This window comes from Vulpes vulpes, chromosome 7 (assembly GCF_048418805.1).
Source record: "Vulpes vulpes isolate BD-2025 chromosome 7, VulVul3, whole genome shotgun sequence".
Lineage (NCBI taxonomy): Eukaryota > Metazoa > Chordata > Mammalia > Carnivora > Canidae > Vulpes > Vulpes vulpes.
The window spans coordinates 67558404-67702582 of record NC_132786.1 but is presented as its reverse complement, the minus strand read 5'-3'; the positions used below and the strand labels follow the sequence as shown (position 1 = coordinate 67702582).

Below are 144179 nucleotides of genomic sequence, written 5' to 3'. Positions count from 1 at the left end.
CCTCCCTATGTCACCTTGCGCCTGGGTCAGAGTGGGGTGGCCAAGGAACATGGGCCTCACAGGATAAGCAGCTCCCAGGGAGCCATGCCCCTGGCAGGGGGCGGGGCAGCTCCCCTGATGCTCACACCTGACTATCAGCAGAGCAGGACCCTCCCTCACAAGACCAGCTGGAAGGAAAGGGGAAGAGCAAATTCTTAACCAATCAGCGCTGGAAAGCTCCAGGGGAAGTTGAGGGACTTATAGTATATAGAATCAGAGAAGACCCCTCCTTGTTATGTTTTTTTAAATTTTGAAAAGTTTCTTGTGTTTTGTTGGTTTGTTTGTTTTTGTTTTTTGTTCCCCCCTTTTATCTTTATTTCCTTCCTTTTTCCAGTACAACTTGTTTTTAGCCACTCTGCACTGAGCAAAATGACTAGAAGGAAGAACTCACCACAAAAGAAACAATCACTAACAGTCCTCTCTCCCACTGAGTTACAGAATTTGGGTAACAATTCAATGTCAGAATGCCAATACTGAAGCACAATTATAAAGCTACTGATGGCTCTGGAAAAAAGCATGAAGGATTCAAGAGACGTCATGACTGCAGAATTTAGATCTAATCAAGCCAAAATTAAAGTCAATTAAATGAGATGCAATCCACAATGGAGGTCCTAACGATGAGGTTAATGAGGTAGAAGAACGACGAGTGACATAGAAGACATGTTGATGGCAAGGAAGGATGCTGAGGAAAAAAAAGAAATAAAAAGACAATGAAGAAAGGTTAAGGGAAATAAATGACAGCCTCAGAAGGAAACATCTATGTTGAAAGGGAGTTCCAGAGGCTGCCAAAAGGAACAGAGGACCAGAAAGTGTATTTGAACAAATCTTAGCCGAGAACATCTCTAACTTGGGGAAGGAAACAGGCATGCACATCCTCGATATAGAGAGATCCCCCCCCCACACAAAATCAATAAAAACAGTTCAACACCCCAACATTTCATGGTGAAATTTGCATTTCCAAAGATAAAGAGAAGATCCTCAAAGCACTAAGAGACAAGTGATCCCTAACATTTATGGGTAGAAGTATTAGGTTAACAGCAGATCTCTCCACAGAGCCCTGGAAGACCAGAAAGGGCTGGAAGGATATATTCAGGGTCCTAAATGAGAAGAGTTCAATTTGCCAACATATAGCATATCACCCAGGTCTCATCCCTTCATGTGCCCCTCTAGCACCCGTCATCCAGTCACCCCAACCCCCAAAAACCTCCCTTCCCACTACCCATTCTTCCTTTCCCAGAGTTAGGAGTCTCTCAGATTCTGTCATCCTCAACTTATCTTTTCACTCATTTTCTCTCCTTTTCCCTTTATTCCCTTTCACTATTTTTTTTATACTCCCCAAATGAATGAGACCATATAATGACTGCCCATCTCAGACTGACTTATTTCCCTCAGCATAATACTCTCCAGTTCCATCCATGTTGAAGCAAATGGTGGGTATTTGTCGTTTCTAATGGCTAATATTCCATTGTATACATAAACCACATCTTCTTTATCCATCATCTTTCGATGGACACCAACGCTCCTTCCACAGTTTGGCTGTTGTGGACTTTGCTGCTACAAACATCAGTGTGCAGGTGTCTTAGCGTTTCATTGCATCTGTATCTTTGGGGTAAAACCCCAGCACTGCAATTGCTGGGTCGTAGGGCAGATCTATTTTTAACTCTTTGAGGTACCTCCACACAATTATCCACAGTAGCTGCACCAGTTCACATTCCACCAGCAGTGTAGGGTTGTTCCACTTTCTCCACATCCTCTCCAACATTTGTGGTTTCCTGCTTTGCTAATTTTCCCCATTCTCATTTGTGTGAGGTGGTATCTCATTGTGGTTTTGATTTGTATTTCCATGATAGCAAATAATGCTGAGCATTTCCTCATGTGCCTGTTGGCCATGTCTATGTCTTCCTCTGTGAGATTTCTGTTCCTGTCTTTTCTCCATTTCATGATTGGATTGTTTGTTCCTTTGCTGTTGAGTTTAATAAGTTCTTTATAGATCTTGGAAACTAGCCCTTTATCTGATACGTCATTTGGAAATATCTTCTCCCATTCTGTAGGTTGTCTTTGAGTTTTGTTGACGGAATATTTTGCTGTGCAAAAGCTTCTTATCTTGATGAAGACACAATAGTTCATTCTTGCTTTGGTTTCTCTTGCTTTCATGGATGAATCTTGCAAGAGATTTCAGTTATATTTGTGTATGGTACAGGAGAGTGGTCTAGTTTCATTCTTCTGCAAGTGGATGTCCAATTTTCCCAGGATCATTTATTGAAGACACTGTCTTTCTTCCACTAGATAGTCTTTCCTCCTTTGTCGAATATTCGTTGACCACAAAGTTGAGGGTCCACTTCTGGATTCTCTATTCGGTTCTATTGATCTGTGTGTCTGTTTTTGTGCCAGTACCACACTGTCTTGATGACCACAGCTTTGTAGTACAACCTGAGATCGGGCATTGTGATTCCCCCAGCTATGGTTTTCTTTTTTAAAATTCCCCTGGCTTTTCAGGGTCTTTTCTGATCCCACAAAAAATCTTAAAATAATTTGTTCCAATTCTCTGAAGAAAGTTCATAGTATTTTGATCAGGATTGCATTAAACGTGTAAATTGCCCTGGGTATCATTGATATGTTCACAAAATGAATTCCTCCAATCCATGAGCATGGAATAATTTTCCATCTCTTTGTGTCTTCCTCAATTTCTTTCAGAAGTGTTCTGTAGTTTTTAGGGTATAAATCCTTTACCTCTTTGGTTAGGTTTATTCCTAGGTATCTTATGCTTGGGTGCAATTGTAAATGGGATTGACTCCTTAATTTCTCTTTCTTCAGTCTCATTGTTAGTGTACAGAAATGCCACTGACTTCTGGGCATTGATTTTGTATCCTGCCACGCTGCCAAATTGCTGTATGAGTTCTAGCAATCTTGGAGTGGAGGCTTTTGGGTTTTCTATGTAGAGTATCATGTCATCGGCGAAGATGGAGAGTTTGATTTCTTCTTTGCCAATTTGAATGCCTTTTATGTCTTTTTGTTGTCTGATTGCTGAGGCTAGGACTTCCAGTACTATGTAGAATAGCAGTTGTGAGAGTGGACATCTCTGTCTTGTCCCTGATCTTAGGGGAAAGGCTCCCAGTGCTTCCCCATTGAGAATGATACTTGCTGTGGGCTTTTCGTAGATGGCTTTTAAGATGTCGAGGAATGTTCCCTCTATCCCTACACTCTGGAGAGTTTTGATCAGGAATGGATGATGTATTTTGTCAAATGCTTTCTCTGCATCTATTGAGAGGATCATATGGTTCTTGTTTTTCTCTTGCTTATGTAATGAATGACATTGATTATTTTACGGGTGTTGAACCAGCCTTGTGTCCCGGGGATAAATCCTACTTGGTCATGGTGAATAATTTTCTTAATGTATTTTAGTATCCTATTGGCTAATATCTTGTGGAGAATTTTTGCATTCATGTTCATCAGGGATATTGGTCTATAATTCTCCTTTTTGGTGGGGTCTTTGTCTGGTTTTGGAATTAAGGTGATGCTGGCCTCATAGAACGGGTTTGTAATTACTCCGTCTCTTTCTATCTTTCTTAACAGCTTTAGAGAATAGGAATGGGTTCTTCTTTAAACGTTTGATAGAATTCCTCAGGGAAGCCATCTGGCCCTGGACTTTTGTGTCTTGGGAGGTTTTTGATGACTGCTTCAATTTCTTCCCTGGTTATTGGCCTCTTCAGGTTTTGTATTTCTTCCAGTTCCAGTTTTGATAGTTTGTGGCTTTCTAGAATAGCATCAATTTCTTCTAGATTGCCTAATTTATTGGCGTAGAGCTGCTCATAATATGTTTTTAATATCGTTTGTATTTCCTTGTTGTTGGTAGTGATCTCTCCCTTCTCATTCATGATTTTATTAATTTGAATCTACTGCGTCTTCTTTTTAATAAGGCTGGCTAATGATTTATCTATCTTATTAATTCTTTCAAAGAACCAACTCCTGACTTTGTTCATCTGTTCCCCATTTCTTCTGGTCTATATTTCATTGAGTTCTGCTCGAATCTTTATTAACTCTTTTCTTCTGCTGTGTGTAGGATCTATTTGCTGTTTTTTCTCCAGCTCCTTTAGGTGTAAGGTTCGTGCTTGTATTTGAGTCCTTTCCAGTATTTGGGTGGATACTCATAATGCGATGTATTTCTCCCTCAGGACTGCTTGTGCTGTATCCCAAAGATTTTGAACCATTGTATATTCTTTCTCATTGGTGTCCATGAAAATTTATAATTCTTCTCTAATTTCTTACTTGACTCTTTCATCTTTTAGCAGGATGTTCCATAACCTCCATGTGTTTGAAATCCTTTTAAACATCTTCTTGTGATTTAGTTCTTATTTTAAAGCATTATGGTCTGAAAATATACAGGGGATGATCCCAATCTTTGGGTGTATTTTAAGACCTGATTTGTGACCCAGTATGTTGTCTAATCTGGAGAAAGTTCCATGTGCACTTGAGAAGAATGTGGATTCAATTGTGTTTGGATGGAAAGTTCTGTAAATGTCTGTTAATTCTATCTGGTCCAGTGTATTATTTAAAGCTCTTGTTTCTTTGGAGATGTTCTGCTTAGAAAACTTTTCCATTGTAGGAAGCACTACATTCAAGTCACCAGGTATAAGTGTATTAATATCTAAGAATGTCTTAAATTTGGTTAATTGATTGCTATATTTGACAGCTCCCACATTCGGTGCATAAAAATTGATGATTGTTAGGTCCTGTTGTTGGATAGATCCTTTAAGTATGATATAGTGTCCCTCTTCATCTCTTAATACAGAGTTTGGGATAAAGTTTAGTTTATCTAATCTAAGATTGGCTATCCTTGTTTCTTTTGAGGACCATTGGAATGGTACATAGTTCTCCAACCTTTTATTTTCAGGCTGTAGGTGCCCTTATGTCTAAAATGAGTCTCTTGTAGACAGAAAATAGATGGGTTTTGCTCTTTTATCCTGTCTGAAACTGCAGCTGCACCTTTTGCTGAGGTCATTAAGCCCATTCATGTTTAGAGTTTAAATTGCCTGGCGGCAATTTAAAGATATGTATTTAGTGTCATCATGATACCTATTCTGTCCCTGTTTTTGTGGATTGTTCCCCTGGACTTCCTCTATTCCAGAATCCCCCTGTGTATTTCTTGCAGAGCTGGCCCGTGGTCACATTCTTTTGGTTTCTGCCTATCTTGGAAGCTCTTTATCACTCCTGTTCTGAATGAGAGTATTGCTGGATAAAGTATTCTTGGCTGCATGTTCTTCTCATTTAGGACCCTGAATATATCCTGCCAGCCATTCCTGGCCTGCCAGGTCTTTGTAGAGAGGTTTGCTGTTATGCTAATCCTTCTCCCCATAAAAGTTAGATATTTCTTGACTCTTGCTGCTTTAAGGATCTTCTCTTTTTCCTTGGAATTTGCAAGTTCCACTATTTATTGTCGAGGTGTTGAGAGGTTTTTATTGATTTTAGTGGGAGATCTCTCTATTTCTGCATCTGAATGCCTGTTAACCTCCCCAAATTAGGGAAGGTTTCAGCTATGATTTGTTCAAATACGTATTCTGGACCTCTGTTCCTTCAGCACCCTCGGGAACCCCAGGTAAATGTAGATTTTTCCTTCTGAGGCTGTCATTTATTTCCCTTAGCCTATCCTCAGAATCTTTTAGTCCTCTTTTCTCTTTTCCTCAGTTTCCCTCTTTGCCATCAACTTGTCTTCTATGTCACTTACTTGTTCTTCCACTTCATTAACCATCGTCGTTAGGACTTCTAGTTGGGATTGCATCTCATTTGATTGATTTTTAATTTCTGCCTGATTCTAAATTTTGCACTCATGAAGTCTCTTGAGTCCTTTATGCTTTTTTCTATAGCCACCAGTAGCTTTATAATAGTGCTTCTGAATTGGCTTTCTAACATTAAATTGTAATCCAGATTTTGTAACTCTGTGTTTGAGAGGAGTATTTCTGATTCTTTCTTTTGAAGTGAGTTTTTCCTTCTAGTTATTTTGCTCAGAGCAGAGTGGCCAAAAACATGTTGTATTGGGAAAAGGAGAAAAAGATAGAAGAAAAAGAAAAAAGAAAAAGGAAATAGAAAAATGAAAAAAAAAAGAAAGGAGAAAAAAGAGGAAAAAAAAGAAGAAAAGAAGAAGGGAAAAAGGGGGGAAGCAAACAGAAATCAAAAAAGAAAAAAGAAAAGAAAAGAAAAGAAAAAGAAAAGAAAAGAAAAGAAAGAAAAGAAAAGAAAAAAGAAAAAAAAGAAAAGAAAAGAAAAGAAAAGAAAAGAAAAGAAAAGAAAAGAAAAGAAAAGAAAAGAAAAACAAGGGGGAATATCCTCTGATTCTGATTCTGTAAATTATAAAGCCCTCGAATTCCCCTGGAACTTTACAGTGTTGCTTGGTCAATAATTTGTTTTTCCCCTGTCTGTCTAGCTGGTCTTCTGGGAGAGGGGCCTGCTGTGCTGATTTTCAGGTGTTAGCACTTGAGGGAACTGCTCATCCCCCTGCCTGGTGCTGGGATCTGTGAAAGATGTTTACACTGTTTATCTGGTGAGGCCATGTGAGGCTCAGTGTTGGTTGTGTATCCTGTGAGGCCCCAGGAGGAACAACCACAGTGGCGGCAGTCAGCTCTGGAGCCCTAGAGTCAGCTCCCGCAGTACCTATGGAGCTCTCAGTCTACAGAAGCCTGGATGCTCCAGGGGCGGGGGCCGCTGATCTGATCAGCTTGGGGCTGCCTCGTGGTAGGAGTGCCTTTGCTGTCCTGGGCCCTCCCTGCCTCTGCCCGTTCCGGGGTGAGGCCGGATCCTGGGCTGTGTCCCTGGCGGCCTGTGCTCCCAGGCCTGTGCTGTTGGATTCGCGCTCCCATCCGTGCAGCTCCCTCTGCACGGAGCCTCTGCCCAAGCCGCCTCCGAACTGCTCCCAGGCCCCGCAGGCCCCTCTGTGATGAGCCACCGCCTGAGGCGCCACCGAACTGCCTCCAGGGCCACGCAGCCCCCTCTGCGAGGAGCCCCCACCTGAGCCGCTTCGGAGATGCTCCCCCCAGTCCAGCCGTGGGTGCGCTGCAGCCCTTTAGGGAGCTTGCCCACGGGGTGCAGCATGCTCTCCCTGGGGCACAGGTGCTCTGTTAGTGGCCCTGGGAGCCTGAGGGCATCCGCCCCTCCTGGGATCCCACTCTAACTCCCTGAGAGCCCCTTTCTGTCCAGGAAGATTGGTGAAACTTCTACTTCTCCAGGACGGGGCTTTCATGTCCTGGAGATACTGTGCTGGGCTTAGCCAGGCCCCTCGCGGGGCCCCTCCCCCTTGGATGCCTTTTGTTTCTTTATTTCTTTTGTTCCCATCTTCCTGCCTTGATGGAAGCATGAACTCTTCTCACTGTAGCATTCAAGCTGTTCTCTCTTTAAATCTCAGGCTGAATTTGTAGGTTTTCAGGATGATCTGAAGGTTATCTAGGTAGTTTGGTGGGGACAGGTTACTTGGGGACCCTACTCCTCTGCCATCTTGTCCAGCTTCAGATATGTATTACTTCTTATTCAAATATTTGGTTGAATTCTCTGGGAGGCATTCAGCTCTGGACTGTTGTTTTCTGGGAAGTTATTGATGAGCACTTCAATTACTTTACTAGTTATGGATCTGTTCCCATTTTCAATTTCTTCCTGTTCCAGTTCTCATAGTTTATAAGCTTCTAGAAAAGCACCCATTCTTTTACCAGATCCCTAATTTGGGGGCATATAATTGCTCATAATATTCTTTATAATTGTTTGCATTTATTTGGAGTTGGTTGTGATCTGCCACTTTCATTTATGATTTTATTTGTTGAGATTCTTTATCTTTTCTTTGATAAGTCCTATGGGAGTTTTCTCAATCTCATGAATTCTTCCTAAGTAGAGGCCAGCTTGCCCTAGTGCTGACATATGCTGTTAGTCTAGGGGTCCAATGGCACATGGTGAGCCTGCATTCCAGGGGCCTGCTTGGCCTAGCCATGTCCGGGATGTGTAACCCCAAGTCCAAATCACAAGGGGAGCCCCCTTACCAGGGGCCTAAGTGAGTACAGCTGAGCTGTGATGTTGGTCTCCAGGTCCAAGGCACATGCTGATCCCACTGTGCAGGTGCCTCATTTTCCCAATGATGAGCTGGGATGCAGGGCTCATGATTTGGAGGCACTCTGAAACCCCAGTGTTCTCTGGACCCCTTTGCCTTCTTCTGGGCTTAGCTGGAGACTGGTGGTATGAGTGTTCCTAGTCCCTTCAGTGTTTGGGTGACCCACATGCCCTGGGGCACCTGGGTTCAGTGGGTTCCCAATCTGAGGGCTCCTTGTAGGTGCTCTGTTCTGGGGACTGCATTTCTCCATGTCTTACTGTGTTCGAGGGTTTGTGGTCAGTGGGGTCCTGGTCAGCCAGGGATCTGGACGATCCATTTGTCCACTACTGAGCTGGGGCAGGCAGCTCGTGTTCTGAGGGCCTCTGTTCCAGTGACCCCCACTGTGTCCAGTGATGTGTTGATTCTTTCACCCAGGACTACTTGTTTCATACAATCCCCTCTCTTCTGGGTGCCTGGAGGTACTGAAGGCATTGTACACATACGGGTAGACTGGAGGTTTAAGGCATTCATGTGCCCTGTGCTGAGCTGGCTTGGAGAGCTCCAGAGAAACAGTGAGTTCCCTGGGCTCCCTCAGGATGTGGACTCACAGCTTTCCTGTGTTGAGCATGGTGGTGAGCCCAGAGGTGTGGGAAACTTTTTCTCTCTTCGTGAGAAAACATGGTACTGATTCCCAGTGTCCCACTCCCAGAGGCAACATGGGAATATATCTGTGAGCAGCCAGGGCAACCTCAATGTGGGAAATGGGACCAGGAGTCACCTGCCGTGGGTTCTTGGACTCTCAGGAAGACAGAGGATGATGAAAGGAGGTGCAAACATGCTGGTGGAGCCCAAATTGTTGGCCAGAGGCCTGGGGGAGGAGAGGGTGGCAGTGGGCTTGCCATGGACAGGGGCAGAAAACAGGGCAGAGATCCTGAGGAAGAGCAGGGAGATCTGTGACTGAAGTACCATCTCTGTCGTCCGGAGGTGCGTGGTTGCCATGCTTTTATTTCAGCCCAGGTGCATCAGAGTGCCCTTCTGTGATGTCACCGCCATGTGCCAATCACGCAGGCTCTCAGGGTGGCCTGTTTCACGTAGTCAATCACCATGCAGCTCGGGTTGCCAATGTCAGAGGGCATTCTGAGTGACCCTCCTGATATCGTTGCCTAGAAACCATGTTTAAATGGAAAACAGAGGAGGAGGGGACAAGATGGCAGAAGAGTAGTGTCCCCAAGTCACCTGTCCTCGCCAAATTACCTAGATAACTTTCAAATCATCCTGAAAACATAGGTATTCAGCCTGATATTTAAAGAGAGATCAGCTGGAATGCTACAGTGTGAGAAGAGTTCACGCTTCTATCCAGTACACCTTGTTTTTGGCCACATCGCACTGAGCAAAATCACTAGAAGGAAAACTCACCTCAAAAGAAAGAATCAGAAACAGTCCTCTCCCCCACACATTTACAAAATTTGGATTACAATTTAATGTCAGAAAGCCAATTCAGAAGTACAATTTTAAAGCTACTGGTGGCTCTCGAAAAAAGCATGAAGGATTCAAGAGACTTCATGACTGCAAATTTAGATCTAATTAGTCCGAAATTAAAAATCAATTAAATGAGATGCAATCCATACTAGAGGTCCTAACGATGAGGGTTAACAAGGTAGAAAAACGAGTGAGTGACTCAGAATACAAGTTGTTGGCAAGGAGGGAAACTGAGGAAAAGAGAAAAACGACTTAAAGCTCACGAGGCAAGTTTAAAGGAAACAAATGACAGCCTCAGAAGGAAAAATATATGTTTTCTGGGGGTTCCTGAGGGTGCCGAATGGGACAGAGGCCCAGAATATGTATTTGAACAAATCATAACTGAAAACTTCCCTAATTTGGGGAGGGAAACGGGCATTCAGATCCAGGGAATAGAGAGATTGACCCCCCTAAAATCAATAAAAAACGCTCAACACCTTGACATTTAATAGTGTAACTTGCAAATTCCAAAGATAAAGAGAAGATCCTTAAAGTAGCAAGAGACAAGAAATCTCTAACGTTTATGGGGAGAAGGATTAGCATAACAGCACAACTGTGCACAGAGTCTTGGCAGGGCAGAAAGGGCTAGTAGGATATACTCAGGTTCCTAAATGAGAAGAACATGCAGCCAAGAATACTGTATCCAGCAAGGCTCTCATTCAGAAATAAAGGAGAGAAAAAGAGCTTCCAAGATAAGCAGGAAATGAAAGAATATGTGATCACCAAAGCAACTTTGCAAGAAATACTAAGGAGAATTCTGTCTAGAGGAAGTCGAGCGAACAATCCACAAAAACAGTGACTGAATAGGTATCATGATGACACTAAATACATATCTTTCATTAGTAACTCTGAACGTGAATGGGCCTAATGACCCCATCAAAAGGCGCAGCTGCTATTTGAGACTGGATAAAAAAGCACCCCATCTATTTCCTGTCTACAAGAGCCTCAACTTAGACATAAGGACACCTACAGCCTGAAAATAAAAAATTGGAGAACCATGTACCATTCCAATGGTCCTCAAAAGAAAGCAGCAGTCCCATCTTTAGATCAGATAAACTAAAGTTTATCCCAAATACTGTAGTAAGAGATGAAGAGGGATACTACATCATACTTAAGGATCTATCCAACAAGAGGCCCTAACAATAATCAATATTCATACCCTGAATGTGGGAGTTGTCAAGTATATCAATTAATAGCCAAAGTTGAGACATGCTTAGATAATTATACACTTATACGTGGTGACTTGAATGTAGCACTTTCTACAAACGACAGGATTTCTAAGCACTACATCTCCAAAGAAAGAAGAGCTTTAAATGATAGACTGTAATAGATGGATTTCACAGATATCTGCGGAACTTTCCATACAAAAACAATTGAATACACATTCTAGTCAAGTGCACATGGATCTTTCTCCAGATTAGACAACATACTGGGTCACAAATCAAGTCTAAAATGGTACCAAAATATTGGGATCGTCCTCTGCAAATTTTCAGACCATAATGTTTTGAAATTAGAACTAAATCACAGGAACAAGTTTGGAAGGATTTCAAACACGTGGAGCTTAAGGACCATCCAGCTGAAAGATGAAAGGGTCAAGAAGGAAATTAGAGACGACTTAAAAAGATTCATGGAATAATGAGAATGAAGATAAAACCGTTCAAAATCCTTGGGATACAGCAAAAGCACTCCTGAGGGGGAAATACATCACAACACGAGCATCCATCCAAAAACAGGAAAAAACTCAAATTCAAAAGGTAACCTTACACCTAAAGTAGCTAGAGAAAAAACAGCAAATAGATCCTACACCCAGCAGAAGAAGAGTTAATAAAGGTTCGGGCAGAACTCAGTGAAATAGAGACCAGAAGAAATGTGGAACAGATGAATAAAGCCAGGAGTTGGTTCTCTGAGAGAATTAATATGGTAGATAAATCATTAGGAAGCCTTATTACAATGAAGAGGGAAAAGATTCAAATTAATAAAATCATGAATGAGAAAGGAGCGATCACCATCAACACCAAAAAATACAAATGATCTTCAAAACTTATTAGGAGCAGGTATATACCAATAAATTAGGCATCTAGAAGAAATGGACACATTTCTGGAAAGACACAAACTACCAAAACTGGAACAGGAAGAAACAGAAAACCTGAACAGGCTGATAACCAGGGAGGAAATTGAAGCAGTCCTCAAAAACTTCTGATGCACAAAAGTCCAGGGCCAAAAGCTTCCCAGGGGAATGCTATCAAACGTTTCAAGGAGAAACCATACCTATTCTACTAAAGCTGTTCTGAAAGATAAACAGAGAAGGAGTACTTCCAAAATTCTTCTATGAGGCCAACATCACTTTACTTCCAAAACCAGACTGAGACCCCACCACAAAGTAGAATAACAGACCAATATCCCTGATGAACATGGATGTAAAAATTCTCAACAAGATATGAGCCAGTACGAACCAACAGTACCTTAAGAAGATTATTCACATGACCAAGTGGGATTTATCCAAGGGATGGAAAGCTGGTTCAACACTCATAAAGCAATCAATGTAATTGATCATATCATCAAGAGAAAAAACGAGAACCATAGGATCCCATCGATAGATGCAGAGAAAGCATTTGACAAAATACAGCATCCATTCCTGATCAAAACTCTCCAGAGTGTAGGGATAGAGGGATCATGCCTCAGCACCTTAAAAGCCTTCACCAAAAGCCCACAGCATATATCATTCTCAATGGGGAAACACTGGGAGCCTCTCCCCGAAGATCAGGAACAAGACAGAGATGACCACTATCACTACTGCTATTCAACACAGTATTAGAAGTCCTAGCCACAGCAATCAGGCAACATAAATAAATAAAGGGCATTCAAATTGGCAAAGAAGAAGTCAAACTCTCCCTCTTGGCAGATGACATGATACTGTACCTAAAAAACCCAAAAGACTTCTGCCCAAGATGCAAGAACTAATGCAGCCAATGGTCAGTGTGGCATGATATAAAATTAATGCCCAGAAATCAGTTGTATTTCTATACCCTAACAGTGAGAGTAAGAAAGGGGAATTAAGGAGTCAATTCCATTTACAATTGCACCCAAAAGCATGAGACAGATAGGAATAAACCTAACCAAAGAGGGAAAGGATCTACAACCTAAAAACTACAGGACACTTCTGAAAGAAAATGAGGAAGACACAAAGACATGGAAAATATTCCATGCTCACGGATTGGAACAATTAATATTGTGAAAATGTCAATGCTACCCAGGGCAATTTACATGTTTAATGCGATCCCTACCTAAATATCATGGACTTTCTTCTTCAGAGAGTTGGCACAAATCATCTTACGATTTGTGTGGAATCAGAAAAGACCCCAAATAGCCAGGGGAATATTAAAAAAGAAAACCAGAGCTGGGGGCATCACAATGCCAGATTTCAGGTTGTACTACAAAGCTGTGGTCATCAAGACAGTGTGGTACTGGCACAAAAACAGACTCAGAGATTAATGGAGCAGAATAGAGAATCCAGAAATGGACCCTCAACGCTATGGTCAACTAATTTTTGACAAAGCAGTAAAGACTATCCACTGGAAAAAAAGACAGTGTCTTCAAAAAATGGTGCTGGGAAAATTGGACAGCCACATGCAGAAGAAGGAAATTAGACCATTGTCTTTCACCATACACAAAGAAAAACTCAAAATTGATGAAAGATCTAAATGTGAAACAAGATTCCATCAAAATCCTAGAGGAGAACACAGACAACACCCTTTTTAAACTTGGCCACAGTAACTTCTTGCAAGATTCATCCACCAAGGGAAGAGAAACAAAAGCAAAAATGAACTATTGGGACTTCCTCAAGATAAGAAGCTTTTGCACAGCAAAGGATACAGTCCACAAAACTAAAAGGCAACCTACAGAATGGGAGAAGATATTTGCAAATGGCGTATCAGATTAAGGGCTAGTTTCCAAGATCTATAAAGAACGTATTAAACTCAACAGCAAAGAGACAAACAATCCAATCATGAAATGGGCAAAAGACATGAACAGAAATCTCACAGAGGAAGACATAGACATGGCCAACATGCACATGAGCAAATGCTCCACATCACTTGCCATCAGGGAAATACAAATCAAAACCACAATGAGATACCACCTCACACCAGTGAGAATGGGGAAAATTAACAAGGCAGGAAACCACAAATGTTGGAGAGGATGTGGGAAAAAGGGAACCCTCTTGCACTGTCAGTGGGAATGTGAACTGGTGCAGCCACTCTGGAAAACTGTGTGGAGGTTCCTCAAAGAGTTAAAAATAGACCTGCCCTATGACCCAGCAATTGCACTGCTGGGGATTTACCCCAAAGATACAGATGCTAAAGGGCTGCAGTGCACCTGGCTGGACTCGGGAGCAGCTCAGAGGCGGCTCGGGTGGAGGCTCTGGGGGGAGGAGGCTGCTAGGCCACGGGAGCAGCAGGGAGGCAGCTAGGGTGGCGGCGGCGCACGGAGGGTCTGTGCGGTCCCTGGAGCAGCTCCAGAGTGGGTGAAGCAGAGGCTCCGCACAGAAGGGACTGCGCAGCCAGGAGCGCGAATCCAACAGCGCAGGCCCCGGAGCACAGGGCTCCGTGCACGCAGCCCTGGATCCGGCCCTCCCCTGGACAGGCAGAGGCCAGGAGGGTATAGGACAGCAAGGATGCTCTTGCCCCGAGCTGAGCAGATCAGCGGCCCCGCCCCGGAGCCTCCAGGCCCTGCAGACGGAGAGCCCCGGAGTTACTGTGGGGGCTGACTCCAGGGCTGCAGAGCTGGCCGCTGCCACTGTGGTTGTTCCTCCTGGGGCCTCACAGGATAAACAACCCCCAGTGAGCCTCACAGTGGCCTCACAGGATAAACAGCTTCAACATCTTTCACTGAGCCCTGAACCAGGCCCCCAAGTGCTAATAACTGAAAATCAGCACAGTAGGTCCCTCCCCCAGAAGACCATCTAGACAGGACAGGGGAAAAACAAATTGTTGACCAACCAGCACTTGAAAGTTCCAGGGGAAGTCGAGGGATTTACAGTATACAGAATCAGAGGATACCCCCTTGTTTTTTTTTTCTTTTGTTTTTTGATTTCTGTTTGCTCCCCGCCCCCCTTTTTCCCCTTTTTTCTTTTCTTCTCTCTTTTTTCTCTTCTTTTTTGAAAATTTTTTTCTTTTTATTTCCTTCTTTCTCTTCTCTCTTTTTCTCCTTTTCCCAATACAAATTGTTTTTCGCCACTTTGCACTGAGCAAAATGACTAGAAGGAAAACCTCACCTCAAAAGAATGATCCAGAAACAGTCCTCCCTCCCACAGAGTTACAAATTTTGGATTACAATTTAATGTCAGAAAGCCAATTCAGAAGCACTATTAAAAAGCTACTGGTGGCTCTAGAAAAAAGCATAAAGGACTCAAGAGACTTCATGACTTCAGAATATAGATCTAATCAGGCCGAAATGAAAAATCAATTGAATGAGATGCAATCCAAACTGGAGGTCCTAAGAGGTTAATGAGGTAGAAGAACAAGTTAGTGACATAGAAGACAGGTTGATGGCAAGGAAGGAAGCAGAGGAAAAGAGAGAAAAACAAAAGACCATGAGGAAAGGTTAAGGGAAATAAATTATAACCTCAGAAGGAAAAATCTATGTTTAAAGGGGGTTCCAGGGCAGCCCCGGTGGCGCAGCTGTTTAGTGCTGTCTGCAGCCCAGGGCATGATCCTGGAGACCCTGGATTGAGTCCCATGTCAGGCTCTCTGTATAGTGCCTGCTTCTCCCTCTGCCTGTGTCTCTGCCTCTCTCTCTCTCTCTCTGTCTCTATGAATAAATAAAGTCTTAAAAAAATTAAAAAAATAAGTTAAAAAAATAAAATAAAATAAAGGGGGGTTCCAGAGGGTGCCAAAAGGAACAGAGCTGTTTGGTGCCTGCCTTTGGCCCAGGGCACGATCTTGGAGACCCGGGATCGAGTCCCATGTCAGGCTCCCGGTGCATGGAGCCTGCTTCTCCCTCTGCCTGTGTCTCTGCCTCTCTCTCTCTCTGTGTGTGTGTGTGTGACTATCATAAATAAATAAAAATTAAAAAAGAAAAAAAAAGGACCAGAAAGTGTATTTGAAGAAATCATAGCCAAGACCTTCCCTAACTTGGGGAAAGAATCAGGCATGCAGATCCTGGAGATAGAGTGATCCCCCCTATACTCAGTGAAAACCTTTCAACACCCTGATGTTTCATGGTGAAACTTCCAAATTCCAAAGATAAAGAGAAGATCCTCAAAGCAGCAAGATACAAGGGGTCCCTAAACTTTATGGGGAGAAGTCGTAGGTTAACAGCAGACCTCTCCCCAGTGAGCTGGATGGCCAGAAAGGGCTGGCACGATACATTCAGGGTCCTAAATGAGAAGAGTTCAATTTGCCAACATATAGCATATCACCCATGGCTCATCCCGTCAAGTGCCCCCCTGAGCGCAGTCATCCAGTCACCCCAACCACCCAGGCAACAACCTTTCCAGTACCCCTTGTTCATTTCCCAGAGTTAGGAGTCTCTCATATTCTGTCATCTTCAACTGATATTTTCACTCATTTTCTCTCCGTTTCCCTTTATTCCCTTTCACTATTTTTTATTATCCCAAATGAATGACACCGTATAATCATTGCCCTTCTCCGATTATTTTCCCTCAGCATTATACCGTCCGGTTCCATCCACAACAAAGCAAGCAGTAGGTCTTTGTCATTTCTATTCTTTTCTTTTCTTTTTTTTTTTGTACTTAACAAATATATTCAGAACATTTCATCCTAAAACAGCAGAAGACACAGTCTTTTTGAGTGCATATGAAATATTCTGCAGAATAGATCACATACCAGGTCACAAATCAGACCTTCACAAGTACAAAAAGATGAATACTATACCATATACCATGCATATTTTCCAACCACAATGACATTAAACTTAAGGTCAACCACAAGAAAAAAGTTGGAAATAGCACTAATATCTGGGGGTTAAAAAATATCTTACTGCTCATAATGAATGGGTTAAGCACCTGCGAATGTGAGCTATGGGAGAAACGACGTCATACATTAGAAGCTGACTTGGAACATATATGCCCTCTGGAGAATCTTGTCCTACCCTGCAAGGAATTGCCACCTAGATGGCACTACAGCTGAATCTTTTATTTTTAATTTTTCTTAAATTTATTTTTTATTGGTGTTCAATTTGCCAGCACATAGAATAACACCCAGTGCTCATCCCATCAAGTGCCCTTCTCAGTGCCCGTCACCCAGTGACCTGCACCCCACACCCATCTCCCTTTCTACCACCCCCAGTTCGTTTCCTAGTGTTTGGAGTCTCTCATGTTCTGTTTCCCTTTCTGAATTTCCTGACTGATTTTTTTCTCATTTCCCCTTTATTCCCTTTCATTATGTTTTATATTCCCCAAATGAAGGAGACCATATAATGTTTGTCCTTCTCAGATTGACTTATTTCACTCAGTATAATACCCTCCAGTTACATCCATGTCGAAGGAAATGCTGCTTATTTGTCGTTTCTTTTCTTTTCTTTTTTTTAACTTAACAAATATGTTCAGAACATTTCACCCTAAAACAGCACAATACACAGTGTTTTTTTAATTGATTTTTTATTTGTGTTCAATTTGCCCACATATACAGTAACACCCAGTGCTCATCCTGTCAAGTGACGACGTCAGTCCAGTCAGCCACCACCACTGCCCCCCTCCCCTTCCACCAACCCTAGTTCTTATCCCAGAGTTAGGAGTCTCTCATGTTCTGTCTCCCTTTCTGATATTTCCCACTCATTTTTTTCTCCTTTCCCCTTTATTCCCTTTCACTATTTTTTAAATTCCCCAGTTGAATGACATCATATAATGTTTGTTCTTCTCCGATTGACATATTTTACTCAGCATAATACCCTCCAGTTCCATCCACGTGGAAACCAAAGGTGGGGGCAGCCCTGGTGGCACAGCGGTTTAGCGCCGCCTGCAGCCCACGGCGGGATCTTGGAGACCCGGAATCGAGTCCCATGTTGGGGTCCCTGCATGGAACATGATTCTCCCTCTGCCTGTGTCTCTGCCTCTCTCTCTCGCTCTGTATCTCTCATGAGTAAAAAAAAAAATAAAATCTAAAGAAAAGAAAAACGAAACCAAAGGTGGGAATTTATGGTTTCTAAAGCCTGAGTAATATTCCATTGTATACATAAACCACATCTTCTTTATCCATTCATCTTTCGACGGACACCGAGGCTCCTTCCACAGTTTGGTTATTGTGGACATTGCTGCTAGAAACATCGGGGTGCAGGTGTCCCGGAGTTTCACTGCATCTGTATCTTTGGGGTAAATCCCCAGCAGTGCAATTGCTGAGTTTTGATTATTTTTCCTACCAACGTAATAATTTATGTTAAGATATTTGTAGCAGACACTCGTTTTTCAAATAATAGTTATCCAGATTCAGTGACACCATTAAATTTATTAATAAGCAACTTATTTGAAACTGAGGACATATCCATCCTTTGGAATATAACCCAGTCTCCAAGCGCTGAAATGGTAAGATACTTAAATAGTTCATGGAGTTAAAAAATCATGTTTTAGCTTGGTTTTCTCACCAAAATAAAAGTTTGAGTTATACAATTCAAAGGTTTTTAGCCATATCATTAAAGGTTTTCATTTTCTGAACTCAGTGTCAGCCAGGGACACTAAAACATATGTTTACAAATAATAACTTTAAAAGGAAATGTTTATGCTTATAAATAACCTAAGAGGCAAAAAATAATTAATGTATCTATGTTTAAGGAACCTCATTTTTTAGCATCCCTAGAAAATAGTTTTGTTCATTATATTTTTCAAATGTTATTCTTTGAACACATTTAAGAAAACAAATTTTGTGAAAAATAATGCAAATTTTTCTACCTAATCTATGTTTCTTAATTCTAAAGTTGGATGAAGGGGATCCCTGGGTGGCGCAGCGGTTTGGCGCCTGCCTTTGGCCCAGGGCGCGATCCTGAAGACCCGGGATCGAATCCCACATCAGGCTCCCGGTGCATGGAGCCTGTTTCTCCCTCAGCCTGTGTCTCTGCCTCTCTCTCTCTCTCTCTGTGACTATCATAAATAATAATAAAAAAAAATAAAGTTGGATGAAGAATTCCAATAATGGTCTTTAATGTGCTCTGGGATATAGAAATCTGAAGTCTTGATGCCATGGGATAAAATTGATTCACTTCACCAAATGCTGATGATATCACTAACAAAAGCACATGAATAAATAAGAAATTTGAAATTTTTAGACTATTTTAGAGCAGGTACTTATTTGGGACTTGTAAGTAAGTGCATTTGAATGCCTGCAGCTCTTCCATTTCAGTTTTTAACTCTAGTTGCAAGAAATTTGGAGCACCAATTCTAAGTATTTGATACTATATATCATTTGATAAATAACTTTATTGAAAGCATTGTTCTTTTAAATTCTTATTAGTAGAGACAATGGACATCACATTTTAGATACATTAAAAAGAAAGGCAATTGTTCTAAAAACGTTTAATTAGATATTTTTGGTTCAAAACAGAGTAATTTTTAAAAATCTTTGAAATAATATGTCTCAACACCACATTTTGTTTTATTTTGTCTCATTTAGTTCTCCATGTATAGAGTGTTGTAAATGGAACCATCAAATGTATCGTGATAGTCATGAAAATTGAGGGGAGATACATACATTTCTCAATTACTTTAGAGTGGCATTTTGTATTAATTCAGTTTTACTGAAACAAAAAAGTATTGGGAACTAGTTTTCTGATATTGTTCTCCAAAATACTGCAAGATCTTTATTTTACAGTCATGAACTAATCAAGTATGTCAAGAGGAGAAAAATGAATTTTTACTTTTGAAACTGATTCTTCATGAGTTGGATGCCCATTATAAAATGGTAGTTATTTTAATCATGTCAGTGGTTTTATGCAACAGATTCAAAAGGCCCCACATACTCTAAATATCCCTTTCCTCCATCCAGTCCATCCTGGTGTCAAGGCATGGTCCATTTCATTTAGATCAGCACCATCTACTTCACCATCTTCACTCATTGGTCTCTCTACTTGCAGTGCTGCGCTTTCCCAATTGACCATTAATTTGACATCTCTAAAATGCAGATCTAATCATTTTACTACTGTATGTAGATCTCTGGGGCACAGAAGAGCAAGAAACACGTCTATAAAGTAAAGTAGGAAAGGAAGAACAATAGAAATACTTACCTTTTATACTTTGCCAACCTTCTGACCTTTACTCGTGTTGTACCTTTTCTATGGCATATTGTCCCTGAGAAAACTCCCTCTTCCACAGACTCCTATACTCATCTGAGGGTACATCTAGTCAACATTCAACAAAGAGTTCTAGAGTCTGATCTGAGTTCCCCTTTTTGACCAAATTTGTGTGTCACAGGTAGGATAGAAGTGTCCTTATGAGCTGTGTACTTTGCACATGAGTATCAAGGTGTATCCTATTTGCATATAAAACTATAGAGTTTCAAATTCTTTGAAAACAGTAATCACATAGTGTTCATATTTTAATATCATTTAGCTGTTATTTTGGATTATAATAGAGTATAAAATATTTATTAAATAATTGAATAAATAAGTTTGAATATTTGATATTCTGCTTCTCCTTTTCATCTAATAAATTACATATTTCAAACTCAGCTCAGATATCACCTCAGGCAAGGAACCTTCCCTAAATCTTCCTTCCTATCTGGATTCATATTTTTCCCCATTTTTTATGCAAATATGGATATTAAACCTATCATTTGGTAGGGCTTTTAACCACTTGGTGCTTTCATTTTTGGACCATATCCACATAGTGTACATCATTAAGGTCTAGCAAATTAAGGGATGATACATGGTAGGCAGATGACAAGATTGTCCCACTAATAATTAGTCACATTGAAATGAACATATTTTATAGGATATCATGTCACTTACACTGCCCTTAAAAAGGCTTATATTTTAGCTGTTTATATGGAATAATTCTATTATTACAGAAAAGTTGCATAAATAAGAATAGTACAAACCACAGCCACATACCTTTTACCGAAATTGAACAGCTGTTAACATTTTTACCTCTTTTTCGTTATCACCCTTTTCCTTATCCTTCACTTGAATCAATTTTATAGAATCAAACTTTTTTCCTTTAAATATTTTAATTATGCATTTCCTAAGAATCAGAGGGCAGTTATCAACTTCAGTAAATATAACATGACTATATAATCGTATAATACATTTTGAAAGGATAAGAATTAGAAAATTAAAGAGTTTTATAGTACAGGGAGGCAATATTTTTAAAAAATGAAGATGCAAAAGTGAGATGAACACAATGGCATAAAAAGTTGAAGGAATAAGGTTGACATAAAATTCTAAACTTATAATGTGTTAAAGAGAAGAAAAATTACAGTAATACCAAATTTTCCTACTTTATAATTTCTTTTTTAAAGATTTAATTTATTTGAGAGAGAGAGAATATGAGTGAGTGGGAGGAATGGAGAGAGAAAGAGAAGCAGACTCCCCCCTGAGCAGGGAGTCTGATGCAGTTCTAGATCCCAGGATCCTGGGATCATTACCTAAGCCAAAGACATATGCTTAACCTACTGAGCCACCCAGGGACCCTACTTTAGAGTTTCTTGAAAACCAGGTCCCATATTCAGCATTTTCTTCACCGCTCCCATAACATCCTTATTTCTTAGGCTATAGATCAAAGGATTTAGCACAGGAGTGAGTATGGTGTAAAAGACAGATACCATCATGTCCTTCTCAGGTGTATGGTAGGAATTGGGGAGCATGTAAGTATAAATGGCAGCCCCATAGAAGAGGATGACCAGAGTCATGTGGGAAGAACAAGTGGCAAAGGCCTTCTTCTGGCCTTCTGCTGAGTTCATCCTGTGGATGGTGATGAGGATAAAGTAGTAAGAGCCTGAAATGACTGTCACAGGAATGAGAAGCATGAGCACACAGCACAAATACATGAAAACCTCATAGATGGAAGTGTCTGAACAAGAGAGTTTCAATACAGCAGGGACTTCACAGAAGAAATGATGAATCTCCCGAGATCTGCAAAAGGAGAAGGTCATGGTGATGGGAGTGAACAAGAAGCCATCCACTGAGCCCAGGAACCAGCAGCCAGATGCTATGATGAGCAACACCTGATGATTCATGAGGATAGGGTAACGGAGAGGATGGCAGATGGCCACATAGCGGTCATAGGCCATGGAGGCTAGAAGAAAAAATTCTGAACCTGCTAGTGTCACATAGAGAAACATCTGTATCCCACATTCCGTGGCTGAGATCTTATTCATACCCATGACTTGGTCCATGAGCATCTTGGGCACAGTAACGGAAATATACATCATGTCCATGAGAGATAGTTGGCTGATAAAAAAGTACATAGGGGTGTGGAGGTGGGAATCAGAATATATCAGTAGAATCAGGATGGTGTTTCCAGATAAGGCCATTAGGAAAACCACAAGAATGACCAAACAAAGGAGAGCTGGGTGTTTGGATTTATTGAACAGTCCCACTAGGATGAAATCTGACCTCCCAGTGTGGTTAGCCAGCCAGTTGATGTTCTCCATGAGATTTCACCTGGAAAAGCTAGAAAAACTTTGGGATTAATGAATGAATCAATCATGAAACATCACCAACTGAAATGAATATTTGGTGAGAGAAAGTGTGTGTGTGTGTGTGTGTGTGAGAGAGAGAGAGAGAGAGAGAGAGAACCTAATTATAGTAACAGAAATAAATTACCTGTAACTATAAATTTACCATATAGTGAGGTTGTAGTGTTCATTAGATTGTGAATTTACCTCTTGATATTGTATCTTTTTCCAATAGGCATGTAAATTTGTTTAGTTTAGCTGTTGCCCTATGCAAACACAAAAGATGAATCAAAATGTAAAAAAAAATCATATATGTATATATTCTTATAGAATTTTTATTGTAGATATCAAAATATCATTAACCTGTCTGCTCTAAGAATACAACTGAGATCTTAAAATATCTTCAAGGTGTATTCTATATAAGGCAAATTTAATTTCACAGGGCATAGAAATATTAAATCATTACCTTGTACAACTGGAACTAGTAGAATGTTATATATCAGTAATAACCCCTCAAAAGAAAATGATCTAGAAAGTAATTTCAAAACAATTTGGGGAAAATCTATATGAAATTCTTGAGCCCTCTTTTTCCCATAAGACTGAGCCACACTGTGAGACTCTGTTGTTGTATGGAGTAAGCCACAAACTCCCAAAACCAGATCATGGTCTTTACCAATGACCAAACTCTTAGATAGCCCAGAGGCCAGACTGTAAATGTAGGACTACCTTATCGTTTACACACTATTCCTCCATCCACTCTACATACATAAAAAGAGGATAAGAATAATGTTTTTATCTGACATATGGTTAGGATTAAATGAGGAAAGTGCTTGTTACATTACTGGTTACAGATGAATAAACATACAGCATATAGAGCTAGTTTAAATACTTAATAGCTACAGTAATAATAATGCAGGATCTCTGAAGAGATGACTATTATTATTATCATTTGATAATATAAGATGCATTATGTCTGTTCACCAGTTTAATATCCACTTATATATTTAAGCATTTGATTTGACCATTTCTGTAGGCCTAGATAACTTGAGTGCATTTGTGTATATATGTCTTATGCATATACTTATTAATAGATATATAATTATTCTATATATAAAATTTAAATAATAAATATAGGAAGAAGAGGCGGGGGGAGATGGCGGAAGAGTAGGGTCTCCAAGTCACCTGTCCCCAACAACTTACCTAGATAACTTTCAAATCATCCTAAAAACCTATGAATTCGGCCTGAGATTTAAAGAGAGAACAGCTGGAATGCTGCAGTGAGAAGAGTTTGCGCTTCTATCAAGGTGGGAAGATGGAAAAATAAATAAATAAAAAAGCATCCAAGGGGGAGGGGCCCCCACGAGGAGCCGGAATCAGGCCTTCTGCAAGTGCCTCCAGGACAGGAAAGCACAGTCCCAGAGAAGCAGGAGCTTTACCAACCTTCCCAGTCGGAAAGCTGCTCGTAGGGAGCTTGGGCAGGATCCCAGGAGGGGCAGGGATGTCCTCATGCTCCCAGGGGCACTAAGAGAGGAACTGTACCCTGGGGAGAGGGTGCCACACACTGCGGGCGGAGCTACCTAAAGGGCTGCAGCGCTGGCCTGGGGGGCCCCGGGAGCAGCTCCCCAGGCTGCTCAGGCAGGGACTGCACTCGGAGGGGGCTGCACGCCCGCAGGAGCACGTTTGCAGCAGTGCAGGCCCTGGAGCCCAGGGCACTGGGGGACACAGCCCAACATCCGGTGCTCCCCTGGAGACAGGCAGAGGCCAGGAGGACACAGGACAGCAAGGACGCCCCTGCTACCAGGCAGCCCCAAAATGTGCAGATCCGTGCTCTCTGCCCCTGGAGCAACCAGGCCCCTGCGGACTGGGAGCTGCGATAGTTACTGCCAGAGCTGACTCGAAGGTGGAGAGCTGGCCGCCACCACTGTTGTTGTTCCTCCTGGTGTCACCTTGTACCTGGGACTGAGCAGGAACCTCACAGGATAAACAGCTCCTACTGAGTCATGCACTTGGCAGGGGGATGGGCAGCTTCCCCAGGTGCACACAACTGAGAATCAGCACAGCTGAATGCTCCCCCAAAAGACCAGCTAGAAGGACAGGGGAAAAGCAAGTTATTGACCAAGCAGCACTGGAAAGTTCCAGGGGAAGCTGAGGGATTAACAGTATATAGAATCAGAGGATACTCCCCCTTGTTTTTTGTTTTCTATTTGATTCCCCCCACTTTTTTTCTTTTTTTTCTCTTTTTCTGCTTTTTCCAGTACAACTAATTTTTGGCCACTCTGCACTGAGCAAAATGAGTAGCAGGAAAAACCCACATCAAAAGAAAGAATCAGAAACAGTCCTCTCTCCCACAGAGTTACAGAATTTGGATTACAATTCAATGTCAGAAAGCCAACTCAGAAGCACAATTATAAAGCTACTGGTGGCTCTAGAAAAAAGCATAAAGAATTCAAGAGACTTCATGACTGCAGAAAATAGATCTAATCATCCTGAAATTAAAAATCAATTAAATCAGATGCAATCCAAACTGGAGGTCCTAACGATGAGGGTTAATGAGGTAAAGGAACGAGTGAGTGACATAGAAGACAAGTTGGTCACAAGGAAGGAAACTGAGGAAAAGAGAGAAAAACAATGAAAAGATCATGAGGATAGGTTAAGGGAAATAAATGACAGCCTCAGAAGGAAAAATCCACGTTTAATTGGAGTTCCTGAGGGCACTGAAAGGGACAGAGGTCCAGAATGTGTATTTGAACAAATCATAACTGAAAACTTCCCTAACTTGGAAAGAGAAACAAGCACTCAGATCCAGGAGACAGAAAGATCCTCCCGTAAATTCAATAAAAACCACTCAACACCTCGACATTTAATAGTAAAACTTAAAAATTACAAAGATAAAAAGAAGATCCTTGAAGCAGCAAGAGACAAGAAATCCATAACCTTTATGGGAGCAGTATTAGGATAACAGCAGATGTCTCCACAGAGACCTGGCAGGCCAGAAAGGGCAGGCAAGATATATTCAGGGTCCCAAATGAGAAGAACATGCAGCCAAGAACACTTTAGCCAATAAGGCCGCCATTCAGAATAGAAGTAGATAAAGAGCTTCCAAGATAGGCAGAAACTGAAAGAATATATGATCATCAAACAGCTCTGCAAGAAATATTAAGGGGGACTCTGTAAAAGAAAGAGGAAGTCCAAGAAAACAACCCAAAAAAACAGGGACTGAATAGGTATCAGGATGACACTAAATTAATCTTTCAATAGTAACTCTGAATGTGAATGGACTTAATGACCCCATCAAAAGGCGTAGGGTTTCAGACTGGATAAAAAGCAAGACCCTTCTATTTGCTATTTACAAGAGACTCATTTTAGACATAAGGACACCTACAGCCTGAAAATAAAAGGTTGGAGAACCATGTACCATTCAAATGGTCCTCAAAAAAAAAACAGGGGTAGCCATCCTCATATCAGATAAATTAAAGTTTATCCGAAAGACTTAGTGAGAGATGAAGAGGGACACTCTATCATACTTAGAGGATCCATCCAACAAGAGCACCTAACAATCATGAATATTTATGCCCCTAATGTGGGAGCTGCCAAGTATATCAATCAATCAATAACCAAAGTTAAGACATACTTAGGTAATAATACACTTATAATTGGTGAAGTGAATGTAGCCCTTTCTACAATCGACAAATATTCTAAGCACAACATCGCCAAAGAAACAAGAACTTTAAATGATACACTGGACCAGTGTGACCTGGGTCACAAATCACGTCTTAACTGATACCAAAAGATTGGGATCGTGCCATGCATATTTTCAAACCATAATGCTTTGAAACTAGAACTAAATCACAAGAAGAAGTTTGGAAGGATTTCAAACACGTGGACGTTAAGGACCATCCGGGTAAAAGATGAAAGGGTCAACCAGGAAATTAAGGAAGAATTAAAAAGATTCATGGAAACTAATGAGAATGAAGATACAACCATTCAAAATCGTTGGGATGCAGCAAAGCAGTCCTGAGGGGGAAATACATCACAATACAAAATTCCATCCAAAAACGGGAAACAACTCAAACACAAAAGCTAACCTTGCACAAAAAGGAGCTGGAGAAAAAAACAGCAAATTGATGCTACACCCAGCAGAAGAAAAGAATTAATAACGATTGGAGCAGAACTCAAAGAAATAGAGACTAGAAGAACTGTGAAGCAGATTAACAAAACCAGGAGTTGGTTCTTTGAAAGAATTAATAAGACAGATAAACCATTAGCCAGTCTTTTTAAAAAGAGAGAAAAGACTGATAAATACAATCATGAATGAGAAAGGAGAGTTCACCTCTAATACGAAGGAAATACAAACAATATTAAAAATTATTATGAGCAGCCATACCCAATAAATTAGGAAATCTAGAGGAGATGGACGCATTTCTGGAAAACCACAAAGTACCAAAATGGAAGAGGAAGAAATAGGAAACTCGAACAAGCTGATAACCAGGGAGGAAATTGAAGCAGTCATCAAAAACTTCCTAAGACACAAAAGTCCAGGGCCAGATGGCTTCCCTGGGGAATTCAATCAAACCTTTAAAGAAGAAACCATACCTATTCTACTAAAGTGTTCGGAAAGATAGAAAGTCATGGAATACTTCCAAACTCGTCCTATGAGGCCAGCATCACCTTAATTCCAAAACCAGACAAAGACCCCAACAAAAAAGAGAATTATAGTCCAATATCCCTGATGTACACAGATGCAAACATTCTCAACAAGATACTAGGCAATAGGATCCAACAATACACTAAGAAGATTTTTCTCATGACTAGGTGGGATTGATCCTCGGGATCCAAGGCTAGTTCAACACTTATAAAAATATCAATGTGATTCATCGTATCAGCAAGAGAAAAACCAAGAACCATATGATCCTCTCATTAGATGCAGAGAAAGCATTTGACAAAATACAGCATCCATTCCTGATCAAAACTCTTGAGAGTATAGGGATAGAGGGAACATTCCTCAGCATCTTAAAAGCCATCTACGAAAAGGCCGCAGCAAATATCATTTCAATGGGGGAAACACTGGGAGCCTTTCTGCTAAGATCAGGAACAAGACAGGGATGTCAACTCTCACCACTGCTATTCAACATAGTATTAGAATTCCTAGCCTCAGCAATCAGAAAACAGAAAGATATAAATGCATTCAAATTGGCAAAGAAGAAGTCAAACTCTCCCTCTTTGCAGATGAAATGATACTGTACCTAAAAAACCCCAAAGACTCCATCCCAAGATTGCTAGAACTCATACAGCAATTCGGCAGTGTGGCAGGATACAATAATCAATGCCCAGAAGTCAGTGGCATTTCCAGACATTAACAATGAAACTGAAGAAAGAGAAATTAAAGAGTCAATCCCATTTACAATTGCACCCAAAAGCATAAGATACCTAGGAATAAACTTAACCATAGAGGTAAAGGATCTATACCCTAAAAACTACAGAACACTTCTGAAATGGAGGAAGACACAAAGAGATGGAAAAATATTCCATGCTCATCGATTGGAAGAATTAATATTGTGAAAATGTCGATGCTACCCAGGGCAACTTACACATTTAATGCAATCCCTATCAAAATACCATCTACCTTCCTCAGAGAGTTGGAACAAATCATCTTAAGATTTGTGTGGCTCAGAAAAGACCCTGAATATCCAGGGGAATATTAAAAAAGAAAACCATAGCTGGGGGCATCACAATGCCAGATGTCACGTTGTACTACAAAGCTGTGGTCATCAAGACAGTGTGGTACTGGCACAAAAACAGACACATAGATCAATGGAACAGAATAGAGAATCCAGAAATGGACTCTCAACTTTATGGTGAGCGACAAAGGAGGAAAGACTATCCAATGGAAAAAAGTCTCTTCAATAAATGATGCTGGGAAATTTGGACATCCACATGCAGAAGAATGAAAGTAGGCCATTCTCTTACACTATACTCAAAGATAAACTCAAATGGATGAAATATCTAAATGTGAGACAAGATTCCATCAAAATCCTAGAGGGAACACAGACAACAGTTTTTTTGAACTTGTCCACAGTAACTTCTTGCAAGATACATCCATGAATGCCAGAGAAACAAAAGCAAAAATGAATTATTGGGACTTCATCAAGATAAGAAGCTTCTGCGCAGCAAAGGAAAAGTGAACAAAATTCGAAGACAACCTACAGAATGGGAGAAGATATTTGCAAATGACATATCAGATAAAGGGCTAGTTTCCAAGATCTATAAAGACCTTATTAAACTCAACAGCAAAGAGACAAACAATCCAATCATGAAATGGGCAAAAGACATGAAGAGAAATCTCACAGAGGAAGACATAGACATGGCCAACAAGCACATGAGTAAATTCTCTGCATCACTTGCCATCAGGGAAATAGAAATCAAAACCACAATGAGATACCACCTCACACCAGCGAGAATGGGGAAATTTAAGACAGGAGACAGCAAATGTTGGAGAGGATGCAGAGAAAAGGGAAGCCTCTTTCCCTGTTGGTGGGAATGTGAACTGGTGCAGCCACTCTGTAAAACTGTGTGGAGGTTCATCAAAGAGTTAAAAATAGACCTGCCCTATGACTCAGCAATTGCACTGCTGGGGATTTACCCCAATGATTCAGATGCAATGAAACGCCAGGACACCTGCACCCGGATGTTTGTAGCAGCAATGTCCACAATAGCCAAACTGTGGAAGGAGCCTCAGTGTCCATCGAAAGAAGAATGGATAAAGAAGATGTGGTCTATGTATACAATGCAATATTACTCAGCCAGTAGAAACTACAAATATACACTATTTGCCTCGATGTGGAGGGACCTGGGGGGATTGTATTATGCTGTTTGAAATAAGTCAATCGTAGAAGGACAAACATTATATGGTCTCATTCATTTGGGAAATGTAAAAATTAGTGAAAGAGAATAAAGGGAAAGGAGAGAAAATGAGTGAAAATATCAATGAGGGTGACAAAACATGAGAGACACCTTACTCTGGGAAATGAACAAGGGGTAGTGGAAGGGGAAGGGGGTGAGGTTTGGGGTAACTGGGTGATGGGCAATGGTGGGGTCACTTGGAGGAGGATCACTGCGTGTTATGCTATATGTTGACAAATTGAACTCCAATAAAAAATTTAAGAAAATAAATAATACTTATATTTCTTATTTTAACCCTGATTAAGGAGCTTTATGTAGAAATCCATCTAATTTGTGTCTAGTACATGTTTTTCAAGTTGAAATTCATCCTCTTAAAGTTTCTACCATCTACTTTAAATTTCAGAGGACAGGAAGTAGTGTTTAGAGGATCATTGACATTTATCAGATAAGGCTTTAGTTATTTTCCCGTATGTTATCTGCTTTAATGCTCATAGCAATTAATTGTTAATGGAACTGAGATGCAGTGAGGACAGCTGAACAACACTAAGATATTTCTGACTCTGTTACTATTTACTCCTTTTTCTTGCTGTTCATCACCAGCCTTCCTCTCAGGTATTGAAGATGAATCAAAACCAAATCTAACCTAATTACAACTAATGAGATTCAGAGATAAAAAGAGAAATGTCATTTAAAGCAGGATTCTAAAATAGCTACAAAATAAATTAAAACAATAAACACAAAATACATTTTACCTTTCTTAAAAGCACCTTCTACATTTTTGTTCTGAAGTTTAAACATTTGCAACCTTTCAATTCTGACATGTTAAATGTCAAAATTCAGAAATCCTTACCAAGAACAAGGAAGTATTGATTTCTCTTTCTGGGAAGAGTTTAGAGGTAGTTATATCTGGACATTTTGGGAAGAATTTCCATGTTTCAAATACACACACACACACAGACACACACACACGCACACACACACACACACATATATATATACATATATATATGTATATATATATATAAAGGTTTTATTTATTTATTACTGAGATTCAGAGAGAGAGAGAGAGGCAGAGACACAGGGAGAGGGAGAAGCAGGCTTCCTCCATGCAGGGAGCCCGACGTGGGACTGGATCCAGGTCTCCAGGATCATGCCCTGGGCTGAAGGTGGTGCTAAACTGCTAAGCCACATGGGCTGCCCTTAAATATATTTTATACTTTTGTAGTAATTATAAGACTAACTAAAATATCAACTTATTAAGATTCCCAAGTTGCTAAAGCAGTGGAGAACACTGCAAACCTTTTGATTGCTTAGTATAGATATACAACAAAATTTTGACACATTGTATAAAAAACTATATACTTTCTATTACATCCTACCCTCAGTTACAGATGAAAACTGAGGGCTATGAAAAATAAAAACAATAGTCTGATAAGTTACAAAACACATCTGCTGACAAAGTCTGTGGTCAAAATAAAGTAAGGATCAGCACAGTGAGCAGTAAATGAAAACACTTGAAGCTGCTTGCTGAGTGAATGGGGATCAGAAGGGTACTTGAGGTCCACTGGGAAATCTTTGCTGCACTTTTGTAAATGTGGGTCACTGCCATCAAGCCTCACTGAACAGCCCACCTGGGATACCAGACACAAAAGGGAACACTGTTGCATGCACAGCAACTGGCCCCTCTATTCATGTTACCCTTGTCTAATATAATTCCTTGAGTTTCATGTAAACTACTTGGTGGGTATTTAACATGGAAATTCATTGATAGCAGTGGTGGGTTAATGTCAAACCTTTATCTGAAGTTGATAGTATTCTAGGAATTGTTCTAAAGCTTTATCATATTTTATCTTACCCAAGACCCTGTGAGGTACATATTCATCTCATTTTCTACTCATACACATTTAAAAAATTCAGATTGGTATGGTCTGTTTAACATTCCACAAGTATTCTACATGTCTCAACCCAAGCGATGAGCCTTCTCTCCATGTTAGATAATCTGGGTATAAGGTCACTCATTATCAGTTTTATTAGAAAATATAAATGTGATTGTGATATTTGTTTCCATTAGTTTTTAACCCTCAGACATTATCCCCACTCAAAATCAGTAGCTCTTCTGGAAAACTTTAACCTCAGGAAAACAAATACATTATCCAATTGTATAGGAAATGTATATATAAATGTATATATTCTTCTGTCCAGAAGTAATTAGAAATCATAAATCCATTTTTAATGTGCTATACAGAGAGATTCAAGAGAAAAGGTAAATTTGTTTTTCCACTTACAAATAGGTAAAAAGAAAATTAAGGACATACTTTTAACAAGTATAATGTGAAATATCAGAAGCAGAATAAGTCAAGAAAGTTAAAAAATAATCACCGTTTTGTTCTTGCAGTTCTGTCTGCTTGTCTAGTTGGATCCACCATCAGATGATATAGCTAGTCTCATCCAGATGGGCTAAGGAGTGTGACTAGGTTAAGTGTACAGAAAGAAATAGGAGAGCTTGACTATACCCACTGAGTGGATGAAGGTTTTCAATAAATCCCCTCTGAGACTATAAAGAAGAATGTAATTACAAGAGCTAAAGAAGCTAATAGATATCCCTATTGCACTATCCTATTTTTTTGCTGATGTTTAAAATTTAGATAATCTCCTTCACAGTTTTTATCTAGACCCCTCTTCATTAGGTTGCTGATTGTGTAATTATTGCTGTTATTCACATGAAATCTACATTAATGTTACATTTATTTTTTCAAAATTTTCTAATTATTTTTAAAAATTTTAACAAAAATCTATAAGTGGAATGAGTCACAGGAATTAAAAGTAGAGCATAAGGAATTACAGTCACTGATACTGTAATAATGATGTAAAGAGATACTTGTGGCAAACACGGCATAATGAAACTGATGTAACAACATTGTGTGTCAGCCACATCTTCTTTATCCATTCATCTTTCGATGGACACCGAGGCTCCTTCCATAGTTTGGCTATTAAGGACATTGCTGCTATAAACATCGGGGTGCAGATGTCCCAGCGTTTCACTGCATCTGTATCTTTGGGGTAAAGCCCCAGCAGTGCAATTGCTGGGTCGTAGGGCAGGTCTATTTTTAACTCTTTGAGGAACCTCCACACAGTTTTCCAGAGTGGCTGCACCAGTTCACATTCCCACCAACAGTGCAAGAGGGTTCCCCTTTCTCCACATCCTCTCCAACATTTGTGGTTTCCTGTCTTGTTAATTTTCCCCATTCTCACTGGTGTGAGGTGGTATCTCATTGTGGTTTTGATTTGTATTTCCCTGATGGCAAGTGATGTGGAGCATTTCCTCATGTGCTTGTTGGACATGTCTATGTCTTCCTCTGTGAGATTTCTGTTCATCTCATTCGCCCATTTCATGATTGGATTGTTTGTCTCTTTGCTGTTGAGTTGAATAAGTTCTTTATAAATCTTGGAAACTAGCCCTTTATCTGATACGTCATTTGCAAATATCTTCTCCCATTCTGTAGGTTGTCTTTTAGTTTTGTTGACTGTATCCTTTGCTGTGCAAAAGCTTCTTATCTTGAGGAAGTCTAAATAGTTCATTTTTGCTTTTGTTTCTCTTCCCTTCACGGATGTATCTTGCAAAAAGTTACTGTGGCTGAGTTCAGAAAGAGTGTTGCCTCTGTTCTCCTCTAGGGTTTTGATGGAATCTTGTCTCACATTTAGATCTTTCATCCATTTTGAGTTTATCTTTGTGTATGGTGAAAGAGAGTGGTCTAGTTTCATTCTTTGCATCTAGATGTCCAATTTTCCCAGCACCATTTATTGAAGAGACTTTTTTCCATTGGATAGTCTTTCCTCCTTTGTCGAATATTAGTTCACCATAAAGTTGAGGATCCACTTCTGGATTGTCTATTGTATTCCATTGATCTATGTGTCTGTTTTTGTGCCAGTACCACACTGTTTTGATGACCACAGCTTTGTAGTACAACCTGAAATCTGGCATTGTGATGCCCCCAGCTATGGTTTTCTTTTTTAAACTTCCCCTGGTTATTTGGGGTCTTTTCTGATTCCGCACAAATCTTAAAATAATTTGTTCCAACTCTCTGAAGAAAGTCCATGGTATTTTGATAAGGATTGCATTAAATGTATAAATTGCCCTGGGTAACATTGACATTTTCACAATATTAATTCTTCCAATCGATGAGCATGGAATATTTTTCCATCTCTTTGTGTCTTCCTCCATTTCTTTCAGAAGGGTTCTGTAGTTTTTAGGGTATAGATCTTTGACCTCTTTGCTTAGGTTTATTCCTAGGTATCTTATCCTTTTGGGTGCAATTGCAAATGGGATTGACTCTTTAATTTCTCTTTCCTCAGTCTCATTTTTAGTGTCTAGAAATGCCACTGACTTCTGAGCATTGATTTTGTATCCTGCCACACTGCCAAATTGCTGTATGAGTTATAGCAATCTTGGGATGGAGTCTTTGGGGTTTTCTAGGTACAGTATCATGTCATCTGCAAAGAGGGAGGGTTTGACTACTTCTTTCCCAATTTGAATGCCTTTTATTTCTTTTTGTTTCCTGATTGCTGAGGCTAGGACTTCCAGTACTATGTTGAATAGCAGTGGTGAGAGTGGGCATCCCTGTCTTTTTCCTGATCTTAGCAGAAAGGCTCCCAGTGCTTCCCCATTGAGAATGATATTTGCTGTTGGCATTTCGTAGATGGCTTTTAAGATGCTGAGGAATGTTCCCTCTATCCCTACACTCCGAAGAGGTTTGATCAGGAATGGATGCTGCATTTGTCAAATGCTTTCTCTGCATCTATTGAGAGGATCATATGGTTCTTGGTTTCTCTCTTGCTGATATGATGAATCACATTGATTGTCTTACGAGTGTTGAACCAGCCTTGCGTACCGGGGATAAATCCTACTTGGTCATGGTGAATAATCTTCTTAATGTATTGTTGGATCCTATTGACTAGTATTTTGTTGAGAATTTTTGCATCCATGTTCATCAGGCATATTGGTCTATAATGCTCCTTTTTGGTGGGGTCTTTGTCTGGTGTTGGAATGAAGGTGATCCTGGCCTCATAGAACAAATTTGGAAGTATTCCATCTCTTTCTATCTTTCTAAACAGCTTTAGTAGAAGAGGTATGGTTTCTTCTTTAAACGTTTGATAGAATTCCCCTAGGAAGCCATCTGGCCCTGGACTTTTGTGCCTTGGGAGGTTTTTGACGGCTGCTTCAATTTCCTCCCTGGTTATTGGCCTGTTCAGGTTTTCTATTTCTTCCTGTTCCAGTTTTGGTAGTTTGTGGTTTTCCAGAAATGTGTCCATTACTTCTAGATTTTCTAATTCATTGGCGTAGAGCTGTTCATAATATGTTTTGATATCGGTTATATTTCCTTGGTGTTGGTAGTGATCTCTCCTTTCTCATTCATGATTGTATTAATTTGAGTCTACTCTATCTCTTTTTTAATAAGGCTGGCTAATGGTTTATCTATCTTATTAATTCTTTCAAATAACCAACTCCTGGTTTTGTTGATCTGTTCCACACTTCTTTTGGGCTCAATTTCATTGAGTTCTGCTCGAATCTTTATTAACTTCTTCTGCTGGGTGTAGGATCTATTTGCTGTTTTTTCTCTAGCTCCTTTATGTGAAAGGTTAGCTCTTGTATTTGAGTTCTTTCCATTTTTTGCATGGATGCTTGTATTGTGATGTATTTCCCCCTCAGGACTGCTTTTGCTGCATCCCAAAGATTTTGAATGGCTGTATCTTCATTCTCATTTGTTTCCATGAAACTTTTTAATTCTTCCTTAATATCCTGGTTGACCATCTTTTCATCTTTTACCAGGATGGTCTTTAACCTCCATGTGTTTGAAATCCTTCCAAACTTCTTCTTGTGATTTATTTCTAATTTCAAGGCATTATGGTCTGAGAATAGGCACAGGATGATCCCAATCTTTTAGTATCGGTTCAGACCTGATTTGTGACCCAATATGTGGTCTATTCTGGTGAAAGTTCCATGTGCACTTGAGAAGAATGTGTATTCAGTTGTGTTTGGATGTAAAGTTTTGTAGATATCTGTGAAATCCATCTGGTCCAGTGTTTCACTTAAAGCTCTTGTTTCTTTGGAGATGTTGTGCTTAGAAAACCTATCGAGTGTAGAAAGCGCTACATTGAAGTCACGTAGTGTAAGTGTATTATTATCTAAGTATTTCTTCACTTTGGTTATTAATTGATATATTTTGCAACTCCCACATTCTGGGCATATATATTCATGATTATCAGGTCCTCTTCTTGGATAGATCCATTAAGTATGATATAGTGTCCCTCTTCTTCTTTGACTACAGTCTTTGGGATAAACTTTAGTTTATCTGATCTAAGGATGGCTACCTCTGCTTTATTTTGATGACCGTTTGAATGGTAAATAGTCCTCCAACCTTTTATTTTCAGGCTGTATGTGTCCTTATGTCTAACATGAGTCTCTTGTAGACAGCAAATAGATGGGTCCTGCTTTTTTATCCAGTCTGAAACCCTGCGCCTTTTGATGGGGTCATTAAGCCCGTTCATGTTCAGAGTTACTATTGACAGATATGAGTTTAGTGTCATCATGATATCTATTCAGTGCTTGTTTTTGTGGATTGTTCCACTGAACTTCTTCTTAAAGGGGAATTTTAAGAGTCCCCCTTTAAATTTCTTGCAGAGCTGGTTTGGAAATCACATATTCTTTCAGTTCCTGCTTATCTTGGAAGCTCTTTATCTCTCCTTCCATTTTGAATGAGAGCCTTGCTGGATAAAGTATTCTTGGTTGCATGTTCTTCTCATTTAGGACCCTGAATATATCCTGCCAGCCCTTTCTGGCCTGTCAGGTCTCTGTGAATAATTCTGCTGTTAACCTAATACTTCGTCCCATATAGTTTAGGGATCTCTTGTCTCTTGCTGCTGTAAGAATCTTCTCTTTATCTTTGGTATTTGCAAAGTTCACTTAAATGTTGGGGTATTGAACGGTTTTTATTGATTTTAGGGAGGGATCTCTCTATATCCTGGATCTGAATGCCTGTTTCCCTCCCCAAGTTAGGGAAGTTCTCAGCTATGATTTGTTCAAATACACTTTCTGGACCTCTGTCCCTCTCTGTGCCCTCAGGAACCCCAATTAAACTTAGATTTTTCCTTCTGAGGCTGTCATTTATTTCCCTTAACCTTTCCTCGTAATCTTTTCATTGTTTTTCTCTTTTTTCTTCAGTTTGATCCCTTGCCATCAACTTGTCTTGTATCTCACTCACTCCTTCTTCTACCTCCTAACCCTCATTGTTAAGACCTCCAGTTTGGATTGTATCTCATTTAATTAATTTTTAATTTCGGGCTGATTGGATCTAATTTCTGCAGTCATGAAGTCTCTTGAATCCTTTATGCTTTTTTTCCTAGAGCCACCAGTACCTTTACAATTATGCTTCCTAGTTGGCTTTCTGACACTGAATTGTAACCCAAATTCTGTAACTCTGTGGGAGAGATGACTGTTTCTGATTCTTTTGTGGTGATTTTTTTCCTTCTAGTCATTTTTTCAGTGCAGTGGCCAAAAAGAAGTTGTACTTGAAAAAGCAGAAAAAGAGAAAAGAAAAGGAAAAAAAAAGGGGGGGGGGGAAACAAACAGAAAACAAAAAACTAGGGGGAGTATCTTCTGTTTCTCTATACTGTAAATCCCTTGACTTCCCCCTGGAACTTTCCAGTGCTGCTTGGTCAATAACTTGCTTTTCCCCTGTCCTTCTAGCTGGCCTTCTGTGGGAGGGGCTTGCTGTGCTGCTTTTCAGGTGTGCACTTGGGGGAGCTGCCTAGCCCCCTTCCAGTTGCAGCGCTCAGTGTCCGCTGTTTATCTGTGAGGACCCTGCTCAGTCCCAGGTACAATGTGACATCAGGAGGAATGACAACAGTGGTGGAGGCCAGCTCTCCCGCTCTGGAGTCAGCTTCTGCAGTAACTCCCGCAACTCCCAGTCTGCAGGGGCCTGGATGCTCCGAGGGCTTGGGGCGCTGATCTGCACAGCTTGGGGCCGCCTGGTGGCAGGAGCATCCTTGCTGTACTGTGTCTTCCTGGCCTCTGCCTGTGTGGAGAGAGTGCCGGATCCTGGGCTGTGTCTCCCAGCGCCCTGGGCTCCAGGGCCTGCACCATTGGAATTGTGCTCCTGGGGCCACACAGCCCCCTCTTGCAGAGCCGCCGCCTGAGCTTCCTGCACTGCTCCTGGGGCCCTGCCAGGTACGGGCTCCAGCCCCTTAGGAAGCTCGGCCCACAGTGTGTGGCACATTCTCCCCTGGGGGGTAAGTTCCTCTGTTTGTGCTTCTGGGAGCCTGAGGGCATCCCCGCCCCTCCTGGGATCCTGCTCGAACTCCCTGCTAGCGCCTTTCTGTCCAGGAAGGTTTGGTAAAGCTCCTGCTACTCTGGGTCGGGCTTTCCTGTCTTGGGGGCACTCGCAAGGTGGCCTTAACTGGCCTCTTCCTGGGGGCGCCTCCCCCTTGGATGTTTATTTATTTTTTTTCCATCTTCCTACCTTGATAGAACCATGAACTCTTCTCACTGTAGCATTCCAGCTGTTCTCTCTTTAAATCTCAGGCTGAATTAGTAGGTTTGAAAGTTATATAAGTAAGTTGGTGGGGACAGGTGACTTGGGGACCCTATTTTTCTGCCATTTTGCCCTGCCTCCCTAAACATGGGACTTCAGATAACTCTATTACATTTTGTTTTCATTTCCTTGGATATATATCAAAAAGTAGAATTTTTGGATCACATGAGAGTTCTAGTATTAGTTTTTTAAGGATTTCCATACCATTTTCCAAACATGCTATAATAAGGTATATTCTTACGAACTGTTTACAAGTGTTTTCTTTGATTCATACTTAATAAATGTGGGGTAATATCCTATTGTAGTTTTTATTTGCATTACCAAAATGATTAGTATGGCTGAATACCTTTTTAGGCACCTGTTGACCATGTGTATGTCTTTGGAAAAATACCTATTCAGTTCCTCAGCCCATTTTAAAGTCAGAGTGTCTGTTTATGGTGTTTTGTTGTTGTTGCTTTGCTACTGAGATGTGTTTTATACATTTAGGATATTAACCCCTTCTTAGATATATGCTTGTAAATATTTTCTTCAATTATGTGGTCATCTTTTCATTTTATTTCCTTCTTTTGTTGTGGAGAAGATTTTTATTTTTTTGCAGCTACACATTCTAATTTTTAGTTTTACTTACTTATGCTTTTGTTGCCATACCCTCAAATCATTGATAAGATCTATGCTAAAGAGCTTTTCCTCTGTGTTTTTTCTAACAATTTGATAGTTTCATCTCTTATATTTAAATCCTTAAACTTTTTAAAGTTAATTTTGGGAAAAGCTGTAAAACAGGGGTCAAATTTTATTATTTTGCATTCTCTTGGATACCTAGTTTTCCCAACGTAATTTATTAAATAAATTACCCTTTCTTAATTAACATTCTTGCTTGCCTTTTCAGACACTAGGTGACCTTATATATATCTAGTTTATTTCTGGATTCTATATTATATACCATTGGTGTATATGTCTATTTTTATGCTTTTATTTAAAATACAGTTAACATACAGCATATTATTAGTTTCAGGTGTACAATATAGTGATTTCACACTTCCATACAACACCCAGTGCTGATCACAAGTACACTTCTTAGTCACCATTAACTATTTAACTCATCTTTCCACCGACTTCCCCTCTGATAACCATCAGTTTGTTCTACAAATTTAAGCATGTGTTTCTTATTTGCCTTTCTCTCTCTTTTTTTTCCTATTCTCCTGTTTCATTTCTTAAACTCCACATATGAGTGAAATGACATGGTATTTGTCTATCTCTGGCTGACTTATTTCATTTAACAAAATATACTCCAGCTCCAACCACATCATTGTAAAAGGTAAGATTCCTTTCTTTTTTATGGCTGAGTTATATTCCATTGTATCTACAGATATCCCATCTTTTAAATTTGTTTTTTGTTTATTTTTGCAGTTTTAAATTATTTGACAAACTTCTGTGGCTAACATTTCAGCGTTTCAACAACTGCAAAAGTAAGGAAATAAATTATGGCCCTGGCATACTTTTGAAGATATTTATTATTCATAAAAAAACATACATTTGTATAGTTTGAAATGAACAAATTTTAAGAAAGTTGAAGCAAATACAAGCATTGTTTAACCTTACAATATATATTAATTTTGTTTAGAGTATTTGCTCTATAAAAGGGTCTTTATTACCAAAATATTCAGCATGAAGCTATGTTTCAAGTTATAATTACATCTTCCAATCTGTAGAGATGTTACAAATCATGTTATACTCACATAGCTGCCTCTTTGCAACCATGTGGATGAGAAGAGGCACAAAAAGGAAGAGTTATAGGAAGAACATGCAGGACAATCAACAGGTGTCCCTTATAGAAGACTTAAGACAACATCCAGGCAGATATAAAGACACTTAAATATGAAGGTCAGTACTCATATGCATATATTTCTTATATTTTTTCCTTTAACACACTCATTTATATTGGAAAACATAATGGTGACTGTTTGGTCATGTGTTTTTCAAAGGGCTTGGGCGAGTCCCTATAAGCATTCTCTGAAACACTGGAATTCTCTCATGGAGAAATCTACCAGTGAAGGGAAGGGGAAATTTCAAATATTCTTAAGCATTTAACTTAGGTTAATACTCTTGCCAAGGAAAAAACAAGTTTCTGTTCTCCATGTTTGCAGACTGTGAGAAAGTGGTGGCTACAGCCTTTATTTCAAAGCCAGAGAATACACACTGCTGTTCCAGAAAGATGAAAGGCAGCAAGGATGGGCTCTGGCCGGCTGTTGAATCCTGAATCTTTCTTTCCAGACTTCCCAGCTGACTGCATGTATATTTATTTCATGGCTAAATAAAACATTACAATTTATATTTCCAAGGTTTTTCAGCAAATTGTTGCTTTATTTTTTTTTCTGTTGCAGAGAAAGAAGAAGCTTTATTTTAAAAGCTCATCATAGGATTAAATATGGTAGTGAAAAATCAGAGCTATAGGTCCAACAATAGGAAAATGGATTTTAAATGATGATGGCCACACAATGCATTATGTAGCCACTTAAATGATTTCTATAAAGATCTTAAAATCCCATCAGAAAATAATTGTTTTTAAAAGACACTGTGAGGAGACAAATTATTTTGTGATTGCCAACAGTATTAAATATACATAGAAAAATAGTAATGAAGGCATACATATTAGCTTTTATGGAAAGGGCAGGATTTCAGTATTTTATTTTATTTTATTTTTTATAATAAATTTATTTTTATTGGTGTTCAATTTGCCAACATACAGAATAACACCCAGTGCTCATCCCATCAAGTGCCCCCCTCAGTGCCCGTCACCCATTCACCCCCACCCCCCGCTCTCCACCCCTTCCACCACCCCTAGTTCTTTTCCCAGAGTTAGGAGTCTTTATGTTCTGTCTCCCTTCCTGATATTTCCCACACTTTTCTTCTCCCTTCCTTTATATTCCCTTTCACTATTATTTATATTCCCCAAATGAATGAGAACATATAATGTTTGTCCTTCTCCGATTGACTTACTTCACTCAGCGTAATACCCTCCAGTTCCATCCACATTGAAGCAAATGGTGGGTATTTGTCATTTCTAATGGCAGAGTAATATTCCATTGTATACATAAACCACATCTTTATCCATTCATCTTTCGATGGACACCGAGGCAAATGATGTATCGGATAAAGGGCTAGTTTCCAAGATCTATCAAGAACTTATTAAACTCAACACCAAAGAAACAAACAATCCAATCATGAAATGGGCAAAAGACATGAACAGAAATCTCACAGAGGAAGACATAGACATGGCCAACAAGCACATGAGAAAATGCTCTGCATCACTTGCCATCAGGGAAATACAAATCAAAACCAGAATGAGATACCACCTCACACCAGTGAGAATGGGGAAAATTAACAAGGCAGGAAACCACAAATGTTGGAGAGGATGTGGAGAAAAGGGAACCCTCTTACACTGTTGATGGGAATGTGAACTGGTGCAGCCACTCTGGAAAACTGTGTGGAGGTTCCTCATAGAGTTAAAAACAGATCTGCCCTACGACCCAGCAATTGCACTGCTGGGGATTTACCCCAAAGATACAGATGCAATGAAACGCCGGTACACCTACACTCCGATGTTTATAGCAGCAATGTCCACAATAACCAAACTGTGGAAGTTGTTGCTTTAAAAAAATAATAAAACTAGAACACCTGGGTGGCCCAGTGGTTGAGTGTCTGCCTTTGGCCCAGGGGGTGATCCTGGAGTCCCAGGATCCAGTCCCGCATTGGGCTTCCTGCAGGGAGCCTGCTTCTCCCTCTACCTGTGTCTCTTCTTCTCTCTGTGTGTCTCTCATGAATAAATAAATAAAATATTAAAAAATAAAAGCAAATAATTAGAACTTAAAATGTTGTTCTAATTTTATGTCTATTTTTTGTTTATTAAAATCAATAGAAAATATTGATATATACAGGGAACAGGAATTTTGACCAAAGTTTTGAGAAACATTCCTATACACCAAAATAACTAATTTTGTTAAAAGGCAACTGTAAAACTAAGCATCATCCCAAGCTATCCATGACTTTAAAATCCAGTTAAGATGGAGGAGGCCTTGAATCTCTTAGTGTATCTGGACAGCACTGTAAACTCAAAGGTAGAAGCATCTTGAGAGCAGTTTATCATTCTCATATGTCCAGAGTTTTTAGTGTGTAGTATCTCAAAATATACAGAGTATTTCAGAAGGTTTCTTGGGCCAGGAAATCTCAGAGTTCTGTTTTTGCACCTGATCTTACAGGCAGGTCAGTCTCTGGGAGAGGTCATCCTGCTCAGCCTATGAAATGCTCCTCCCCATGGAGCAAGTCTACCTCTGCATCAGCTCTATGTTGAGATCTGATGACTTTGTCTTCTAGTCTCGATTCCTGAATCAAACAATGGCCTACTTTAGGGTTTTCATTAAACTTTCTCTATCCTTAGCTTTATATTTGATATTGGTGGAGATATGGAGCTTTAGGTGAAACCTATCTTCTCCTGGCCTAGCTTGTTACAGCACTCTGTCAGGACTGTTATACATGAACTGAGGGATTTGGCTTTCTTTTTGTTGAATAAAGCTCTTGAAGATAATATATCATTATAAAGATATAAATTGGGAGGACAAGATAGGGAAAAATGAAGGACCTCATCTTACTTTATGTTAAAATAACAAATTCTTTAAATTATTTTTTCCTTTATTTTTTAAGTTTTTGTTTTAGATTGTTAAATTCTAGTTAACATACAGTGTAATATTAGTTTCAGGTGTAGAATATACTGATTCAACACTCCCATACAATACCCAGTGCTCATCATTCAAGTGTACTCCTAAATTCCAATCATGTGTTTTACCAATCCTCCCACCCACTTCTTCTCTGGTAACCATCAGTTTGAACTCCATAGTTAAAAGCCTGTTTCTTGGGTTGCCTCCCTATCTCTTTTGTTTCCCCTATGTTTATTTTTGTATATGGTATAAGAAGGTGATCTCGTTTCATTCTTTTGCATGTCACTGTCTAGATTTCACAACACTGTGTATTGTTTCTTCCAGGTGGTCCAGTTTGTTTGCACATAGTTTTTCATAATGCTCTCTTATAATCTATTGTATTTCTGTGGGGTTGGTTGTTATTTCTCCTCTTGCACTTGTGATTTTATTTGGATATATATTTCTTTTCTTCTTGATAAATCTGGCTAAGAGATTTTCCATTTTATAAACTTTTCCTCCTTCACAGCTCCCTGTTTTTTTCCATCTCCCTGGGGTTGTCTGCTTGCCTTCTCTCCAAGAGCAGCACAGCATCTTCAGGGCTCTATCCCAGACAACCCTTCTGACCTTTAAAACTCCATTTTTTAAGCTCTGCCAGTTGTAAGGACTCAGGAAAATCAGCCCCTCTTGTTTTCCCAGCCAATTACTCTGATGAAATATTCTCCTTGTGAGTTTCCCTGTGGACTCTGGACTCCATTCTCTCTCCCTTCTTTGTGACTGTAGCTCCCTCCACCTGCAGCAGCCACAGTCCACTTTTCTCCTAAATCACATCTCAACACTTCCTTCTTTGATATGACCTTTTCTCTCTCCTTGGTTGTGAAATTTATTCTGTCAGTTTTCAGGTTGATTTCTGGGGAACTTATAACGTTTTGATAATTATCTAGTTGTATTTGTGGGCTGTACCTATGGTCCTGCTACTCAGCTGCCACCTTCTCTTCCTTCTATACCTCTATTATATGTCAATACCATGCTGTTTTGATTACTGTGGCTTTGTAACATTTTCAAATCAAGAGATCTGTACCTATGGTCCTGCTACTCAGCTGCCACCTTCTCTTCCTTCTATACCTCTATTATATGTCAATACCATGCTGTTTTGATTACTGTGGCTTTGTAACATTTTCAAATCAAGAGATATGATGTTTAGCTTTGTGTTTCCAAATGATTGCTTTGACTATTCAGGGACTTTTGTAGTTCCATTCAAATTTTAGGATTGATTTTTCCATATCTGCAGAAATTCTTGGGAAATTTAATAGGGATTGCTCTAAATGCAAAAATGGCTTTGGGTAGTATGAATATTTTAACAATGATAGTTTTTCTCATTCATGAAAATGTTGTCTTTGTACTCATTTGTGTCTTCAATTTATTTCATCAATGTCTTTGTTTCATGGTTATTTTATTCTTGGTTAAATTTATTCTAAGTATAATAGCCTGCATGTACATCTATGTATAAATGAGTGAAGAAAAGTTGGTATATACGAAAGAATAGTATTTAGTCATAAAAAAGAACATCCTGTTCTTTGGTATATGGAATAAAATCAAGAATATTATGCTGTTAAAAAGAAACCACAGGCCCAAACTTAGGCCAAGTTACCAAACTCTTGCGCCCACAGGAAATTGACCTCACCTGAAATAATATTTGTTTTATTTTTATGACTTCCTTGTCCTTCCTTTAAAAACCATTTTTGTTCACTTAGCCCTTTAGAACTCCACTTTGCTTGCTAAATAGGATGATGACTGATTCCTGAATCTTTAAATCATATAGGGTCTTCAGATTTACTTAGTTTTTTAGGTTTGCTCAATTTTATTTTTTAAAAGATTTTGTCATAGCAAAAGAATCTGGAGGGAACGTTCAATGCCATTCAGGTACACCAAGAAACCACAGATGTGGTTCCCTGTAAACTCTTTGAACTTAAAATCTTTCTCAATATTTATAAGGGCTGTAAGATATTTTCAGTGCTAAGCTCCACTTTTTTTGCATTTGAGCTCCTGATCTAATTTGCTTTCCTTTACAGGGCAGAGAAGCTGAAGCTGTTGGATGGTTATGCCTAGACCTAATTGAGCTGGCACACTTACCCAGAACTAAACTGAGCTGGCAGATTTGCTCTGAGCCCAGCTGAGCTTGCAGAAGTATTGGTCACAGGCCAAGCACCTAGCCTTTCAGATATTTATTTATTTATTTATTTATTTATTTATTTATTTACATACACAGAGAGGCAAAGACTTAGGCAGAGGGAGAAGCAGGGTCCCTGTGCAAAGCCTGATGTGGGACTCGATCCCAGACATGAGCTGAAGGGAGACACTCAACCACTGAGCCACCCAGGTTCCCCAGATGACAATTCTTCTGGTGAAAAACACCACACTTTAGTTATATCTTGGCTTGAATGCTGAGAACTATTAGTGGTAACTGTAGTTCTCCATAGTGTTTGGGATTAGTCCACAGTCCCCATTCCTTGTGGTTTGCTGGTCCAACTGCTTGCCTAACTCAAGGCTCAATAGGAATTATTGATGGTGTATACAAGACCTTCTTGTGGCCAGGACACATTAACATTTGTTGGTTACTGATGATACATTACAATGCACATATTTGTTAGTCTTGATTTGTGTAGGTGAGGAATATTGCTAATGGGGAAGTCACAGGTCAGAAAGCTACAAAAATTGGTTAGGCATAGGCCAAGTATTTAATGGCTGTTAGTGTGCTCACTACCTCAGGAATACTACTGTGATGATGACCCTAAGTTACTTGCCAATGTCAGAAATCTTTTGTGAAATAATGTACTATAAAACATTTTCAGGCTACCTGCATGGAGCCTGCTTCTCCCTCTGCCTGTGTCTCTGCCTCTCTCTGTGTGTGTCTCTCATGAATAAATAAATAAAACCATTAAAAAAATTTCAAACTCCAATCCAGGGGTACATTCCTTTAGATATTAGTTTAGCCTCAAGAAAACCAAAAATTTGGCTAAAGTAATTCTTTAAATTCTCAAGAACTGAACATGCCAACTTCTGGCACACCTGATTATTTTATGTCTAAGAACTAGTCCCAGAAGTTGCAGATTATCTAGTAAAATTGCAAAAATCTTACTAAAAGCAAGTTATAATTACAATGGTGATTATAGGGAATGTTCTGATTAGCTAAGATCATTTAAGAGGTGCATTTGAAAGCAATAGTTCCTAAATTAAACAGAATGAGATACCTGTTTCAATTGGCAAACAGATTACTCCAAAAGATTTCAAAATTCCAAAGCAATTTTGTCAAATTCATTGGAAAACGTTAATGAAAAATTAAAGATGCAAGAGGTACCTAAAACAAGTGATTATAAGACTGATGCTATCACTAAACCAACATGGATTTCCTTAGTTTTTAAAGATTTTATTTATTTATTCATGAGAGACACACACACACACACACAGAGGCAGAGACACAAGCAGGCTCCATGCTGGGAGCCCAACATGGGACTCAATCCCAGGTCTCCAGGATCAGGCCCTGGGCTGCAGGCAGCACTAAACCACTGCGCCACCGGGGCTGCCCATGGATTTCCTTCTTGATGAGTTAAAATCTACATCAGGTTGAGTTAATGTACAAAGAAAATTTTATTTGCAGCAAATAAGGAGATTACAGAAAATAATTTCCAAAGCCATAACTCTCTTAGCAAGGGTGAATGGGTTCCTTTTATTTAGTGTTAAGATGAATAATTAGATAGGGAAGCCCTGCATTATACAGAAGTAGCCCTAAGGTCACCCACACTTCCTAAATAAACAGGACTATACACACATTGTACATTATGTATATTGGTGTTCCTTCTTGGGTGGACATTTTAGTATTATAATGAGGTAAAGGTAGTTGTAGGTCATTATAGAAGGCATTCACAGTCCATATGCACAGGCAGGAGTTAGGAGTTAAACTCAAACTGGTCTAGGTTGGTCTGGGCTGGTGGGGGAGCTTGTCAAGACAATGGTTATCATGCTGGGGTAGCTCCACTTTCCATTTCTTGTGTTAAGAGATATCCTAGAAAGAACAGAGCTTAAGAAAAAAATGTGGGGTGAATATTGGTGAGTACAAACAAGTGAGCAGTAAAGGTCAAGTCATGGGGTCTAGCTGGAGACAGCTTAAGTCCTACTGCTCCCCTCTATTCTCCTCTGAGTACTCAGTCTAGATTGAATTGTTTTTCCATGGATCTCTGGGTGGCTCAGTGGTTTGGCACCTACCTTCAGCCCGGGGCATAATCTTGGAGTCCTGGGATCCAGTCCCACATTGGACTCCCTGCATGGAGCCTGCTTCTCCCTCTGCCTAAGTCTCTGCCTCTCTCTTTCTCTCATGAATAAATTTAAAAAATCTTTAAAAAAAGAATTGTTTTTCCATGCTGAAAGGACAACATAACTATAAACAGGAACCCACCATGTTATGGGCCTTATAGACACATTTCTGTATCTATCTTCAAAAGAAGGTTCTTTGATGGGCCCCTCTGAGACCTGATAAAGCAAGGATATTCTGATAAAGTCCTACATTATTCCTTTAAACAGCTCAGGGTAAACACTGTGGATAGTAGAACCTGACAAAGGTATCTCAGAAAAACTGGTGGAAGCCAGGAAAAGGTGAACATTCCTTTTCAACTTTCACATATTTTAAAATCCTTTTAAAATCTCCATCTGTAGTTCTAGACAGGAAAATAAAAATGTATGTTCTCTTTTAAAGTCCAGACCTATTGCTATTTGAAACTTTCTCTCTCAGCAATAACTATTGTCTCCTACATTATCTTATTTTGTGTAACTGGGCTTGGCTTTCTTCCTGTCTGAGGCATGAAGATTGGTTTTTGTTTGGAGATTAATGGCTATTATTGAAAGTGGCTCTGGACCTTGCACCCTTTCAGGGGACATCTCTTACACCCAAAGGATTTTTTAAATACTTCCAAAATATTTAGAATTAAAACTACATAGTCAGAAGGAAATAAACAAATAGAAGATAATGTAATTGGGCAAATAGATAAACTTTGATACCATTTAAGTTACAACACGATTTGAAGAACTGAAAGGAAATATCCTTATCTTACAAATCTTTACAAAAATAGGAATGCAGCTCACAAGACAATTCAAAATGCACCTGTTTCTTTACCAATCCACAAACCTTCTCTGTCTGTCTCAAATGGCTTGTAAATTACTGACCTTAGGAAAACAAGATCTTTTTTCGGAGAAATTTGTATTCTTTCTCTGTCCCTTAAAGTTATATATATTATTGTGTTGTTGATACGTACACACAGCCCACAATCACCTAATACTGATGGTGGGGAAAAAAAGAAAAAATATTTTAAAATATTTTAAAATTATATATATATATATACTAATTTTATATATATTTATATTTATCTCCAGATGGTATTGCTGAAATTAATTTGTATAAGAGTTCTATGTAATTGGTTGAAAGACAAGTGCTTATAAGAATTGTACATTCTACACCCTGTCTTAAGCCTGAATTGATATGTGGTGGGGGCAACGGGACATTCAAGATATTTTTGTGATTCTTTTTTTAACACCTCTTTTTTTGTATATATAATGATGAAACATGTTGTAATGGTTGAACAGGGAAGGAGAAAGAAAATTTATTATCTGAGTGGACCCTTCATTGTGGAAAAGTAGATGAAGAGTTTATCTGTATTATTGAACATGGTTTAGGCTCCCCTGCCTTTTTTTTTTTTTTCCACATTGTGCGTTTTGTCCTGAATTGTAAGTTAAACACAATGCTAGTACCTGTTTACACTGTGAAGTGGATATTGTTACAGAGAGCACACTGGAGGCTTTCTCACTGTTAAGCAAATAATGCTCATGTGAATATATGATCTGAGGAGAAGAAAGCCCTGTAGTTTTAACTGGTGATACTATCTGTCTTGTTGGAGAATAAATCTTAGAATTTTTCTTCCCCCTCCAATAAAAAAAAATGAATTGGCCTACTGAACTGGCCTCTTTCTATCCAGAAAGATAGAAAATAAATCTTTTTTTCAGGTTTATGTTATCTAGGAAAATATTTAAGACTTAGGCAAAATGAAGTAAGAGTAAGGGTACTTGTTTGATCCAGTCCCCTTAATTCAACAGAATAGCTATTCAAACCAAACTAAACATCTTTCAATTCAACTGGAGATGTAAGGAAAGAATGGTTGGAACTCCATAAATAGAAAAATGACTATTTCGTAAGGTAGGAGTGAGAAGAAGAATGCAAGGAATATACCAGAAGAAAAATGGCAGGTGGAGGAAGACTTTGTAATGTGGCTATGGGAAAGTGATACAGTCCTAGAGCTCAAAATTGGGACCTGTAGAAATCTGCTCCTGGAGAAACTTCCCTGCCTGAAAGGTCCTTAGTGGTAAAGCAGGGCAGAATCATGAGTAGGATAGTGGGGTCTCAATATTCCCAGAGGTACAGAAAGAACAAGGGTGTCTAACCTGGCAGAGTTCCCAAGCACTGGAGTGGAGAAACAGGTTTAGGTCAGCAAGCCCAGGAAAAGTCTCACCTTGTTTTGCTGTAAACCTCAAACCAAGGCCTGATCAGTTGACCATTCTCTGTGTAGGTCTCTACAAAGGGCTGGAACTCAGCAACCTTCCATCTTCCTTTGGTACAGGTGAAGTGGGTGTACACTTGACCGGATGAATGATCTCCATGCCAGGGCCTTGCAAGGAACATAAATGGGACAATCCTCTGTTTCTGTTGGGAAGGGTGAGATGGGTGTGCCCATGAGTGGGTGAAAGCTATCCCTGCTGGAACCCTACAAATTGCACAAATCAGTGTCCCTCTTCCTGCCCCGAGGCAGCATGTGAGTGTGCAGGCTCCACAGGAGTCTGCAGAACTTAGCAAACATCACAACTTCTCAGCCCCAGGGCTGGAGATCTGGGTGTGGACATTTTTGTTTTCACCCTCTAAAGAGGGGCAGAAAGCCTCTAGGGAACAAAAACCTCACAGAGCAAACAGATTACACTGAGCCTGGCCCCCTGGCAAGGGGCAGTGCAACTCCATCCAGGCACAGACACCTGAGAATCAGAGCAGCAGGCCTCTCCCCAAGACCAGCTGGAAGAACAGGGGGACAGCAAGCTTATTGACCAAACTGCTCTGGAAAGCTCCAGGGTTGGGGAAAATAGAATATAGAACTTGAGGTTGGGATCCCTGGGTGGCGCAGTGGTTTGGCGCCTGCCTTTGGCCCAGGGTCCGATCCTGGAGACCCGGGATTGAATCCCACGTCAGGCTCCCGGTGCATGGAGCCTGCTTCTCCCTCTGCCTGTATCTCTGCCTCTCTCTCTCTCTGTGTGTGTGACTATCATAAATAAATAAAAACTAAAAAAAAAAAAAATTAGAACTTGAGGTTTAATTTTCTTATGATTCATCTTTCAGTTCAAAATTTTCCACTTTTTTCTTTTTTCTCATTTCAAATAGTTTCTTATTTTATTAACTCTATGGTTTAATGTCTTTTTTTTCTTTAAAGTTCATATTTTGCAATTACATACTATAGATATAGTCTTCAGTTTTGGTTTCTTTTAAATGAATTCAATTTTATTTATAAATATATTATATATATATTTTATTTATCTATCTATCTATCTATCTATCTATATATCTATATTACAATTTTGGAATTTAGAGTCTTTTAAAAAACAGACCAAAATACAGTCAGGACCACGTGGATCACCTTTTTTACACTGTGTGAGATTATATTCTCTCTCCTTTCTTCATCCTCCCATTTTTTTTCTCTTTCTCTTGCTTTTCTTTATCTTAATCTTTTACCTTTTATTTTCTGGTTCTTAATTTCTTTGGAATTTTCCTGTGTGTACTTTTTTGGGTCATGGTTTATATTTTTGACTCTGCTCACTCTAACAGACATTTTACATGGGACAAAATGACTAGTAGGAGGAATTCACAACAAAAGAAGGAATGAGAGGTAATACTTTCTGCCACAGATATAATGGATATGGATTTAAGTAAGATGTCAGAGATGTAGATGTAGTTCAGGAAGGCAATTATAAAGTTACTAATTGGATTAAAAAAAAAAACATAGAGCATATAGCACTAGAGAATCTCAGTGCAGAAATGAGTTCAAATCAGGCTGAGATTAAAAGCACTCCAACAGAAGTGAAATCTAAATTGGATGCTCTAACTTCTAGGGTAAATGAGGCAGAAGAGAGAGTAAGTAACATAGAAGGCAAGTTGATGGAAAGAAAGTGGAGGAAAAGAGAGAAAAACAACTAAGAGCCCATAAGGAGAGGCTCTGAGAGATAAGCAATAGTTTGAAAAAAAAATCCATATTATTGAAATTCCTGAGGGTGCATGGGGGGTGCAGAAGGTATATTTGAGCAAATCATAGCTGAGAACTTCCATAATATGAGGAAGGAAACAGGTATGCATACCCAAGAGGTAGAGAGGACCCCTCTAAAAATAAATAAAAATAGATCAACATCCTGATGTATAATAGCAAAATTTAAAAATTTCAGAGATAAAGAGAAAATCCTGAAGGTAACTTGAGACAAGAGATTCCTTACATACAGAGGGTGAAATACCAGATTAACAGCAGACTTATTCACAGATATCAGGCAGGACATAAAGGATTGGCATGATATATTTAGGGAACTCAATGAGAAAAATATGAAGCCACAAATACTTTATCCAACAAGGCTGTCATTAAAAATAGAAGGAGAGATAAAGAGCTTCCAGGAGACACAGAAACTGAAAGAGTATGTGAGCATAAATCCAGTCCTGCAAGAAATATTAAGGAGGGCAGCCCTGTAAGTGAAGAGGGAGCCCAAAGGAATAGAGAGAATCTGCAGTAACAGGGACCATATGGGTAATACAAGGTCATGAAATTCATATCTTTCAATAGTTATTCTGAATATAAATGGGCTAAATGCTCCAAAGACACAGGGTATCAAACCAGATATAAAAGCAAAACCCATCCATATGCTGTGTATAAAAGACTCATTTTTGACAGAAAGATACTTTCAGACTGAAAATGAGAGCATGTAGAATAATTTACCATGTAAATGGACCCCCAAAGAAAGCTAGGGTAGCAATCCTCATATCAGACAAATTAGATTCTAAACCAAAGACTCTAATAAGAGATGAAGAGGGGCACTATATCATGCAGAAAGGATCAGTCCAACAGAAATACCTAACCATTATACATATTATGCTTCCAATCTGGAAGCAGCTAATTATATCAACCAATTAATAACCAAAGTAAAGAAATACATTGATACTAATAAAATAATAGTAGGATACTTCAATACCCCACTCACAGCAATGGACAGATCATCCACACAGATCAACAAAGAAAAGGGGCTTTGAATGACACACTGGACTAGAGGGACTTCACAGATATACATAGAACATTCCATCCTAATGCAACAGAATACACATTCTTCTCAAGTGAACATTGAATTTTCTTCAGAATAGACCACATACTGGGTCTCAAATCATATTTCAACTGATACCAAAAAATTGGGATTATTCCCTGCATATTTTCAGACCACAATTGCTTTGAAACTTGAATTCAATAATAAGAGAAAATTTGGAAATAACTCAAACACTTGGAGGTTAAAGGGCATCCTACTAAAAGATGAATGGTTCAATCAGCAAATTAGAGAATAAGTTAAAAGATTCATGCAAACTAATGAAAATGAAAGCACAACTGTTCAAAACCTTTGGAATACAGCAAAGGTGGTCCTATGAGGGATGTACATTTCATACAAGCCTCTCTCAAAATATCAGAGAAATCTCAGATATACAAGCTAACCTTACACCTAAAGGAGCTGGAGAAAGAAAAGCAAATGAAGCCTAAGCCAAGCAGGAGAAGATACATAATAAGGATTGGAGCAGAACTCAATGATATAGATACCAGAAGAACAGTGGAACAGATCAATGAACCAAGGAGCTTGTTCTTTGAAAGAATAACATAGATAAGTCCTTAGCCAGCCTTATTAAGAAGAAAAGAAAAGAAAAGAAGAAAAAAGAACCAAGTTAATAAAATCATGAATGAATGAAGACAATCATAACCAACACCAAGGAAATACGAACAATTTTAAGAATGTATTATGAGCAACTATGTGCCAACAAATTAGGCAATCTGGAAGAAATGGATGTATTCTGGAGAATGTTCCATGTGCACTCGAGAAGAATGTGTATTCTATTGCTTTAAGATGGATGGTTTTGTATATATAAGTCAAGTCCATCTGGTCCAGTGTGTCATTCAAAGCTCTCTTTCCTTGTTGATTTTCTGCTTAAATGATCTTTTTATTGTTGTGAGTTGGGTGTTACAGTTTACTATTATTATTATATTATTATATTATTATCAATGTGTTTTATTTGGTTATTATTTGGTTTATATAATTGGCTGTTCTCATATTGGAAGCATAAATATTTATAATGTTAGATCTTGTTGGATAGATCCTTTAAGTATGATATAGTGTCCATCTTCATTCCTTACTACAGTCTGATTTAAAATTTAATTTGTCTGATATGAGAATTGTTACCTCCGCTTTCTTATAATGTCCAATAGCATGATAAATGGTCCTCCACCTCCTCATTTTCATTTTGGAGGTGTCTTAAATGAGTCTCTTGTAGACAGCATATGGATAGGTCTTTCTTTTTTATCCAATCTGATATCCCTGTCTTTTGACTGGAGCATTTAGCCCTTTACACTCAGAGTCACTACTAAAAGATATGAATTTAGTGCCATTGCATTGCTGGTAAGATCACTTTTCTTTATAGTGTGTCTGTTTCTTCCTGGCTTGTTATTTTTGGACTCTCTCTTTGCTTAGAACATCCTCTTTAATATTTCTTGGAGGGCTAGCTTGGTGATCACATATTCTTTCAGTTTCTGTCTGTTCTGGAAGCTCTTTAGCTCTCCTTCTATTCTGAATGACCGTCTTGAAGATAAAGTATTCTTGGCTGCATGTTCTTCATTTACCACCCTGATTATATCATACCAACCCATTCTGGCCTGCAGGTCTCTGTGGATAGTTGTGATGCCAAACTAATGTTTCTACCCTTGTACATTAAGGACATCTTACCTCAAACCACTTTCAGGATTTTCTCTTTATCTTTGACATTTCTTAGCTTCACTATTATATTTCAGTGCATTGATTATTTTTCTTGATTTTGAGGGGAGTTCTCTGTGCTTCCTGGACTTGAATGCCTGTTTCTTTCCCAGATTAGGGAAGTTCTCAACTATGATTTGCTCAAATATACCTTCTATTCCTCTATCTCTTTCTTCTTCCTCTAGGATTCCAATAATTCTAATATTGTTTTGCTTTATGGCATCCCTGATCTCTTGACCCATCATGGTCCATCAGTTGTTTTCCTCTCTTTTCATCAGCTTCCTTCCTTTCCATAATTTTGTCTTCTATGTCACCGACTCTCTCTTCTGCCTCATTTACTCAATCTGTTAGAATATCCATTTTAGATTGCACCTCATTTAAAGTGAGAAAATATCATCCATGACCTCAGCAAAATACACACTAGACAAATCCAAAGAGATCAGAAACCAAAAAAGAAAAATTTTAAAAAGGGAAAAAAGATATAATTTATTCTTACACATGGATAAAACAGGGGAGTCATTTGGTCCTAGATGTATTTTGGTTTGTTTGGTGGAAGACATTAAATCCCAAAATTGTAAAGAAAGGAAATGAAATGAAATATATATAGATAGATAGATATAAATATATATATATAGATAGATAGATAGATAGATATAGATATATATCTATATATAGATAGATACAGATATATCTCAATGAAAAGAAGCCAAAAATGAAGAATGCCTATAAATATAAATGTAAGAATGAAAATTTAAAAAGATTTAAAAACAAAGAATTGATAAAATGAGAAACTAGTTGAAAAAGCAAAAAAGAAAAAGAAAAAGTTTAAAACCTCATAAAAAAACCCTCAATTCTATTCACTATTTTCCCATAGTGCAGAAGCTTTTTAGTGATCCATAAACTTGGTTCAAGAGATGTTGCTGTTTGTCTGTGGGAAGAGTTGGTTCCACTGATTGTAAGCTGTCTTTACCTAGGCATACTGCCAGAGGCCCAAGCTCAGTGTAAGCTGTTTCAGGTTACTCTATGTAGCTTTTGTTCTCTGAAGGCTTTTTTTTTTTTTTTTTTTTTTTTTCTCTGAAGGCTTTTTGCATCACTTTAGAGTATGAAAAAAAAAATTAAGACTAAAAATCCTTAAAAAAGGATTTTAAAAAAGGACAGAAAGACTTTCTTAGCTATTTTTAGCTAAAAATAATAAAATAAAATAAAATAAAATAAAATATAAAATAAAATAGCTTTTTGCATCACTTTAGAGTATGAAAAAAATTAAGACTAAAAATCCTTAAAAAAGGATTTTTAAAAAGGACAGAAAGACTATCTTAGCTATTTTTAGCTGAAAATTAAGACTAAAAATCCTTAAAAAAGGATTTTTTTTAAAAAAGGATTTTAAAAAAGGACAGAAAGACTATCTTAGCTATTTGCTTGGACTTAATTTAATTTGTAGAAATGAAGCATGAATAAGAGTGGTACAAAGAACATCCTATACTCTTTACCTAGACTCTTTATTGTTAACACTGTACCTACTCTGCTTTATCACTTTTCTGTCAGTCTAAATTTCTCTCTCTCTCCCTTCTGCCTTCCCTCCCTTTCTCTCTCCATCTCTATCTCCTTTTCTCTCTTTTATTTGAGAAAATTTCTTACCTCCACATGATCTTTATCCTGTAAATAATTCATTATATATTTAATGTAAGTATTCTTCTATATAATAAGAGTACAGTTATAAACTTTAATTTTACCTCAAAATATTAGCATAGTACAATACATTTTGAATGGAGATTTAGAATCAAAGATAATTGTAGTACATTAGAGAAATTCATAAAGTAGTTGTGCATATGATATAAAGTACCATGGTATGAGGTCCCAAGAAATTTATTTATGTACTAAGGTATTCCCTAAGGAATCATTGGCATAAGATTCCTAAGTTCCAATGTGTAGAGAGAAGAAAAAACAGAATAAAATATTAATTTTCTATTTTATAATTTCTTGAAAGACAGGTCCTACATTCACCATTTTCTTTAAAGCTTCTGTGACATCTTTATTCCTCAGACTATAGATTAAAGGGTTTAGCAATGGAGTAAGTATGGTATAAAAGACAGACACCATTATGTCTTTTTCAGGGGTGTGGTAAAAACTGGGAAGCATATAGTTGTAGACTCCAGCCCCATAAAAGAGAATGACCACAGTCATATGGGAGGAACACGTGGCAAAGGATTTCTGGCTCTTTGCTGAGTTTATCCTGTGGATGGTGAAAAGGATGAAAGAATAAGAGCTTGCAATGACTGCCACAGGGATAAGAAGCATGAGGACACAGCACAGGTACATGACTGTCTCATAGAGGGAAGTGTCTGAGCAAGAAAGCTTCACTATGGCAGGGACTTCACAGAAGAAATGATGGATCTCTCGAGTTCTGCAGAAGGGGAAGGTCATGGTGATGGACGTGAGCATGAATCCATCCACAGATCCCAGAAACCAGCAGCCAGATGCCAGTAGAAGACACAATCTATGGTTCATGAGGACAGGGTAATGAAGAGGATGGCAGATGGCTACATAGCGATCATAAGCCATGGTGGCTAGAAGAAAACATTCTGAACCTCCTAGTGTTACATAGAGAAACATTTGCATCCCACACTCTAGGGTTGAGATCTTATTCATACTCATAACCTGGTTCATAAGCATTTTGGGTACAGTGATGGAAATGTATATTACATCCATGAGAGACAACTGGCTGATGAAAAAATACATGGGAGTGTGGAGGTGAGCATCAGAGTATATCAGAAATATCAGGAGAGAGTTTCCAGACAATACCAACAAGAAAACAATAAAAATGACCACACAGAGAAAAGTTGGGTGTTTTGACTGACTGAAAATTCCCACCAGGATGAAATCAGATTGTCCACTGTCATTGACCATCCAAGTTTTGTTGTCCATGAGGGTTCATCTAAGCCCAGTTCATCTAGACCTCAAGTTCACCAGTGAAAGCTTTGCAGGCAATGGATCACTCATGGAATGCAAATACCTGAAATGATTTAAGAAATAACTGAGAATTTTGTGTTTGTGCACACCTACTTGTGTAAAAAAGAGAAAGTCCTATGGGCCTATCGATTGAGGATTATTAATCAGAACTTATTGTGAATCTATCATAAAACTAAAAAATTACAACTGTGAATAATTGGTTATTAATATTGAAGTTGACACAATTCGGGTCATGACATTTCCTCATAACAGATAGTGTCATACATAAACATATATTGGGAATTTACAAAAGGTCAACTTTGTTGGGCCAGCGGGATCAAGGAAGATCAGGAGGCACCAACAAAATGGCAGTGGATCCTCTATCTTGTTACCCCTGCCTCAGAACTTTCCCACCACCAGCAGACTGCCCAAGGACATATTATCAGGGGAAGACAGGACCTATGCAGGAAATCTGAACTGTATCAGACCCCATATAGGGCATAAGCAATTATCGCCCCATACTAATTCTGCCAGTAACATGCCTTAATACCTATCACCCCATACAGACACACAACCCTTACTCTCCCCCTTAAAAAATCCCGCTTGTACTCCCCTGCACGTGACTTCTTGGCCCTGAGACTTCCCCAACTTCACTCCCTTGCAGGGCCTCGGCTCGCCCAAGAGCGCGACCCATTAAAAGCCTGTTTCTTCCAACTTTTGCATGGCCCCTCTTTTCATTTCACTACCAATCGGATTAAACCTGACAAACTTAAGCCAACAAGTCAAATCATTGAATTATTGAAAAATAGATAAACAATATAATTCTGCAGTTTTCATTATACAAGTCTAAATTGATTTAACATCAATGCTTTGTTTACCAACAAGAATATTTTTAAAATTCTTAGAGGTTTATTCCAGGTAAGAAAGATTTTGAAACTAAATTATACATAATATCAAATATTAGAGATTCTTTTACCCAGAGAAGCAAGCTTTCCTGTGAAGTTTTTGTGGTTTTGTAGAGTGAGGAATGCACCCAACCAAGAAAAAGTCAGGTTTCTCACACATGAATGAACTTTTGGAGACCTATGGGACTTTAGGTGAGATGTTTAGAATCTCAGCCCAAATGCAACCATAGACCCAACCCCCCTGCTCTTTACTCACTGTTTCTCTGTCTACTCTATATAAAACCAAGATAAACAATTTTTTAGCTCAGTTGTAGTAAGGATTGAGGGAAAATAACAAAAGTGATTAGAACATTACTAGTTACTGATAAACATGTATACTTTAGTCTAAAGTGTTCATACCAATGTTTAGTTATTGGGTAGGATCTATGTAAAAGATAGCTGTGACCATTATTGTCTTATGGTGCAAGATCAAGATGCATTACTTCATATGGTTTAGCATCTATTCATATATTTATATATTCATATACTTAAAATTTAGACTTCACAATTTCTGTAGTCCCAAACAACTTGAATAAGTGTGTATGTTTATTTTTATTTATGCTTATTCCATACAAATATATATATAATTAAATAAATACATAAGTGAATAGGTGATATACATATATGTATATATAAATAAATATATCAGTTGTAATATATATGTATGTATCTGTTGTAATATATATGTAAGCATATATATTACATATATAGCAATTAATTTCTCATGGAAACTGATATGCTGAGAAGACTATAGACTATGCTCATCCTTATAGACTATGTCAGTAGGTGTGTTTTAGTTTATTTTACTGTTTTTAAATGGTTCACTAAGATCAGCTTCCATCTGCTAATGAAAGTAATATTTGATAGAAAGATAATTTTATTTTGCAGTGAGATCCACATTTGTTGGATATTTGTATTAAGTACTGAATATTTATATCAAGATGTCTAAATCATTTGCAGTGTTACCTACTCCTTCAGCATTCAAGAGTATAGGATTATTGGCAAGGGCTTTTAAATTTTAGCATTAAAAAAATAAAATAAGGGATGCCTGGGTAGTTCAGTCAGTTGAGCGTTTGACTCTTGATTTCAACTCAGGTCATGATTTCAGGATCATGAGATTGAGCCCCACATGGGGCTCTGCACTTAGCATGAAATCTGCTTGAGATTCCTTCTGTCCCTCTCCCTACTCACACTCCTTCTTTCTTAAAATAAATAAATGAAATCTTTAAAAAATAAAACAGGACCATCTTTGTGACTCAGTTTGTTAAGCATATATCTTTGGCTCAGTTCATGATCTCAGGGTCATGGGATTGAACCTCACCCCAGGCTCCCTGCTCAGTGGGGAATCTGCTTCTCCCTCTCCCTCTACCCATGGCTTGTGCCTTCTCTTTTTGCTCACTGTTTCTCTCTCAAATAAATACATAAAACATTTTTTTAAAATAAAATAAAAATATTTAATGTCAGAAAATTAAAAAGTTACAAAGATCATAATGTCCATAAGAGAAAATATAGAAGAAATTGTTATTGTTTGTCTTCATAAAGGCCATATGTATTCTGTGTGTATTGCTTTTTGTAGTACTTTGTAGCTGTTTTAAAATTATACTTTAAAAAAATAAAAAAGAAAAAATAAATACAATTATACTTTAAATAAGATTTATATATATTTTTCTTAATAGAATGACTACCACCTCCTTACAAGCAGCCAAGTTTAATTCTTCTTTATATTTTTCAACATGTAACTTAGGCATAGCCACTGAAAAGCAAGATAGAGAATAAAAAATGGATCGGAGTTACAGACATCCCAGTGTTGCCTCATTTTCTTCTCAGTATATCAGTTTCCATGAGAAATTAATTGCTATGTGCATTAAAGTGATTATGTTTGGGAAAACAAAACAAAGACTTATCTGGTAAATAATAGAGACATGTAAATTCAAAGTTTTTCTTCTGTTATTTAGATTTTAAGAGATTAATTTCAATTAGTGAATCACACTAAAGATTCACAGTTTGCTGAATGAATAAATGAAAAGCAGGAGGGTGTCTGGGTTTGCTGGTAAAGTCATTGATGCACTTTAATAAGTGGCGGTGATTGTGAACAAGCCACACTGAACAGTCTACTCAGAGCATCTGACAGAGGAAGTGCTGTCTGTACCATAAGGGAGCTTTCCTGATTATTGGTTCTTACTCCTTTCTATCTAATTTGTTGAGTTTCATGAAAACAGTTTACTATTTAAGTTGGGGGATGACTAATAGTGGTGGCAGAATACTATTGAATTTTTATTTGAGGCTGAGCATATTCCAGCAGTTCTATTACTTTGCATGATTTTATTTATTTATTTATTTATTTATTTATTTATTTATTTATCTTATTTCATCTTTTTACAGTTTTTTTTTTTTTTTAAATCAGGCTTCTAGGGAATATAACTAACATCACACAACTAAGCTGAAGATGACTTTGTCTCAGGCCAGTAGTGGGATCTACAGCTTGTAACTCTTAGACATGATCCTCCCTTAACAATTTATAATTTGAAGATTTATAATTTGAAGATTTATAATTTGAAGATATATAATTTGAAGATTTATAATTTGAAGATTTATAATTTGAAGATATATAATTTGAAGATATATAATTTGAAGATTTATAATTTGAAGATATATAAATTGTTAAGGGAGGATCGTGTCTAAGAGTTACAAGCTGTGGATCCCACTACTGGTCTGAGACAAAGTCATCTTCAGCTTAGTTGTGTGATGTTAGTTATATTCCCTAGGAGCCTGATTTAAAAAAAACTGTAAAAAGATGAAATAAGATAAACAAACAAACAAACAAATAAATAGATAAATAGATAAATAAAATCATGCAATTATGCTGAGTGAAATAAGTCAATTGGAGAAGGACAAACGTTATATGTTCTCATTCATTTGGGGAATATAAATAATAGTGAAAAGGAATATAAAGGAAGGGAGAAGAAAAGTGTGAGAAATATCAGGAAGGGAGACAGAACATAAAGACTCCTAACTCTGGGAAATGAACTAGGGGTGGTGGCAGGGGAGGAGGGCGGGGGGTGGGCGTGAATGGGTGACGGGCACTGAGGGGGGCACTTGATGGGATGAGCACTGGGTGTTATTCTGTATGTTGGCAAATTGAACACCAATAAAAAATAAATTTATTATTAAAAAATAAAAAATAAATAAAAATAAAAAAATAAAAATAAAAAATAAAAAAACAATTTATAATTTGAGTTTTAGACAACCTGTTATTAGTTTAAGCAGAAAAACATAAATATAATCAAGGTATTTGTTTTAGTGTTCTAACTACCAGAATTAATTCTCTTCAAATTGAAACCAGTTATTCTTCTGAAAAATTTCACTTTCTGGGAAAAAAATAATCCAACAATATAGGAAAAATATATTCTGTTTTCTTCTATCAATAATGGGAAATTTCAAACCCACTTTCTAGTGTAATAGAATGCAGTTGAGTACACAAGTGTTTTAAGTTTCAGAAGGAAATCTGCATCTATGTTCTCATTAAGAATAATAGAGAAAACAGAGAAAATATTGTCAAGAACTAATAGAAAGACTAGAACAGAACAAGTCAAGGACCATAGCCACTGTTTTTCTCCTGCAGTTCTGCCCACCTTTCAGGTTGAATCCATCATCAGAAGACACTACGCACCTCTTCTATATTGGTAAATGAACTATTACACGGTTAAGTGTATAAAGAAAAGTGGCAAAGTGACATCATCCTTAGTTTTACTCTTCTGCTTAGAGGACTGGATAAAATATTCTGTTGATAAATCCGCTTGGGACTTTGAAGAATCATGCAATTAATACAGCTAAATATGCTAATAGATATTGCAGTGGCATTTTTTATGCCCTTAAAATTATTAAATGTAATGTGCATCAAAGTTTTTACCAATATTAACAAGGGCTTCAGATTTCATCATTGCTAATAAATTTCTATCTGTGAAATATATTAGTCTACAAAATATAGACTACAAAATATATTTTCACATATTTGTATATATATCTTCACTAAACTTTTAGTCTTCAATAAAATTTGTAAAATTTTTCATTATTATCTTCATGAGTATAAAGTATGAAACTAGGTTCAATTTATGTAATAACAACAACACTAATCAGTACTGCAGTAGAGATTAAGTTGGAGTTTTTCACATCTCTTTCTTAATCTTTTTTTTAATAATATATTTATTTTTTATTGGTGTTCAATTTGACAACATACAGAATAACACCCAGTGCTCATCCCGTCAAGTGCCCCCCTCAGTGCCCGTCACCATTCACCCCCACCCCCCCTCCTCCCCTTCCACCACCCCTAGTTCATTTCCCAGAGTTAGGAGTCTTTATGTTCTGTCTCTCTTTCTGATATTTCCTACCCATTTCTTCTCCCTTCCCCTCTATTCCTTTTCACTATTATTTATATTCCCCAAATGAATGAGAACATATAATGTTTGTCCTTCTCCGATTGACTCATTTCTTAATCTTTTTAAAAATATTTTTAAGTTTCTATTTAAATTCCAGTTAGTTAATCTACAATGCAATATTAGTTTCAAGTGGACAATATAGTGATTCAATACTTCCATACAATACCTGGTGTTCATCATAGCAAATGCACCCCCTATTCACTTAATTCTCATCACCTATTTCACCCATCCCCACATTCACTTCCTCTTTGGTGACTATCAATTTGTTCTCTGTAGTTAAGTGTCTGTTTCTTTGTTTGCCTCTGTCTCTTTTTCCCCCCTTTGTTTATTTGCTTTGTTTCTTAGATTATTGATTATACCTTTTCTCCTATAGTTCACTTGCAACATAAATTGCTTTAATGTTCAATTTAATTTTTCCAATTTTTCCTTTTTGTGAAAAAAACATGCATAATATAAAATTTGCCATCTCAGCCATTCTTCAGTGTACAGTTCAATGGTATTAAATGCATTCATATTGTGCAATCATCACCACCATCAATCTCCAAAACTTCTTTCAACTTGAAAAACAGAAATTCCATACCCATTAAACAACTCATTATTCCACCATGCCCTACACATCCTGGAAACCACCATTCTACTTTACTTCTTGATTTTGACTTCCTTAAGTACTTTATACAACTGGAACCATACTAGTCTGTATGATTTGTGTGACTGGCTTTTTACATTTTGCATAATGTCCTCAATGTTCATCCATGTTGTAACATATTTCAGTTGTTCATTTTTAAGACTAATATTCGATTGTATATATTATAGTTTTGCTTTTAAGTCCATTCAACGGACACATATGTTTCATATATTTTTCAGTAACTGCATAATGCTATTATGAACATGGATGTACAAATATCTCTTTGAAAGCATACTGTCAAGGGGTAGTGGAAGGGCAGGTGGGCATGGGGGATGGGTTGACTGGGTAATGGGCACTAAGGGGGGGCACATGACGGGATGAGCACTGGGTGTTATATGTTGACAAATCGAACTCCAATATATATACATATATAATATAAAATTTTTACATAAAGCATACTGTCAAAACTTTTGGACATTTATCCAGAATTAGAATTCAACTTTATATGACAAAGCCATGTTTAAATTTTTGATGAAGTTTCATACTGTTTTCCCTAGTGGTTATGCCAGTTTACATTCCTACCAATGATAGGCAAGAGTTCCAAATTCTCCACTTCCTCAAAAACACTTGCTATTTTCTGTGGTGATTATTGAAGATATATTAATAAATTTAAGATGGTGTATAATTTTATTTTTTATTTTATTTTATTTTTTTAAAAGATTCCATTTGGTCGGAGGCGGGGCAAGACGGTGGAAGAGTAGGGTCCCCAGTCACCTGTCCCCAACAAATTACCTAGATAACCTTCAAATCATCCTGAAAACCTACGAATTCGGCCTGAGATTTAAAGAGAGTCCAGCTGGAATGCTACAGTGAGAACAGTTCGCGCTTCTATCAAGGTAGGAAGATGTGGGGTGGGGGAGAAATAAAGACACAAAAGGCCTCCAAGGGGGAGGGGCCCCGCGAGGAGCCGGGCCCAGGCTGGGGCGAGTGTCCCCAGGACAGGAGAGCCCCGTCCCGGAGAAGCAGGAGCTGCACCAACCTTCCCGGGTGGAAAGGGGCTCGCAGGGAGGTGGAGCAGGACCCAGGAGGGCGGGGATGCCCTTGGGCTCCCTGGGACACGAACAGAGACCTGCGCCCTGGAGAGTGCGCCGAGCTCCCAAAGGGCTGCAGCAGCTCGGTGGGGCTCGGGCGGCGGCTCCGCGGAGGGGGCTGCGGGGCGGGAGCGAATCCAACAGCGCAGGCCCCGGAGCACAGGGCGCGGGGACACAGCCCAGAATCCGGCCTCCCCCGGGAGAGGCAGAGGCAGGGAGGGCCCAGGACAGCGAGGACGCTCCTGCCCCGAGCTGAGCAGATCAGCGGCCCCGCCCTGGAGCCTCCAGGCCCTGCAGACAGAGAGCCCCGGAGTTACTGCGGGAGCTGACTCCAGGGCTGCAGAGCTGGCCCCGCCACTGTGGCTTCCTCCCGGGGCCTCAGGGGGTGAACAACCCCCACTGAGCCCTGCACCAGGCAGGGGCAGAGCAGCTCCCCCAAGTGCTAACACCTGAAAATCAGCACAACAGGCCCCTCCCCCAGAAGACCAGCTAGACCAACAGGGAAAAAAAAATTATTGACCAAGCAGCACTGTAAAGTTCCAGGGGAACTCCAGAGATTTACAGTATACAGAATCAGAGGATACTCCACCTCGTTTTTTCTTTTGTTTGTTTGTTTTTTGATTTCTGTTTGCTTCCCCGCCCCCTTGTTTTCGTCTTTTTTTCTTTCTTCTCTTTATTTTCTTTTTTTCTTCGTTTTTCTTTTTTCTTTTTTTCTTTTTATTTTCTTCTTTATCTTCCCTCTTTTTCTCCTTTTCCCAACACAACGTGTTTTTGGCCACTCTGCACTCAGCAAAATGACTAAAAGGAAAACCTCACCTCAAAAGAAAAAATCAAAAACACTCCTCAATCCCACAGAGTTACAAAATTTGGATTACAATTCAATGTCAGAAAGCCAATTTAGAAGCACTATTATAAAGCTACTTGTGGCTCTAGAAAAAAACATAAGTGATTCAAAAGGCTTCATGACTGCAGAATGTAGATCTAATCAGGCAGAAATTAAAAATCAATTAAATGAAATGCAATCCAAAGTAGAGGTCCTAACAATGAGGGTTAAGGAGGTGGAAGAACGAGTGAGTGACATAGAAGACAAGTTGATGGCAAAGAGGGAAACTGAGGAAAAAGGAGACAATTAAAAGATCATGAGGATAGATTAAAGGAAGTAAGTAAAAGCCTGAAGAAAAAATCTACATTTAATTGGGGTTCCCGAGGGCGCCAAAAGGGACAGAGACCCAGAGGATGTATTTGAAAAAATCATAGCTGAAAACTTTTCTAATCTGGCAAGGGAAACAGGCATTCAGATCCAGGAAATAGAGAGATCCCCCCCTAAAATCAATAAAAACCATTCAACATCTTGACATTTAATAGTCAAGCTTGCAAATTTCAAAGATAAAGAGAAGATCCTTAAAGCAGCAGGAGACAAGAGATCCCTAACTTATATGGGGAGAAATATCAGATTAACACCAGACCTCTCCACAGAGACCTGGCAGGCCAGAAAGGGCTGGCAGGATATATTCAGGGTTCTAAATGAGAAAAACATGCAGCCAAGAATACTTTATCCAGCAAAGCTCTCATTCATATTAGAACGAGACATAAAGAGCTTCCAGGACAGGCAGGAAATGAAAGAATATGTGACCACCAAACCAGCTCTGCAAGAAATTTTAGGGGAGACTCTAAAGATTCCCCTTAAAGAAGAAGTCCAATGGAACAATCCACAAAAACGGATGAATAGATATCATGATGACACTAAACTCATATCTTTTAATAGTCTCAACCAATACCAAAAATGCAGATTGTCCCGTGCATATCCTCAGACCATAATGCCTTGAAATTAGGACTAAATCACATGAAGAAGTTTGGAAGGATTTCAAACACGTGGAGGTTAAGGACCATCCTGCTAAAAGATGAAAGGGTCAACCAGGTAATTAAGGAAGAATTAAAAGGACTCATGGAAACTAATGAGAATGAAGATAAAACCGTTCAACATCTTTGGGATACAGCAAAAGCAGTCCTGAGGGGGAAATACCTCATAATACAAGCATCCATCCAAAACTGGAAAGAACTCAAATACAAAGGCTAACCTTACACCTAAAGGAGCTAGAGAAAAAACAGCAAATAGATCCTACACCCAGCAGAATAAGAGAGTTAATAAAGTTTCAAGCAGAACTCAATGAAATAGAGACCAGAAGAACTGTGGAACAGATCAACAAAACCAGGAGTTGGTTCTTTGAAAGAATTAATAAGATAGATAAACCATTAGGCAGCCTTATTAAAAAGAAGAGAGAGGGGATCCCTGGGTGGCTCATTGGTTTGGCCGCCTGCCTTTGGCCCGGGGCGCGATCCTGGGGCGCGATCCTGGAGTCCTGGGATCGAGTCCTGCGTCGGGCTCCTGGCATGGAGCCTGCTTCTCCCTCCTCCTGTGTCTCTGCCTCTCTCTCTCTCTCTCTCTCTGTCTATCATAAATAAATGAGTAAATCTTTAAAAAAAAGAAGAGAGAGAAGACTCAAATTAATAAAATCATGAATGAGAAAGTAGAGATCACTACCAACATCAAGGAAATACAAACGATTTTAAAAACATATTATGAAGAGCTATACACCAATAAATTAGGCAATCTAGAAGAAATGGACTCATTTCTGGAAAGCCACAACTACCAAAACTGGAACAGGAAGAAATAGATAACCTGAATAGGCCAATAACCAGAGAGGAAATTGAAGCAGTCATCAAAAACCTCCCAAGACAAAAAAGTCCAGGGCCGGATGGCTTCCCAGGGGAATTCTATCAAACGTTTAAAGAAGAAACCATACCTATTCTACTAAAGCTGTTTGGAGAGATAGAAAGAGATGGAGTACTTCCAAATTAGTTCTATGAGCCCAGCATCACCTTAATTCCAAAACCAGACAAAGACCCCACCAAAAAGGAGAATTATAGATGAGTATCCCTGATGAACATGGATGCAAAATTCTCAACAGGATACTAGCCAATAGGATCCAACAGTACATTAAGAAGATTATTAACCTTGACCAAGTAGGATTTATTCCCGGGATGCAAGGCTGGTTCAACACTCGTAAAACAATCAATGTGATTCACCATATCAGCAAGAGGAAAACCAAGAACCATATGATCCTCTCAATAGATGCAGAGAAAGCGTTTGACAAAATACAGCATCCATTCCTGATCACTCTTCAGAGTGATACACTCTTCAGAGTGTAGGGATAGAGGGAACATTCCTCAACATCTTAAAAGCCATCTACGAAAAGCACACAGCAAATATCATTCTCAATGGGGAAGCACTGGGAGACTTTCCCCTAAGATCAGGGACAAGACAGGGATGTCCACTCTCACAACTGCTATTCTACATAGTACTGGAAGTCCTCGCCTCAGCAACCAGACAACCGAAAGACATAAAAGGCATTCAAATTGCCAAAGAAGAAGTCAAACTCTCCCTCTTCGCCAATGACATGATACTCTACATAGATAACCCAAAAGCCTCCACCCCAAGATTGCTAGAACTCATAGAGCAATTTGGTAGCGTGGCAGGATACAAAATCAATGCCCAGAAATCAGTGGCATTTCTATACAGTAACAATGAGACTGAAGAAAGAGAAATTAAGGAGTCAATCCCATTTAAATTGCACCCAAAAGCAAAAGATACCTAGGAATAAACCTAACCAAAGAGGTAAAGGATATATACCCTAAACTACAGAACACTCCTGAAAGAAATTGAGGAAGACACAAAGAGATGGAAAAATATCCCATGCTCATGGATTGGAAGAATTAATATTGTGAAAATGTCAATGCTACCCAGGGCAACTTACACATATAAGGCAATCCCTATCAAAATGCCATCGACCTTCCTCAGAGAGTTGGAACAAAGTATTTTAAGATTTGTGTGGAATCAGAGAAGACCCCGAATAGCCCAGGGAATATTAAAAAAGAAAACCATAGCTGGGGGCATCACAATGCCCAATCTCAGGTTGTACTACAAAGCTGTGGTCATCAAGGCAGTGTGGTACTGGCACAAAAACAGACACATAGATCAATGGAACAGACTAGAGAAACCAGAAGTGGACCCTGAACTTTATGGTCAACTAATATTCGATAAAGGAGGAAAGACTATCCATTGGAAGAAAGACAGTCTCTTCAATAAATGATGCTGGGAAAATTGGACATCCACATGCAGAAGAATGAAACTAGACCCCTCTCTTTCACCATACACAAAGATGAACTAAAAATGGATGAAAGATCTAAATGTGAGACAAGATTCCATCAAAATCCTAGAGGAGAACACAGGCAACACCCTTTTTGAACTCGGCCACAGTAACTTCTTGCAGGATACATCCATGAAGGCAAAAGAAACAAAAGCGAAAATGAACTGTTGGGACTTCATGAAGATAAGAAGCTTTTGTACAGCAAAAGATACAGTCAACAAAACTAAAAGACAACCTACAGAACAGAAGATATTTGCAAATAATGTATCAGATAAAGGGCTAGTATCCAAGATCTATAAAGAACTTATTAAACTCAACAGCAAAGAAACAAACAATCTAATCATGAAATGGGCAAAAGACATGAACCGAAATCTCACAGAGGAAGACATGGAGATGGACAACAAGCACATGAGGAAATGCTCCGTATCACTTGCCGTCAGGGAAATACAAATCAAAACCACAATGAGATGCCAACTCATACCAGTGAGAATGGGGAAAATTAACAAGGCAGGAAACCACAAATGTTGGAGAGGATGTGGAGAAATGGGAACCCTCTTGCACTGTTGGTGGGAATGTGAACTGGTGCAGCCACTCTGGAAAACTCTGTGGAGGTTCCTCAAAGAGTTAAAAATAGACTTGCCCTAGGACCCAGCAATTGCACTGCTGGGGATTTACCCCAAAGATACAAATGTAATGAAATGCCGGTACACCTGCACTCCGATGTATATAGCAGGATTGTCCTCAATAGCCAAACCGTGGACGGAGCTGCTGTGTTCATTGAATGATGAATGGATCAAGAAGATGTGGTTTATGTATACAATGGAATATTACTCAGTCATTATAAATGACAAATACTCACTATTTGCCTGGACGAGGATAGAACTGGAGGGTATTATGCTTAGTGAAATAAGTCAATCGGAGGAGGACAAACATTATATGGTCTCATCCATTTTGGTAATATAAAAAATAGTGAAAAGGAATAAAGGGGAAAGGAGAAAAATTAGTGGGAAATATCAGAAAAGGAGACAGAACAAAAAGACTCCTAACTCTGGGGATGAACTAGGGGTAGTGGAAGGGGAGGAAGGTAGGGGGTGGGGGTGAATGGTTGATGGGCACTGAGGGGGGCACTTGATGGGATGAGCACTGGGTGTTATTCTGTATTTTGGCAAATTGAACACCAATAAAAAATAAAGTGAATTAAGTCAATGGGAGAAGGACAAACAGTGTATGTTCTCATTCATTTGGGGAATATAAATAATAGTGAAAGGGCATATAAGGGAAGGGAGAAGAAATGTGTGGGAAATATCAGGAAGGGAGACAGAACATAGAAACTCCTAACTTTGGGAAACGAACTAGGAGTGGTGGAAGGGGAAGAGGGCGGGGGGGGGGGGGGGGCGGTGAGTGGGTGATGGGCACTGAGGGGGACACTTGACGGGATGAGCACTGGGTGTTATTCTGTATGTTGGTAAATTGAACACCAAAAAAAAATTTATTATTAAAAAAAGAACATATTATGAGGAACTATATGGGATCAAATTAGGCATTCTAGAAGAAATGGTTGCCTTCCTGGAAACTTACAGTAAGAAATAGAAAAACCTGAATAGAAAAAAAAGAAAACCTGAATAGACCCATAATCCAGGAATAAATTGAATCAGTAATCAAAAATTTCCCAAGACACAAGAGTTCAGGGCCAGAAGGCTTCCCAGCAAATTTCTACCAAACATTTAAAGAACTAATACCTATATTTCTGAAGTTAGTTCAAAAGACAAATAGAAATACTAGGAAAATTCCTAAATTTGTTTTATGAGGTCACCATTACTTTGATCCCCAAGACAGTCAAGGACCACACCAAAAATGAGAATTAAAAACCAATATCCCGGGATCCCTGGGTGGCGCAGCGGTTTGGCGCCTGCCTTTGGCCCAGGGCGCGATCCTGGAGACCCGGGATCGAGTCCCACGTCGGGCTCCCGGTGCATGGAGCCTGCTTCTCCCTCTGCCTGTGTCTCTGCCTCTCTCTATCTCTCTGTGACTATCATAAATAAATAAAAATTAAAAAAAAAAAAAACTAATATCCCTGATGAACACGGGTGTCTAAATTCTCACCAAGATACTAGCCAATAGGATCCAACAGCATATTAAAAGGATTGTTCACCACAACAAGATGAGATTTATTTCTGGGATGCAAAAATGGTTCAACATTTGCAAATGAATCCATGTGATACATTACATTAGCAAAAGAAAGATCAAACACCTTATGATCCTCTCAACTGATGCAGAAAAAGCATTTAATAAAATATAGCATCCTTTTTGATTAAAGCTCTCCACAGTGTAGGGATAGAGGGAACGTAAAATCCATCAATGAAAAATCCACAGTGAATATCATTCTCAATGAGAAAAAAGTGAGAGGTTTTCCCATAAGGTCAGGAATTCGACAGGGATGTCCACTGTCACCACTGTTGTTCAACATAGTACTAGAAGTCCTAGCCTAGTTAAGGAAAGGCAAGAAATTAGTATCTAAAGTGAGGATAACAAGGAGGTTCCATTGGAATATGTACTGTTCCCATTTGGTCAACCATCTGCTCATGTTGTGCCATGTATAAGACATCTTGTCCCTGAGAAATTTCCTTCAACTCAGACTTCAGTACTTATCTGAGGGTAAGTAACATCTAGTCACCATTTAAAAATGAGCTCCAAGGTCTTCTTTCAGTCCTCTTGGCTTGAATGAACTCACATATCTCAGTATAATTGATGTGTTCATATGAGCTGTGGCCTTTCCAAATCAACATCAAAGCACATCATACTTTTTACCACTTATTGAAATACACAACTACAACTACTCAAATTTATTCGAAATAGCATCCAAATATTATTTATATTTTAACAGTCCTTAGCTAATATCTTTATTATAATATATCATAAAATATTTATCAAATAAATGAAGGATAGACTATTTGGTGCCCTATTTGTTTAGTGAATTACGTAGTTAAACCCAACTCAGATGTCACCTCATGCAAAGAACCTTCCCTAAGTCTTCATTCTCCTCTGTGTTACCATTTTCCCCACAGTCCCCTATGCAATTCTGGATTCTAAATTTACCACATGGTGGTGACTATTACCTTCCACTATATGTCTTTAGGAATGGATCATGTAGAACAAGATAGGCTCCAATAAATGTGATTCAATAATTGGATCACCTTAGGGATGGAAAGCCAAATTGTGTGTTTTCTAGGATATTGTTACTTACACAACCACCAAACAGATAATTCAAAATTTGTAAAAGTTGGGAGAGAAAGATATTTTGACTCTTTATTTGAAGTTAATGTCAGATTTATATAAATGTAGTAGAAATAAGAAAGTACAAAGAACACCTATATACTCTTTGTCTACTGTTAACATTTTGCTCACTTGCTTCATAATTTCTGTCAATCTTTATTTCTCTCTCAAATTGATTCATAATTCCATAAATCTCTGTTTCTCTCTTTATATCTATCTTATCAAAGATAACTTTAAAAAATAAGAACAATTTAATACCACCTCATAACCTTTACCACTCCATATTCTCATAATGTATTTTCTATAAGTATGTATATTCTCCTACAGAATATGTAATAATAAATGTCAGTAAGTGTAATGTCAGGACAATATGATAGTAAAATTCATTTTAAATGGAGAAATGGTATCTAATCAAAGAGCTTTGTAGTACACAGAAGCAATTCCTAAAAGAGGTATGCAAATTATATGAGGCATTATGAGATGAAAGTTTAAGAAATATCAGCGGCAAAAGATTCTGGAGTTATAATGTTTGGGAAAAAAGAATGAAATAATTAATATAAAAAGTTTCTATTTTATAGTTTCTTGAAAAACAGGTCCCACATTCAACATTTTCTTCAGAGCTCCCATGACATTCTTATTCCTGAGACTGTAGATTAAAGGATTTAATCCAGGAGTGAGGATGGTATAAAAGGCAGATACAATCATGTCCTTCTCAGAGGTGTGATAGGAGGTGGGGAGCATGTAGGTATAGACAGCAGCCCCATAGAAGAGAATGACCACAGTCATATGGGAAGAACAAGTGGCAAAGGCCTTCTTCTGGCCCTCTGCTAAATTCATCCTGTGGATGGTGAGGAGGATGAAATAATAGGAGCTTGAAATGACTGTCACAGGGATGAGGAGCATGAGGACACAGCACAGGTACATGACTGTCTCATAAAGGGAGGTATCTGAGCAGGAGAGCTTCATAACAGCAGGGACTTCACAGAAGAAATGATGGATCTCCCGGGATCTGCAGAAAGGGAACGTCATAGTGATGGGCGTGAGCATAAATCCATCCACAGATCCCAGAAACCAGCATCCAGATGCCAGTAGAAGACACAATCTATGGTTCATGAGGACAGGGTAATGAAGAGGATGGCAGATGGCCATATAGCGATCATAGGCCATGGTGGCTAGAAGAAAACATTCTGAACCTGCTAGTGTCACATAGAGAAATATTTGCATTCCACACTCAGGGGCTGATATATTATTTATACCCATGATTTGGTCTATGAGCATCTTGGGCACAGTGATGGAAATGTACATTACATCCATGAGAGACAACTGGCTGATGAAAAAGTACATAGGAGTGTGGAGGTGAGCATCAAAATATATCAGAAGAATCAGGACAGCATTCCCAGTTAAAGCCATCAAGAAAACTACAAAAATGACCACACACAGGAGAGCTGGGTGATTTGATTGACTGAAGATTCCCACCAGGATGAAATCAGACTCTCCAGTGTAATTGGCCATCCAGTTCATGTTTTTCATAAGGTTTCACTTATACCACTGAGAAGAGCTTTGGGATTAATGATCAGTCATGGGATTCTTCCACCTGAAACAAATAAATATATATTTACTGAGACTGTGTATGTGAGTATGTGTTTGTTTATCCCAAACACATTGTGCTAATCAGAGAAAGTTTCATGGAGTGTAGACATGGGGATGATTAATTACTTAATGTTTAGAATTTAGTAGGAAATGAAGAATTAAGTACTTTGGGTAAGTATATTTGGTAACTCAGACTGCAGATCAGGTGATATGATATTGGCATTTATCAACATATATTGGGAATTTGCAAAGATGATAACTTAAACATAAAAAGTGAATTATTGAAAGAAAAGATAAATAAAACTCCATGTTTAGGGATTTTGTCATACAAATCCAATTTCTCTCTCTGCTTTTAGAACCCAAATGGAATCCTACAAAATTATAGAATGTATATTTTATGTAAGAGGGATTTAAAAAGTAACAAACGCAATTTGCAGAAAGTCTATACCAATTTTTTTAATTCCTCCCATTCCCATAGAATAGGACTACCCAGTGAGGCTAAACTGTGTGGAGTGAGCCATACATTCCTCAGGATATGTCAGAGTTCTTACACATGACTGACCCTTTAGAAACCTAAGTGGCATGGGGTAGGGATCTCAGAATCTCAGCTAACCACAGTTATAGATCTAGATTTTCCTCTACCCACTATTCCACTGTCCACTATACATAAAGACAAGATAAAATAATAATTTTGACAACAGGTGTGGTTATGATTAAGTAATATAAAATAATGAAAGTACTTTGAACATTACCAGTTACAGAAGAATAAACACATAGTGTTAGTTTAAAGAGTTAATACTTACAGTATTATTTTTTGTAGAATCTATGTAAGAAATGGCTATTACTATTGTCTTACTATGTGAGATACCTCAGTTTTCCAATTTCGGTATCTATATATATATTTAAGCATTTGAATTTGATAATCTCTGAAGGTCTGAACACTTGTAAATACAGATTTATGTGTGTATATATGCTAATTTACACGAATAAACATATATAATAAATAAAATATATAATTAATAAATAAAATATAGATAAATATGTGATGCATGCATAAATAAGTAGAAACATAAATATAAATATTTATTATTTTAACTCTGGTTCAGATCTCTTTGGAGAATCTCATCTTGTTTCTATCCAGTACATACCTCTCCAAGTTGCAATCACTCTTGTAATAATAAGTGTGAAGTGTGAAGGAGAAACCTGGAATTAGATGGTCACTGCTATTCAGCAGACAACGTTTTCATTATTTGCCCCAAATCATCTGCTTTATGCACATAGAAATTAATTTTTCATGGAAACTAAAATGTATAAAGAAAAATTACACATCACTGAGATGTCACTGACTGAAACTCACTGTTGAGTCCTCTCTCTTGCTGCTGAGAGGCTGAGTTTCCATTAGACTCTGAAAATAAATAAAGTGAAATTAAATTGGTTACACTTAAAGAAGTAACAGTTTACCTACTTTGGAACAAATGTATATAAATGTGATTTGAACTACAATTTAAAAATGGATACAAAATAATTATTTATTTTTAAAGATCAAAAGATTGATAAACACAAAGTATCTCTGGCCATTATGAAAATAATTAGTAATAGCTTCTTCCACATTTCCTCTTATGGAGATTTAAACCTTTGTAACTTTCTAAAATTTCTGACATATTAAATGTTACATTTAAAGAGCCCTTGAAAATAGGAAAAGAGTATTAGATCCCCTTTCTGGGAAAATCTTACAAGTCCTTACAATGCAAGAATATTTCAAGGAGAATTTTCAAGTTTCAAATGCATTTTATACTTTTGTGTTAATTCAAAGCCTAATTATAATACTTAACTTATTACAATCACATGTTCTGGGGTCCTTAAACAGTGGACAACATTGCAAATGATTCTGAAGCCTTAAAAATATCTAATAAGTCTAGAACACAATGCAACAATTAATAATCTTTCTATTAAATCTTACCATTATTGGCAGATGAAAGCTCAGTTCTGTGTATCTTTTAAGAGCAGTCCATTGGAGTGAAAAAAGCACCCACTGACCTAGTCTATATTTGTGATCAGAGCAAAGCAAGGGCCAGCATGGTGAATAAGATATGACCTTGAAGTTCTTTGCTGAGAGGATTCAGGGAGATGAGGGTGCTTGAGAGGGCTCCGCAAATCACTGATGCATTTTGATGAATAAGGATGACTATGATCAAACCACACTGAATAGCCTGACCAAGACACCTGACAGACAAGAGGATGCTGTCAGTACCATATGGGGAGACATACAGCCTCCATGTTTATTCTTGCCTTTCTCTATCCAATTGCATGAGATGAATGCAAACAGCTTTGTGCATGTTTAACTTGGAAAATCATTAATAGTGATGACAGAATAATATTGAATCTGTATTTGAAGCATTAAAGCAAACGTTGAATGCTGCATCACATTCAGTCATCGCCCAGAGCGTATGATGTATTTTTTCCTTTTACAGATTAAAGAAATTCAAGGTCTCATGGTAATTGCTAATATAACAAACTAACCTGAGGATGAGCTCTACCTCAGCAGGAGTGGGACCAACATTCTCTAACTCTGCCTTATGTTGGGGTATTGTCCTCTCTCAATAGTTTACAATTTGGATTTTAGGTCACAGATTGTAAGTTTAAAGAAAGAAACATAAGTATGATTAAGATATTTGTTTCAGTGTTCTAACTACCCTAAATAATCTTCCTCAAGTTAAATATAGTCCCTTGTCTTATGCAAAATCACAGCCTTACAAATACACATTATTCAATTGTATAGAAATAATATTCATTATATTATTTCTTTTTTTTATTATATTATTTCATCAGTAATTGGCAATTGAGATTCCATTTTCAAATATGTTAGAGTAAGTGTGCATTATATAAAGAATTTCAAAAGGAATAGTACATTTTCTTTCCTCAATAAAAGTAGATGACCACCACCACTGCTTTCTTCCAGCTGAACAAGAAGTATCCTGTGCCAGCCCCAGCTGCTATGGCAATGCAGAGGTACCCATTGTAGGTCATGAAGATGAGTGTGAGGAAGTAGCTGATGACCACCTGGATGATATGCATCACCATCTCCAAGAGGTGAGGAAAGATCAGCATCTGTTGCCCAACAGTTTTGTGTGTCTCCATGAGGATGGTTCCATTTGGTCCTGGGACGGGCATGGAATTATAGTGGATGCTGACGTGTGACTTGAACAGGCTCTCTTGGACTATCTTGAGTCCTTCATAGAACATTGCTAGAAGAGAAACTGTCTTGCTGCAATTACTGTAAAGCTGAGTAAAGGGCTGCCTACTAGTACCATCCACAGAATTACAGAAACTTAGGGATTGTCCCTGTTGGAGGAACACTTAGCCCCTTGTTGCCAACAAAAAGAGAACCCTCTGTGTCCACCAGGGAATTAGAAGTTTCAGTTTCTTCACTACTTCTATGGTAGGGCTGTCTGGAATTCTGTTTCAGACTGTGAGGTTTTGGGCTTGGGCTCTAGCCACAAGGGATTTCTTTTAAGGAGCTGCAAGGGAAGGGGATGGGGGCTACATGTTCATGTCATTTAATTTTGATCCTGCTCTCTACAGCTGCTTCTTTCTGAAGATACATCTAAAGATACAAAGTCTGCATTTGATATAATGCCTTAATCACTGAGTCTACAATTAATGTTGACCGTTTTAGATTGTAAGCTCCTGGAGAGCAGTATTGCTGTAGTAGAATTGTTTTAACAGTGTCATATGTAAAAGAACAAAATAAATATCTTGACTTTATGATTCTAAAAAAAAGTAGATGATAGGCAAAATAATTGCAGAAATACTGTCAAAAACTAATAACATGGTCAGAAGCAGAACAAGTCAAGAACAATAATTACCCTTTTCTTCCTCCAATTTCATCTACTTGTCTGGTTTAATCCACCATCAGATGATATGGTAAGGTTCATCAGATGGACAAATGAACTGTGGCCATGTAAAGTTTATAAGAGAGGCAGAAAAATGACATCATTTCCTAGTTTTAATATGCCTCTCAGAGGCAAGGATAAGGTATGTCTGTTGATAAATCCCCTTGAGACTTTAAGAAGCATGCAGCTAAAACAGCTAAAAAAGCTAATCAATATTTTAGTTTCACTATTCTGGTTTTCTTCTCATGCCTTTAAAGGAAATATCCTCTTATTATTAAATGTAGTATGCATTAAAATCTTAACCAATATTTAAAATAATCTCAAATCTCTCCATTGTTATTTTCGTGAAATATATTAATTTTTGTAGTCTTTCCATTTTACAAAATGCATTTTTATATACGTTATATGTGTATGTATATATATATATAATATATGTATATATGTATATATATATATGTTCTTTTTATCTACCAAAATTGGTGAAATATTCTTTTATTTTTTCATCTTTCACAGATATGGAATCTGAAGTTACCATGGTGGAGATTAAAATTGAGATTGGTTTCCTTCATATCTTTTTCCCCATCATTCTTCATGAGTGTTTTTTATTTATTTTTCATGACAGACACACAGAGAAGGAGAGAGAGAGGCAGAGACACAGGCAAAGGGAGAAGCAGGCTCCATGCAGGGAGCCCGATGTGGGACTCGATCCCGGGTCTCCAGGATCGGCCCTGGGCTGAAGGCGGTGCTAAACCGCTGAGCCACCCGGGCTGCCCTTCATGAGTGTTTTGATTGTACTTTCTTCTATCATTAACTTGCAACTGGTACTACTTTAATGTGCATTTAATTTTTCCATTTTCTTTTATGTTGATTATATATATATATATATATACATGTATAATCATATATATATCATAAGCAAAATCATACAGAATTTGTATTTTTATGACTAGCTCATTTCATTTACCATTATGTTGTCAAAGTTCATCCGTGCTTCAGCATATTACAAGAATTCCTGCATTTTGAAGCATACATGCATTTTGAAGCATATTACAGGAATTCCTGCATTTTGAAGCCAATATTCCATTGTATGTATACACATACATTTGTCTAGAGAAGGACACTTGTATGCATGTTTTAGCTATTATATATAATGTTGCTATACATGTAAGTATGCAAATATATCTTCAAGAATCTGCTTTCAATATTTTATGGGATTTAGCTAAAAGTGGAATGTAGTATCATATTGTAATTCCCTGTTTAATTTTTGGGGAACTCTTTTCCACAACAACTGTACCATTTTGCATTTCCAACAATGGTGCACAGGGTTCCAATTTCTCCACATCCTCATCAACACCTGTTATTTTTGTGTCATTGATAGTAGCTATCCTAATGTATTTGGGGTTATGGTTCTAATGTAATTTTAGTGTGTTTTTCCCAATGACCATGAGGTTGAGCATCTTTTAAGGTGCTCTTGTCCTTTTACATATCTTTGGGAAATATTCATGCAAGTCCTTGCTTATTTTTAAAAACCATATTGTTTGTTTCTGTTTTGTACTTTAACGTTCACATGTAAATTCTGGACATTAGTCTCTTAATCAGGTATGTGACTTGAGAATGTTTTATCCAATTCTGTGGGTTGTCATTTACTCTGTTATTCACTATTAATGCACATATTTTTAATCCAATTTTTCTAGTTTTCTTTTGTTGTCTATGTCTATGGTGTTATTATCAAGAAACATGATCAAATCCAAAGTCTTTTTACCTATGTTTTTATATATTTTTTCTTAATTTTGCATTATTTCTGACATATGATATTACCTAAGGTTCCAACCTCATTATTTTCCTTGTGGATGGCCAGGTCAGTTTTCCCAACAACATTTGTTGAAAATATTTTCTTTTCCCCATTTAATGATCTTTGATTCCTTGAAAAATAATTTTACTAAATAGATAAGAGTTTATTTCTAGGCTTTCCATTCCATTCTATTGGCTTCTGTACCTGATTTTATGTCAGTATCAAACTTATTTATTGAAGTAGCTATGTAGTAAGTTTGAAATCAGGAAGTGTGGGTTTTCCTGATTTGTTCCTTTTTGATATTGTTTAGTCTATGTGGGATCACTTGAGATTTTATAAGAATTTTAGAGTGAGTCTCCTATTTCTAAAAAATGCATTAACATTTTGATAGAGATAGCATTGAATTTTCAGATTACTTTGGTTGGTATCACCATCTTAAGAATAAGTCTAGCAATCCATGAAAAGGATGTTTTATTTCACTATGTCTTCCTTAATTTCTTTCAGAAATTTTTGTAATTTCTTAATTACAAAAATAAAATAAAATTGTAATTTTTATTGTGTAATCAATGTTTTCATTGATTATGTTAAAGACTAAGTATTTTATTCTATTTTTAGTTTCAAATTTTAAACTTAAAGTCTAGTTAGTTAATATACATGGCAAAATTGATTTCAAGAGTAGAATTCAGTGATTAATCATTTACATACAACACACAGTGCTCGTCATAACAAATGCCCTCTAATAACCACCATCCATCTAGCCCATTCCCCACCAGCCTCCATAAGACAGTCTTTAGATTGTTTCCTATCTTTAAGTGTCCCTTAAGGTTTGTTGCCCTCTGTCCTATTTTTCCCCTTCCATATGCACATCTATTTGTTTTTAAATTCCACATATAAGTGAAATCTTAAGGCATTCGTCTTTCTCTAACTTATTTCACTTATCATAACACACTCTAGCTCCATCCATGTCCTTGCAAATAACAAGACTTCATTCTCTTTGAAATATATATATATTTATTCATATTTTTATATTAACATATTGTACAGAATATCTATATCATATATATATTCATATCTTTATCCATTCTTCAGTCATAGACATATGGGCTCTTTCTAAAGTTTGGCTATTGTTGATAATGCTGCTACAAACACTGGGGGGCATATGAACCTTTAAATTTGTATTTTTGTATCCTTTGGGTAAATATCTAGTTGTGCAATTGCTGGATCATAGGGTATCTCTATTTTTAACTTTTTAAGGGACCTACATACTCTTTTCCAGAGTGGCTGCACCAGTTTGCATCCCCACTCACAGTACAGGAGGGTTCCCCTTTCTCCACATCCTGACCAACACCTTTTATTTCTTGTAATTTTAATTGTAGCTATTCTGAAAGGTGTGAGGTGATATCTCATTGTGGTTTTGATTTGTATTTCCCTGATGATAAGTGATGTTGAGTATTTTTCCGTGTGTCTGATGATCATCTTTATGTCTACTTTGGAGAAATGTCTGTTCATGTATTCTGCCCATATCTTGACTGGATTCTTTGTTTTTTTGGGTGTTGAGTTTGACAAGTTCCTTATAGATATTGTTGTGTTTTTTTAACTTAAGTTCAATTAGCCAACATATAGTATATCAATGGTTTCAGATGTAGTGTTCAATAATTCATTAGTTGCATATAACACTCAGTGCTCATCACATCATGCACCCTCCTTAATGCTCATCACCCAAGTACCCATCTCTCTAAGTATCTCACCCCCAGCAGCCTTCAGTTTGTTGCTCAGAGTTAAAAGTCTCTCATTGTTTTTCTCCCTCTATGCTATTTGGCAACTTTTCTGGTTCCATACAAATTTTAGGATTGTTTGTTCCAGCTCTGTGAATGATCTTGATGGTACTTTGATAGGATTGCATTGAATGTGTATATTGCTTTGGGCAGCATAGACATTTTATGAATATTTGTTCTTCCAATCCATGAGTGTGGAATGTTTTTCCTCAATTTCTTTTGTAAGTGTCTTATAGTTTTCAGAGTGCAGATATATTACCTCTTTGGTTAGGTTTATTCCTAGGTATTTTACAGATTTTGGTTAAATTGTAAATGGGGTTGATTTCTTGATTTCTCTGTCTTCTGTCTCATTGTTAGTGTATAGAAATGGAAAAGACTTCCATGGCTCTATTTTATATCCGGTCACTGCTGAATTCCTGTATGAGTTGGGACAATTTTTGGGAAGAGTTTTTTGGATTTTCTTTTTTTTTTTTAATATTTTTTTTATTATTATTTATTTATGATAGTCATACAGAGAGAGAGAGAGAGAGGCAGAGACACAGGCAGAGGGAGAAGCAGGCTCCATGCACCGGGAGCCCGACGCGGGACTCGATCCCGGGTCTCCAGGATCGCGCCCTGGGCCAAAGGCAGGCGCCAAACCGCTGCGCCACCCAGGGATCCCTTGGATTTTCAACATACAGTATCATGTCATCTGCAAGGAGTGAAAATTTGACTTCTTCTTTTCTCATTTAGATGCCTTTTATTTATTTTTGTTGCCTGATTGCTGAGGCTAGGACATCCAGTAGTATGTTGAACAACAGTGGTGAGTGCATATCCCTATCATGTTCCTGACCTTAGCAGAAGAGCTCACAGTTTTTTTCCATTGAGGATGATATTCCTTGTGTGTTTTTTGTACATGGCATATTTGACACCGAGATTTCCCTCTGTCCCTACACTGCAGAGAGTTTTTATCAAGAAAGGGTGCTTTTTTTGATCCATTATCATTTTTTTGAGACAGCTTCAGAAGTATAGGTATTAATTCTTCTTAAATGTTAGGTATAATTCCACTCGTAGCCCATCTGGCCCTGGGCTGTGGTTTGCTGGAAGATTGTGATTACTGCTTCAATTTCCTTGCTGGTTATGGTCTGTTCAAGTTTTCTATTTCTTCTTGTTTCAGTTTTGATAGTTTACAAGTTTCTAGGAATGCATCAATCTCTTCCAAATTGCTTAAGTATTTGGTATATAATTGCTCAAAACATTCTTTTATAATTGTATTTCTTCAGTATTGGTTATGATCTCTCCTCTTTCATTTATGACTTTATTTATTTTGGTCTTTTTGCTTTTTGATAAGGCCAGCTAGGGTTTATTGATCTTATTAAGTCTTTGAAAGAACCAGCTCCTAGCTTTGTTGATCTGTTCTATTGTTGTTTTTAATTTCTATTCCATTGATTTCTGCTCTAATTCTTTATTATTTCTTTTCTCCTATTGGATTTAGGCTTTATTTACTATTCTTTTTCCAGTTCCTTTATGTGTAATCTTCATCTGTGTATTTCAGAGTTTTCTTGTTTCTTAAGAAAGGTCTATAGGCCTATTGCTATATAGTTCCCTCTTAGGACTACTTTTAGGCATCCCAAACGTTCTGAACTGTTATATTTTCATTTTCATTTTTTCCATGTATTTTTAAATTCTTCTGTAATTTCTTGGCTTGCCTATTCATTCTTTAGTAGGGTGCTTTTTAACCTGTGTGTATTTGTGTTCTTTTCAAATTTCCTCTTGTGACTGAGTTCAAGTTTCAAAATATTGAGGTCTGAAAATATGAATGACATAATCTCAGTCTTTTGGTACTGGTTGAGACCTGATTTGTGACTCAGTATGTGATCTATTGTGAAGAATGTTCCATGTGCAGTTGAGAAGAATGTGTATTCTATTGCTTTAGGATGGAAAGCTCTGAGTAAATCTGTGAAGTCCATCTGGTCCAGTGTGTCATTCAAAGCCCTTGTTTCCTTTTTGATATTCTGCTTGGAAGGTTTGTCCATTGCAATGGTGGGGTGTTAAAGTGTGTTTCCTTAATTTTCTCATCAATTGGTTTATATAATTGGTTGCTCCCATTTTAGGAGGATGAATAGTTATAATTTTTAAATCTTCTTGTTAAATAGACCCTTTTATTATGATATAGTATTATTCATCACCTCTTATTACATTCTTTGGCTAAAAATCTAGTTTTTCTGATATGCATATTGCTAAACTAGCTTTCTTTTGATATCCATTAGTACGATAAGTCTTGGTGTTTGTTGTTTCTCTTCTCTTTTGTGATTTTATTTATTTGGCCCATTCTTCTTTCTGATAAGTTTGGTTGGACACTTAGCAATTTTTCAAATTTTTTGAAAGATGAATGTCCTGGTTTCAGTAATATGTTCTATTCTTTGTTTTGCTTTGTTTTGTTTAGTTCCTATCATTTATTTCTGCTCTCATCTTTATCATTTCCTTAATTCTCCTGGCTTTAAATTTCATATGGTATTCTTTTTCCTGCTCCTTTAGGTATAAGATTAGGTTGTTTATTTGTGTTTTTCTTCCTTCTTGGAGAAGACCTGTATTGCTATACACTTCCCTCTTAGGACTGATTTTACTGCATGCTAAAGTGTTTGGGCTGTTGTATTTTCATTTTCATTTGTTTCCATGTAATTTTTATTTCTTCTTTGATTTCCTCACTGGCCCATTCAATGTTTTAGTAGCATGTTTAACTTCCATTTATTTGTGATTGCTCCAAATTTTTTTTGGTTGAAATCTAGTTTAATAGTGCAGTGGTCGGAATAGACACATTGTATGATTTAAGTCATTTTGTATTTGTTGAGGACTGATTTATGACCTAGTATGTGATCTATTTTAGAGAATGTTCCATGTGCACTTGAAAATAATGTGTTTTCCACTCTTTTAGGATGGAATATTCTGAATATATCTGTTAGGTCCATCTGGTCCAGTGTGTCATTCAAAGCCTTTTTTTTTTTTTTTTCAGTTTAAATGATCTGTCCATTGGTGTAAGATGGGTGGGTGTTAAATTCCCCTAATATTATTGTGTTATTATGAAAGAGTTCATTTTTATTTGTTATTGGTTTATATTTTGGGTGCTCCCTTGTTCACTGTATATTTACAATTGTTAGATATTATTGATGGATTGTCCCTTTTATGATTATATAATGCCTTTCTCTTATCCTTTACAATCTTAGTCCTGAATTCTATTTTGTTTTATATAACTGTTGCTACACCAGCTTTCTTTTGACATCTATTTGCATAATAAATATTCCACGTCCTACTTTTCAATATGCATGTGTCCTAATGTATAATGGGTATCATGTAAGCAGCATATTGATGGATCTTGCTTTTTGTTTTTGTTTTTGTTTTTGTTTTGTTTTGTTTCTTACATTCTGAATCCACTGCTGAGCCACCCAGTATGGCTTTTTACTGGAGTATTTAGTCCATTCACATTCAAAGTAATTATTGGATAGATGTGCATTTATTTCCATTTAATATACGTATTGTCATTGTTTCTGGAGATTTTTTCTGATCCTTTCCTGGTTTGTGTCTTCTTTGCAATTAAGTATCACCTTAGATATTTCTTTCAGGGATGGTTTAGTGGTTACAAACTCCTTTAAATTTTTAAATTTTTTTGTTTAAATTCAATTTAGTCAACATATACTGTATTATTAGTTTCAGTGGTAAAATTTAGTGATTCATCAGTTGCATACAACATTTAGTGCTCATTACATCAAATGCCTTTCTTAATGTCCATCACTCAATTACCCCTTCATCCCCCTTCATCAACCCTCAGTTTGTTTCCTAGAGTTAAACATCTCTTATGTCTTTGCCTCTTGATAAAACCAGAGATGTTTTTATCTTATTTTATTGTTCCTTCCTTTCCTTTATATTCATCTATTTTGTTTCTTACATTCCACGTGTGAGTGAAATCATATGGTATTTGTCTTTCTCTGACTGACCTACTTCCTTTAGCATAGTACCTTCTAGTTCCATTCATGTCATTGCAAATTACAAGACCAAAGTCATGGGCAGCCCGGGTGTCTCATAGGTTTAACGCTGCTTTCAGCCCAGGGTGTGATCCTGAAGACCCGGGATGGAGTCCCACCTCAGGCTTCCTGCATGGAGCCTGCTTCTCCCTCTGCCTGTGCCTCTGCATCTCTGTGGGACTCTGGGATCACATCCTGAGCTGAAGGCAGATGCTCAACTGCTAAGCCACTCAGGCATTCCTCTTCACATCTTCTTTATCCATTTATCTATGATGGACATCTCAGCTCATTTTATATTTTGGTTATTGTGGACATTGCTGCTATAAGCATTGGGATGCATGTGCCCCTTTGAATCACTATTTTTGTATGCTTTGGATAAATGCCTAGTAGGGCAATTGCTGGATTCTGGGTTGCTCTACTTTTAACTTTTTGAGGAAACTCAACACTATTTTTCAGCGTGGCTGCACTAGTTCGCATTCCCACCATCAGTGAAGAGAATTCCCCATTCTATGCATCCTCACCAAAATCTGTTGTTTTCTGAATGAACAATGTGTTTATGTCTTTGTTTGTCTGACAAACTAAACTCTTTATTGCTTCTTTTATTCTGAATGATAGCCTTGCTGGATAGAGTATTATTGATGCAGATTTTTCTCATTCTAAACATTGAATATATGATGACACTATCTTCTGTCTTGCCTAGTTTCTGTTGAGAAATCTCCAGCTATCATGTTTTTATGTATATTTATACTTGTAATGTTACATTGATAAATATTTCTTTATCATTATGTAATAGATTTGTCTTTCATTACAGCTTTTGACCTTAAACCTATTTTGACTTATATAAGAATAGCATCCTCTGTTATCTTTTGACTTCCTTTATTCTTAAACCCCCCTCCCCCATTTCTTCATGTTCAGCCTGAGTGGCCACAAAGTGAGTCTATTATAGGCAACATTTACCTGGGTCTTGTTTTATCCAATCATTCTTTGTCTTTTTTTTTTCTTTTTTGGTATCTCACCTCCATAGATCTTTATTTTTTATTTTTTATTGGAGTTCAATTTGCCAACATATAGCATAACACCCAGTGCTCATCCCATCAAGTGCTCTATGTCTTTGTTTGTTTGTTTGTTTTAAGATTTTACTTATTTATTCATGAAAGACACAGAGAGAGGCAGAGACATATGCAGAGGGAGAAGCAGGCTCCCTCCAGAGAGCCTGATGCAGGACTATCCAGGATCCTAGGGTTATTCCCTGAGCCAAAGGCAGATGCTCAACCGCTGAGCCACCCAGGTGTCCCAATCACTCTATGTCTTTGGATTGGATAACTCAAGCTATCTACAGGTAGAGGAAATATTAGTGAATAAGGACATACAATTACATTTTAATTTTTAAAAATTTTTGGTAGATCCTTTGTTCTTTTTTTGGGGTCTCAAATATATATATATATTTGTAAACAAATATAGGCATATAGGTCAATCAAACAGAAGAGAAAACCCAGAATGAACCCCACTACTTAGACAAAACAGGAAAGAAATATCCATGAAAAAAACAGTCTGGGCAGCTCGGGTAACTCAGTGATTTAGCATCACTTTCAGCCCAGGGTGTGATCCTGGAGACCTGGGATCAAGTCCCATGTCATGCTCCCTGCATGCTGCCTGCTTCTCCCTCTGCCTGTGTCTCTGCCTCTCTCTCTCTGTGTCTCTCATGAATGAATAAATAAAATCTTAAAAAAAGAAAAAAGATAGTCTCTTCAACAAATGGTGTTTGAAAACTGTATATAAACATACAAAAGAATGAAATTGGACCACTGTCTTATACCATACAAAAATAAATTCAAAATGGGTTATATAATGGGAGAAGATATTTATAAATGACCTATTAAATAAAGAGTTAGTATTCAAAATACATAAAGAACTTATTAAACTCTACACTCTCAAAACAAATAATCCAATTAAAATGGGAAGAAGACATTTTTTTCAAAGAATACATACAGATAGCCAACAGGCACATGAAAAGATCTCAACATCACTCTACATAAGGGAAATACAAATAAATACTACAGTGAGATATATTCACTCACACCTGTCAGAATGACTAAAATCAACAACACAAGAAACAGGTATTGGCAAGAATGTGGAGAAAGGTTATCCCATTTGCAATGTTGGTTGGAGTGCAACCTGGTGAGTCTCTCTGGAAATCAGCATGGAGGCTTCTCAAAACGTTAAAATAGTAGTACCTTACAAAATAAGAATTTCACTACTAAGTATTTATCCTAAGAATTTAAAATACTAATTTAAAGTGATACATGCACACTGATGTTTTTAGCAGCATTAACTAAAATATCCAAATTATGGAAATAGCCCATGCCCATTGACCAATAAGTCGAAAAAGAAGTTTATATATATATATATAATATATATAAGTGTATATATTATATAAATTATTATATATATAAACTTATAATATATATAAGTTTATATATATATATATATATAACTCAGCCATAAAAAAGAATAAAATCTGGTTGTTTGCAACAATATAGATGGAGCTAGAAAGTATTATGCTAAATGGAATAAGTCAGACAGATATCATGTGATTTCACCCATATTTGGAATTAATGAACAAAGGGAGAAAAAAAGAGGCAAGAGGGAAGCAGAACATGAAACAGACTTTTCTTTTTTTTCAAAGATTCTATTATTTATTTATTTATTTATTTATTTATTTATTTATTTATTTATCTATTTATTCATGAGAGACAGAGAGAAAGGCAGAGACATAGGCAGAGGGAGAAGCAGGCTGGGAGATGCAGGACTTGATCTCAGAACCCCAGGATCATACCCTGAGCCAAAGATAGATGCTCAACCACTGAGCCACTCAGGCATCCTAAGAAATAGACTCTTAACTATAGGGAACAAACTGATGGTTACTAGAGGGCAGGCTGGTAGAGGGACGGGTTAAATAGGTCATGGGGATTGAGAAGTGCACTTTTCATAATGAGCACTGAGCGGTGTAAGAAATTGTAGAATTATTGTATTCTGCACTTGAAAGTAATGCCTCACTATATGTTAACTATACTGGTATTAAGATTTTAAAAAATAAAGAAAAAAATAAGCTCAAAATGGATTAAGGACTTAAATGTGAGATCAGATGCCATTAAATACCTAGAACTAAATATATGCAGTAATTTTTCTAAATCAGACATAGAGCCCTTTTTATTTTTTGATTCAGATTTTATTTTATTTATTATTATTTTATTGTAATTTATTATTTTATTTTATTTTTTGTATATATTTTTATTGGAGTTCAATTTGCCAACATATAGTATAATACCCACTGGTCATCCAGTCAACCCATCCCCCGCCAACCTACCCTTCCACTACCCCTTTTTCTTTTCCACAGTTAAGTTTCTCTCATGTTCCGTCACCCTCACTGATATTTCCCACTCATTTTCTATCCTTTACCCTTTAATTAACCCCTTTCAGTACTTTTTATATTCTCAGTATGAGTGAAGCCCATATAGTGTTTGTTGTTCTTCAATTGACTTACTTCACTCAGGATAATACCCTCAAGTTCCATCCACATGAAGCAAATAGTGGGTATTTGTCATTTATAATGGCTGATTAATATTCCATTGTATGCATATACCACATCTTCTTTATCCATTCATCTTTCAATGGACACAGCTTGGCATTGAAGTGCAGGTGTCTCAGTCTTTCACTGCATCTGTATCTTTGGGGTAAATCCTGAGTAGAGCAAATGCTGGGTCATAGGGTAGCTCCATTTTTTTTTTTTTCAGGGTAGCTCCATTTTTAACTCCCTGAGGAACTTCCACACAGTTTTCCACAGTGGCTGCACCAGTTCACATTCCCACCAACAGGGCAAGAGTGTTCCCCTTTCTCCACATCCTCTCCAACATTGGTGGCTTCCCGTCTTGTTAATTTTCGGCATTCTCACTGGTGTGAGGTGGTATCTCATTGTGGTTTGGATTTGTATTTCCCTGATGGCCAGTGGATGCAGAACATTTTCTCATGTGCTTGTTGGACATGTGTATGTCTTCCTCTGTGAGATTTATATTCATGTCTTTTGCCCATTTCATGATTGGATTGTTTGTTTCTTTGCTGTTCAGTTTAATAAGTTCTTTATAGATCTTGGATACTAGCCCTTTATCATATAGGTCATTTGAAAATATCTGATAGGCCATTTTCAAATATTTTTGCTTTTGTTTCCCTTTCCTTCATAGAGGTATATTGCAAGAAGCTGCTGTGGCCAAGTTCAAAAAGGGTGTTGCCTGTGTTCTCCTCTAGGATTTTGATGGATTCTTGTTTTGCGTTTAGATCTTTCATCCATTTTGAGTGTCTCTTTGTGTATGGTGTAAGAGAATGGTTTAGTTTCATTCTTCTGTATGTGACTGTCCAATTTTCCCAGCACCATTTATTGAAGACACTGTCCTTTTTCCAATGGATTGTCTTTCCTGCTTTGTTGATTATTAGTTGATGATAGAGTTGAGGGCCCATTTCTGGGTTCTCTATTCTGTTTCATTGATCTATGTGTCTGTTTTTGTGCCACTACCACACTATCTCGATGATCACAGCTTTGTAATACAACTTGAAATCCGGCATTGTAACGCCTCTAGGGCTCTAGTTTTCTTTGTCAATATTCCCCTGGCTATTCAGGGTCTCTTCTGTTACCAGACAAATCTTAAGATTATTTGTTCCAACTCTCTGAAGAATGTCCATGGTATTTTGATAAGGATTGCACTGAATGTGTAAATTGCTCTGGGTAGCATTGACATTTTCACAATATTAATTCTTCCAATCCATGAGCATCTCTTTGTGTCTTCTTCCATTTCTTTCAAAAGCGTTCTGTTTTTTTATTAGGGTATAGACCTTTTACCTCTTTGGTTAAGTTTATTTCTAGGTATATGATGCATTTGGGTGCAATTGCAAATTGTATTGACTCTCTAATTTCTCTTTCTTCAGTCTCATTGTTAGTGTTTAGAAATGCCACTGATTTTTGGGCATTGATTTTGTATCTGACACATTCTTGAATTGCAGTATGAGTTCTAGCAATCTTGGGGTGGAGTTCTTTGCAATTTGGATGCCTCATTTCTTTTTGCTGTCTGATTTCTGAGAATAGGACTTCTATTACTATGTTGAATAGCGGTCATGGGAGTGGACATCCCTGTAGTGTCCCTGATCTTAGGGGAAAAGGTCCCAGTGTTTCCCAATTGAAAATGATATTTGCTTGGGCTTTTCGTAGATGGCTTTTAAGATGCTGAGGAATGTTCCCTCTATCCCTACACTCTGAAGAGTTTTGATCAGGAATGGATGCTGCATTTTGTCGAATGCTTTCTCTGCATCTATTGAGAGGATCATAGGGTTCTTGTTTTTTCTCATTGATATGATCTATCACATTTGTTGTTTTATAAGAGTTGAATAAACCTTGTATCCCGGGGATAAATCCCACCTGGTGATTGTGAATAATCTTCTTAGTGTACTGTCGGATCCTATTGACTAGTATCTTGTTGAGAATTTTTGCGTCTGTGTTCATCAGGGATATTGGTCTATAATTCTCCTTTTTGTGGGGTCTTTGTCTGGTTTTGGAATTAAGGTGATGCTAGCCTCATAGAATGAGTTTGTAAGTATTCCATCTCTTTCTATCTTTCCGAACAGCTTTAGTAGAATAGATACGGTTTCTTCTTTAAACGTTTGATAGAATTCCCCTGGGAAGCCATCTGATCTTAGACTTTTGTGTCTTGGGAGGTTTTTGATGACTGCTTCCATTTCCTCTCTGGTTATTGGTCTGTTCAGTTTTTCTATTCCTTCCTGTTCCAGTTTCTCTAATTTGTAATTTTCCAGAAATGCATCCATTTCTTCCAGACTATGTAATTTATTGGCGTAAGGCTGCTCCTAATGTTTTTTTTAAATTAATTTTTATTGGTGTTCAATTTACCAACATACAGAAAAACACCCAGTGCTCATCCCGTCAAATGTCCGCCTCAGTGCCCGTCACCCATTCCCCTCCAACACCCGCCCTCCTCCCCTTCCACCACCCCTAGTTCATTTCCCAGAGTTAGGAGTCTTTATGTTCTGTCTCCCTTCCTGATATTTCCCAACATTTCTTTTCCCTTCCTTTATATTCCCTTTCACTATTATTTATATTCCCCAAATGAATGAGAACATACACTATTTGTCCTTCTCCAATTGACTTATTTCACTTTTAAAATCACTTGTATCTGTTGTATTGGTTGTGATCTCCTCTTCCATTCATGATTTTATTATTTTGAGTCTTTTCTCTTTTCTTTTTAATAAGGCTGGCTAAAGGTTTATCTTATTAATTCTTTCAAAGGACTAACTCCTGGTTTCGTTAATATGTTCTACAGTTCTTCTGGTCTCTAATTCATTGGGTTCTGCTTGAATCTCTATTAACTATCTTCTTCCGCTTGGTGTAGGTTTTATTTGCTGTTCTTTCTCCAGTTCCTTTAGGTGCAAAGTTAGCCTGTGTATTTGAGTTTTTTCAATTTTTGAACATGCTTGTATTGTGATGTCTTTTCCTCTTAGAATCATTTTGCTGTATCCCAAAGAGTCTGAACAGTTGTATCTTCATTTTCATTAGTTTCCATGAATCTTTTGAATTCTTCTTTAATTTCCTGGTTGACCCATTCAACCTTTAGCAGGATGCTCTTTAACCTCCACATGTTTGAGTTTCTTCCAAATTTCTTCTTGTGATTGAGTTCTAGTTTCAAAGCATTGTGGTCTGAAAATATGCAGGGGACAATCCCAATCTTTTGGTTTTGGTTAAGATCTGATTTGTAACCCAGTAAGTGATCTATTCTGGAGAAAGTTCCATATGCACTTGAGAAGAGTGTGTCTTCAGTTCCATTTGGATGTAAAGTTCTGTAAATATCTGTAAAATTCAGCTGGTGTAGTGTATCATTTAAAGCTCTTGTTTCTTCAGAGATATTGTGCTTACAATATCTGTTATTTGCAGAAAGTGCCTTGTTGAAATCTTTCAATATTAGTGTATTATTATCTAAGTATGTCTTTACTTTGGTTATTAATTGTTTGATATACTTTGCATCTCCCACATTATGGGCATAAATATTCATGATTGTTAGGTCTTCTTGTTTGATGGACCCTTTAAGTACGATACAGTGTCCCTCTCCATCTCTTACTACAGTCGTTGGGATAAACTTTAATTTATCGGATATGAGGATTGCTACCCCTGCTTTCTTTTGAGGACCATTTGAATGGTAAATGGTTCTCCAATCTTTCATTTTCAGGCTGTAGGTGTCCTTAGGGCTAGAACTAGTCTCTTGTAGACAGCAAATAGATGGGTATTGCTTTTTTATCCAGTCTGAAACCCTGTGCCTTTTGATGGAATCATTTAACCCATTCACAGTTAGAGCAACTATTTAAGGATATGAATTTAGTGTCATCGTAATACCTATTCAGTCCCTGATTTTTGTGGAATATTTCCTTGGATTTGCTCTTTCTTTTACAGAATCCCCCTTAATATTTCTTGCAGAGCCAGTTTGGTGGTCACACACTCTTTCAGTTCCTGCCTATCTTGGAAGCTCTTTATCTCTCCTTCTATTCTGAATGAGAGCCTTGCTGGATAGAGTATTCTTGGCTGCATGTTCTTCTTATTTAGGACCCTGAATATATCCTGCCACCCCTTTCTAGCCTGCCATGTCTGTGGAGAGGTCTGCTGTTAATCTATTTCTCCCCATATAATTTAGGGATCTCTTTTCTCTCACTACTTTAAGGATTTTCTCTTTATCTTTGGAATTTGCAAGTTTCAAAATCTAATGTTGAGGTATTGAATTGTTTTTATTGAATTTGTGTGAGGACCTCTCTATCTCCTGGATCTGAATGCCTGTTTCTCTCCCCAAATTAGGGAAGTCTCAGCTATGATTTGTTCACATATGCTTTCTGGCATTCTGTCCCTCTTGGAGCTCTTTGGAACCCCAATTATAGGTAGATTTTTCCTTTTGAGGCTAGTATTTATTTCCCTTAACCTTTCCTCATGGTCTTTTGTTTTTCTATTTTTTCCCCAGCTACCTCCCTTGCCATCAACTTGTCTTCTATGTTACTCACTCTTTCTTCCACCTCATTAACCCTCATCGTTAGGACCTCCAGTTTGGATTGCATCTCATTTAACTGATTTTTAATTTCAGCCTGAAGATCTAAATTCTGTAGTCTTGAAATCTATTGAATCCTTTATGCTTTTTTTCCAGAGCCACCAGTAGCTTTTATAATTGTGCTTCAGAATTGGCTTTCTGACATGGAATTGTAATCCAAATTCTTTAACTCTGTGTGAGAGAGTACTTTTCTGATTCTTTCTTTTGTGCTGAGTTCTTCTTTCTAGTCATTTTGCTCAGTGGAGAGTGGCTGTATGATCAGGCTGCATCAAGAATATCAACCACTGGGGTTGGGGAACTGGGAGATGATGGTGGTGATGAAGTTGTAGTGGAGGGAGAATGCAGTTCACCTGAGGGGTCCTAGAGGGTGATCCTCTCTTCTGAGTTACTAAGTTCTGTATGTTAGAAGATGCTTAGTGCCAAATATATATAAACCAGGAATACTTGTAGAAAGCCCCACCATGGATCCCCAAATTATAAATTAGATAAAAGAGGGGGGCAGAATAGGAATGAGGAATATCACAGAATGAACCAGCATGGTATACCACTTGGTTCTGTCATGCTGGTCATGTTTTAGAATGTATTAACTTTTGCCATTGTAGAACAATATGAGGCAGAGAAAACATAAAACACAAAACAAAACAAAACATATCTTGTATATCTTCCAAAATTAAGTTGAGTATGTTGAAAGGCATCCCGAAGTGGAAAATATATCTAGGACCTGTCATTGTAGAAATCGGAAAGTAAAAAAGGAAGAAACTTAAAAATGAAGAAGTGGTAAAATATTGTAGTTAAGGTGGGAAAAGAGAAAAAAATTGGAAATTTACAGTCTGATATAAAAAATGAGTTGTACTGGAAAAGGAAGAAAAAATTAGGAGGGATATCCTCTAGTTCCATGTACTGTAAATCCCTCGACTTCCCCTGGAGCTTTCCAGGGCTGCTTGGTCAAGAACTTGCTCTTCCCCTGTCCCTCCAGCTAGTCTTCTGGGGGAGGGGCCCGCTCTGCTGATTCTCAGGTATGTGTACGTGGGTGAGATGGCCTTCCCCCTGCTGGGTGCCGGGCTCAGTGTTTACCCCATGAGGCCCCTGTTCCCTGGTGGCCCAGACTCTCCAAGCACACAGTGAAACAAAGAGGAGCAACAACACTGGCAGGAGCCAGGTCTCCAGCCCTAGAGTCAGCTCCCTGGAGTAACTACCACAGCTCCCAGTTGGCACTGACCTAGCTGCTCCCAGGGCGGGGGCGCTGATCTGCACAGTTTGGAGGCACCCCGTGGCAGGAGCTTCCTTGCTGTCCTGTGCCTTCTCCGTCTCCGCCTGTCCCACGTGGAACTCAGGATCGTGGGCTGTGTCTGCTTTGCGCCCTGGGATCCGGTGGGATCCGGGAACCAAGTGGTATACCATGCTGGTTCATTCTGTGAGGTTCTCCCGAGGCCCCACTGGGTACACGCTCCAACCCTTTACTGAGATTGCGCCGTGGTGCACAGTGTGCTTTCCCCAGGGATGCACTTCCTCTATTAGTGACCCTGGGAGACTGGAGGCTCCTGCCCCTCCTGTGGTTCTGCCTGAGTTCCCTGCTGAGCACCTTTCCATCCGTGAAGAATCCAGTGCGGATTTTAAAAGTTCCTGCTTCTCGGGGATCCCTGGGTGGCACAGCGGTTTGGCGCCTGCCTTTGGCCCAGGGCGCGATCCTGGAGACCCGGGATCGAATCCCACATTGGGCTCCCGGTGCATGGAGCCTGCTTCTCCCTCTGCCTGTGTCTCTGCCTCTCTCTCTCACTGTGTGCCTATCATAAATAAATAAAAAAAAAATAAAGTTGTTTTAAAAAAAATAAATAAAGTTCCTGCTTCTCCAGGATGGGGCTTTCCTGTCCTAGAAGCTTTTTCCACCTGGCGTTAGCCTGGCTCCTCATGGGGCCCCTCCCCCACTGGATCCTTTTTTAATTTTATTTTTTACACCTTCCTACTCTGTTAGAAGTAAAAACTTTTCTCTCTGTAGTGTTCCAGCTATTCTCTCTTTAAATCTCAGTTTGAATTTGTAGGTGTTTAGGATTTAAAGTTATCTAGGTAATTTGGTGGGGCTGTTTGAGGTGAGGACCCTAGTCCTCTGCCATCTTGTCAGTGGCCCTCCTCAATTCTGAGCCTTTTTTTATATGTATCTTCAGACAAGGGAAACAAAAGCAAAAGTAAGCTAATGGGACTGGAAGGTATTATGCTGAGTGAAATAAGTCAATCAGAGAAGGACAAACATTATATGGTCTCATTCATTTGGGGAATATAAAAAATAGTGAAAAGGAATAAAGGGAAAAGGAGGGAAAATGAGTGAAAATATCAGTGAGGGTGACGAAACATGAGAGACAACAAACTCTGGGAAAAGATCAAGAGGTAGTGGAAAGGGATTTGGTGGGGTATTGGGGTGACTGGGTGACGGGCACTGAGGGGTGGCACTTGACATGAGGAGCACTGGGTGTTATGCTATATGTTGGCAATTGAGCTCCAATAAAAAAATAAATTAAAAAAAAAGAAAAAGAAAAATCTTCCCACAGTGAGGGAAATCAGCATCACAATAAAAAGACAATTTACTGAATCGGAGAAGATGTATTTTCAAATGATACATCTGATAAGGTTGATTTCCAAAATATATAAAGAGCTTATACAACTTGAATCATGAATAATCTAATTAAAAATGGTTTGAGGACTTGAGAAGATATTTTCCTTTTCCCAAAGAAGATGTAGAGATTGCAAACAGACACATAAAAATCTGTTCAATATACTAATCATCAGGAAAAGAAAAATCAAAACTACAATGAAATATCATCTGAAACTAGTAAGAATGGCTTATATAAAAAAGACAAGAGATACCAAATGTTGGTAAGCATGTGGAGAAAAGGGAACTCTTATGCACGGTTGGTAAGAATGTTTGTTTGTGCAGCCACTATGGAAAACACATCATAGTCCATAAAAAAATTAAAATTAGAAATACCACATTATCCAGTAATTCCACAACTGGGTATTTGCCAAAAACAAAAGCAAAATATTAATTCAAAAACTATACACAACTGTACATTTATTGCAATATTATTTACAATATCCAAGATATCGTAGCAGCTCAAATGTTTATCTATTGATAAATGGAAAAATAAGATGTAGAATATTATTTAGTGAGAAAAAGAATGAAATCTTGCCATTTGCTACTACATGTTTGGGTATCAAGGTTATTATGTTAAGTGAATTAAGTTACAGAAAGACAAATACCATATGATTTTACTTATATATGAAATCTAAACACCAAATCAAACAAACAGGAATGGAGACTCCTAAACACAGAGAATAAACTGGCAGTTGCCAAAGGGTAAGTTAGTGAAAGGAAGTAGATTAAGTAGATTAAGTTAATGAAGTGGTACAAACCTTCCTTTATAAAATAAGCAAATCCCAGAAAAAATATTGCACAGGGAATATAGTCAATAATATTCAATAAATTTTATGTCATAGATGATGACTACATTCATTTTGGTGAGCACTGAGTAATATAGAGAATTGCTGAATTGCTATGTTGTACACCAGAAAGTAATGTAATTGCTCAACTCTACTTCAATAATTAACTATTTAACTAATCTTTAATAAATAGAATGAAAAAGATATGTTCAGAGCTCAATTGAACTCTGAACATAAGAAGGTAAAGCCCTTAATGCCTTTTATTTGAGTAAAATTGTAGGTGTTTTGGGTACTAAAGCCTAAATTAATCTGACTTAAAAGAGGATGAATAAAATGGGATTGTGTATAGTGAGTATACATGAAGCTTTCAAGAAGTCTAGATGTATATGATTCTGGACTGTATATGAGTGAGTGACTGGGAGTGTGTCAAGTAGAGTCAAATATATTTCTTTTTAGCTGAGTGAATATCATATAGTTCTCTGGCTGAAGGAAAGAACTCAGTGAAAGTGAAGGAAGTGGTGATATAAAAATAAGGAGAACTGCTGTAATAATATATCTGTGTCAGGAAAAATGTGGGAAACTGACAACTATAGAGAAATATGGGACTTATCTTGCACCACTCATAGGGCCTCCAAAATGACATAAAAGAATAAGACAGATGTGTGAATATTTGCACATGAGTGTGTGGGAAATGCAGTGGAAACACTTGGTACTTTTCTTCCCATGATTATAACATGATTATTGAAATAAGAAACAAGTCAGCAGTTGAGAGATATGTTGAGAGATGATACATTCAAGGATTCAGAGGATTGAAAATGTATGAAATAGTTATCTGAAAAAAAGAGAGAAGAGATGGACTAGAGATAGGTAATATTTTCAGATGTTTAAATGCCCACTAAAAGTTAATGTTTGCACATTTAAAGTGATAGCATTGAAGCTCACTTTTTTTGCAGTTATATTTATTAGGGTGTGGTCAACATCAAGGAGGTGTGACTTAAAAAGAGATGGGACCATGAGATCACACAGAGGGTAAAGTTGAAGCCAAGTCATCATTTTAAAGATGGATTATGGATATTTAAGTTGAATAAGGAAAGGAAGAGGAGAATTATAGTCACTGATGTGGTTGAAGATTTTGGTTGTATTAAACAAAGATAAAAAAGAATTAATCCTAATCAAATGAAAATGTAAAATTAAAATAAAATACTGTTCAGTAATTGCATATTGTTCAGTTGTCCAAATTCTGTATTAGCTAGTGTGCACATAAAATAATAATTTCAGTTTCTGGGGCAAGGTGGTGGAAGAGTGGGGGACCTCATTTCATCTGGTCCTTTGAATTACTAGATAACTATCAAAGCATTCTGAACACACATGAACTCAACCTGGTATCTAAGGAAAGAATATCTGAAACTCTACAAGTAGAGAAGCGACCATTTTGTGCAAGGTAGGAGGTGTGGAGAAGCGAATCTGAGAGGATATCAGAAGATAAAAAATGGGGAGAGGGAGTCTCCAGAAGCCAGCTACTGGAATGTGATACAGCCCCAGAGGGCAAAATCAGAGCCCTTAGAAATCTGCTGAGAGAGAGAGAGAGAAAGAAATCTGATCCAGTGAGAGACATCCCTGCATGAAAGGTGCTCAAATGGTGAAATGGGTAGAATTCTAGGTGCGGCAATATGGTCTTAGGATCTTTGGAGTTACAGAATTAACAGGGATGCCTGAGGCAGTGGAGTTCACAAGCAGTAGAGTGGGAAAATTTGTTCACCATAGACCAGGAGCCAGGGCCAGTGCCTATTGGGTGACTGCTTTCCACCTGGGGAATCTGCAGAGGACTTGGAGCTATCCCCTGGGAGGAGTGGAACAGGTGCACTCACTATCCAGTATCACCACCCTACCAAGGGCAGTAAGGCAAGGCACCACAACTTCCCCCTCACCTCAGGGGGCTTGATGTGGGCAAGCATCACAGAAGTCCACAGACTGTGGATCACACAAAAGTGAAAGCCATTTATCCATAAGGGTTTACTGAAGAGAGAGGACCACAATGTTTCAGCTCTGGGGCTGAAGATTGGGGCGTGGCCATTTTTATTTGGATCCTCTAAAGAGGCTTGGAAAGCTTTCAGGGGGGAAAAAAGCCACACCAAGGATCAACTTACACTCAGCCAGGCGCCTGGCAAGGGGTGGTGCAACTCTGGCCAGCCAAAGATATCTGAGAAGCAGCACAGCGGGCCACTATGCCAGAAGATCAACTGGAAGAAGAGATGCACAGCAAATTTACAGACCACATGAGACTATAAAATTCCATCACTACAGGAAAATAGTATATCAAATTATAGGTTTCATCTCATGATTCATTTATATTTCGATTAAAAATTTTCCATTTAGTTTTTTCTTTTATCCCTTTCAACCAGTTTATTTTACAAACTAAGTTTTTTTAACCTTTCACTCTTTATGTTTACATTTTATAGATATATACTGAATTTTTGTCTTCCTTTCACTCTTTATTTTTGAATATATTTAAACTTTGCATTCTATACAATTTTCAGATTTAGTGACTTCTAATACACAACCCAAAATAAACTCAGGAACAAGTGGATTACTCTGTTTTGTCCACCTGTGAGATTATATTTTCTCTTCCTCCCACTTTTTTTTTCTTTTTCTTTTTCTTTCTGATTTCTTTTCTGACCTCATTGGATTCTATTGTGTATTTTGCTTGATTACAAGGGGAAATTCACAACAAAAGAAAGAACCATAGATAATACTCTCTGCCACAGATATGATCAATATGGATTTAAATAAAATGTAAGAGATGGAATTCAGCATAAGAACTATAAAATTACTAGTTGGGCTGGACAAACAAAGGACACAACAGAAACTCAGTGCAAAAAAGAGATCTAATCAGGCTGAAATTAAAAATACTCTAGATGTAGTCTAAACTCGATGCTCTAACATTTAGGGAAAATAAGTCAGAAGAGAGACCAAATGACAAAGAAGATAAGGTGATGGAAAAGTAAGAAGCTGAGGAAAAGAGACAAAAGCAACTAATTGCCCATGAGGAGAGGCTTTGAGAAACAAGTGATGCATTGAAAAGAAACAAAATCAAAATTATTGGAGGGTGCACATGGGTGGCTCAGTGTTTGAGCTTCTACCTTTGGCTCAGGTCATGATCCCAGGGTCCTGGGATTGAGTTGCACATCAGGGTCCTCACGGGGAGACTACTTTTCCCTCTGCCTATGTCTCTGTCCCTTATCTGTGTCTCCCATAAATAATTAAATAAAATCTTTTTCTTAATAAGAAAAGCTTTTTTAAATACCTTCACTTACTTCTTTGATACTGTTTCTCTATATAAGTCAAGTTTCATACTAGAGTCCTCCTCTTATCTAAAGAAATAAACATTTTTTGCAAAGACAGTTCTACTGGCAACAAATTCCCTAATTTTTGTTTTGAGAGTCTGTTTCTCCTCACTCTTTTTTTTTTCATTTGTTTTTATTGAAATTCAATTTGCCAACATATAGTAAAACCTCCAGTGGTCATGCCTGTCACCCAGTTACCCTAACCCCCCATCCACCTCCCCTTCTGCAATCCTTTGTTTGTTTCCCAGAGTTAGGACTCTCTCAAGATTTGTCTCCATCTCTAATTTTTCCCACTCAGTTTCCCTCATTTCCCTTATGATCCATCTCCTATTTCTTATATTCCCCATATGAGTGAAACCATATGATGATTGTCCTTCTCTGACGGACTTATTTCACTCCAGTATAATACCCTCCAGTTCCATCCACATAGAATCAAATGATGGATATTCCTCCTTTCTTAAGTCTGAGGGATATTCCACTGTATATATAGCCCGCATCTTCTTTATTCATTCATCTGTTGAAGGACATCGAGATTCCCTCCACAGTTTGGCTATTGTGGACATTGCTGCTATAAACACTGGGGTGCAGATGTCCCAGGGTTTCACTGCATCTGTATATTTGGGGTAAATCCCCAGTAAAGCAATTGCTGGGTCATAGAGTAGCTCTATTTTTAACTCTTTGATGAACCTCCACACTATTTTCCAGAGTGGCTGCACCAGCTTGCATTCACACTAACAGTGCAAGAGGGTTCTCCTTTCTCCGCATCCTCTCCAACATCTGTTGTTTCCTGTCTTGTTAATTTTCCCCATTCTCACTGGTGTGAGGTGGTATCTCATTGTGGTTTTGATTTGTATTTCCCTGATGGCAAGTGATGCGGAGCATTTTCTCATGTGCTTCTTCACCATGTGTATGTCTTCTTTGGTGAAATTTCTGCTCATGTTCTCTGCCCATTTCATGACTGGATTTTTTGTTTCTTGGGTGTTGAGTTTAATAAGTTCTTTATAGATCTTAGATACTAGCCCTTTACCTGATAGTCATTTGCAAAAATCATCTCCCATGCTGTAGGTGGTCTTTTAGTTTTGTTGACTTTTTATTTTTTTTTGCTGTGCAGAAGGTTTTTATATTGATTAAGTCCCAATAATTCATTTTTGTTTTTGATTCCCTTGCCTTCATGGATGTATCTTGCAAGAAGTTGCTGTGGCCAAGTTCAAAAAGGGTGTTGCCTGTGTTCTCCTCTAGGATTTCAGTGGATTCTTGTCTCATGTTTAGATCTTTCATCCATTTTGAGTGTCTCTTTGTGTATGGTGTAAGGGAATGGTCTAGTTTTATTCTTCTGCAGGTGGATGTCTAATTTTCTCAGCACCATTTATTGAAGAGACTGTCCCTTTTCCAGTGGATTGTCTTTCCAGCTTTGTCAAATATTAGTTGATGTTAGAGTTGAGGGCCCATTTCTGGGTTCTCTACTCTGTTCCATTGATCTATGTGTCTGTTTTTGTGCCAGTACCACACTGTCCTGATGATCACAGCTTTGTAGTACAACTTGAAATCGGGCATTGTGATGCCTCTGGGGCTCTGGTTTTCTTTGTCAATATTCCCCTGGCTATGCAGGGTCTCTTCTGATTCCACACAAATCTTAAGATTATTTGTTCCAACTCTCTGAAGAATGTCAATGATATTTCGATAGAGATTGCACTGAATGTTAAATTGCACTGTGTAGTATAGACATTTTCACAATATTAATTCTTCCAATCCAATTCCATTCCAATCCAATTGAATGGAATATTTTTCCATCTCTTTGTATCGTCCTCAATTTCTTTCAGAAGTATTCTATAGTTTTTAGTTTTAGTTTTTACCTCTTTGGTTAGGTTTATTCCTAGGTATGTTATCGTTTTCGGTGCAATTTTAATGGGACTGATCCCTTAATTTCTCTTTCTTCAGTCTCATTATTAGTGTACAGAAATGCCACTGATTTATGGGCATTGATTTTGTATCCTGCCACACTGCCAAATTGCTGCATGAGTTCTAGCAATCTTGGGGTGGAGTCTTTTGGGTTTTCTACGTACAGTATCATGTCATCGGCGAAGAGGGAAAGTTTGACTTCTTCTTTGCCAATTTAAATGCCTTTTATTTCTTTTTGTTGCCTGATTTCTGAGGCTAGGACTTCTATTACAATGCTGAATAACAGTGGTGACAGTGGACATCCCTGTCATGTTCCTGATCTTAGAGGCAAAGATCTGTTTTTCCTCATTGAGAATCATTTTATGTGGGATTTTCATAAATTGCTTTTAAGATATTGAGGAATGTTCCTTCTATCCCTATACTTTGAAGAGTTTTAATTGGGAATGTTTCCTGTATTTTGTCAAATATTTTCTTTGTGTCTATTGAGAGGATCATATGGTTCTTGGTTTCTTTTGCTTACTGATGTGATCTATCACGTTGATTTTTTTTAGAATTTAGTTATTTATTCATGAGAGACAGAAAGAGAGAGGCAGAGACTCAGGCGGAGGGAAAAGCAGGTTCCATGCAGGAAGCCTGATGTGGGACATGATCTTGGGACTCCAGAATCATGCCCTGACCCGAAGGCAGATGGTTAATGGCTGAGCCACCAAGGCATCCCTATCATGTTGATTGTTTTATGAGTGACTGAACCACCCTTGCATCCTGGGGATAAATCCCACTTGGTCCTGGTGAACAATCATTTTAATGTACTTTTGGATCCTATTGGCTAGGTGAGAATTTTTGCACCCATGTTCATCAGGGATATTGGCCTATAATTCACCTTTTTGGTGGGGACTTTGTCTGGTTTTGGAATCAAGGTAATGGCCTCATGGAACGAGTTTGGAAGTATTCCCTCCCTTTCTATACTTCGAAACAGTTTTAGTAGAACAGGTATGGTTTCTTCTTTAAACGTTTGATAGAATTCCCCTGGGAAGGCATCTGGCCCTGGACTTTTGTGTCTTGAGAGGTTTTTGATGACTGCTTCAATTTCCTCCCTGGTTATTGGTCTGTTCAGTTTTTCTATTTCTTCCTGTTCCAGTTTCTCTAGTTTGTAATTTTCCAGAAATGCATCCATTTCTTCCAGATTTCCCAATTTATTGGCATATAGCTGCTCATAATATGTTTTTAAAATCACCTGTATTTCCTTGGTATTGGTTGTGATCTCTTTTTTCGTCATTTTATTAATTTGGGTATTTTCTTTTTAATAAGGCTGGCTAAGAGTTTATATATCTTATTAATTGTTTCAAAGAACCAACTCCTGGTTTGTTGATCTGTTCTAAGTTCTTCTGGTCTCTATTTTATTGAATTTTAATCTTTATTTTCTCTCTTGGTCTGCTTGGTGAGGATTTACTTGCTGTTCTTTCTCCTGTTCCTTTAGATGTGAAGTTAGTATTTGAGTTTTTTCCAATGTTTTGAGGGGGGCTTTATTGTGATGTATTTTCCTCTTAGGACTGGTTTTGCCGTATTCTAAAGACTTTTACAGTTGTGCTTTCATTTTCATTAGTTTCCATGAATCTTTTTAATTCTTTTATAATTTGCTTGTTGACCCATTCATCTTTTAGCCAGATGCTCTTTAACCTCCATGTTTTTGAGTTTCTTCTAAATTTCTTCTTGGGTTTGAGTTCTAGTTTCAAAGCATTGTGGTCTGAAACTATGCAGGGGACAATCCCAATATTTTGGTAGCAGTTTAGACCCGATTTGTGACCCACTATGTGGTCTATTCTGGAGAAAGTTCCGTGTGAATTTGAGAAGAATGTGTATTCAGTTGCATTTGGATGGAAAGTCCTGTGAAATCTCTGTGGTCCAGTGTATCTTTTAAGGTCCATGTTTCTTTGGGGGATGTTGTGCTTAGAAGATCTGTCATTTGCAGACAGTGCTCTTTTGAAGTCTCCTACTATTATTGTATTTTATCTATGTATCTCTTTGGTTATTAATCAATTGATATATTTTGCTTTTCCCACATTAGGGGTATAAATATTCATAATTGTTAGATCCTCTTGTTGGATAGACCCTTTAAGTATGATATAGTGTCCTTCTTCATCTATCACTACAGCCTTTGGTATAAACTCTGATTTATCTGATATGAGGATTGTTACTCCAGCTTTCTTTTGAGGACCATTTGGGTCATAAATGGTTCTCCAATCTTTCATTTTCAGGCTGTAGGTGTCCTTATGTCTAAAATGAGTCTCTTTTAGACAGTACATAGATGGGTCTTGCTTTTTTATCCAGTTGTATATCCTATGTCTTTTGAAGGAATTATTTAGCCCACTAATGTTCAGTGTAACCATTGAAAGATATGAATGTACTGTCATTGTATTACCTATTTAGTCCTTGTTTTAGTGGATTGTTCTTTGGGCTTCCTTTTTTTTTTTTTTTTTTTTTTTTTTTTACAGAGTCCCCCTTAATATTTCTTGCAGAGCCAGTTTGGTGGTCACATATTTGTTCAGTTTCTGCCTATCTGGGATGCTTGCTCTTTATCTCTCCTTCTATTCTGAATGAGAACCTTTCTGGATAAAGTATTCTTGACTCATTTGTTTCTCATTTAGTACCCTGAATATATCCTGCCAGCCCTTTCTGGCCTGTCAGGTCTCTGTGGGGAGGTTTGCTGTTAATCTGGTATTTCTCCCCATATAAGTTAAGAATCTCTTGTCTTGCACTGCTTCAAGGATTTTCTCTTTCCTTTGAAATTTGCAAATTGCACTAGTAAATGTCAAAGTGTTGAACAGGTTTTATTGATTTTTTTGTGAGCACCTATCTATCTCCTGGATCTGAATGCCTGCTTCCTTCCTCAGATTAGGGAGGTTCTCAGCTATGATTTGTTCAAATATACTTTGTGTTCCTTTCTCACTGTCAGCCTCTTCTGGAATCCCATTTAGATGTATATACTTTATATACTTCCTTTTCAAAATATTATTTATTTCCCTAAACCTTTCCTCATGGACTCTTAGTTTTCTCTTTTTTCCTCAGCTTCCTTCCTTTCCATCAACTTGGCTTCTATGTCACTCACTCTCTCTTCCACCTCATTAACCCTAGCAATTAGAGCATACAGTTTGGATTGTATCTCAGTTAAACTATTTTTAATTTTGACGCAATTAGATTTTAGTTCTGCAGGAATGAAGTCTCTGGAGTCATTTATGCTTTTTTCCAGTCACTAGTAACTTTTCAATTTTGCTTCCGAATTGAATTTCTGACACTGTATTTAAATCTACATTCTGCAACTCTGCGTCAGAGAGTGTTGCATTTGGTTTTTTCTTTTGTGGTGAATTCTTCCTTCTAGTCCCTTTGTTCAGTGTAGAGTGGCTGTATGAGCAAACTGAGTAAAAAATGTCAACCATGACCTAAGAAAATATACCCTGGATGATTCCTAAGAAGTCAGAGACCAGAAAATAATTTTTTAAAAAAGAACAGAAGAGGGCAGACCCGGTGGTGCAGCGGTTTAGCGCTGCCTGCAGCCTGGGGTGTGATCCTGGAGATCCAGGATCGACTCCCACATCGAGCTCCCTGCATGGAATCTGCTCTTCCCTCTGCCTGTGTCTCTGCCTCTCTCTTCACTCTCTATGAATGAATGAATAAATAAATCTTTAAAAAAAATAAAAATAAATAAAAAAGAAGAGAAGAAATTAGGGCAAAAGGACCACTAAAGTGAAAAACAAATTCTAAAACAAAGTAGTAAAAATAAGAAACCAAAAATAAAAGTCAAAGAAGAAGAAAAAAAATAGAAGGAAAGGAAAAGAAAAAAGGGAGGGTATGGTGGTGGTGAGGAAGTGGTAGTGGACAGAGAATGTAGGTCTCCCTGAGGTGACCTAGAGGATGATCCTCTTGGCTCTGAGTGTATTTTGTTCTGTATGTTAGAAGATGCTCAATCCCAAATTTAGATAAACCAGCAATACTTATATAGGGTCCTAACATTGACCACAAAATCATAAACAAGATAAAATATGGGGGCAGAATGGGAAGGAAGAGAGAGTATAATTTTACAGGATAAAGCAACACTGTGTTCCACTTGGTTCTGGATGTATTTTGGTCCATGTGTTAGAAGGTATTAACCTCTCCCATTGTAAAACAAAACAAGATAGAAAATAGAAAAAAAAACACAAACCCATATCTATCTATCAAAATTAATTGAATACACTGAAGGGAATCTAGAAGTGAAAAATATATCTAAGATATGTAATTGTAGAAATATAAAAGCCAAAAAAGGGGAAAAAAACTTAACAATGCAGAGGTGATAAAATATTGTAGTTAAGGTGGGAAAAGAGTAAAATATTGGAAATTTTTAGCCTGATATAGAAATGTATCATAATTATTTTTAAAAAAAGACCCTCTAGTTCTATATACTATTTTTCTTCAGTCCTGGAGCTTTCCAGTGCTGCTTGTTCTACTGGCTTTTTTCTTGTCTTTCCAGCTGGTCTTCTGGGGGAGGGGTCTTCTGTGTGGATTCTCAGGTGTGTGTGCCTGGAAGGAGATGCCCCACCCCCTGCCAGGTGCCAGGCTCAGTGGAAGCTGTTTATCCTGTGAAGCCTTTGTTCCATAGAGACCCTGCATTTCTCAGGTGCAAGGTGAAAGGAAGAGAAAAAAATGGCAGCAGCCAGATTTCCAGCTCTGGAGTCGAGGTCCCCGTGAGTAACTGAGGGCAGTCTGCCAGTCCACGCTGGCCTAGATGCTCCTGGGGGCAGGCGCAGGTGCACTAATCTGTACAGCTTTTGGGGCGCCCAGTGGCGGGAGAGTTTTTGCTTTCCTGTGGTCTCCCCGCTTCCAACTGTCTGGTGGCAATGGAGGATAGCTGGTTTTATCTGCTTTGGGGTGAGGGTCCTGTGCTGCTGGACCTGTGCTCCCTGGGACTGCCTCTCCTTAAGGGAATGGAGGACAGCCACGTCTGTCTGTTGCTGGGCTCTAGGGTAAAAGGAACTCTGGAGAAATTAAGGAGTCGATCCCATTTACAATTGCACCCAAAAGCATAAGATACCTAGGAATAAACCTAACCAAAGAGGTAAAGGATCTATACCCTAAAAACTATAGAAAACTTCTGAAAGAAATGGAGGAAGACACAAAGAGAGGGAAAAATATTCCATGCTCATGGATTGGCAGAATTAATATTGTGAAAATGTCAATGTTACCCAGGGCAATTTACACGTTTAATGCAATCCCTATCAAAATACCATGGACTTTCTTCAAAGAGTTAGAACAAATTATTTTAAGATTTGTGTGGAATCAGAAAAGACCCGAATAGCCAGGGGAATTTTAAAAAAGAAAACCATAGCTGGGGGCATCACAATGCCAGATGTCACGTTGTACTACAAAGCTGTGGTCATCAAGACAGTGTGGTACTGGCACAAAAACAGACACATAGATCAATGGAACAGAATAGAGAATCCATAAGTGGACCCTCAACTTTACGGTCAATTAATATTCGATAAAGGAGGAAAGACTATCCACTGGAAGAAAGACAGTCTCTTCAATAAATGGTGCTGGGAAAATTGGACATCCACATGCAGAAGAATGAATCTAGACCACTCTCTTGCACCATACACAAAGATAAACTCAAAATGGATGAAAGATCTAAATGTGAGACAAGATTCCATCAAAATCCTAGAGGAGAACACAGGCAACACCCTTTTTGAACTCGGCCACAGTAACTTCTTGCAAGATACATCCACGAAGGCAAGAGAAACAAAAGCAAAAATGAACTATTGGGACTTCATCCAGATAAGAAGCTTTTGCACAGCAAAGGATACAGTCAACAAAATAAAAGACAACCTACAGAATGGGAGAAGATATTTGCAAATGACATATCAGATAAAGGGCTAGTATCCAAGATCTATAAAGAACTTATTAAACTCAACAGCAAAGAAACAAATAATCCAATCATGAACTGGGCAAAAGACATGAAGAGAAATCTCACAGAGGAAGACACGGACATGGCCATCAAGCACATGAGAAAATGCTCCGCATCACTTGCCATCAGGGAAATACAAATCAAAACCACAATGAGATACCACCTCACACCAGTGAGAATGGGGGAAATTAACAAGGCAGGAAACAACAAATGTTGGAGAGGATGCGGAGAAAAGGGAACCCTCTTGCACTGTTGGTGGGAATGTGAACTGGTGCAGCCACTCTGGAAAACTGTGTGGAGGTTCCTCAAAGAGTTAAAAATAGACCTGCCCTATGACCCAGCAATTGCACTGCTGGGGATTTACCCCAAAGATACAGATGTAATGAAATGCCGGGACACCTGCACCCCGATGTTTATAGCAGCAATGTCCACAATAGCCAAACTGTGGAAGGAGCCTCAGTGTCCATCGAAAGATGAATGGATAAAGAAGATGTGGTCTATGTATACAATGGAATATTCCTCAGCCATTAGAAATGACAAATACCCACCATTTGCTTCAACGTGGATGGAACTGGAGGGTATTATGCTGAGTCAAGTCAATCGGAGAAGGACAAACATTATATGGTCTCATTCATTTGGGGAATATAAATAATAGTGAAAGGGAATAGAAGAGAAGGGAAAAGAAATGGGTAGGAAATATCAGAAAGGGAGACAGAACATAAAGACTCCTAACTCTGGGAAACGAACTAGGGGTGGTGGAAGGGGAGGAGGGCGGGGGATGGGGGTGACTGGGTGACGGGCACTGAGGGGGGCACTTGAGGAGATGAGACTGGGTGTTATTCTGTATGTTGGCAAATTAAACACCAATAAAAATAAATTTTATTAAAAAATAAATAAAGGGAACTCTGGAGCAGCCCATGTAACTGGCCAGCTTCTTCCAAATGCCCTGGAGGGCTGTGGCACTCCAGGTCTTTATGGATATTTGGACTGTGGTTTGTGGTGAGTTTTTTTCCAGGGCACCCCAGTCTTTCCCTCCTACAATTATGCCTGATTTGCCTACTATGCAGTTTTCCATCAGCGAAAACTCAGGCACAGATTTTTTTTAAAGGATTTTATTTATTTCTTCATGAGACACACACACACACACACACACACACAGAGAGAGAGAGAGAGAGTGAGAGAGAAAGAGACAGGCAGAGGGAGAAGCAGGCTACATGCAGGGAGCCTGATGTGAGACTCCATCCCAGAGCTGCAGGATCATGCCCTGGGCCAAAGGCAGGCGCTAACCTGCTGAGTCACTCAGATTTTTAGAATTCCTGTTTGTCCAGGGCTGGACTTTTGTGCCCCAGAGTCTTTCACCACTCTGGTTCAGTCCTGCTAGTCACAGTTTCCCTCCCCTACTTTCTTTCTTTTTTATTTTTTCACCTTCCTACCTTGTTAGAAGTGAAAGATTTCCTCTCTGCAGCATTCCAGCTGTTCTCTCTTTATATCTCATGTCGAATTTTAGGTGTTCAGGATGTGCTGAAAGTTTTCTTGGTAAGCTTGTGGGACCAGATGAGTTGAGGATCCTTACTCTTCCATCATCTTGCCAGTCTCCTATTTAAGATATTTTTTAAAGATTTATTTATTTATTTATTTATTTATTTATTTATTTATGGTAATCACTACATGTACTGTGGGGCTCAAACTCATTACTCTGAGATTAGGAGCCATGAACTCCACTAAATGAGCCAGCCAGGCACCCACCCAAAGTGCAATTTTTCAGTGATCTTTTCTTTAGACAACAATTACAAAATTATATAAAATTATACTACTTGTGTATTAACAATATAGTTCAATACACTTCAATCACCAAGTCAACAGATTTCAATATAGAAACATAAAATGTTACTTATTGACTAAAGGAAAAATAATACCTTTTAAAAGTAGGATCACTTGCTTAAAAAGTGCCTACAGGATTACCTCTTCTCTAAATATACTTGCAGACTGAGCAGAGCTCCATACTAGTGAATCATTTAAAAAATAAGTTACTAATAAGGACTACACATGTATAATGTTCATAACATTTCTTTCATGTTGTGAACTTTTGTACTCACAAAGTGTAATGTGCTGTTGAATTCAGCATGCTAAGAATTTTCAAGGAATTTTATACCTGTGGTTCTCAGCAATGTTGGCCTGTAATTTTAATTTTCTTGTAGAGTCCTCTGGCTTTGGTATCACATCAGCACTTTTCTCATAAAATAAGTTTTTTTCTTGGTCTTTTTTTTTTATATAAAATAAGTTTGGAAGCATTCCCTGATCTTCATTTTTTTAGAAGGGTTTGAGAAGGATACTTATTAATTCTCCATTAAAGTTTTGGTATAATTCATCAGTGATGCCATCTGCTCTAGAATTCCTGTCTTGTAACATTTGGTTACTTATACAATTCCTTATTTGTTAATGGTCTGCTTTAATTTTCCATTTCTTCATAATTCAGTCTTGGTAGATTGTATATTTACAGAAATATATCTTTTCTTTCTAGGTCAGCCAATTTCTAGGCATATAATTGTTCGTAGATGCTTCTTATAACTATTTGTCATTCTGTGGTATCAGGTGCAATATGTCTTTCATTGATAATTTCATTAATTTTAGTCCTTTCTATTTTTCTTGGTCTAGTCTAGCTAGAGATTTGCCAATTCTGTTTATCTTTTCAAAAGGCAATTATTTATTATGTAGGCTATATATTTGGTTTTTGTAGCCTCTAATCAATTTTTATCTACTGTATTATTATTTATGTTAAACTTGCACTTTATTAATTTTTGGTTTTCAATTTCCTTGAATGAGATAGCTTTTAAAAATTATATTTTTTACATATCAAATTTTTGTATGTCATATTTTCATTTTTCTTAAAAACATTTATTTTTCTTAAAATTTTTATTTCCCTTTTAATTTCTTGTTTGAATCATTGGTTGTTCAGAAATATGAGGTTGAAATTCATTATAATTGTAAATTTATCCCTTTTTTCCTATTATTCATTTCTGGTTTCATGCAATTGTGGTTGGAAAAGAAACATTATATTATTTCATTTTACTTATATTTCTTTAAACTTATTTCACGTCGTGGCATATTATCTATCCTGGAGAGTAGTTGGTGTGTACTTGAGAAGAAAATATGTTCTGCTGCTTATGGATGGAATGTTCCATACATTTCTGTTAGATCCCTGAAGTTTAAAGTTTTTTCATATTTGTTATATTATTTTCATTATTAAAAAAATGGTTGACATGCAATGTTATATTAGTTACAGGTATACAACAGGCAATTCAACAATTCTATATGTTACACAAAGCTGATTATGTAATGCTAGTTACCTTTTGCCATCATACATAGTTATTGCAAAATTATTCACTGTATTCTCTATGCTGTAGTATTTATACTTGTAACTCATTTATTTTATAAATGAAAGTTTATGCATTTGAATCCTCATTCAGCTATTTTGCTGATCCTGGCATGCTCTCTTTGCAACCATCAATTTATCTGCATCTATGAATTTATTTCTGTTTTTATTTGTTCATATATCTCTCCCTTTCTCTCTCTCGATTTCATATGTAAATGATATCATTTGGTATTTTATTTTCTCTGTCTTATTTCACTTAGCATAATACTCTCTAGGTCCATTCAGTCCATGAGTGACAAGATTTTATATGATATATATTTCTGCATCTACCATTGAACACTTATATCGCTTTCATATCTTGGCAATTGTAAATAATGCTGCAACAAACATGGAGTTCATATACCTTTTTGAATTTCGTAGATATATTATCTTACAAATTCAGAATAAGTAATATCAAGAAGACAAGAAATAACAGGTATGGATGAGGATGAATAGAAAAGGGAACCCACAAGCCCTTTTGGAGGGAATGTAAATTGGTGCAGTGACTTTGGAAAACTGTGAAGGTTAAATTAAAAATAGAGGGGCACCTGGGAGGCTCAATGTTTGGGTGTCTGCCTTTGGCTCTGGTCTTGATCCCAGTGTCCTGGGGTCAAGTCCCACATCAGGCTCTCTCTGGGGAGATGGAGCCTCTCCCTCTGCCTATGTCTCTGCCTCTTTCTCTGTGTTTCTCATTAATAAATGAATAAAATCTAAAAAAGTCATTAAAAATAGAACAACCGTATAGTCCAGTAATTTCATTGCTGGGTATTTACTAGAATAAAATGTCAACTGTTTCTTCATTGATTTTTTTTGTCTGGATGACCTATTCTATGTTGAAAGTGGGTGGTTATATCCTATGTTTGAATTGCTATTTTTTTCTTCAGTAATGTTTATATTAGCTTTATATATTTTAGTATTCTTATGTTTGCTGCCTATATATTTAGAATTCTACAAACTTGATAAATTGCCCCACTTGATCATTAGTTACTTTCTTTTTTGACAGTTTTTTAAAGTCTATTTTGTGTGATATACATATTGTTTTTTGTTCTATCTTGATTACTGTTTACATATTTCCTTTATCCTTTCCCTTTTAGCCTATGTATACTCTTTTTTTCTATGTATATTCTTAAAGCAAAAATAAGTCCCTTATCAGCCAAATATAGTTGGATATTTTTAATTCATTCAGCCAGTTTATTTCTACATATTAGAGATTTTAATCCATTTATGTACAAAGTAATTATTCAAAGATAAATGCTTTACATTTTCATCTTTATTGACACTATTTGTGACTTTTTATAATGTTTAAACATCAGTGAATATTGTAGCTATAGTTATTTTAATACTTTTGTGTTTTAAATTTTTCATTCATGTTATAAGTGATTTGTGCACCACCGTTATAGCTCCAGAGTATACTGAACTTTATTTTTTTATTTTTTTCTGTTTTTCTTGAATTTTAATATACACTCTTTTTATAGCTATACTGCATACTTTCATGTTTTCATGTTGCTATTTAGGATTTTTTTATTTCAATCTGAAGAACCCCACTTAGCAATTCCTGTAGGGCAGGAAGTAGAGCAGACCTAGTGTTGATAAACTCTCAGTTTTTGTTTGGTAATGTATCTTTATTTCTTTCTGATATACAGCACTGTCAGGTAAAGTATCCTTGGTTGGAAAGTTTGTTCATTTTTCCTTCAGTACTTTGAATATAACACCTTGTTCTATTTTGGGCTGCAAGAGTTTTGCTAGATATCTACTGATAGACTTATGGAGATTTCTTTCTGTGTGACATATTGCTCTACTTCTGCTGCTTTCATAGTTGTCTGTCTTTAATTTTATATATTTAGATTCTAATGTGTCTACATAAATATCTTGATTATCAACCCATTTTGTGTTCTTTGAACTTAATAGATCTGGATTTTAATTTTTCTCCTGAGATATGGACAACATTCTTTCATTATTTCTTTAAATAAATTTTGTCTTTTTTTCTTTTTGCTCTTTCTCAGACTTCCATAACACTTATACTACTTCATTCAATATGCCATAATTCACATTGAGTCTTTTGTTTGTTTCTCTGACTAGACAATTTTAAGGTCTCTATCTTTGAATCCAGTTATACTTTCTTCTGTTGGATTATACCAGCTGCAGAAGTTTTCTACTTAGCAATTGGTTCACTCTAAAATTTTATTTAAATCTTTAATGGTTTTAATATCTTTATTGAATTTTACAGTTTGGTCATGCTTTTTCCCCCCCGATTATGTTTATTTGTCAATGTTCTATTAAGGTAATTATTATTATTTTAATTATTCAATCTATTTTTTAATAAATTAATTTGTTATTGGTGTTCAATTTACCAACATACAGAATAACACCCAGTCTCATCCCTCAAGTGCCCCCCTCAGTGCCCGTCACCCATTCACCCCCACCCCCTGCCCTCCTCCCCTTCCACCACCCCTAGTTCGCTTCCCAGAGTTAGGAGTCTTTATGTTCTGTCTCCCTTTCTGATATTTCCCACACATTTCTTCTCCCTTCCCTTATATTCCCTTTCACTATTATGTATATTCCCCAAATGAATGAGACCATATAATGTTTGTCCTTCTCCGATTGACTTGACTCAGCATAATACCCTCCAGTTCCATCCACGTTGAAGCAAATGGTGGGTATTTGTCGTTTCTAATGGCTGAGGAATATTCCATTGTATACATAGACCACATCTTCTTGATACATTCATCTTTTGATGGACACCGAGGCTCCTTCCACAGTTTGGCTATTGTGGACATTGCTGCTAGAAACATCGAGGTGTAGGTGTCCCAGCATTTCATTGCATCTGAATCTTTGGGGTAAATCCCCAGCAGTGCAATTGGTGGGTCGTAGGGCAGGTCTATTTTTAACTCTCTGAGGAACCTCCATGCAGTTTTCCAGAGTGGCTGCACCAGTTCACATTCCCACCAACAGTGCAAGAGGCTTCCCTTTTCTCCTCATCCTCTCCAACATTTGTTGTTTCCTGCTTTGTTAATTTTCCCCATTCTCACTGGTGTGAGGTGGTATCTCATTGTGGTTTTGATTTGTATTTCCCTGATGGCAAGTGATGTGGAGCATTTTCTCATGTGCATGTTGGCCATGTCTAACATGTGAAATTTCTGTTCTGTCTTTTGCCCATTTCATGATTGGATTGTTTGTTTCTTTGGTGTTGAGTTTAAGAAGTTCTTTATAGATCTTGGAAACTAGCCCTTTATCTGATAGGTCATTTGCAAATATCTTCTCCCATTCTGTAGGTTGTCTTTTAGTTTTGTTGACTGTTTCTCTTGCTATGCAAAAGCTTCTTATCTTGATGAAGTCCCACACAGATTTAACAGAAAAATTCATATTCATTTTATGGAATAAATATTTTTCCTCTTAAGCCATAAGATTCTACAGGATTATATATCTATGACATCTATACCTATACCCATATCAGTATTTATATAGAGTTACATATATATGAATATAAGGTTGCCTGGGTGACTCAGTGGTTGACTATCTGCCTTTGGCTCAGGGCATGATCCTGGAATCCCGGGAGAGAGTCCCATATCAGCCTCCCTGCATGGAGCCTGTTTCTCCCTCTGCCTATGTCTCTGCCTCTCTCTCTTTGTGTCTCTCATGAATAAACAAAATCTTTTTAAAAAAGATATATATGAATATGATTATAAAAATAAATTTGGAGTTGTCTTATATGAGATTTGAGAATATGCAGTCTACAGAAAACCAGGATTTCCTCATTAAACCAAAAAAATATTATACTTTCGTATAATTACAGTACGCAATCCATATAAGGATCAAGATATCCAAGTATGAGAAATCCAGGTTTTAGGATTCACATTTCAGTTTACCATGTATAAGACTGATATTTATAGAAAAAAAGAATTAAATGAGAACACTCTAGTCAACCACAATCCTGAAGAAGAACAATGTCCAGGATAATTAAAGCTCAATATGCCTATGTGTCAATGTAATACGTCTCTTTGTCCTTGTAGTTATGATAAATTCATTTTTAAAATGATCTTCTATTCATTCCCATAACTTGATATATATACTGACCTGAGTCATTCATTTTCAAAAAATTGATTATTCCAACTTAAGATGTTGGATTTTTCAGAATTCTTTTCTTTTTGCCAAGATTAAGTTTTTGATAAGTTAAAAAATACAATAAGCTTAATCAATACAATCAAACAAGGGGATGTTATTATGGACATTAACCTCTATTTGCCAACTGATAATATACAAAATGAATAAATTGTGGATTTTGTCTTGCATCTTGACTATATTTCCTTATAGTCATTGCTTGAACTTACCATAAAAATGTGAAATATTTGAAGAAAAATGCAAAGTGTTTCAATTTATATTGTTGCCTATAAATCTACAAAGGTCAGTAAACATTGGTTACTTAATTATATTGATGAGATGCATATATTTGGGCATAAAACAAAGAATATATGAGAAAAAACAAAGCATAAAAATTATCAAGCAATTTGTTCTCTAGACTTGCCCTTCCCTAACATCTTCAAGAATGCTCTGACTACTTCCTTGTTGCGGAGGCTGTAGATAAGGGGATTCAGCATGGGAGTAAGGATGGTGTAGAAGGCAGAGATCATCTTGTCCTGGGTGGGGGAACGATTTGAAGTGGGCCGCATGTATATGAACATGGCAGCTCCATAATACATTCCCACCACTGTGAGATGAGAGGAGCAGGTGGCAAAAGCTTTCCGGCGTCCCTCCCCAGACCCCATGTGAATGACAGCCACAATAACATGAACATAGGAAGCAATGATTACTGCTACAGGGAAAAGAAGCATAATAACACAACAGATAAATATCATCCTTTCAAATAACAATGTGTTGGTGCATGAGAGAATGAGAAGGGCAGGGACATCACAAAAAAAGTGGGGTATTTCCCGGGCTCCACAATATGAGAATGACAAAGCAACTGCAACTTCAATTATACCATCAAGGGAGCCAAGAATCCACGAACAAGCTGCCATAAGACCACAGATTTTCTGGTTCATGAGAATTGAGTATCGTAATGGGTGACAAATGGCAACATAACGGTCATAGGCCATTGTAGCCAACAGGAAACATTCTGCTCCAAGCAGGGACACATAGAAGAATATCTGAGCTCCACAACCAGCCAGAGAAATGGACTTGCTGCCAGACATATAGTTGAAGGCCATCTTGGGTACAGTGGTGCAGACAAGCATGAGGTCCATCAGAGAGAGCTGGCTGAGGAGGAAGTACATGGGTGTATGGAGCTGAGTGTCCAGGTAGATGAGGAGAATCATAGCAGTGTTTCCCATGAAGGCCACTGTGAAGATGCCCAAGACTAGGGAGAAGAGGAAGATGTGGGTGGGGCTGTAATTGAAGATTCCCAGCAGGATGAAGCCTGAGTTGAAGGTCTGGTTCTCCCATGCCATGATAAATGTGTTTACTGCATGGAATACAAGAAATGACACATGGCTGGGATTGTGTTATAGAAATATCAAGGTCTTCCTTCCTAAGTCACCACTTCTACCAAAATTCCTCAGCAAAAGAAAGTTGTTTCTCTGGTCATATATTTTTTTCATTTTTAGGGTATGTATATTATTATTATTTTTTTATTTATTTATGATAGTCACAGAGAGAGAGAGAGGCAGAGACACAGGCGGAGGGAGAAGCAGGCTCCATGCACCGGGAGCCCGATGTGGGATTCGATCCCGGGTCTCCAGGATCGCGCCCCAGGCCAAAGGCAGGCGCCAAACCGCTGCGCCACCCAGGGATCCCGTAGGGTATGTATATTAAAGCATCCTTTAGCTTGATATGATTTTTAGTGCAACATGCATTGTTCACAGACATAGTAAGTTATACAGTAAAAATATGAGCGTTTTCTCAAGTCATGTCATCAGGTTAGGGCAACTAATCCACTCCTATGTGTAGTGTAGATTATCCATTCATGAAAACATTATGATCAGGAAAGACATACATTTCAGAGAAGTTGATGACATTTTCTTTATGTTTTACATGAAACTTAGCATAAAAATTCTATTGATGTGTAGAGAGAATCATGTACTGATGGAAATGAGACAAGGTTAATCAAATGTCACATAAAAGAGGACATTGAGAAATCAGTAATATTATGTCCATTAAGTAATATTCATTCTAATAAAGGTGAATTGTAGTGGAAATAGTTCCTTATAAATATATCCTTTCCTCACACATTTGTAGAGATGATGTTTGTCCAGAGTACCTGGGTGGCTCAGATGGTTAAGCATCTGCCTTTGCTGCAGTCATGATATCAGAGTTCTGGGATCAAGTCTCACATTGCCTCCCTACTCAGGCAGGAGTCTATATCTCCCTCTGCCCCTCCCCTCTGCTCATGTTCTCTCCCTCTCTCAAATAAAAAAAATAAAATATTTAAAATATATAAAAAATTTAAAATGATGTGTGTCCATGAAGCAGTCAGGTATAAGCTGTTTTTCTCAAGATAGAGGATAGAGGAGAGTACAAGAGCAAACAAAAATGTCTGCTACAGATTTAAATATTTATATTATAAAATTTATATTTATATATTTATATATAAATATATATATTTATATTATAATGTGTTATAGAAATCAAATGAAGATCATATATATATTTAATATATATGATATATTATATATATTTATCTTTAATATTTATATATATTTATATATATTTATATATATTTACATTTATATTTATCATATATATTTAATATATAAATCAAAAGAAGATCATATATATAAATATATATTTATATTTAAATATATATATATTTATATTATGTGTTATAGAAATCAAATGAAGATCATATTTATAAGGTATAAACATTATTTGGAATGTAGTTTATACTATATATATATAGTATATACTATATATAGTATATAGTTTATACTATATATATATATATATATAATATTATCAGAAGGAACAGATCACTCTTACTAATCTCAGTATTAGTATTCTAGTTTATATAAAATTAGTCTCTTCCATTTCCTTAGCAAGATCCCTTAGGAAGATTTATTTTTCTATGCATTAGCATACATAATTTAATTCTCTGTTTTTACATTCATTTCTTTTCTTTTCTTTACCTCCCTTTTCTTTTTTTTAAGATTTTGTTTATTTATTTATGAGAGACACACAGAGAGAGGCAGAGACATAGGCTCCTGTGGGGAGCCCAATGTGGAACTCAGACTCTGGACCCTGGGATCACACCCTGAGCTGAAGTCAGACACGAAACTGCTGAGCTACCCAGGGGTCCCTACCTCCTTTTTCAAGAGAAAACAGTCTTTTACTTTGTCTCTTCCCTAATAGTCCTTGAACAAATTGAAAACTTATGCTATCCCTATCAACCCTTGTGTCCCCGTAACCTCTTTATCTCTGTAGTATTCATCAATTCTGTGTATATAATATTTCAAACATAGTTAAGTTATTCAATGCATCCTAAATTCCTAGTCAATTATAAATTGTCTTAGATATATTTCTTATATTTATAATGCTTATCAAGAAACTCAACCCACACTATGTAAATAAGTAAGCTCATGCTACTTAGTTTTCTAGGTATTTTTATTTTTCCACTCTTCATACATATAATTGGTAATTAAATTTTCTTTTTTTTAAATAAATTTATTTTTTATTGGTGTTCAATTTGTCAACTTATAGAATAACACCCAGTGCTCATCAAGTGCCCACCTCAGTGCCCATCACCCAATTTTATACCTGACTGCTGGGTGGTTCAGTTATTTTAGTGCCTGCCTTTAGCTCAGGTCATGATCCTGAGGTCCTGGGATACAAATCCCACATCAGGCTACCTGCTGAGCCTGCTTTTCTCTTCCCTCACACTCATGCTCAGGTGCTCTATCTCTCTCATAAATAAATAAAATCTTTTAAAAAGATCTTATTTTGCTCATAGCTCTTTTTTACAATCTTTGTGTTAACAACAAACTCCTCCACATTTTAAATCTATTCCTTATCACATTATGTCCACATTTTTAAAATTTTCCATTCATTCATTTCATTTTCCATTCATTCATTAGTCCCATAAAAGAAGCTAACGGAATAATTGCAGTGTAGGAGAGTAGAACTGATCAAAACTCAGTGGTTTCTATTAATGACAGTTAGTAAAAACTTTATCAATTTGATTTGAGAAAGTTTTAAGCTGTCCACAGAAATGTAATACTTACTGTGTAGTAGATAAAAAGGTTCAGTGTATATATTCCTGCATTTTTTTGTTTCTTATTTCTTCAATATGGACATGTATAAATGTTATTATTATGTTATATTATAATTTTGCATTATCTCTTATTTTGTCTAACCAATCTCATAAAGTTTCATTTTCTTTGCTACTCTATGATAGGAAACTACAACAAACAACATTTTGTGGTGGTCAAGACACTTGTTTCTGAATACTGTCAGTTTCTGAATACTCTATCACCTCTTATAAGCAATGCCTTAAGTCTGTTATGTTATACAATAAGAAATGCAACTAGTTATAGTTAATAACATGAGAAATTTATATAAGCATTAAAGCTATAAAGCTAACAACATGATGCACATTACTCTATTGCAATATAAATTGTGTAATAATTCATCAAAGCTTAGCTACATGATTTCTCAACCAATCCCTCATGTTTTTTTTTTTTTTAAATTTTCCCCTCACGGTTTAGAATTAATACTTTTTCCATAAACACAATATATAGCCAACAGCACAATGTTAGATAAAGATTGTTTATGTCTTTATTTTTTATATTTATCAGCTGCAAGAAATGTATTCTGAGGAAAAGGAATTTAAAAGATTGGGGTAGGAAGAGCAGAGCAAAGGAGTGATATTGACTAAGTAAAGATAGTTAATAACAACTGAACATTGAAAGACAGTACTTATATTAAATAAAAAATTGAGTTGGAGAGAAATTTGAGAGGGATAATGAATAAAGGAGAGAAAAGTGGGACAAGGAAAGATTAGTATAATGAATTTTAGGATAACTGAGCAACTGAGCCTACATGGCTGCTCTAGATATACTGCATAATGTAAATGGAGAAGTCATGCTCCACCTCTCCATAATGACACAAAAACTAAACAGTAGTACATTATATAGATAAAATGGTGTTCAAAAACCTTTCTTTATGGAAACCCAGAAATTATTCACCTAATCTATCTCCTGCTCACAGATAAAATTTTCAAATTATATCTTACAAAAATGATTGGTGATGCCTTTGGGGAAAGCTCACCAGTGTTTCTAAAAAGCCCATCTTATTTGAATCATACCTCAATATTATATATAAAACTAATGTTATATTGTTTTTTTCACCCAACACTACTTTTGGATTTTTCTGAAGAACAGCTGGATTGTGTCCCTCCTCCTAAAAGTTCAGATCTCAAATGGCTCAAATTGTCTGCTGAGCAGATTGTCAAATCCTTGCTGATCTTGTTTCGAAATATTGTAGAAAGCTATTCATGACTCTATTTCAATATATCTGTTCTCTATTGTCCAATATGAACTTTATACATTACTACTTAGAGATACCAAAGATACAATAAACAAATCTGAGCTTCAGTCGCTTGTTAGGAATATCTGTTCTTTCACAATCCTTAACCTTTATAGATCGCATCTGTCTTCAAATTCCAACATAGGACTATATTCTTCATGCCTTTCTTCATTTTATAGCTATCAAGTTCCACATATACTAAACTTACATAGGTAGATGTACAACCCCTACCTCTATTCTATATAAAAGGCAAATATTATGGACCTTCAGATCTGACAAGCCTGAGTTTACAACCTTGCTCTACTACCAACTCGTATGTCAACAGGCAGGTTAACTAATATCTCTGAGATTGTATTTTTAATCCCCTCTATCCCTCACAGGCTTGTTTTAAACTAGAATGAGTTAATTCTTTAAAGTTCCTCATCAAGATATGTGTATCACAGCTTGAATTCATCATGGGAACATTGCCATCATTACTCACATTCTTGTCATACTCCCCTTTCCTCCAATCTTGCAATAATCTCCACTGTTATTCTATTTGATTATTTCTAAAAATATTCTATTTTTCTTACTAGATTCTTGGCTCCTGCAGGGTAAGCTATATGCTTATTTTATGTTTGTTTAATCCAACTAAAGTGGTTTGCAGAAAGAAGCCCGGAAGATCCTCATAAGTAATTGAAAGCAAGAACCAACAGACTACATGTATGGAAAGTCTTGCAATGATTTGCAATTTAGCATCCATAACACTTCTAAATAATGCCTGACATTTATTTAACATCTTCACAGGTATTACTTAATTTAATCTTCAAAAAGGCCTGTGAAAATATAAGAAACACATTAATTTTACAGGGGACATAAAGGAGACAGTTGCAAATCAGCATGAAATAGTGCCTCCTTATCTAAAGAATTTTAAAATGTTGAATTCTCTAATAATATATCTTTTGAATAAAATTTGACTGGATTTTGTTGGACTTCAGAATGCTGTAGATATTTTGGAATATACAGTCTCCCTTAGTCTTACCTTACAGGTGTTTTCAAGAAGACACTAGTCACAGAGTAACTGAAAACCTTTAAATTTCCAGAGGAAACCTATGAGAAACTATTTTAGTAAGTCACCTGTGATTTAATTTTATAATCCCTCCAGGAAATTCAATCCCTGGTCTTCAATTATAGTGCTTTGTTAGCATACACTTTTTCCCTTAGGACCTTAAACATAACTAGTTTTCAACTTTAAAACATGATTTTTTTATATTTAAGATCAAATAAAAATTTTGTCACCTTGATTGATAATTTTCTTCTCCTCTTTTTCTTGGTTCCTTCATCCATTAATTATGATATTTCACTCTCTTTTAAAAATATTTTATTTTTGTAAAGTTATTTCTACAGTTACCTTTAAATGGAGTTGTTAAAGTTCACCAATATTTTCAAACTGATACATCAGGTAGTCTTATTTTCGTCATTCAATTTGAGATTCCTATACTTGACATTACAGCATTGTTTCATATTTTACATATGATTCTTTGTTTGAAAGCTGCTATTGGTGATTACTTTTTTCTGATTCTACTATTAGTTGTCATATCACCGTCCTCAAGTATTTTGGGTTAATTTTCTCTTCATAAAATATTTTTATTTCTTAAGACGTTTTGTTTGCTTCAAGTGTTTATTTAAATTCCAGTTAGCATAAAGTGTAATATTAGTTTCCATAGAATTTAGTGATTCATCACTTACATAAAATACCCAGTGCTCATCACATGTGCCTTCCTTAATACCCACCACAGATTTAGTGCACTCCCCTTGACCACCTCCCTCAGTTTGTTCTCTATACTTAAGAGTCTGTTTTATGGTTTGCCTCTCCCTGCCGTGTCCATCTGTTTTGTTTCTTAAATTCCACATGTGAGTGAAATCATATGGTATTCATCTATGACTGACATACTTCCCTTAGCAAAAAAAAAAAAAAAAAATATCTTGCCATTTGCAACGATGTGGATAGCGCTATATTTCCTAAGGCCTTTGGACAAATATTTCTCTTCCCCATATGTTCACACCTATGATGACTCTATCTGTATATTTTCAACCAACATGTTTTGTTTTATAAATTACAGATGTTATCAAAAGCTAATAACTTATATTTACTTTGATATTCTCTTCTTGTCTCATACTGTACCATATTCTGAATCTTTATCTTTCAATGAATCTACTGCTTTTTAAAAATCTTTTTCATCTTGTAAGTCATCTCCATCTTCTTAATGGTATTTCTTCTTAGGTGTTATGTAGGAACAATATTTTAGGAGGGAGATATCTGTGTTTTCATGAACACTTCCTAATTGTGTGTAAGAATAAATGAACTATTTTACATACTCAATAGCTATGTAAACAGAAAGAGCATTTTATTTCATCATGTTCTAAAAATCATTTCATATTGCTTGATCTTTAAAAAAAACTTATAAATCTATTTTGTGGGAAATGGTTCCTCACTTTTACATTGATATACATTTTCTTTACTGATTTATTGTCTTTGTCTTTTGTATTTAGTATTTATTGGTAATTTTATTTCCTTTGCAAAGAATTTCATTTATAAGTTATCATTAATTTAGAAAGAAATAGACAAGAGAAATATAATTTCACATTTTTATACATATAACCAATTTTTATAGAATCATATCTTGGATTGGGCCCTCTTTCTACATTGATTGATAATGCCAATTGATACCATTTACCAAACTTCCATGTTATATAATTCTGATTCTGAACCTCTTACATGGATTTTTATTTTTTTTAAATATAAATTTCGTTTGGTAATATATAGTACATCATTAGTTTCAGATATAGTTTCCAATAATTCATCCACTGTGTATAAGACCAGTGCTTATCACATCATGTGCCTTCCTTAATGCCCTCACCCAACTACCCCATCTCCCCACACACCTCCCCTTCAGCAATCCTCTGTTTCCCAAAGTTAATAGTCTCTCATTGTTTTATCTTCCTCTCTGATTTTCCCCATTCAGTTTCCCTTCACCTTCCCTTATGGTCCCTTTCATTATTTCTCATATTCCACGTGTGAGGGAAAACATATGATAATTGTCTCTCAGATTGACTTATTCACTTAGCATAGTACCCTCCAGTTCCATTCACACCAATATGAATGGCAGGTACTCACCCTTCTCATGGCTGAGTAATATTCCATCAGATATATACACGACATCTTTATCCATTAATCTGTCAATGAAAATTTCAGTTATTTTCATATGGTTTTGGTATCAGGTATCTCAGAATGAGTTTGAAAGTCTTCTATTTTTTGGAATATTTTGAGAAGAATAGGTTTTAACTCCTTTAAAAAAATTTGGTAGAATTGTCCTGTGAAGCCTTCTGGCCCTGGAGTTTTGTTTGTTGGAAGGCTTGTTATTTCTGATTTAATTTCTCTGCTGGTTATTAGTCTGTGCAAGTTTTCTATTTCTTCCTGTCTCAGTTTCAGTAGTTTATATGTTTCTAGAAATTTATTTCTTCTAGGTTGTCTAATTTGTTGGCATATGGCTTTTCATAATATGCTCTTATAATTATTTGTATTTCTGTGGTGTTGGTTGTTACTTTTACTGTCTCATTTCTGATTTTATTGGTTTTAGTTCTTTCTCTTTTTTGAAATATAAATTCAATTTGCCAACATACAGTATAACACCCAGTACTCATCACATCAAGTGCCCTCCTTAATGCCTAATTTAAAGTGTAACTTGGTTTTTATTCCAATGGCTAAAAATGTTTGTCACTGATGATTTCATCTTTTGTCATTATTTTTTTTAAAGTTTTAGTAACTATGATTTTACTTTATTTTCCATATTAATATTAGAAACAGTTAATTTCCCCCAAAACTGTTGTGGTATTTATGTTGCAATTGCAGTATATGTAGGTTCCTGAAGACTTTGAGCAATCCCTTAAATCCAGATTTTAACATAATAAAATAAATGATTTTGTATTTCAGTCACATATGAAGTCATATGTTTGAAAAACAATTATTCATAATTAAATAATTTATAAAGTACTTGAATCATTTTATAATTCTGGATCACAATTATAATTTATTTCATATTAATAGCTATGAACAAAACTGCTAACTTCTACTTTACATGCAAATATAAATTAAGTAGGTATCAGCAGATTGCTCTCCACATTGTCAATATCAGGATATACTTTCAAAAGCAATTCTGAGAAATTTTGTCTGTCCATATCCTTGCCATTAATTAATATTATACAGCTTTTGAAATTTTCCTAATCTATTGAGTAAAAAGAAATATTTAAAGATTGTTAAATTGCCCTTTGTCTGAATATTAATGAAATTATGTATCTTTCCAGAAAAAAACGTGTTTTGATTTGTTTCACAAATTTTTATGTGTAATGTTTCCTTGAATATTTTAGCATTTATTGATTTGTTCATTTAATTAATTGATTCACTCATTCATTTTTAAGTAGGCCCTTTGTCTGAATATTAATTAAATTGTATATATCTCCAGAAAAATATTTTTGTTTTGTTTCACAAATTTTAATGTGTAATATTTCCTTGAATATTTTAGTTTTATTGATTTGTTCATTTTGTGTATATATATATTTATTTATTTTTAAGTAGGCTCCATACCCTTTGTGGAGCCCAATGCAGGACCTGAACTCATGGCTCTGAGATGAAGACCTGAGCTGAGTCAGGCACTTAACAGACTGAGAAAGACACCACTGGTTGTTCATTTTAGACTTGAAAAATATCATCTTCCAACCTGTCTTAGTGTGTTAGCTTTTGCCATGATCTCCATTTCTAAATTAATATTCTTAATCTTCAAGGAATTAAATAACATTAATCTTTTGTTATTAACTAGTTCTATTTCTCTTTATATGAAATAGATAATCTTATATTATGTTCAAATAATTCTGTGACATTACATAACATATATAAATCTTTAACCAATCTGGAGTCCATCTCGCATATACTATTAAGTAAAAATCAAAATTTGTTTTTCTTGGGCAGCCTGGGTGACTCAGTGGTTTAGCACTGCCTTCAGCCCAGGGCCTGCTCCTGGAGACCTGGGATCGAGTCCCACATCAGTCTCCCTGTATGGAGCCTGCTTCTCCCTCTGCCTTTGTCTTTGCCCCTCTCTTTCTCTCTCTCTCTCTCTCTCTCTCTCTCTCTCTGTGTGTGTGTCTCTCATGAATAAATAAATAAAATCTTTAAACAAAAGAAGGAAGTTGGGCCAAGAATGTAAAAGATGCATATTTAGATGTGTCGGGGAAAACAGTTTAATTCTTTCAACATTCTTCAAGACAGAAATCCATAAAACTCTAAGGAGAAAACATTTTTTTAATTTTTTTTTAAATTTTTTATTTATTTATGATAGTCACAGAGAGAGAGAGAGAGAGGCAGAGACACAGGCGGAGGGAGAAGCAGGCTCCATGCACTGGGAGCCTGATGTGGGATTCGATCCCGGGTCTCCAGGATCGTGCCCTGGGCCAAAGGCAGGCGCCAAACTGCTGCGCCACCCAGGGATCCCGAGAAAAAAATTTTTAATATATTTTTTAAGATTTTATTTTATTTGAGGGTCGATACCTGGACTCTTATGTTCCATTTATCTGTCTGTTTTGTCAATACAACATCGTCTTGATCATTTTCTTTTTATAGTACATCTTGGTGAAATGTCAGCCTTCCAATTTTCTTTTTCTCATTCAACACTTTTGGCTTTTCCAGGTTCTTTGCCTTCCTTATAAACTTTTATTAAAATGCTGATATACACAAAATAACTCCAGGGATTTTGAATAAAATTTCATTGAATCTGTTCAACTTGAAAACAAAAACAAATACAAATAGGAGCATTTTTACCTATCTATGAACATGGATTATCTCTGGTTTTTGTTGTTGTGGTTAGTTTTTCTTTGTATCTTTCATCAGAATTTTCTAGTTCCTTCATAATAGACCTTTGTTAGATTAATACCAAATATTTTATTTTCAGTATTGCTAATGCAAATAGTAATGCGTTTTTAATTTTAAGTTACAATTTTTCAATGGTAATATATAAGAAACAATGGATTTTTGCATATGAATCTTCAATCATGTGACTGTTATAATCACTTATTACTGCCAGGAGGTTTTGTTTGGCTTTGCTTTTGCTTGATTCTGTTGTGTTTTCTACAGACATAATGTCCTCATGAATAGATGCTGTTTTATTTTATTTTTCCCAATCTGTATTCTTTTTATTTCTCTCTTTTACTCCACTAGTTAGCACTGCCAATACAATGTTGAGTGAGAGTAGATGTGACATCCTGTTGCTTATCTTAAGGGAAATGATACTAATTTTTCACTAGTAAGTATGACATTAGTTGTAGATGTTTGCAGATGTTCTTAAACAGTTGAAGGAATTCTGTATCCTTGTTTAAGAGTATTTATTATGTAAAATCAAGTGCTTAATTTTACCAAAAAATATCTGCGTATATTTATATGATTGTGTTATTCTACTTTAGTTTGTTGATGTGATTAATTGTATTAATTTATTTTTGAAGGTTCAATCAGACCTACACACCTAAAATAAATCCCATTAAGTCACAATGTTTAATTAAGCTTATACATTGTTGAATTATATTTAATAGAATATTTTTAGAAAAATATTCATGAGAGATATTCATCTATAGTTTCTTTTTTTAAAGATTTTATTTATTTTTTTCATGAGAGACACAGAGAAAGAGAGAGGCAGAGACACAGGGAGAGGTTGAAGCAAGCTCCATGCAGGGAGCCTGACATGGGACTCCAAGATCACGCACTGGGCTGAAGATAGGCACTAATCCGCTGAGTCACCCAAGGATCCCCCAATAGTTTCTTTTTCTTGAAACGTTTTGTTGGGTTTTAGCATTAGAGAATGCTGATCTCATAAAATGACTTATGAAGTTGTCCCTTTCCTTCTATAGGCTGTAGGTGATTGAAGAGAATTAACATAAATTCTTCCATAAATGTTCACTAAAATATACCACTGAACCATTTCTAGGCTTGTTTCTTTCTATTTTGGAAAGTTATTGATTATTGGTGCAAATTATTTAATATGTTATAGACACACTAAGATTGTATGTTTATTCTTGTGTGAGTTTTACCACAATGTGTATTAAAGCAAGATGTTTATTTCATGTATGTTATCAAATGTCTTAGCATAGGACTGTTAATAGTATTATTAAATTATCTTTTTTTGGATATATTTTTAATTGGAATTCAGTATGCCAACATATAGCATAACACCCAGTGCTTATTCTGTCAAGTGTCCCCCTCAGTACCCGTCACGCAGTAACCCCACCCCCACATCTCATTTTCCACCCCCTGGTTTGTTTCCCAGAGTTAGGTGTCTCTCATGTTTTGTCACCCTCACTGATATTTTCACTCATTTTCTCTCCTTTCCCCTTTATTCCCTTACACTACTTTTTTTTTATATTCCCCAAATGAATGAGACCATATAATGTTTGTCCTTCTCCGATTGACTTATCTCACTCAGCATAATACCCTGCAGTTTCATCCACATGAAGCAAAAGGGGGTATTTGTCATTTCTAATGGCTGAGTAATATACCATTGTATGCATAAACCACATCTTCTTTATCCATTCATCTTTCGATGGAGACCGAGGCTCCATCCACAGTTTGGCTTTTGTGAACATTGCTGCTATAAACATCAGGGTGCAAGTGTCTCGGTCTTTCACTGCATCTGTATCTTTCGGGTAAATCCCCAGCAGTGCAATTGTTGGGTCATATGCAGTTCTGTTTTTAACTCTTTGAGGAACCTCCACACAGTTTTCCAGAATGGTTGTACCAGTTCACATTCCCACCAATCCATGAGCATGGAATATTTTACCATCTCTTTGTCTTCCTCTATTTCTTTCAGAAGTGTTCTGTAGTTTTTAAGGTATAGGTCTTTTACCGTTTTGATTAGGTTTATTTCCAGGTATCCTATGCTTTTGGGTGCAATTGTAAATGGGATTTCCTCCTTAATTTCTCTTTCCTCAGTTTCATTGTTAGTGTATAGAAATACCACTGATTTCTGGCCATTGATTTTGTATCCTGCCACACTGCCAAAATGTTGTATGAATTCTAGAAATCTTGGGGTGGGGTCCTTTGGGTTGTCTATGAACATTAGCATGTCATCTGTGAAGAGGGAGAGTTTGACTTCTTCTCTGCCTTTTATTTCTTTTTGGTGCCTGATTGCTTAGGCTGGAACTTCTAGTACTATGCTGAATAGCAGTGGTGGGAGTGGACATCCCTACCATGTTCCTGATCTTAGGGGAAAGGCTCCCAGTGTTTCCCCATTGAGAATGATATTTGCTGTGGGCTTTTTGTAGATGGCTTTTAAGATGCTGCGGAATGTTCCCTCTATCCCTACACTCTGAGGAGTTTTGATCAGGAATGGATGCTGCATTTTGTCAAATGCTTTCTCTGCATCTATTGAGAGGATCCTATGGTTCTTGTTTTTTCTCTTGTTGATGTGATCTATCACAATGATTGCTTTACGAGTGTTGAACCAGCCTTGCATCCTGGGGATAAATCCCACTTGGTCATGGTGAATAATCTTCTTAATGTACTATCGGATCCTATTGACTAGTATCTTGTTGAGAATTTTTGCATCTGTGTTCATGAGGAATATTAGTTTATACTTCCATTTTGGTGGGTTTTTGGTTTTGGAATTAAGGTGATGTTGGCTTCATAGAATGAGATTGGAAGTAGGAATACTTCCAATGTAAGTATTCCAATAGAGAGAAGTAGGAATACTTCCAATGGAATCTCCAATAGAAAGAGATGGAATCTCTATCTTTCAGAACAGCTATAGTAAAATAGGTATTATTTCTATTTTAAATGTTTGATTGAAAATCCCTGCGAAGCCATTTGGCTTTGGACTTTTGTGTCTTGGGAGGCTTTTGATGACTCCTTCCATTTTCTCTCTGGTTACTGGCTTGTTCAGGTTTTCTATTTATACCTGTTCCAGTTTTGGTCATTTGTGGTTTTACAGAAATGCATCCATTTCTTCTAGATTGCCTAATTTATTGGTATATAGCTGCTCATAATAAGTTTTTAAAATAGCTTATATTTCCTTGGTATTGGTTCTGATCTCTCCTTTTTCATTCATGATTTTATTAATTTCAGTAATTTCTCTTTTGTTTTTAATAAGGCTGGCTTATGGTTTATCTATCTTATTAATTCTTTCAAAGAACCAACTCCTGGTTTTGTTGATGTGTTTTATAGTTCTTTTGGTTTCTATTTTATTGAGCTCTGCTCAAATCTTTATTAACTCTCCTATTCTGCTTGGTGTAGGTTTTATTTGCTCTTCTTTCTCCAATTCCATTAGGTGCAAAGTTAGCTGGTGTATTTGAGGTTTTTTTCCAATTTTTTGAAGGATGCTTATATTGCGATGTATTTTCCTCTCAGAACTGCTTTTGCTGTATCCCAAATTTTGAGTAGTTGTATCTCCATTCTCATTAGTTTCCATGAATGTTTTAAATTCTTCTCTAGTTTACTGGTTAACACTTTCATCTTTTAGCAGGATGGTCTTTAACATCCACGTTTTTGAATTTCTTCTTGTGATTTAGTTCTAGTTTCAAAGCATTATAGTCTGAAAATATGCAGGGGACAATCCCGATCTTTTGGTATCGGTGAAACCTGATTTGTGACCCAGTATGTGGTCTATCCTGGATAATATTCCATGTGCACTTAAGAAGAATATGTATTCAATTTTGGGGGGGATATAAGGTTCTGTAAATATATGTGAAATCCATCTGGTGTAGTGTATAATTTAAGCTCTTGTTTCCTTGGAGATGTTTTGCTTAGAACATATGTCATTTGCAGAAAGCACTAAGTTGAAGTCTCCCAGTATTAATGTATTATTATCTAAGTATGTCTTTACTTTAGTTATTAATTGATTGATATGCTTGGCAGCTCCCACATAGGGACATAAATATTCATGATTGTTAGGTCCTCTTGTTGGATAGATCCTTTAAGTATAATAGGGTGTCCCTCTTCATCTCTTACTACAATCTTTGGGATAAACTTTAATTTATCTGATATGAGGATTGCTACCACTGCTTTCTTTTGAGGACCATTTGAATGGTAAATGGTTCTCCAACCTTTTATTTTCAGGCTGTAGATGTCCTTCTGCCTAACATGAGTCTCTTGTAGACAGCAAATAGATGGGTCTTGATTTTTTATCCAGTCTGAAACTTTGCGTCTTTTGATGGGATCATTAAATCCATTCACGTTCAGAGTTACTATTGAAAGATATGAATATAGTGTCATTATGTGACCTATTCAGTCCATGTTTTTGTGGAATATTTCCTTGGACTTGCTCTTTCTTTAACAGAGTCCCCCTTAGTATTTCTTGCAGAGCTGGTTTGGTGGTCACATATTCTTTCAGTTTCTGCCTGTCTTGGAAGCTCTTTATCTCTCTTTCTATTCTGAAAGAGAGCCTTGCTGGATAGAGTATTCTTGGCTGCATGTTCTTCTCATTTAGGACCCTGAATATATCCTCCCAGCCCTTTCTGGCCTGCCAGGTCTCTGTGGAGAGATCTGTTGTTAACATAATCCTTCTCCCCATATACCTTAGGGATCTCTTGTCTCTTGCTGGTTTAAGGATTTTCTCTTTCTCTTTGGAGTCTGCAAGTTTCACTATTAGATTTCGGGGTGTTGAACAGTTTTTATTGATTTTAGGTGGGATCTCTCTATCTCCTGGATCTGAATGCCTCTTTCCCTCCCCAAGTTAGGGACATTCTCAGCTATGATTTGTTCAAATATGCTTTCTGGTCCTCTGTCTCTTTCAGCCCTCTTTGGAACCCCAATTAAATGTAGATTTTTTCCTTCTGAGGCTGTCATTTATTTCCCTTAACCTTTCCTCAAGATCTTTTCATTGGTTTTCTCATTTTTTCTCAGTTTCCTTCCTTGCCATCACCTTGTGTTTTATGTCACTAACTTGTTCTTCTACCTGATTGTCCCTCGTTGTTAGGACCTCCAGTTTGGATTGCATCTCATTTGATTTCTAATTACAGCCTGATTAGATCTAAATTCTGCAGCCATGAAGTCTCTTGAATCCTTCAGGCTTTTTTCCAGAGCCACCAGTAGCTTTATAATTGTTCTTCTAATTGGCTTTCTGACATTGAATTGTAATCCAAATTCTGTAACTCTGTGGGAGAGAGGACTGTTTCTGTTTCTTTCTTTTGTGGTGAGTTCTTCTTTCTAGTCATTTTGCTCAGTGCTGAGTGATTAAGAATGAGTTGTACTTGAAAAATGAAGGAAAACAAAACAAAACAAAACAAAACAAAACAAAACAAGGAGTATCCTCGGGTTCTATATATCATAAATCCCTCTACCTCCCTTGGAACTTTACAATGCTGCTGGGTCAATAATTTGTTTTTCCCCTGTCCGTCTAGCTGGTCTTCTGGGGGAGGGTCCTGCTGCGCTGATTCTCATGTGTGTGCCCTGGGGGAGCTGCTCCATCCCCTGCCAGGTGCACGGCTCAGTGGGAGCTCTTTATCCTGTGAGGCCCCTGTTCCTGGCAGCCCCGCTCCATCCCAGACACAGGGTAACACCTGGAGTAACAACAACGCTGGTGGTAGCCTGATGTCCAGCCCTGGAGTCCGCTCCCACAGTAACTCCCGCAGTCTCTCAGTTTGCACTGGCCGGATGCTCCTGGGGGCAGGGGTCGCTGACCTGGACAGCTTGGCGGCTCCCAGCGGCAGGAGCACCCTCTGTCCTGTGCCCACCCTGCCCTTGCTGTTTCTGGAGGGAGCACAGGATCTTGGGCTGTGTCTGCTCGGCGCCCTGGGATCTGGGGCCTGTGCTGCTGGAATCAGGCTCCCGGGCCGCTGCTCCTGAAAGATGCAGGTTGCAGCCCCCTCCGAACGGAGCTGACCTGAGCTTCTCCCGACGACCCATTGGGCACGCACTCCCGCCCTTTACTGAGCTCGGCCCACAGTCTGTGGGCCTCTCCCTCCGGTGCACTTCCTCTCTTAGTGACCCTGCGAACCTGGAGGCTCCACTGCTTTCCTGTGGTTTTGCCTGGTTTCCGAACTAAGCACCTTTCCATCCAGGAAGAATCTGGTGTGGATTTTTAAAGTTCCTGCCTCTCGGGGACTGGGCTTTCCTGTCCTGGAGGCTGTCTGTGCCCAGCATTAGTCTGGCTCCTTGCTGGCCCGTCCCCTACTCAACTTTTTCTTATTTATTATTTCCATCTTCTTACCTTGTTATAAGCGCAAACTCTTCTCTCTGTTGTGTTCAACTTGTTCTCTCTTTAAGTCTCAGGCCAAATTCATTGGTTTTCAGGATGATTTGGAAGTTATCTAGGTAAGTTGGTGGGGACAGATTATTTGGGGACCCTACTCCTCCGCCATCTTGCCCCTTATTCTGTATTTTGTATGTCTTATCTTACCATGTGCCACCCTATTTCATTTGTCTCTCTTAGTGCCTCTATTTAGTTAAGAGCTGCACCACCATCAACTATTGCTGAGATTTTATCAACCCCACGGATAAAAGGAACTTCAAATAAGAACTCTACATTTCAATTCTTTAATACAACATTATGGTTTTAATATCTCAAATTATTTGAGTAGAGGAAATTCATGAGTAAAGCTATAACTGGGTTTCATGTGTGTAAGAAAGGATCCTGATTTAGGGCTCAATCCCAGGGCTCTGGGATCATGACCTGAGCCAAAGACAGATGCTCAACCACTGAGCTACTCAGGTGCCCCTATTTTTAAGTTTTTGAGGAAGCTTCTTACTGTTTTCCAGAGTGTCTGCACCAGTTTGCATTACCACCAACAATGTAAAAGTCTTCTCCTTTCTCTACGTCCTTGACATCTATTATTTCATGAGTTGTTCATTTTAACCATTCTGACTATTGTGATGTGGTATCTCATTGTGGTTTTGATTTGTATTTCTCTGATTCTGAGTGATGTTGAGCATTTTTTCACGTTTCTGCTCGCCATTTGTAGGTCTTCTTTGGAGGCATGTCTATTCACATCTTCTGCTCATTTCTTCATTGGATTTTTTGCTTTTCTGGGTGTTGATTCTGATAAGTTCTTTATAGATTTATGAAAATTCCCTTTTATCTGATAAGACATTGGCAAATATCTGCTCCCATTCCCTAGATTTCCTATATTTGCTATGATGCTCATATTCTCCCTTTTATTTTAATTACTTCCTGCTAACTAAATACAGCTGCCTTTTATATCTAGAATATATGGGGCAGCCCAGGTGGCTCAGCATTTTAGCACTGCCTTCAGCCCAGAGCCTGATCCTGGAGACCCAGGATTGAATTCTGCATCGAGCTCCCTGCATGGAGCCTGCTTTTTCCTCCTGTGTCTCTACCTCTCTCTCACTCTCTCTGTGTCTCTCATGAATAAATAAATAAAATCTTTTTTAAAATAACAATATCTAGAATATATGCCATCTCTTGACATTGTATGTCTTGAAAATCACCAGTAAACCCTTTTTATATCAGTTACCTCCATACATCAGTGCCCAACTGAAAGCTTCCAATATGCACTTACAAATTAGTTATTAGATTGATTTCAGGATGTTTTACCAGATAACTGTAAGTCAATCTTGTAAACATCTGTGTATGTTTCTTCATGAGAATCCCTTTTACAGCAAGAGCAAAGATATAAAGGCAGACATAGGAACAGAATACTGTGAATTTGGAGTAGTCAGCTGAAACACAATGTGTGAATGGGAAGGAAAAAGAAAGTTAGGACTTAGGACAGGAAAAGAGAAAATGGAATTGGTATAAAAAGGGGTGAGGGAAGGAATAAGGGAGCAAATGAGGCAGGAAAACCAAACACATCATAAGAAATCATCTCAGCTGATGTAGAGCCAAAGGAAGTCATTGATACTTAAATCATCTAGTTAATGTATATGTTTAATAATGAGAAAACAGATTTTACCCAGTATATAAAAGTGATTTTCCAATAAAATCAAGGTATGGAAATCATTGGAATACAATATGGTTTGATCTAACCATAATTTTTATTCCCAAATATCTGTAAGTGAAAAAAGTGGATAGACCAGCCCATTTACTGATAAGGGCTTTGGGGAAATAGTACCTATTACCTAGTAATGACTGGAAAGACCATGAAGAATCTCAAGATTTGGGATGCCTAGGTGGCTCAGTTGTTGAGTGTCTGCCTTTGGTTCAGGTCATGATCCAGGAGGCCCAGGATCATGTCTCAAATTGGGCTCCCTGCAGGGAACCTGCTTCTCCCTCTGTCTGTGTCTCCGCCTCTATGTCTCTCATGAATAAATAAATAAAAATCTTAAAAAAAAAGATGGTCAGGCACACAGATTTTTTTATTTAGGAATCATGAATTACACAATGTTAGTATGAAATTGACAATAAAGGTAGAAGTTTATATAGTATTTATTCAATCCTTCTACAATTGGTCATATATATTGTTTATATTTTTTCTCCTTTCCTTACTTGTATGTCAATATTAGACTGTTAATTATTAAAGATAATATTTTAACTTAGAAAATATTTGTTCAAGGATGCCTGAGTGGCTCAGCGGTCAAGCGTCTGCCTTTGGCTTAGGGCGTGATTCTGGAGTCCCAGGATTGAGTACACATCGGCTCCCTGCATAGAGCCTGCTTCTCCCTCTGCCTGTGTCTCTGCCTCTCTCTGTGTCTCTCACGAATAAATACATAAAATCTTTAAAAAGTTCAAAGCTACAAAAAATTACATATCTAGATGAGTAAGGCTAAATTGCCTTCATGGAAGAATTTAGCAACTCACGGTTCCACCAAGGAATAAAAAACACTTATTTTTCCACAATACTGCATACGCATTTTACCACAAAAATTAAGACATAAATATGTTACCTTTAAACTCTATGTAAATTAGAAATCTATATGATGCTTATGAAGATTTTGCTGTAATGAAAACCTTTACTTCATATCCCTACCAAACTTGTAGTGTTGGTTTGAATACACAAAATTTTATTTATGTTATTTTTTAGTCATTAGAGAATGTATGTCTATTGATCATGTTATATTCTTCTTAGCAGTTTTAAGTCATTAGTGGAAAGATGAAATGATAAATGGCACTCTGGGATAATCACCCTTAATATTCCCAATTCACAGTAGTGAGGGTAGCCCTTTCTTGCCCCATCTTTAACTAACTCTCAAATCTGTCAACAATATGAGATGTGAAACATGTATTTAATAATAGTAAACCTGTGTTTGAGGAAAAAGTTATTGTAACTACCTTGTTATGCCTTTTATAAATGGGAGCCTGAAAGTTATGTGGGTGTATATAGTAGGTAGTATGCTAAACTTTCCCTATGATTTTTTCTTCCTGGCATTTATCCTATGATTAGGTTATTATATAAGGAGAGAGTGAAATGTACCTAAGATCCCAAATTAATCAATTTCAAATTATGTAATGTAGATTATCTTGAGTTGGTTTGTCTTAACCAGTTGGCAGACCTTTAAAAGAGGATTTAGGCTTTTCTTTAGGTGACAGGTTCTCCTGCTGGCCTTGAAGAAGTCAGATAATGATTTTTCAGGTGCAAATAAATGAATTATTTCAACAGCCATATGAGTTTGCAAGATGACCCTGAGCCTTATATATAACTGCACCCTCTGCCAACACCTGGATTGCCACCTTGTGACACCTTAAGCAGAAAACCCAGGCTAACCATGCAAGAATTCCTACCTATCTATACTGGGCTAAATAAACAATTGTTATTTAGAGCTACTGAGTTTGTGTTTCACTTGCTATGCAGCAAAGGAAAAGTAATTCAGTTTCATTACCATGGAGTTTTAAGAAAATATTTAAAATTCAAATAGCAGTTGTTCTTCATAAAACAAAAGAATCCTCTGGGTGGCAGGCACTGAAAGGGCACTTGGCGGGATAAGCACTGGGTGTTATCCTGTATGTTGACAAATTGGACACCAATAAAAATAAATTTTTTAAAAAACCCCAAAAGAATCCCCAGAATTGCACTATATTTCATATCATTACAACACTATGTATAGCGATGCTACACATGACATGTGATTTATTAAAAAAAATAGACTTCAGAAAACCTAAAATTTGCTATTTACAATATTGATCACTTTTCCTTATAGCACAAAACCCCTATAATGATCAAGACATTTAAAAATGAAAAGACCAAACTTTGAGGAATCAATTTCAGTCTCCCATATAAAAGGCTGATGTCTATAGAAAAAGGAAATAAATACAAGTTCCCTAATCCTCTGATATCCTGAAGAAGGACAATGTCCATTACAAGGTAGACTCAATATGCTTAATCATCATTCTGATGCCCCTTTATCTAGGTAAAGTATGTTAATTTTTATAATAATCTTATAAATTTATAACTTGGTATATAATTAAGCTTATTATTCATTTTAACAAACTGATTAATCCAAGGTATGATATTGGACTCTGAAGAATGTTATGATCAGACAAATGTAAAACTATTTATTAAAAAGAAAAGGTTATCAGTGCTTTGTTTTATTATAACATTATGTGGTATTATGGTTGGCCAATATCTCTCCATTGTTAACTAGTATTGCATAACACAGATGATACAATTGTGCATATTATAGCAAATATTTACCTATAGTCATCATTTGAAATTTCTGTAACGAAAGAAATATAATATTCAATGAAAAAAGCATGCTCACAGTTTTTCATTTTCTAAATCTTGTGTACTTGTCTGTAAAACTTTTGATACAAAGATAGGTAAATATTGGGTGCTGAATTCTATCAGTTGAATGCATAGATTTCAGCATAAAGTAGATAGAAAAAAGTTAATTAGGCAATTTGCTCTTCAGACTTGCTCTTCCCCAACATCTTCATGAATGCTCTGGATACTTCCTTGTTGCGGAGGCTATAGATGAGGGGATTCAGCATGGGAGTGAGGATCGTGTAGAAGGCTGACACCATCTTGTCCTGGGTGGGGGAACGATCAGAAACAGGCCGCATATATATGAACATAGCTGCTCCATAATACATTCCCACCACCATGAGGTGGGAGGAACATGTGGCAAAGGCTTTTTGTCGTCCCTCTCCAGACCCCATGTGAATGACAGCCACAATAACATGAACATAGGAAGCAATGATTACTGCTACAGGAAAGAGAAGCATAATTATACAGCAAATAAACATTAACCTTTCAAAGAGCAATGTAGTAGTACATGAGAGAGTGAGAAGAGCAGGGACATCACAGAAAAAGTGGGGTATTTCCCGGGTACCACAATATGGGAAGGAAAGTGCAACTGCAATGACAATTATACCATCAAGAAAGCCAATGGTCCAGGAAGAAACAACCATAACACAATAGATTTTCTGGTTCATGAGAACTGAGTATCGTAATGGGTGACAAATGGCAACGTAACGGTCATAGGCCATTGTAGCCAACAGGAAACATTCTGCTCCAAGCAGGGACACATAGAAGAAAATCTGGGCTCCACAACCAGGCAGAGAAATGGACTTGCTGCCAGACATATAGTTGAAGGCCATCTTGGGTACAGTGGTGCAGACAAGCATGAGGTCCATCAGAGAGAGCTGGCTGAGGAGGAAGTACATGGGTGTATGGAGCTGAGTGTCCAGGTAGATGAGGAGAATCATAGCAGTGTTTCCCATGAAGGCCACTGTGAAGATGCCCAAGACTAGGGAGAAGAGGAAGATGTGGGTGGGGCTGTAATTGAAGATTCCCAGCAGGATGAAGCCTGAGTTGAAGGTCTGATTCCCCCACGCCATGATAAATATACTCACTGTAGAGAATATAACATGCAAACAGTGGTCAAGACTCTGTCATGGAAATATCAAGGGCTTCTAGCTTAAATCACCACTATAATATATATATATATATATATATATATATATATATATATATATGGAAAAATATTTTTCTCAGTATATTTTTTTTTCAATTTACAGCCTAGGAATATTAAAGTTTATTGTTAGCTTGATGTGATTTTTAGAAATAAGTGTAGATAACACATATAATAAGTTTCATCATTAGAACGTAGAGAGTTTCCCAAGATGCATATAATCTAATTTTTAGCAACTAAGTCAGCTCAGCTATATAATATGGATAGTCCCTTAGGAAATACACTAAGAGTCACAAGAAGACTCATCAATTGCTAGGAAGTCAATGAGATTTTCCATTGTGTTTTTTCCATTGAACATAGCATATCACCCTATGATACAAATTTTTTCTACCAAAGTGTAGAAGGATTATGTACTAGTGGAAATGAAATGGAACTACTCAAACATCAAGTAAACAGAAGACATTAAGAAATCATCAGTTAGAAGTACCTTAAATAATACTTATTGAAAATAATGGTAATTTGTAGAGAAAACACTTCCTCAACAATATGCCCATCTCTTACTCCATCTCTTAAAATCTGGTGTACCCATGAGATATTCTGGTTCGGGTCATTGTACTGGTGAAGCTGGCTAGTTACAGTGAAAGAGCATAGTCCAAACAGCTCAAACATTATGTTCCTGTGTAATCTTAGATTAATTCTCCAAGCCTCATTTTCCACTAGTATTTGATATTGAATATAGTGAATATTGATATTGTAGAGTGCTCTTAAGACAAATGAGACCATATTTGTAACGTACAATACAAAATGTAACGTTGAATATAGTTTGTAACATGTGAGTATTTTTTAAATGAATACTATTGAAGAAAAGAGAGATGGCTCCTACTTTATCTTTAGACTATTCTCTCTTGTATAAAATTGATCTCTCTCATGCCCTTAGCAAGACTCTTGCAGGGGATTTCTTCACCTACACAGTAGCATATTTTTGATTTCCTATTTTCACAATCACTTTTTTAAGTCTCTTGTTTCTCTCTTCAATGATCAAGGCACTGGGTTTCTTTCTTTGTATTTGTATGGGCTTTCTCTACTCTGAGAGTCATTTAGAAAAGTGTGTTTGGTGTTTCAGTTTTAGGCTTTAGAAAATGAAAAGTGTCCATGTACTTGTGCCAGATTTACTGAAAATGTACATTTTACTTGACAAACTATAATTTAAAATAATAGTGAAAGGGAATATAAGGGAAGGGAGAAGAAATGTGTGGGAAATATCAGAAAGGGAGACAGAACATAAAGACTCCTAACTCTGGGAAACGAACTAGGGGTGGGGGAAGGGGAGGAGGGCAGGGGGGTGGGGGGGAATTGGTGACGGGCACTGAGGGGGACACTTGACGGGATGAGCACTGGGTGTTTTTCTGTATGTTGGTAAATTGAACACCAATAAAAATTAATTTATTAAAAAAATAATAATATGGCAATATTATGCTGTTGTCTCCTGACATTTGTACAAACTCTTTATGTAAGCAAAACATACATTTAGAAAGGTGAATTGACTGAATTCATCTTAAATATACCATGGATGAAATGTAATACATGTTTGAACCTATGTTACTAACTCAGATAAAAATATCTGATGTTTTCCAAAAAATTTCATCACATTCTTTCATAGTCCATCACCCCCCACATGCAACCTATAATTTAATACATATCTCTAAAGTTTATGTTTTTCCTGATATTTTGCCTTGATTTCACATAAATAATAGAGCATGTTGTCTTTCGTGTGCACAAAATAGAACCTATTACAGCCGGACCGTCATCTCCTGTATCTACCTACTCTTTGGCTCACTTACCAAGTGATTGGTATAAGAAATGATTGTGATTTTCATTTTGTGTTTCAGATGTCTTCTTTTCTGCTCTAGTCCTCCTGTTTCTCAGAGGATTGTTGGTTTGGGAGTCCTGTATTGTGTGCTGGCCTGGATGATTTACTAAACTTTGTATCATGGCTGGGAAATGGGTTGCTGATCTTGGAGCCACACTGGCTTCCTCATTTCTGGAACATTCTTGGAATGTTCTAACGTGTGTTTGTGCTGGCTGTTCTCTCTGACCATTTTCTATTCCTTAGACCAATCCCTCACTACTTTCAGGCTCTTTTATGCACTTTGTTTCATAAAGCTCTTATGGCCTCTCTCTAAATATTGTTTTGTTTTTATTGTCCTTAGTATTTCTCCCATCCAACAGGACTCTGATTTATCTGATTTTTGTCTGTATTTCTTCATTAGTATGTAAAGTAAATGAAAGCAGAGATTTAATGAGTCATATTCAATAGATACTTAGTGAATCAAAACTTTTTTTATAAGAAATGATTGAGATTTTCATTTTGTGTTTCAGATGTCTTCTTTTCTGCTCTAGTCCTCCTGTTTCTCAGAGGATTGTTGGTTTGGGAGCCCTGTATTGTGTGCTGGCCTGGATGATTTACTAAACTTTGTATCATGGCTGGGAAATGGGTTGCTGATCTGGGAGACAAATATCAAAAGGAGAAAAGCTTTATTGGGCTGCTTACTTAATCTTAGAAGCCTTAGCACCCCCAAATAGTCTGATTCATTTAATTCTAACAGATCTTTGGTTATTTTTTTTCTGCACGGTGTGATTTTAAGCAATTGTGCTTCATCCTTGAATATACACAAAATGTCAGATCCATTGGCTTTTTCAAGTTGGACCAGAATTACATAATTAACTAGTCTTTAGGAGATTGGGAATGCCAAGAAACCTACAGAGCCTGAGAAACTCCATGGAGCACGTGCCTTTTTAAAATCTGTATCTAATTTCTTCTTTTTTATATTCCTGCTTAATTAGGGCCATATACTGCTGTGAAGCTCCAATCCTATTGACACAGCTGGGATTATCAGAGGAACTGAAATATTGGAGCCATCCAGCAGTTTATTCTATATTCAAACAAATAAAGCAAATTTCTTTGGAATAGCTTATCAAAGAGAAATTGCTTAAGGAAGTGTTGGAGTCACTTAGTACTGTGAGGCCCTTGTCTCCATTATTAGGAAATGACAGGGACTGGCTCTATGATTAGATCTCATTTACCATCCCATTTTCTGCTCATAACTGTTTTATAATCTATGTGCAGTAACAAACTCTGGTGTATTTTAATACTATGCCTCTTCACAGTCTCTTCACACAAATGAAATCATCTTTTTATTTAGTCTATATGGGAACCCCACTGAAGAATAGCAGTGTGGGGACAGTAGGACTAATCGAGAGTAGATGGTCTCTATATGTGAGACAAAGTCTTGAATTGTTATTTATCAATAAAGCAATAATATTGTATTGTATTAAGTTTAGTAAGTGGACCCTATCTAATCTAATTTTTCCAATTTTTTATTGCTTCAAGCTGAACATGAATAAAAGGATACAAGAATATTATGCTACTATGTTATATTTCATTACCTTATTTTCTGTTAAAAACCACACCACAACCTCTCAGTTCCTTTACTGCCCTCTCATAGGAAACTAGATTAACAATGTTTTATAGTCATTAGGGCATTTATTTCCAAACAGTAAATCAGACCTCTCCCATTGAAACTTACATAAGAAAAGCCTCAGTTATATTATATTCAGAGGAATACATTTTCTTTTATATATCTAATATATGATGGCTTGGTATGGATTTTAGATGTGTGCACTTAAGGATGTAATGCACATTATTTCACTATATATGTAGTTTAATAATTTCCTCACAAACTTATGAATATTGTGAATTATCATCAAATCCTCATATTGTGGAATAAAAAGTCATTGTTCACCACAAATACTTTGAAAAACATAACAGAATTGTATCTAAACAGTTAATTTATATTTTATACTTACAGGTTAAAAGGATAATTAAAAGAAGTGAGGTGAACAGAGAAGAGTCTTGTTGGCTAAGTAAAGACAGTGTGCAACAATAGAATACTTAAAAGCAGTGAATAATAAAGGAAAAACAATCTTGGACTGAAGAGAAACTGAGAGGAACAAAGGAAAGAAAAACAAAGCAAGAGATTGTTGATTGAATGCAGATTGGGTCACTGGGCCTATTTCTGTGCTAGATGTGCTGCATTCAAAGAATGATCATTATGATCCCACCACCAGACACAACAACTAGGCACTATGTTACACATAAAATGGTGCTTAAAAACTGCTCTTGCCTCCTAAGAGAGGGTTAAACCATTTCTTACTAAAGGCTTGCTGATTCCTTTTGAAAAAGTTCATCAGTACTTCAAAACAACAACAATAACAGCAACATCTAATTTGCATCTGCACCCATGCACATTATGCATAAGCCTGATTTTCTGTTTTTCAATCATTTGACACAACCTTTTTGAGTTTTTACCCCAAAGTGCCATTGGATTATATTACTCTTTTTGTCAAAAGCATTAAATGGCTCAGATGTTCTGCAGAACAAACTTTCATCTCTTTATTGATGTTGTTTGTGAGATATTGCAGAAAGTGATTCAAGCCTTTCTTTCAAGTCATGTGTTCTCCATTTCCCAATGCCAACTTCACACATTTCTACTTAGAGATCCCAAAGATACAATATACATCTGAGCTGAGGTCCCTACTAAAGAGTTTTATTTTACTCAGAATCTGAGCAATAGACAAAATGTTTTTCCTCTTCTACTATCTTTTGTCTTTGTATATCATATCATATCAGTGCACATGTGACTTTCTTTATGTTTCTTTCCTCATTCTGTAGACAGAAAGTTCTGCATATATTAAATTTAGAGATGTGTGGCATCTACCTCTGCTCTATATAAAAAGCTAATATTATGAACCTTAAGATCAGATAAACGTGAGTTTGCTATCTTGCTCTACCACTAAATCCTGTGTCATCAGGGGATCCCTAGGTGGCACAGCGGTTTGGCGCCTCCCTTTGGCCCAGGGCGTGATCCTGGAGACCCGGGATCGAATCCCACATTGGGCTCCTGGTGCATGGAGCCTGCTTCTCCCTCTGCCTATGTCTCTGCCTCTCTCTCTCTCTCTCTGTGACTATCATAAATAAATAAAAAAATAATAATGAAAAAAAATCCTGTGTCATCAGGCAAGTTAACTAACCTTTCAGATATTGCTTTATCCTCTTGCCGCCATCAGAGTTGTGGGTTTTTTTAAAAGATTTTATTTATTTATTCATGAGAGATAGATAGAGAGAGAGGGAGGGAGAGAGAGAGAGAGGAAGAGAGACAGAGGCAGAAACACAGGCAGAGGGAGAAGCAGGCTCCATGCAAGGAGCCCAATGTGGGACTCGATCCGTGGTCTCCAGGATCACACCCTGGGTTGAAGGCAGCGCTAAACTGCTAAGCCACTGAGGCTGCCCCAGAGAGTTGTTCTAATATAGAATATATTAATTCTTATGAATTCCTCATCAAACTGTCATTCTGTGTATGTTCATTAAATCAGAATTACCTTTGCACATATCTTATCACACTTTTTTTTTATACTTCCAGTAATCCCACTGCTACTTACTTGCAATTATTTCAAAAAATATTCTGTCTTCCTTACTAGATTGTTGGTTCTTTATTGGTAAACTATATATTTAATTTTTTATATTTAATTTCTTATTGAATGAGTAAACAATAGATGTTTGCACACAGGTGGAATCCATAAGATTCTCACAAGTGATTGAAAACTTGAATAGAGTAGATCCACTGGAGTCTTGCAAAGGTCCCTAACTAGAATATTTGTATTGCTCTAAATGTCTCACATTTACTTTGGATCATCACAGTTACTATTTAACTTAACATTTATAATTCCCTGTATTGAATATAAGAGATATATTATTCTAATTTTACAAATAATATAAAATAGAAGTTGCAGGTCAACTCTCTATCTAAAGGACTTCAAAGTAACAAAACTTCTAATATGTAGCTTTTGAAGGAGATGTAATTCCAGCTTACTGAACTTCAGAAGGACAGTTTGATAAATATACTATCTTCCTTGAACTTACCTTCTAGATGTTTCTAGGAAGACATGGAACTACTTACTAAGCAACTGAAAACGTTTAAATTTCTAGAGAAAACCCATGTAAGACATTCTTCCTAGTCATCTGTGATTTCAACTTGCAATCCCTCCAGGATATCCAGTCCCTAGTCTTTAATTATAGTAATGTACGTCATCACCTACTTTTTTCTCCTAAGTCCTTATATAAAATTAGTTCTCTACTTTGAAAATGTGAATCTTAATACTATTTGAGATCAAAATAAAATGCACTTACTTTCTAGATTATAGTATAATCTCTATTTCTCCCTGTATCTCTTCCCTCATTCATATATTTGACTCTATTTGAAATCTTTTTTTGAAATTATTTTTGTAATTTCAAAGTATGTCACTACTAACTCCATAAGATTAAATGACAAACAGGCAGACAGTTTTCTGATTCTAAAATAAAATGAATAGAGATACTCATTGAGATTTGGGCTTGATTACCACTAAGTAGAACTCTGTTAAAATTCACTAATTATTTCCAAATTGATTATTCAAGTGATTCCATTTGGGGAGTCATTTGACTAGAGATTTCTACACTGGAGATTTCAACACAATTT

The 144179-nt window shown here is 37.3% G+C and overlaps 5 protein-coding genes across 5 annotated transcripts; all 5 read right to left on the bottom strand.

Moving 5' to 3' along the window:
- Nucleotides 1–21252: 21252 nt before the first annotated feature.
- Nucleotides 21253–22215, bottom strand: LOC112911049 (olfactory receptor 2T29-like). The gene has a single exon (XM_025987368.1). The coding sequence runs from the start codon at nt 22213–22215 to the stop codon at nt 21253–21255; it is 963 nt and encodes a 320-aa protein (XP_025843153.1).
- Nucleotides 22216–55501: 33286 nt separating this feature from the next.
- LOC112911047 (olfactory receptor 2T29-like) lies at nt 55502–62186 on the bottom strand. Its single transcript, XM_025987366.1, has 2 exons — nt 62167–62186; nt 55502–56462 (listed from the first exon to the last, which is right to left on the bottom strand). The coding sequence occupies exon 2, from the start codon at nt 56459–56461 to the stop codon at nt 55502–55504; it is 960 nt and encodes a 319-aa protein (XP_025843151.1). The 5' UTR covers nt 56462; nt 62167–62186.
- An 8883-nt stretch (nt 62187–71069) lies between these two features.
- On the bottom strand, nt 71070–108838 carry LOC112911048 (olfactory receptor 2T29-like). The gene is made up of 4 exons (XM_025987367.2): nt 108778–108838; nt 108295–108457; nt 74010–74057; nt 71070–72656 (listed from the first exon to the last, which is right to left on the bottom strand). The coding sequence occupies exon 4, from the start codon at nt 72590–72592 to the stop codon at nt 71630–71632; it is 963 nt and encodes a 320-aa protein (XP_025843152.1). The 5' UTR covers nt 72593–72656; nt 74010–74057; nt 108295–108457; nt 108778–108838; the 3' UTR covers nt 71070–71629.
- Nucleotides 108839–114769: 5931 nt separating this feature from the next.
- Nucleotides 114770–115717, bottom strand: LOC112911029 (olfactory receptor 2M3-like). The gene has a single exon (XM_025987347.2). The coding sequence runs from the start codon at nt 115715–115717 to the stop codon at nt 114770–114772; it is 948 nt and encodes a 315-aa protein (XP_025843132.2).
- Nucleotides 115718–136582: 20865 nt separating this feature from the next.
- LOC112911028 (olfactory receptor 2M3-like) lies at nt 136583–137530 on the bottom strand. Its single transcript, XM_025987346.2, has one exon. The coding sequence runs from the start codon at nt 137528–137530 to the stop codon at nt 136583–136585; it is 948 nt and encodes a 315-aa protein (XP_025843131.1).
- Between the last annotated feature and the right edge of the window lie 6649 nt (nt 137531–144179).

Coding starts and splice junctions, on each gene's coding strand:
- LOC112911049 (XM_025987368.1), bottom strand. CDS start 22,215: ATGGAGAACATCAACTGGCTGGCTAACCACACTGGGAGGTCAGATTTC.
- LOC112911047 (XM_025987366.1), bottom strand. CDS start 56,461: ATGGACAACAAAACTTGGATGGTCAATGACAGTGGACAATCTGATTTC.
- LOC112911048 (XM_025987367.2), bottom strand. CDS start 72,592: ATGAAAAACATGAACTGGATGGCCAATTACACTGGAGAGTCTGATTTC.
- LOC112911029 (XM_025987347.2), bottom strand. CDS start 115,717: ATGGCATGGGAGAACCAGACCTTCAACTCAGGCTTCATCCTGCTGGGA.
- LOC112911028 (XM_025987346.2), bottom strand. CDS start 137,530: ATGGCGTGGGGGAATCAGACCTTCAACTCAGGCTTCATCCTGCTGGGA.